Here is a 142,272-nt window from a genome sequence, read left to right on the forward strand (position 1 = left end):
ATTGTTTTTTTTTGTCCAGAGACACACAGCAAAATGACTTTTGTAACCGATTAAAATATTTGTCGATAACGCCGGTGCCAAAATCCAAGACCAAAAACCGCTTTGTGGCACAATATGATCGTCTACACTGGCAATCAAAACATCACGTCGTCGCAAAGAGCAACGCAACACAACACAACTCCCCACTTTATACTGAATAAACGTATATTTTTTTTGTCAAACTAATGGTCAGCTGCAGTTATTGCGCGCCCTTGTATCAATCTGCAAGATTTTGGAAAGTCAATAGTGGCACATCCTCGACATGTTCCCATTTTCTACACACACGACCAATAATATTAAGACAGATCGGCGCTGTTCTGCCCAGAAGATGTGTTCAATTTTGAGCACAGTTCAGGCAGCCAGGTATATTTAATATTTAGATATGTTTTGGAAAACAAAGCGCCTCTCTTGTACCCTCTATACAGCAACTGGTGCTTCTTAGTCTTTGTCTTTGCTGCGGAGCAGATGACCTGACAGATCACGAGGACATGCACAGCCTCTTCTCCTTTAAGTGGGCGTGTCACGAGGGAAGCCAGGGGGTCCGTAGCAATAAGAGCGCGATGCTAGGAAGCCGGAGTTGAGATGCGTTCCCTTCCCACTGTTGGGCGCTTTCCGAGCAGGCAGAAGCTGGGAGGACAACGTGGGGGAAAGGCACGGGCTCGATGTAGCTGAGAAGCCTTGTTACTGATCACTTTTGTGCGTAAGCGATTGGATATTACTAAATACCAGCTAGTATTGAGTGATAGTCAAAATCAATGCAAAGGGTAAGTGAGGGCTTTCTGTGTGTGCGTGTTTAATAACCGTCTTAATTTAGGCATGTGTTAAAATAACATGGCTGTATACAGTAGAGCGATGGTAAATATTCTGCTTTCTACAGCTGTAGCTAAACCCACGTGTTTCAGAGTCTATTAACTGATAGGTTTTGAATAGAAGAAAATGACGGACAGAAGCGAAAAGTAGTTTGCAAGTACATCAAGGTGCTTTTGGATAACATCCTTTTATTTGTCTCACGGTGTATGAATGTAACTATCGATCAGTCTAATGTCGATTTCAGGGGGTTTGGGTCCCTTCTGAATTCGCAGAAAATCTTCGTTTTTGTAGACGAGACCCTTGTTTTAACTGGGGACATGTCAGTGTCGCAGAGATGATGGTTCTTTAGATGTCGGTGCGCAGTGTTACCTGAAGTGTTCTTATGCCTGCGCTACATTAGACCTTATGGACAGAAATACGCCCCTCGTGAGGAGATAAGGTGGGGGGAAAAAAAGGGACCAGGAGCCACAGCCAAGTTGTCTACCTTAGAATGAGAAGGCGCCCAGGGGAATCGCTGCCTTATTTGCACTCATGGTCGTTAGAAAATCTATAGCTTTGTGCATGCACATAACTTGAGTGCATTAATTTCCGGAACACGTCTGCTTACACCCAGCACGCCAGCAGTGTTCTGGAAGTTTCCTCAATTAGTGTTGCCTCTGATACCACATGGTATCAGACCGCTCACCTTTCCGCCGATGCTTGTACAGTAGGTGGTGATGCCCGTCCTTTTCTCTGCATTGGGGAAATCATTCAAGTATCTGTTTACAAAACCCGTTTTATACCAGGGAAACAGTCGAGGTTTTGTTTTCGCCGTAGCGTGTGTTTAGAAAACAGACGTGTGGGCTTTACTGCCCTATTATGGTTAATTGTCGTGGCAACAGCTGCAGAGCTTTCGAAATCAACAAAATGACCTTTAAATAAAGTGGATGAAATCTTGTTGTTTGGGTGAATTCCCTTCATCGTAGTGTTGGGCCCTATCTGTACCATTATAATCAAAGCTGGAAATCAAAAGGTGGCAAGTGCTGGATTTGCAGACAGACTGTTTCACCACATTAACAGCAGGACTGTCAAAAGAAAGGGGTAACGCCAGTGAAAACTGGAAGAAACAGTTATTCCTCCCATCCATAGCTGCTCTGTTTCAAAGTGGCGCATTTTCTTTGCTCGCAGACGACATGTGACGTCATGTAAGGCGAACGCTTGATTTCCTGCAGTAACTGAGACCGTGTTTCACCACGGGCGTCTTGCGTTTGAACGTATTCCAGCACGCTTTTTGCCTACATAAGGGCAAGCTCGGATAGCATTTTGAAGTCTTTGGACATTTTTCTGCTAGCCATGAATCCATAATATTCGAGTTTTGCAGGTTTAGTTTTCGTGGCGTTTTCCTGCGTTGCACAAAGGAAACCAGGTTATAGCAGAGAACAAACGGCCATTCTCACTATGTGTAGGAGATTTTTGGTGAGCTCTGTTCTCCGGTTGGTCACAGGGTGAGGGGATGTTATACTAAGGACCTTCATGTGTTGTTAGGTACTCTACCTCAGTTATTGAGTCTGCGTACCTTACATGTGCAGAGTATGGTTACTGTTGAAAAGGCAACAGGTGCACACAGTGCTTTGTGTCTTGAGAAAAGAATACAATTACAGACCCTTCAGCCCTTCGGCTGCTAGCGGTTTATTCATCCAAGGAATTTCTCTAGTGTTTTCCTGAAGGTTCCAGAGAATTGGCGTTCACTGCCCGACTTGGCAGCTTGTTCTAGACGCCTGCCATCCTTTGTGTTCATCGCCTTCTCGTAATTTCTAGCAGCGTCCATGTATTTTTAGTTTCGCTGCCGAGCATGAAGTATTCCGTGCGGCTGAATGGCAGCCCCTTGAAGGACGTAAGGAGCGTCTGTATCCAGTCCCCACCAGTGAAATGGCGCAGTTAGGATTGTGATGCAGTGCAAGCAATATATCAATAGAGACGCAAACGTGATGTGAGGGTTACCTGTTGGGACCTCCTGGATGTGCACTGTTGGCTTGGGCTGGCTGGGGTAAGAGAATGAATAATTGCATTAGATTGAGCTTTCTCATGAGCTGAGGTTAAAGGAGCAGCAGCAGTTGGGAGCTCTCCTTTTGTAATACCTTAATGGGCTAAGTGCCTTGTTTTGACAACTGTTGATGACCTGCATGTACTTACGGACTTTATTGAAGGTTCCTCATACATGATGACGCTTAAAATAGTGTAAAGTGAGGGAAGAGCAATAATCCTTGTCAATTAGTCATTTCTGACGTGCTGAAAGGGAGATAACTCCTGCTGCACAGGGGTACACCCAGGTACCTGGTGGGAGGGTTTTGCATGTAGAGAGCTCAGTTTTAAACTGGCCAGATAAAGACAAACACACTTGTGACGGCTTGACCCCTATATAAATCACTATAAAGTGGCCTTAAACCGTTCTATAGAGGAAGTGTCCTCCCAATCTGTGACCTGGTTTTTCATGTAGAAATACTCCCTGAGCTAATTATCAGATTTTGCTTCAATGAAGACATTTTTGTAAGACTGTAAGTTACAGAATTTTTCCATCTGAAATCAACAAATAATCCTATGCCTCGTTGCACAGCTAATGTTTGTTGACATAAACATTAATTGTAATATCTCTGCTAATTTCCTCTCAGCTGCTGTAGCAAGAGACTGCTCTCTGGGGTGACGTGCAGTGTTTCCTCCAAAAGGATATTCCTCCAGCATCTTCTGTTTTCTTTTGAGAGCATTCAGTAACTTTGCTGGGAGATCTTATATGACTTATGACTGGATGATATGTTTTTTTCTAGATTGGCTTTAAAAGCAAAGACGATCAAAATTTGATAACGCATCTTTTTATTTATTTATTGGAATACCAGAGCAGAAAGCCTGTCTGAAGAGAAAAAGCAACGTGTAGGTATTATAAGGCGTTACAGCTTCTTGGATGCAGTCAGGAGCCAAAGTATTCCAGCCCTTAAGGTAAGCAGCAGAATTTTTAATTTTAACATCCTCAAGGAGCCTGTTCAAGGAAGCTAAAGCAAGAGACATTCATTAATTAACTTTTGCTAACATCTGAGTGTCTGAGATGTGAACATACTGCAATTTAAGAACGTTTGGATACCTCAGTAAACACTTTATTACAATAATCAAGCCTGGAAAAAAGAAAAGCATGCAGTCTCTGCATGAGACGGAGAGACCTGACTGGATATTGGCAGTGGTGCCAAGAAAAAGACCACAACATTGCATGCTGATTAGCCCATCACTGTTTCATGCCATTAGAATCTCTCGGTGCAGAGATTAGGGACTAACTCTTGGCTCAGTGCTTTAACCCTTTTACCCAATTAGTCCTTAAGTGTTACTATACCGTAGATAATGACAGGTCTTGAATATTGGTCAATCAGAATGCAGCATTGTAGCAATCCCTTTTATGCAGTAATATGATCTGTGTTTTTGGTAATATAGCAGTGCTAATCTTTCTATTTAAAAAAAAATGTAGGTGTGTCTATTACTGAAATTGCACAACACGGCCAATCAGTTTGCAACTGTATAAACTTTGGAATTGCACACGAGGATAGATGGTTCCAGAGGTCTCTGCATCGGAATGAAGTCAAAGATAGAACAACCCATCGTTAGCGGAAAATGGGCAGCCGTGAATACTAACATTTGCTGTGTGTCATTACAAAATGTAAGCAGTTGAACAGTTTTAGTGTGTTCCAGCCAGAATTCCTGAAGTATACTTAAGGAATTAAGATTGCATTAAGTATCATTTTAATTATTTTTTTTTATTCAACCAGCCCTAATGACTTGTGCGCAGTGCTCAGTCTCTTCCAGTTTGTGGCTGAGTGCAGGGTGTGATATATGCACCAAATTCACTTAGGAGGCAACCTTTAACCTTCTGATGATGAGTAGCGATGTCACTATCTGCCTGTGTGTGTGATGTAAAACATTTACAAAATTGCTCTTTATACAGGCTCTTCTAATAATAAACAGCACATAGTCTATACAAGGAACAACACTTTCTGAAAATAGGGGTGAACTATTTTTTTCCCCCCCTTTTAGTTTCTTTTTGTTACGTGTATATTCCTTGGCAAACTACAAATACCTTTTTAAAAAAATCACTAAAATGGCTATAAGACTCTCTGAAATGTCTTGTAATAGATATTTTTAGCATGTAACTTACAAGAGTACTTTGAGCTTTTGCTTTATCACTGCTGCTTTAGAAATGTCACTGGGCTGTGCTGGAGAACCTGAAATAGTCAAATGCCAGTAAATCCTATTATACTAAATATTATTTAAGGCTTGGGAATTTGCCAAAGACTGAGGCTCTAATACTTACTAGATCTTTGCAAACATCCCTGGATCTGCATTACTTCTTTTTTTCAACCCAACTTGAACAAATATAGGCAGGAACATTGATGCACATACTGTGTATATATAGAACTAGAGCACAATCCACAATTTTGCACTAGCAGCCAGCAGCTAGATCACCCTGCAACTCACAACTGACAACCCACTGAAGCTAAGCAGGTGTGAGCCTGGTCAGTACCTGGATGGGAGACCTCCTGGGAAAAACTAAGGTTGCTGCTGGAAGAGGTGTTAGTGGGGCCAGCAGGGGAAGCTCACCCTGCGGTCCGCGTGGGTCCTAATGCCCCAGTATAGTGACGGGGACACAATACTGTAAACAGGCGCCGTCCTTTGGATGAGACGTAAAACTGAGGTCCTGACTCTCTGTGGTCATTAAAAATCCCAGGGTGTTTCTCGAAAAGAGTAGGGATGTTACCAGGGTTTCCTGGCCAAATTTCCCATTGGCCCTTACCAATCATGGCCTCCTAATAATCCCCCTCTATGAATTGGCTTCATTACTCTGCTCTCCTCCCCACTGATAGCTGATGTGTGGTGAGTGTCCTGGCGCACTATGAATTCCGTCGCATCATCCAGGTGGAGGCTGCACATGGTGGTGGAGGGGAGTCCCCATTACCTGTAAAGTGCTCTGAGTGGAGTGTCAAGAAAAGCGCTATATAAGTGTAAGCAATTATTACATAATATGAATAATAATATATAATATGTATTACTGTTAGCTCCTTGATTTAGAAACACTTTAAAAAAACTATTGCCATAGTTTGCTTATATGCAGAAGGATTCACCAACAGGATAGATTTGCGATGCTTGAAATAAGGAATAAAAATAACTTTCCTGCACCACTTGAGCTGTGCGTTGTATGTCGGATCCCATGTACTGTGGACTTCTCTGCAAAATTGATAAACCTGACAGGCGAGTGCCTTTCTGTGAGCTCCACCAGTCTGCATGCAGGGATCAGCTCTTGCACTCTATTACTGTAGGACCCTGCTGGTTATTGTAATGGCAAGAGTTTACATGAATCTAGCCTCAGGAAGCATGTCGCATGAAATCCAGGTCGCATTGGTTTAATTTTTTTAAATAACCTTTGTGGTGCAGGTGCGGCAAGCTTTAGCTGCTGAGGTGCTGAGTGATGGGTGGTTTCTGAAAAGCTTCTGCCCATCTTTGGTCGTCGTTGAGCTGTATTCTAGCTACTGAACAGGCTGGGTACCATTCATTTGTAATCTTCTATTTTATATGATGGAGCTAGAGAATACCGCTATGCAGTGGCCAGTGGTAATCTGCAATCTACTTTAGTAAGTGTAACTTGAAATAGCAAAGCCATGAAGATTCTAAGCAAAGGCGGTGTTTTTTTTTTTGCACATTTAAATCGGAAAGAGAATAGTTGCTTATTTGTTGCACCACACAGAGGCTGGTATCCTTAATGAACTGCCCTGTGTGGCTGCTGACTCTCTGGCAGTGAGTGGGTGTGTTATTACTCTGGAATGCTGCAGCCACCCAGAGGTCTTGAGAGGGATGAAAACATGTGTGCTCACACTTCCACACCTTGCAAGAAAACCAGTAAGCTACGCAGACGTCCAAGAAGAATGCATGTCTGCTAGCTATGGATGTGCCGAGCTCACAATTCTCAATAAAAATGTGTAAAAACAATAGAAATGCAATTAAAACATCCTATTTTCCGTGGCATCTGTTTTCACACGCAAAGTTTTACACCTTGGGTTGCTGATTTTGAGCAATTTTATTTTGGTCTAAAATATACATGGCAGGTTATGGTAGAAATGCACTTTTTGAAAGAATTACCTTCAAATTATACTGTAGAAAGTGACTGTTTTCTGTATAGCTTATAAATTATTAATAAACTGTTAATTTATTTTGTGCTATGCTTTCTGATATTGCAGACAGAAGTGAAATACCCAGTACCCAGCAGGTTATGTCAGTAGCAGTTTTCAAAGTCCTCCCAACCCTCCATCTGTCATAGTCCTTTTTCTGGTATTACTGATTTTTTTTTTTTTTTGTGCCCACCTGATGTTGGATTTCCAATTATGTGTTTATCTTTTGAACCCCACAATCTCACATGGGGAAGAATGAGCAAGTGAGTCCCATTCCCTTGTCCTGTCCACCTTTCTGTCTGAATTGGAGAAGAGGAGGAGAGGTGTGTTTGTCACAGTCCTCATGGCAAACGTGTGCTTCAGGGGTCACTGTATCTCTGAGGGCTGAGCAAGCCTTGGTTTTTCAAGGTGTTTCTGGAGAATTGGGGTGGTGTTTGCTTTTCTCTGCATTCCCATGCTACCTTGACAAGAACATGCGGTCAGTGGTGATGTTTTTATGTATTGCACCTAAGAAATCCCAAGAGAGGTGTGGATATTGAGTATTGGTATTGGCAGCACAGCTCTTGAATCCTGGGTTTCTTTCCAGATGGGACGTTATGTGAGGAGTTTGCATTTTCGCCATTTGTGCTTAGGGGTTGTGTTGCTCCTCCTCCCAAAGACATATGGTTTCCGTTAATTAGCATCTCAAAATTGTCTCTTCATGTGCCCTGCAGCCTCCTGGCATCCCATCCAAGGTACAGTCCTGCCCTGTGCCTTATTCTATCAGGACAGGCTCTGGATTACCCATGGGCCTTACCAGGAACAAGCAGCTTGCTGATAATGTACAGATTGATGAATGGTTAGTGGCATCCTTGTCTAAATACAAAATATACAAAGCTTTTTCTATCCTTGTCCTGCAGAGCCTCAATGTAGCAGGTTCTGTAGGTCACCCTTTGATCAATTAATAAAGATAGGGAACGGTTCCATTGTGATTCACAAATCATCCCTTTTAAATTTAAGAAATATGAGGATTTAGAACTAAATTCAAAGTACTCCTCAGCCTTCAAAGACTCAGTTATCATAATTGAACTGACTGGCTTGATTCATTTCATTCATTTAAAAATACGTGATCTAGAAGACAAATAGATTGGGGCTTTTCAGGATCAGGGTTGATTTAGATGCGTACATTAAACACATTTAACCGAGCCTACTATGAGGGCTGAGGTTGTCGAAATTTGCCTGCATGACCTATGGATATAACTGTCTTTATGAACATGAGTGTCTTAAAAAAAAAAAAATGTTTGGCTTGCAGAAAGATCAAGCAGGCTATGCATGTGGAGTGGCCCAAAGAAAGAAATATGTAAACAGCATCTGTGTGAAGAATGGCAGCTGTGTACTGCTAAAACAAACTAAGCAATTGTCTAAAATGAAGACGACGCCATAGCACGGCCTTACAATGGCAGCAGTGGGTGTCGGCTGGAGAGCGGTGTGGCTTTGAAACATGAGGATTTTGCCTGTTGCCATTAGACTCTTTCATCTGAGCCATGGCAGTCATGAAATCAAGCCTTAAATTAAAATCGGATCTGTTTTCGTTTTTTAATTGTTCCGCACTGAAGTCTCATCGGGGGCTAAGCAATAAATGAATTCTTGAAATGTTCAATTCACTGTGTTTATTTATGCATCCTGTCTCTTTTGAATTGTATTGTACAGCAACATGAGATGATTAACCATGAAAGGCACTGTGTGAAGTAGAGGGTATTGACACTTCAGCCATTTGAGCAACACGTTTCCTAGTTCACAAATACAATGGTTCAGCAGTAGGTGGGGTTTTAAAAAGGTTCATGCAGTACTGCAGTCATCTTGGTTCACATTAGGCAGAATGTGATTTGCAAACTGTCCAGGCAACAGAACACTTTCATGAAGGGAGGACAGTTGTTCCCCCTTGAAGCAATCGTAAAGGAGAAAGCAGTGTAAAAATAAACTTTTATGCACACTTTGTGGTCCCATATTTAAACCAAGTCTAATTCTCTGAATACATTACACCAAATCCCACTTTCACTTTCCATTCAGTTATCCATCCTTTTTAACAGGACTGACACTTTTGCTGTGAACCATCTGAGTGATAAATATTCTGAAGTCGGCAGCTCAGTCTGATTTTAATAGGGAGCCAGCAGACTCCTCAATATTAATGTGTAGCAGTGTTCATATTTTGTGGTATGCGAGTAAGAATTTCTTAAACACACGCCTGCACACAGAAACATGACTTGCTGTAAAGGGCTGGCAGGCATTTGGAATGGGAATTTTCCAAACAGCCATAATCCGATTAAAGAATTTTGGTTTTCATCTTGCTTTTGTGTATCCACTTGTGCTGTAGTTATCACATCTGTGATTCAACAGACATTAACTGTCCTGTTTAACATTATTGAAACATTTATGTGGGGGTTTTGACTAATAATATTATAAGCATAATAGTCCTTACATACAGTATACACATGCTGTGAAGAAATATTGCAGAATTTACTGAGATGAATGAACTGCTTTATAACCTGTCCTTATAACATTGTTGAAAAGGCTTCCTGATGCAAGTACAAATTTAAGAGGGACATTCCCTTCTCTGGCTGACATTCTAGTGACTGATGTACCACAGGTATGAAATGCACCATGGTTAGTAGACAACTGCAGAAATGCTAAAATCAGGTTTGCAAATTTAATGACTCCATTCAGTTTTGGGGCGTTTAAAGTGAATGCCATTCTATCCCTCTTTGAGTAACGGCTAATGTTGTTTTCTCTTAACAAAAATAACTTGGTGCAACTTTGCAATATGGGCCATTGTCCTTATTTTTCAAGGACGTATTCTGCAGCAGCATCTGCTGCCTTTCTCCATGTTGCAATGATACTACAGTTTAGAAATGTGAATTATTCTGTCACGGCTTGATAAAGAGCAACATCTGGTTAATTTCACTGCTGTGCAGGCAATTACAGTATATGCAAGTATAACACTACCTCCAGAAATGTCTTGCATTTCACAGAGCCTGTTCTGTCAGTCATTAGAATTAATAAGACTAACTAGTGCAGGCAGGGCTCAGAAGTGTAATGTAAATGTAGTTCTTCCCCTATGTGTAGCTGTGAATAAATGCTAAGATGGCACTATAAAGTGAGGATCACTTGTTGCCACATTGTCGTGTATTCCTTGTAGACTCCAGGGATGTAATTGATTGCTTATACTTTACCATCAGTGTTGTAAAGCTCACACATTCAAGTTTCAGGGTTAATGTTTTGTAATGGTGTTATATGTAATTGCTTTGTTTTAATTGTATGATTTAAGGAAAAGCAGCAGAAGGCCACCTTGTCATTATGCCTGAGGCTATCATGAATAATATTGCTTCTGTGCTGTCTTTTAAACATATCAGTGCAGACCAATAAAAATAATATTATTAGAATAATATTGCTTCTGTGCTGTCTTTTAAACACATCAGTGTAGACCAATAAAAAACAGAACTTTTCCACTGAAGAACTTCAGTAGCAAAAAAGAGGAAAGAAGTACTTGTTTCCTTTTTAGTATTTCTGAAATTTTGACCTTTTGCAAATAGTTTGAAAGCAACTACAGTACATATTACTATGTAGGTAGTATTTGGTGTTGATGTACCGTTTTTTATATAGGTACAGTAGGAGTTAATAGCATTTTAGATTGTCCTGGTAACTGTTTCAAATATGAGGAATTGAACTCTAAGGTTTATAAATATGGGTGCCTTTTTAAAGTCATTTATAGGCCTCCCACACCTGTATTGGGTTTTAACAGAATTCAAAGCATTGCAGATCTATTAGTCACAGTTGGAGTGGTGGTATTCTTTTAAAAGGCATCATGATAATGAACTTGCAAAACGGGTGTTGCAGTGCTGTGAGGTTAAATGCATTAACAAAATAAACAATCAATTGTGGCTGAATTGCTAGGATTTGTACAGTGCTTTTCATCCCAGTGTGCTTTTTCTCTCCTCCCCCTGGAATTGAATTAAGTGAGAGCTTTATGGAGGCCAGTTTCTTCATGCTTAAAAAGATATTTAGCCAGCACTCAGGGTTAGCACCCTTAACCATTTTGAACAATGCCATTGGACATAATAATGGTCAGTCAAATGTCTTGTTTGAAGTACCACACCTCCTCCAGAACAGAGTCTCTGGTCACCATACTGGAATTTTGGTTTGGAAATTGTAGTCCAAGGGGAAGTGTGCCACCTACTGGTCCATCAACACCACTTAGAAATCATCATAGTCTTGCATTGTGAAAGAATGAACTTTTACATTTGGATGTGTATACTACTAGCATGCTGGGTACAATAAAGCATGTTTAAAATGAACCCAAGGCTTTGTGTTTTTATTAACTGAAGGGTAAATGTAGGTTATTCTGGTGTGTTTTCATGTGTTTTGCTGGACTGACATCCTTTACCTTCTCCCCATTATACCTGAATCTAATATGGTCTTTTGTCTTTGTCTTTGCTGTCTTGCAGGAATGTAACTCTAGGCATTACTAGACCTTTCAGCTGCACCTACCCCAAAAAATTTCTGCTCTGCATCATCAAAGTAAATGGCAGTGGATAATCATTAACCAAAAATTGAATTTGACCTGACTGGGACCCTACAGTTTCCGTCTAGACAGCAAACCAAAGGACAGAGATTGAAGCAGCATTTCTTTACCCCCCAAGTTTCAGTCTACGGATTTCCTCATTCGTCCAGTAACTTAACATTTTGTTGAAATAAGTCTTTTTTATTTTATGTAAGAAAATGACCCCTTCGATGGAAACGGCAGATATTGCCATCGTGGCACTTTACTTTGTGCTGGTGCTGTGCATTGGCTTCTTCGCCATGTGGAAGTCCAACAGAAGCACGGTGAGTGGGTATTTCCTGGCTGGCCGCTCCTTGACCTGGCCTGTCATCGGGGCCTCTTTGTTTGTCAGCAACATTGGCAGCGAGCATTTCATTGGACTTGCAGGTTCCGGAGCAGCAAGTGGATTTGCAGTTGGAGCTTGGGAATTCAATGCCCTTTTGCTCCTGCAGCTCTTAGGGTGGGTCTTCATCCCGGTCTACATCCACTCTGGGGTTTTCACCATGCCTGAATACCTTTCAAAGCGGTATGGGGGGACGCGCATTAAGATCTACTTTGCGGCCCTCTCCCTGCTACTCTACATATTCACTAAGCTCTCTGTTGACCTGTATGCTGGAGCGTTGTTCATCCAGGAGTCTTTGGGATGGAACCTCTACTTGTCGGTGATTTTGCTGATCAGCATGACAGCCTTGATGACTATAACGGGGGGGCTGGTTGCTGTGATTTATACCGATACCTTGCAGGCTTTGCTCATGATTGTGGGTGCCCTCACCCTTATGGTCATTAGTCTCATTAAGGTGGGGGGTTTAGAGGGAGTCCGAGAGAAGTACATGCAAGCTGTTCCCAATGTCACTGCAATTCTAGCTGCTTATAATTTTACTAACACCAACACTTGCCATATCTACCCAAAGCCCCAGTCACTTAAGATTCTGCGGGACCCCACTGATGAAGATATCCCTTGGCCTGGCTTCCTTCTGGGTCAAACCCCTGCTTCAATCTGGTACTGGTGTGCTGACCAAGTCATTGTCCAAAGGGTGCTGGCCGCAAAAAACATTGTGCATGCCAAGGGGTCTACACTAATGGCCGGCTTCCTCAAGATCCTTCCCATGTTTATCATTGTGATTCCAGGGATGATTTCCAGAATCCTCTATGCAGATGAGATTGTCTGCATTAATCCTGAGCACTGCATGCAGGTGTGTGGTAGTCAGGCAGGCTGTTCCAATATTGCCTACCCACGCCTGGTGATGAACATCTTACCTGTTGGCCTCAGAGGTCTGATGATGGCAGTAATGATTGCCGCCCTAATGAGCGATTTGGATTCCATTTTCAACAGTGCCAGCACCATTTTCACACTGGACATCTATAAGACAATAAGGAAGTGTCCTTCATCCAGAGAACTGATGATTATTGGTCGACTCTTTGTGGTGTTCATGGTGGCCATCAGCATAGCGTGGGTCCCTGTGATTGTGGAGATGCAAGGTGGACAGATGTACCTGTACATTCAGGAAGTAGCTGACTACTTGACACCCCCTATCGCAGCTCTTTTCCTGTTGGGGATCTTTTGGAAGCGCTGCAATGAGACTGGTGCATTCTATGGAGGGATGACTGGCTTTATCCTGGGGACAACCCGTCTGATCTTGGCATTCATTTACAAAGAACCACCCTGCGATCAGCCAGACAACAGACCTGCCTTCATCAAAGATGTCCATTACATGTACGTGGCAGCTTCTCTCTTCTGGATCTCCGGGATTGTGGCTGTAGTGGTCAGTCTCTGCACAGAGCCTCCCACGAAGGAGCAGGTCTTCACCACGACTATCTGGGGTGTCCGTATCAAAGAGCTGCAACGGGCCCGGCTCAAAGAAGAATCCTACAAGCTTACGGGCAAGCGCCCCATTGACTGCAATGGGAGCACCGACCACAAAGAGGTGCCCGTTGACCTGCACAAAGATAAGCAGATCGACGGGGCTGATGTCAAGCTACTGGTCAAAGTAGATTCTCCCATCACTGACTGTGTGGCCTCCAGCCCGTCTGATATCCAAACGCCTGTGGAGCATTATGGGAATGGTGAGGCCAGCCTGGTGGCCAAGAGTAACGAAGAGGCTGGGGAGAACACAAGTAGCAGCACATGCTGGAAGGTGATCAACTGGTTCTGTGGGCTCAAAGGCCAGTCTGGTAAGACAACAACCCCCATAGATTCAGAGGAGGATGAGGCGCACATCCTGGAAATTCTTTATGAACCCCCCAAAGTCAGAATCATACTGAACTTGGGTCTTTGTGTTGTGTGCTCTCTGGGAATATTTATGTTCATTTACTTTTCTTTGTAGTCCCTGTGTCTTTGGTCCTAAGTCTTTAAAACTTTAAAGATTTGTCTTGATAAACTCTTCAGGGTCTGTAATATTTACAGTGTATTTTCTTAAGCATAACTCAAAACATTGCAGCTAGAAGGTATTTCCAAGTGTGCACTGCTGTCATCAGAATAAGTTGAAGTGAAAATGGGTTATGTCCTGCTTCTTCGGTAAGAAGAGGGGGGTTTGAATTAAGTGTTCCAGGTGATTTATATGTACAGAATACACAAAAAATGTTCAGACTTGTAAAGGGGGTTGGCAATTTCTTTCGCTCTAAATCTCAGTACCTTGAATTACCTACATTGGTTATCAAACGTGTTACCCCCTTCAATTTTTTTCATGATGATACAGAATTATAATGTATTTAAGTGGGATCTTTTGTTATTGATCAACGCAAAACGCTATAATGTCAAAGTGAAAACAAAATTCAACAGGTCCTCCTAAATTATACATTAAAACAAACTAATTGATTGAATAAGTATTCACCCTCCTTGAGTCGATATTTGGTACAGGCGCCTTCGGCAGAAATTACAGCCATGCATCTTCTTTATACTGGAGTCAAAATTTGATGTGATTTTTATTTGTCAGCAATGTCTTTCATTTTGCTACTCTGCCACGAAGCCCAGATTTGTAAAGCACCCAGGCAATTGTTGTCTTATGCACAGTTTCTCCCATCTCAGCCATGGAAGACTGTAATTCCTTTATGATGTCATCTTCCTCTTGGTGGCTTTCCTGACTAGTGCCCTTTTCACCCGGATACCTAATGTCTTTATAATACACATTACTGTGCTTTGGGGGATATTCAAGGGCTTGGAGTTTTTTTGGGAATAAATCCATTCCAGGGTTTCTTTGAATGTTCCTTGAATTCCATGTCTTCATGCTGTAGTTATTGTTGGGAGCTGTACTAATCAAATGTGGGACCTCCCAGAGATACGCATGTTGTAACTCATGTGAAACACCTTAATTGCACACATGTGGACTCAAATCTGTTTATTTTCTGTTTTATATTTAATTTAAGAGGATCTGAAGAATGTTGTTTCCACTTTGAAATTAAAGAGTGTATTGTGACTATTAGCAGTAAGGAAATCCCAGTTAAATACATTATGATTCCATATTATAACACAATAAAGCATTAAGGTCCCTGAGTGATTGTATACACACATATTGCAGTGGAAGTAAAGACAGAAATTCTTATTAATTTATTGCACTTGATTGGCAACTGTAAGAAGTAGAAAAGATCTGCCTTATTAAATGTACTCATTGTTGGGCTGTTAGTTTACCTTTTCCAGTAGTTCTGTCCTGCTTTTGTCTGTGAATGTCTCTGTATTACAGTGTTTTAGGAACCATTTTCTTCTTTAATGACTGTAAATTATTGTTTTACAATGAAATTCATTTAGGTTTTGTTCAGTTATGCATCTTCAGCAATATAGTATGATGTGGAGTTTTGTCTGATATAGTAGGTAACCTGTAAGATAAAACAAATGTTTCCAAGTATGTGTCTTAGAACATTCATAAAGTTGTCCCAGTTTTAGTGGAATAATTTAGCATCAATCATTACCAGAAGCAACACTTTCTCAACATGCTGTTTGTACTACGATCTGAATACCAAAAGTAGCCTTTAATATTGCAGGGATAGTACTACACTCCAAAGATAATTTGACACTAACCTGCACAGAGCTCTGGGAGAAAATGGGGTAGTCCATTTCCTCCAGGGCTGTTACTGTGGTAAAGTCCTATAGGCTGTCATCTGCACAACAGATCTGCATATGAGCTTTTCCAGAGTAAATTTTGTGCTTTTTTTTCTTTTGCAACATTTTTGAAGCAGCATATATTCATTTTGTTCCCTCAAATGTACTTAAAGGTAGCTAAAAACCTGACACAATAGTTTTGTGTTGCATATATCCCTTCTCTGTTACTGTGTTTGATACAGTACCTACAATTAAGGATGTCTTGGGTTTTAAATTCAAATTAATATTCCAGTACAAATATATTCAAAGTACAATGTTAATCCAGTCAGTTGTTTTTGATGACGAAACGGAGCTATGAGGCAAGTTCTTTTAATGAGAACACCCACTCATGTTTATCTGTTATTGTGCGTAACCCAACAAAAGACTTGATTGTTTTCCATTGGTCTTTTGAGTATCAGTAGAGTTTTTTACTAAAACTGTAAAAAGGTCCTGAAGGAAAGAAAGATTTAAGCTGAATTAATTTTATTTTACAATGTTTTATCTTTATTTTTCCTTTGAGACATTTTTCTAAAGGTACATGCTTTTGCCAGTTACATTAAAAATTTAATTTAAAAATAGTTTTCCTTGGCAAAAGACAGATTTCTTAAAAGCAAACAACAAAATGGAAATTAACCACTTGCTTACATTATGTGCTCACAAGTAATATAGATTATAGTTTTTTCGTCATCATTATTATGATTGTTATTGTTATTGTTACTATTATTGTGGCCATTGTGACAGTACAACAAGGGCAAGTTTTGGGGGAAAAAAATTTGAAAGTGTTTTTTAAAGAAATCGCATAATAAAGCTTGTGCTTTGATTGGGATGTCCCACATTTGTTGCTGTGCAAATGGTTTTAGTTCTTCCAGGAGAAGAATTTCAGAGCTGTGAACCTCTGTTGACGTGGTTGTATTTATTTTGCTGGGATTAAATCAGAAGAGGATGTTAGGATTGAAACACTGTGTAGAGTTGCATCGTTGTGTCTTGTACTAGTCTAGACGTTGTGCTCCATTAGTGATCTTCTGGTATGTCACAGAATTCATGTCAAAGTCCACCTGAAGTGATCTGTTCTGGCAGAACAGTTCTAAAAAAGACTAATGAGGACAGGTTTAGTCTACATTGTGAAGGCAGGGGAAATTCTTTTTTTTGTCTTAGGGGAATTTATAGCTGCTGATATTTTAGTACTAATTATGACTGAGGTTAATTGTTGAAGGGCTCTTTAATTCCCTTCAGAAAAGCACAAAGCAAAAGAAAACTTCCACTGTTTTAGGTTATCATTGGATCATGTTTGCTTACAGAAATTCAGAGCAATTTGTTTAGGAGGGTGTTGTCTAGGATATACAGTAGATGGCCACCAATATCCACTATTTTTTTCTTCTTCCCTGCTTTCAACAGTTTTTTGCATATTGGCGTATTTGTGTAGATCCATTTGGTCAAAAGTATTATGGATCTGACTGGAAGCCTGAACACATGTACAAGCAAGCATCTCTTCTAAAAAATAATGCACAACAAAGACCACAGTGGGAGAAACTAGCAGGTTTATTTGCACTTTTGACTGGCCCTCCTAATGTGAAGAACAGTGCCATGCTTCAGACAGAGTGCAGGCCGGAGCGTAAAAGAGACCTCAGATGTAAAAGACTGGATTCATGCACTTCCAATAAGAGGGTTTACATTACACCCTTTCCCCCAGGATTCCTTCATTTACAAAATTCATTTTTTGCCTGTCTTCCAAACTTTGTGAACAAACTGTTGAAGTTGGAAGAGAACCAACTAGGAGGTTTAAAACGTAATCCTGCAGACATTGTAGATGTGTATAAAGTGACCTCAATTCAGATCATGTTTGTTCATGCATATATATTTAAGTTCCGTTGTGCACTTGTTTTTAAAACGTACCTGGTTACTGGAATGACCAGTCAGGCAATTGTGTACTTTAAGAAATGTTAGTCTGACTGAGGTCATATCTATTCATCTTTAATCTTCATAGATCACAGCTAAATTAAAACTGTTGATAAATCAACAGTTCTGATATGAAATGTAACAGAAATTATTTTAAAAACTTGTTCTGCTTGATTCATTAAGAGAATATCTGTAAAAAGAAGAGTAATTACAAAGCTTTTAATATTTAGTGCCTTGTACTTTAAAACACTGAAAATCATAGAATTCAATACGGTTTTCTTGGTCCATTAATTATTTATCACAGTAGTAGTTGGGAAAAGAACACGCAGCTTGTTTAGGTTTTGATTTTTATGCCGTTCATAATGGTATGAAGTGTAATATTTCTTCCACGTCTTGTTCAAAAGACTTTGATAAAAAACAAACATGTTTGACATTCCTTTTTAAAAATACCTATATATTTATGTGTTTCTGTTTCTCCTGTTTTAGACCTCTTTTTGTTCAGTAACTGATTCAGTTTGAAAATTGGCAGAAACTGATTGAATTGGAATGCTTGTATTCAAGGGTAATTAAAACCAAAAGTGTCTTATGAAACAGGAGAAGACATTAAACAAAATCAAAAGGCAGGATGTGCCAACAGGAAGTCAGGCTGGTTTCCTTCTTCTATCTTCTGGTAGGAGCGAAGGAGGAAAAACAATGTGAAACACATTGAGTAAATCCCATCTATTTACTTTGATTCAGTTCATTTTATGAATTGTGCACCGTTGGGCCAACAGCTTTTAAATCAAATTGAGAAAATTAAATTTCTCTAAGATGTCTCGCAAAAGCCGCCGAGCCAGAATACCTTGTCTGTGCGAGGTCAGAGCAGTAGTGCAGAGCGGCTGGTCAGCGCCGTTTCTCCTCTGTCCTCCCCTGTACACACCTGTGAAGGCCGTGCTGTTCATCACTCTTCACTTTTCAGCACTGACCTCGACTCGTACTCTTACGCTACTGAGCAGAAATCATGCTAATTTCTTTCATCCTGTATTAAAATGACTTCTAACCTTCCACCAATACCTGGTATGGGAAAGTATGCGCCTTGTGTTAGGGTCACAGAGCACAGAGTTGTTTGTCCTGTGTTCTGAGGAATTAGCATGCATGTATTTCTGCATTATCCTCAGGCAAGTGTATTGTGGGTGACAGTGGTGTGGCTCCTTGCAAACTCCGAATGCACAATCACTTTTAGAGAGAATGCTGGGATTTTACCGTTCTATCCCGATAATATGTCATAGACTTTAAATACAGTATTTTTATATTGTGGGTTCCAGATGGCTTTGATTTCAGTGTAGACTTTTCCCATTGATACATTCTCTGGCTGAGCCCCTTCAGATTGCATAGTTTCAGGGCAGTGGAATCCAGTGCTCCTTTCAGATATGCCGACTGTTCCTGTTTCCACGTACATTGGGAGAAGAATGGGTTCACACCTGCTGATCTGCTCATTCGATGAGGCTAAAAATGCTTGTATGCTTATGGTACAGGTGGTTTGGAGACGGCTGACCAATGTTCACTGCAATAAAGCTATTTGGGCTCAAACTGTACTGAGGACTGTTACATCTAGTTGAATTGATTCCTTGACTACTGTTCAATAAAACCCCCATTAATAAATGCTGCTGGTCTTATCAATGCAGTCTTAGCTGTTTCCCAAGATTTCTAAGCAGTATTATTGTAATTCAAAGAGTTCTTTTTGAAAATGAGGGGTGAGTTTAGTTCGGGGGTTTAATATAATGCAAATCAGATGATGAATAGTGTATTTATTTTGGGTTGTTCCTTCAGAGGCGATTAAACATGAGCTGATGGTGAAGAAATTGTAGATTGTACACTTGGAAACTTTATTTTTTTGTCCTGCTATTTACTGATGTTCTGTCTACTGTGTTGATTTTTTTTATGTTAGTGTAAAAACTTTTGCTTACCGGTTGTCCTGAAGTGTAATGAAACAAACAACTTTTACAAAATTCTCACTCTCCAGTTGTTGTTTGCTGTGCAGTGCTTGAAAAACGTAGGGCTTTGCTGTGAATTGCCGATGACCGAAGCCTTAGTCAAAGCATTATCAGTTCTGTACCATCAATGGAACTCTTTAACTATCCTGATAAGTAGAATAAGAATGGATTACACTGCCCACTTTAAGATCTTGAATTACAAGATTTAAAAACTTTGCAGACACAGATATTGGTCAGCAGAAAGCTGCCACCACTATTTAAAGCACGCAATTTTAAAACATCAATTTCAAAATATATCCCCCTGAACCGTATTGTTACGTCCTCAGTGTGATTGCAAAGACAATGTATTACCGGGCGGTCTCTATTAGTGTTATTAAGATGGTTTTGGGTGTACAGCAACTGGTCATGGTTCCTGAACGTGAACATGAAATGAGAGCCCTTTCCATTACACTGCTCTTTTCACTCTTGAAAGAACTATACTAATACTGAAATTCCTAAACGTTATAAACTTCTGAATAAATGATAATAAATATCTGTTTCAACTGTTGTTTTTCCAGTCTTAGTGCTTCAGTCATTTGGCTTCAGTTCTGGTGAGTTGAACGAAATGATAACCAACAAAATGTGGCTTTACTAATGTTTTGAGAGACCTGGACTCTTTCCACCCATTCAGTTCTTGCTAAATTCTGTCTTTGTGGCAGCACAAATTTTTTAATTGCTTTTTGTGAAAGAAAAATAAGTAAAAAGTTGTTTTTGACTTTTAAATGGGCCAAAAGTAAAAGATGACTTGGCCTTTTTTTGTCTTTAAAAATTTACTACATAATGTAGTTTATAGGGAAGCATCAAACAGAGAATTTTGTAAAAGTAAAGACTTCTGAAACTTTATTTTCCTTTTTGACTGCGAATACATTGTAGTTTTACCAGTTTTATTTTTTTCTAAGATTTGTCAAATATAAATAAATGTCCAAAATAAAAACAAAAGATGTCTGTGTGTGTGTTTTTTGTCCACATGTTTTGGGTGTATTTCAGTAAATAGCAGCTTTTATCTCAAAACTCCCTTGGAAAAAATCCATAGAACTCTTGTCCTGAAGTTGAACTGAGAGACCCACCAGATGAGGTGAATTCCAAAACGGAAGTTGGTACTGTGTTTTCCATTCCGTGTTTTAGGAGTTGATTGGAATTGGGACATACAGGCTTTAGAACCACTGCTGTAAGTCAGGCCTACTCCGCTTGCAGCCTGCCCTCAACTACGAGTACAGACTTTTTCTACACCCTTGTTTATTTAATTGATAATGAGAAGTACCAACAGAGCAATTGATGTGTTGCAGGAAGATACTTGACCGCAGTTGGCCTACTTCTAGGCCAGCTGACACATGCAGTAGTTTTCTGTGACATGCAGTTTTGCTCGGATTCAGAAGTGCGTTCAGGATATGGGGATCTATTCACCACTGACAGGGGGTGTTATGTACTATATAGTACAGGAGTGACCTTTCCGGTTCTTTCAAATGCCTGTTGAGTTAATGTAACCATGAACAGTGCCTATCCAGGCTGTGGTGCATGGCTGTTTGAAGAATGTCACGTTACAAATGTTCTGAGTTGTTCTGCCCATTGACTTTATTTTATTTAGGTCAATAAAGTGCACGTAGAGGAAAACTATGTGCTTCAACTACTCTACAAGTAGGCCAAATGTGGTTGAACATCCTTACCTTCTGAGGTCTGCTGAGATCAAGCTGTAATGTAAGGTGGTGAAATTCCATTCATTCCACACAACCGATGTAACCTGCATGCTGAAATACAACCTAATACCCTTCAGATGACGATGATGATGTTCTGTGAAGACGGCAGGATTTAAAATTTCTGAACAAGTTAATACATAATTGTCATTTCGGCATCAGGCCAAAGCACGCCTCAGATGTAAGCAGGTCAGTGTGCCGTTTGGCATGAAACTCCATGCCTTCTGTTACTTCTTGAATGCAGTTCATTTTTGAGAAAAAAACGGTATTGCATTAGCATAACATGACCTCCTGAACAAGCATGTTCCGCAATTTACTCTATTCTGAAGTGTTAGAGCAGTGTGAGGCGAATTGACCTTTAGCAAGAAAGAATTATTACTTATTCGATTTTGTAACTTGTACAGGTACATTTAAAAGCAAACTCCCAGGAATTCCCATCCCATTGCTGCATTTATAGTGGATGCTGATGGTTTTGCAGGTGCTGGGGGCTTGAAGGAGAACACACACCTGAGTGCATTGTAACGCCTCTGGGATCTGCCGAGTCAGCATCTCCTGCCAGTTTGGTATCTAATACCAAAGTTTCAGAGTCAGAGAAAAAAAACAATATTAGGAGGTTACTTAAAGTTAAAATTTCATTTATATTTTTACAAAGGGTTACACAGATTTGACTGTCATAGAAAGGCAGAATGTTTTCTTAGTGGATCATCCGAGAATAGTAATTATTCTTAAGATTTCTCAGTTTAAGAGGATTAGTGAATAACATTATCTCAAATCATAGGTGCCCATACACTTGTTTACAGATAAACACAAATTAATTCCATATTTGTAAATTTATTGATTTGAAATTGGTGATACAGAAGTAGCCTCATGAACTACTATCAGAACAAACTATTTAAATATGAAAGGCTTAATGCAGGATCGTACTGTAAGTACTTTATAATGTGCTTTTCACAGCATGGGATATTCCACTACATTAGGTGTAGTTAACTTCATACTATGAATTTATAACTCTGCAAAAACCCAGATTTGCTTAACCGTTGATACATTTTGTAATTAATCAGGCTATATGGTGCTTATGCAAGCACAGCCTACTCAGATTTTTAGAGACCAAAAGAAATGACAAAGACCTGTTTGCTAACTGAATTAGAAGGTCTCGTGACATTTTATTTAACCGTTGTTGCATTATGGCTTCATAATCTCTTCATAACTGCTACTACATGTACAGCAGTTCACATAATATCTTAACCAACCCAAAGCTGCCAACAGTCACTATTGTGTGGGGATGATAAAAAGTTAAACAGCTGTTTCATCATTCCACAGTCTTTACAGTTCTAAATTATCTGTATATTTAAAATATGGTGGTAATCCTTTGAGGGGAATTGCTGAACTGAAAACCTCTCCTGCTCTAAAGACAAGCTAACCTCTGTAAAGAGAACCTTGGTGGTCTCATGGTCTAAAAGCACAGTGGCAAATGCTCAGTGCTTCCTACATGAGACTGGAACCCTTGTAAGACAGTTTGCTGAGGAACTGGACCCAAGAAATAATGGAACTGGTGGATCAGAGTCTAGGTGGAAGGTGAGTAGAATGACAAATTTCCAAAATATTGTTCTGTTTCAGTACAAACACCCCCTTTTGCCAAAAGTGTAATTAAGGCCTCCAAAGACTCTGAAAGTCTGAAGATGTGCATAGTTGCATGACATTCAACTTGCGTTTCATTGAAGTATTTGTGTGATGAAAAATCAAAAGATGCCCATTCTAATACTGTATCTGTATCAGTATCTAATACTGTATCTCCATTATGCTCCATTAGCAACTGATAGAAGTGCAGCTCCCCATTGCAAGCAATATTTACAGTATTCAAACATACTGTACCTGTATCGTGATCCAAAGTTACAACCCTGTGGCTTACATTCAGAAGGTATTTCTAATTTATATAGATGTACAGAGAAGTCAACAATTATTTGAACAAGACGAGCAAATACAGCTGCTTTGTAAACGCTACATGAATAATTTACACAAGACACAAAACACTTTGTGCTATTTTGTTTCCTATTTTAGGCCCTCTTTCCATTGGCTTGAATACATACTAGTCCACTCAAGCCATACTGTAGATATATACTGTGGCCACTGTGTTATCTTTAATTTGATATTAAACATGATCACTGTAAAAACAGCCCCAGAAATTTCCTGATACTAAAGAAACTATAAAAGATTACAAATGAGAGGAAGCCATTTGGCCAGCCTATCGAGCCTGTTTGGTGGCTGGTAGATAATTGGACTGAGGATCTTGAGTTTTACAATTACTGTTAGATACAGTATAGTGAGTGGAAAAACAAAAACACACTATATTAAATATTACCCTTTCACACACATACTGCAACAGCAATGCATCTCTTCCATTTGCAGATTATATAAATACATATAATCTGATAACAGGATTCATAAGGATCAGTACTTTTCACTTATCAGTGATACAGGCATTGGAATAGACCTAAAGTGTTACCACTGTCTGTCCCTTTTCTGTCCCTTATAATGCCTACCATATGTACTGTAAATATCCTACCTACTAAGTGTCTAGAGGGATGTACAGTAAGTGTCAGTAGGAAAATAAATGCTGGCATATTATTATGGTATATATTATGTCAGGTGAGATGAGTGTGAAGCATAATCCTTTTTTTTTAGAGGTATATATTCACAAAGTACGGAGTAAACTACAGAGGACTGAGTGGCAAAAGCATTACTGGCCATCATGAGATTCTATGGCTTAGAATCATGAAATGTCTGTTTCCATATACGGTAAGCCTTAAAACAAGGAAAGACATTTAACCTAAGAGGCCACAGCATAAACAACCCATTCTGTGGTTTCAATCCTTACTGATTCATGCAGGAAACCTACTGGACCCCATCAAAAACCTCTTAAAGTCTTGCGACAGATCTTTCCAGTGAAAGATAGGAAGCTGGAGAAATCTTACCCCGTAAAACCCGAAGGCTTTTTTAACATATCTGTCAGGTCCAATAGGTCCAACTATTGATTTATTTGCAATAAAAGGCAGACTATACAATACATGCACTGATCATTTTATCATACAGTATGAATAAAAATGTTTAACAATGTTTTATTCTAACATTCCAACCACTTACTTCCCTAAATATAACCTTGATCGTCTGACCCATGAGTGTGTCTACTGATTATCATAAGTACAGTAATCCAATCACACACAATAAGTATGGATAGGTAACTTAAACACAGACTAACTCAGTCATGCAAAGGAACAAGTAATAGGTTTATTCCATGCTGAAAAGAGAAGAAAGAAAACACAACATTTCAGCCGTGGAGCCTTCTTCAGGCATGTCAGAAGAAGGCTCCACGGCCGAAACGTTGTGATTTCTATCTTCTCTTTTCAGCATGGAATAAACCTATTACTTGTTCCTTTGCAGCCTACGCATTTTGACGCAGCTACCCACCTCAACTAACTCAGTCATTATCAGTGTGGATTTGTACATTGAGAAAATATAACATAACTGATCAAGATTTTCTTTTCCCATTTTCTTGTCCCTGGCAAAATCATGATTTTTTTATGAGGAACCATTGACTTGATTTGGAAACACAGTATAAGAGCTTTAAATGTGGGATTCTGCTTTTACTGAAGAAGTCTCAGTCCCTCGGTTTATAGCCCATCATCTCACTGAATCAATGATGATTTTGCATCACTGAAAAACACAGGAATGCTAGCCTTCCAATGAGTTGTTTGCAAACATCTCTCCATAGTATGGCATTTTTTTATTCAGGAAAATGTGTTGTTGCATATCACATAAAATCTGTCCTGACCTTATAAGGGTACATCTGCCAAATGATTTGATATAAATGTGTTGATTATGGTTTGGTTCAGTAAAATTCACAAATGAATATTGTGAGGTCACCTCAAACAGCCTGATTTTCAAAGTTTAGGTAACACGTTCTTCAATTTTGTCAGGAAAATGCCTGGGATTTGTTATTTACTTATAACTACAAGGTGCTCTGTGTGTTTACTGTGTCAAAGTGATAGAGATCATTATCTTCCTGCCTTCAAGCCCACATGTTCACACTTAGTTTGACTAAGTGTTGCAGGTTGTCTCTTTGTTGTTGACTGATGTTACATAAGAACATAAGTGACAAATTAAAGCAGGCCATTCAGCCCATCTAGCCCATTTGGTAGTTAATTAATTACCCTGATTGATTGGGATGATCATCCATGGCTTTTTTCACACTTAAGAAGACCAGGTTCTTAGAACATCTTCCAGTTATTTTGGAGTTTACTTTAATTCAGTGCACACCGTTTGAAGTTCAGGCGAAATGGCCAAACACAGCTGTCAGTGCAGAAACCAGAATTAATTTCTATCATTGATCTAGATTCTGGTATAATCAGTAGACTCGTCAAGTTCACAGATGATATCAAAACAGGAGGATTAGAAGCATGGTGGGAGTTGCAAAGAACATTCAAAAAGATTTAGCTAGAATTCAAGACTGGGCAAAACATCTGGCAGATGATGTTTAATGCAGGCAAGTGCAGAGTGTTACATGGAGGAAACACTGAGCTTGAAGAGGCCACTTGTGAAAAATACTTTATATTTGTATTTTATATTGTTTATATTGACACACCGTTTACATCTTGTGGTGAGGCAATAAAAAAGCAACAAGAATATAAGGATATATAACCGTAAGTGCAGAAGTGAATTAAAGGGATGCTGTGTTAAATTATACAATGCACTAGCAGGACCATGTTTAGAACATCAAATAGGGAGATGTGTCAGCCTGGACTGTAAAAGAACAAGGGAAGGTGCTGAAAAGTAAAAAAAGAAGAAAGAACATATCTGCAGGTATGAGGGAGAAAGAGGAAGCGAGCAGGAATGAGAAGCAGAGGGGTGGGTAAGGAGGACAAAAAGAGCGGGTGAGGAGACAAAGGGCATCCAAATAAAGGGAGATCTGGAAGACAACGTCTAGGGGAAATATGTGAGGCTGAAGTCTGCATTTGAACGATTTCCACATGAGTGTGAGAGACTGAAAAAGAAATCAGTGATTTCTTGAGAGCTCGGGGAAGGTGTGATCCAAGTCCGTGGATAATTTTGTCTTTTGATGTCAGAAGTGTGAATGGAATCAGAAAGGGCAGTGCAATCGTGGCTGGGAAAGATGAAATGGAGTGTACCAGCTTGGAGAGATCTTTGATCCACATTGCTCTGACATGTTCCCTGAAACAGTCATCTTCTTCCTGTTTCACCAAAGTAAATGGCCCCGCTTTGTTAGGATAGGCTTCTTTACACAAAGAGTTGTGGGAGTCAGGAACAATCTACAAAGCCACAGTTGTGAAGATTCTTTTTAAGAAATAGTGGAACGAGATCCTGGCATCAATTAGATACTAACAGCCAAACAAGCCTACAATCTACAGTAAATGTGCCAAAAAGGCTCATCTCATTTGTAACCTTTCCTGTATTCTTATCTTTATTTCAGAGATTATTCTAAAGACCCATAAGAATAACTGCCTGCCTGATTAGGCTCAGGCTCACTGCAGCCCTGTATTGGGTTAAGAGGTTATTGAAGGTGAATGGTTGTGCAAGAACAATTGCTGCTAGCAAGTGGCTGCCTGGAGTGATCTGGAAAAAAATGATACTTCAAACCTGAAGAAAATCAAACTTGAAGCTATGATCATTGTTCTTACATAAAGCACAGAATGAATGTGCCACTAATATCTTTGCTTCTGTTTGCCTAATTGTTCATGCTGCAATGCAGTGCCCTGTGATGAATAATTCATCCGAGCTACCCCAGGCTATGTTTCACTTGATTTTAAAAATTAACAAGAGGGCAATTGTGGCTATTTGCCGGGCATACTGTGAACACAAACAAGGGAACTGAAGAGCAGGTATTCAATTCACATAGAATGCCAGCAGTGTGATCAACATGTTTATGAGTTTAGTGCTTCTACAGGGTTGGCCATATATTTTCTGCAAGATGAGGAATGAATTGAAATTCCTTAAAGTGAACATTTCCACCTACTATTGTCTGTATATCCATCTATCCATACATTTTCCAACCACTTTATTCAATACATGGTTGCAGGGAAGCTGGAGCCTATCCTGTTAATCAGCAGGCGAGAACACATCCTGGATAGGAAGCCAGGCAGACACAAACTCACACTCACCAATTTTTCCCAACGCCAGTTAACCCACCAGTATGTCTTTGGACTGCTGGAGGAAACCAGAACACCCACAGAAAACCCATTCAAACACAGGGACAACATACAAACTCCACGCAGATAGCGCCAGGAATTAAACACGTTGCCCCAGCACTCTGACTAAGTGCAAGGCTAACCACTGTGCCACTGTGGCTCCCCCTTCTCTGTACATAGAGCAACTTATTCAGTAAGTTAGTGCTACGCTTAAACAACCTGAGCAACTCGGTGTCACTGAGTAATTCCTTAGCAAAAATCAGAAAAACTAAAATTAGAGAGACTGAACATTGTACAAATCAGAAAAAGGATGGCAGATATAGAACTCGGAGAAAACTACAGGCATACTAGTATGCATATTAAGGTTTAATACTGATTTAAGATAAGGAGTTAAGTTTTATTGGACCCTGTGCAATTTGCAGAAAACCCCAGTTTTTGTGCTAGAAAGAGGTACTGACAGTAATGCAGGCAGTAACTGTTTCTAGCACCACAACGTATTTTACTAGCAGCAGAGCAGATGTGCATCTTCAATAAAGAAGAGTGATGCAGTTCCAGAGAAAGCAGAAAAGAACAGCTGTACAGCACCAAGGAGCACCAGCACGTCAGTGAAGCAGAGTGAATTCTGACGTTAACAAGAAGATCCTTCCATACTTCTGCAGCAAAACAATGACCCAAAACATATGGTCAGTGTCACCAAGGCGTTCATCAAGAGAAAAATATAGAAAAACGTCACTGGCCAAGTTCATCTTTAGGTTCAAATTCAATTGCCCACCCGTTTTACATGAGGAAAAAAAAAAGAAATCAGAATCACCAAGAACAGACAAGAACTCCAAGTGTCATTGCAAAAGATCACACAAAGAGTTTGTTGAGCTCAATCGGCCACAGACATCATGGGTTATTGCATCTAAGGAATATGCAACAAAATACTGACTTTAACACATTAAAATGTACTGAATGAGAATGTGACCCAGTACTCATGGTCGCGTCAAATTACTGGTGGAACATGAAATATGTTTTTTGTTCTAACATAGTCAAATGTATCTATGGAATTTGCACAACATAATATGCTCATGTATTTATGATCATATACAAATTGTTTGACTGTGAAGCTAAAATAACACTATAGCTTTTAATTAACTTTGTTGTCCCAGTATTTGTTGAGGGCACTGTATTTAGGTTTACGTACTGTATTCTGGCAGACAGTAGTATTTGTTCCAAATTCAGCCAAGACCTTGTGAAAACAGAAAGGGGCCGCACAAGTTTCCTGGAAAACATTCAAATCATTGTCCTAGGTTTTCACACAGCAGTTGAAAACATGTTCCTGTTGATAATAGTTCTGACAATAAATCGCACGGTAACTTCCCTCATGGGACTGGTTATAAACTGCCTAGGGGAAAAACTGAATGGATTGGTGCAAACCTGCCTGAAGAATGAGTTGACATTCAGGAGGTGTTATTCAGGAGATCACTCGGAAAACACCTACAGGTCACTGAGGTTCGTCTTGACTAGGCCTCTAGCAGGCCCTCCAGTGAAATATTGAGTAGATAGTAAATTACATTTTGATACCCTGAGTAGGACCATAAGGAATGTATGGCCCATTATCTACTGCAGTGTTACTTGTCTATACAGACTTCTGAGATTAATGAAAAGGTCATTGGCAACACTTTCTAACAGCCAAAAGTCCTTCAGATAATATAAGATGCATGTTTCCAAATGGCCCTCATGCTAAAGCAAAGTGCCTTTCTCAAGGGTACAGCACAGGAGAGTTTGCAAGTGAATTTATCCATTTTGCCAACTGAGCTCGTTTGATATCCCCTCAGCAACAAGATCTCACTCAGGATCTGAACCTGCATTCGTCCTGTCAGAAGTCCAGAGTTTTAGCCAGTATATTTTACTGGCAACAGCATACCAGTCTTTCAATTTGGCCTTTATATGTAAGAGGGACATTCAAGCTTTTTATCTGTGATCTGCAGACTCATTGCCCTTTAACAAATGCTAAATCCAAGCACCTCCTCTACTGGAAAACTATTGAGTGCTTCACATACTCTAGAGGTGAATAAACTGAGGCCAGATGTCAGTACAGCACCGAATCAGTGTTGCTCTGATGAATACGAGCTTGAAATATTAACTCTTCATCTCTGAACAGGGACAAACATACAGTGCATAATGTTGCTGCAATGCTGAGAGTGGTGTGCTTCTTGTTATCTACAAATGTTATCATGTGCTTGCCTAACACAGGAAACTGTTAGAACTAAGAGCAGAGAATAGAAAAGTTGCTCAGAACATAAGACTGGAAATAATATAGAATCTTAGGCTCCAGCTCCCCCTGTGACCCTAAATTGGATGAGATGGTTAGAAAATGTAGGATAATCTAGAATCTCATAATATAAAAGGGCTCACCTGAGCCTATTATGACAATGTAATGAGTTTAGTGCACGGGGGTCCTGGGATCTATTCCTGGGGTGCTATCTATGTGGAGTTTGTATGTTCTCCCTGTGTATGCATGGGATTTCTCCAGGTGCTCTAGTTTCCTCCCACAGCCCAAAAATGTACTGGTAGGTTAACTGGCTTCTGGGAATATTGACCCTGGTGAGTGTGTGTGTGTGTGTGTGTGTGTGTGTGTGTGTGTGTGTGTGTGTGTGTGTGTGTGTGTGTGTGTGTGTGTGTGTGTGTCCTGTGATGGACTGGTATCCTATCCAGGGTGTATCCTACCTCATGCTTGTTGCTTGTGAGGAAAGGCTGTGGGGGAGCCAGAATTGGAAGAAGTGGTTTGAAATGGATGAACGGAAGTTGGAAAAAATCTATTTCCAGAATCCCTTCTGCATTGGGTAGGATTGCCCTTTTCGGTACTGTTTAGCATGTTGCATGTCTGCACTCAGCCACTGACAGTGCAGGCTTCTGCAGAGGAGAGCAACCTTATAGTCCATCAGTGAGAAATGTGGTGAGAAGTTTTCTGTTAGCATTTACATGTACAGTAAACAAATCGTATGAAACAAAAGCCTAGAACTGTGTACTTTACAAAGGAAACAGGGGATGTTAAAATGGTTAAAACACACAGGAACCTTCATCTTATTCTATGGTCATCACACTGGACATTGGATTGGACATTTGTTCTGAAAGCTGTCTCACTCATTTATTTAAAGAGAAGGAAATATTCAAGCTGGATTAGGTTTAATGTAATTGATTTAATCACATCTGTGTACTTTCTCTTTCATGCACATATGAATGAAATTGTTTTAAAGCCAGACATCATATTTCTGTGTGAATTTGGCATATGGCTCATGAGTGACTAATTCGAATCCTATGTTTGTTCAACATTATTCTTGCTATAGCAGGCACTACAGTGGAATCCAGATAATGGAATCAAGCACATGGCTTCATTCATATCCAGTTTCTGTGATTGAAACTGCATGATACTTCCAACAGCAACAGATACCAAATCCAAATGCCTACATATAAATGCAATTAAGAAACTAAGAATCAAATGTTCTGTGGGGCTCAATTTACCAAGAGTCTTACATTCTTAAAGCTTTCCTTGCCTGGAAGGATTTTTCTCAAAAGAGATTTTTGTTAGGAGAGCTATTTGGCATTGTAGCCCTGGGAAATAAGCAATCTCTAATCTTATTTAAGCATTGTCTAATGCTTAAAATGTTTTTTTTTCTCTCACACTCCATGCAATGAAAATCATGTTTTTAAGACTACAGTTTCTTCTAAAATTCCACTTTCTAAAAGTTGTCTCTTCTTTCAAGCTTTTTCTTTCCTAAACCACCTGGGTGATGCACGGCAGTTATTATGCCTCAGTGGCGCCCCCACACAGCAGATCAGGTGGACGGGTGAGAAATTGAATTAACGGAAATTAGTTCCCATCTGTAAATAAAGGGAGGACCTTAGGGGGGCCAGATTGTGCCAATCCAGCGTGGCATTTGTCCAGGATACCAGGATTATCACTCTATTCTTTCAAAACTGCCCAGGTTTTTTAATGACCAAGCAGTCAGGATCTCAACTTAATGACTCCGTCTGAATGATGGTACCTTCCACAGCACAGTGTCCCCATACACCAGACTAGGGTGTTGGCTTAAAAAGTCTGGACCAAAGGTAAGAATGTTTGTCCTCTAATGTCACCCCTGCTATTCTTAGAGGTTTCCCATTCCAGTATTGACCAGGTCTGGCTGAGATGTGGCTACCAGGTGGCAATGCTGCTACCATATAAAATAAGGTGCCTGGCATTCATAATGTTTGTATTGTTCTCACAGCCTGAATTATGTCTTTCTTTTACATAAGTAATGAATGGCAATGCTGTCGACTGCCTTCTTTTGAAAATAATCTCAATATCTAAGCTTCATAAAGTGGTATTAAAAGAATAAAAACCTTGCTAAAATTAAAAATGAACCTAATTTCAACCCAAAATTGAATTTTGTTTTTCAGTTCAGGTCCTAGAATGAATTACAGTAATGGGCAGAATGGTGTCATTGCTCTTTAACTCATTGTTAATATAGGAAATGTTCACAATGTACACCTAGTGCTCTGTAAGGTGCACCGTCAATGCAAAGTTTTCAACATGAAGAGCTAAGTAAAAGGAGGTTCAAGCAGGGAGCTTTGTCAACATATATAGGCTGCAAAGAAACAGGTAAAGATTCATTCCATGCTGAAAGGTAAAGATAAGAAACACAACATTTCAGCTGTGGAACCTTAAAAGGAGGCCAATATGCTGATATTGTTTTGTATCTTGTTGTGTGCTGGACGGTGTATTAGTTTTATCAATGTGGGTTATAATATTGACATGGACCTCTCTGTACCAACGGACTAATACAGGCAAGTAGCCAGAATTAAACAAAGGACATACAGATGGCTCAGGCCGGCCACCTGCTGAGTGGTTTACAGGCAGCCTGTGATGTGGAGTGAGCAAGTGCTTTGAGTGAATGTATGAGTAAAGGGATTGTCGTCTGCCTCCTACAGAGCAGTACTAATACAGTGATACTAATACAGTGAGTTGTATTAATTTATGAATGGTATAAAACTCATTTTATTAGGTTTTGTAATTTATTTATGGTATAATTGGAGCAGTACTTTCTTTATGGGCACCGCAACTCCTCCAGTACAGTACAGTATTCCCAAGGAACCAAAAGCGTTTAGGAGCTACAATATATCACTTGTGCCTGTTCTATTGTGCTGTTACATTGACATAGAAGTTTTCATAAGAACTAGAAATATTCCAAATGAACAGGTTCTAAAGTAAAAACATACATTATTAAAACATTCCTTGTAAAGTATTAAGTAAAAAAACAAAATTATCCTATCTGACTTTAGATCAGAGATTTGGCCATCTCTAATATTTGTATTCAGTAGTTTGGTAAAATTCTAATAATGATTAAATGAGCCAATGAATATGAAGACATAGAGTACTGAGTACTTCTTCTTTAACTCACCTGGCTGAGGAACTCGCAGCACAGGCCAAAGAAGAAAGCTGTCACACCCCTTAGTTAGGAGGAATGAACTTGGGAGGCAGCTGCAAAGGTGAAGCTGGGCTTTGAGTCAACAAAAGCATGAAGTGAATGTACCTGTAGGGTGAAAGACAGGAATCTTGAAAAAAAATAAGAGATACTATGTAAGCCTCTATTATTAGTGTTTGCAATGTGGGCGAGCTGGTTCATGAAAAAAAGGACATAGTTTCGAGACAATTTATTTGAATGCAGTCTTGGGAACCTAGAGAGAAAAATTCCTTGAGGCTCTTAAAGGATTTTCAATTTTTACCTCAAAAGCATCAACATACTTCTGCACAACTTGAAAATTGTTTGTTGGGAGATAACGTGACTTGTTCAGTATTGACTATTAAACAAATAACAAAAAAGCACAAAAGATCAGGTCCATAAGAATAAATGATAATGAACACTAACAGTGTTTCTAGTTGCTTGTGTAATTTCCTCGTTTTTCATATTGTGAAATACTGTTTCGTAGAATTGCAGTCATAAAAAAGACACATTAAATGCTTCAAGGAAAGAGCTGTAGACGTAAAGAGATTGTAGCAAATGGTGTTGTTTTCACATTCAGCCAACTGAATGCAACCAGTTCCTCTTTTCAACACTGACATTTTGCTTCTATTGAAATGTATTCTGTTCTGCTGACATCTATTCAGCTTCAGTTATTTTGCACTTTCTAAAGAACATGATCCTTGTGTGAATATTGTGAATATCACTGTCTGGCTGATCTCTGTACCCCCGATCAAGACTGAAAGGCTGATCTGCAGGATCGAGAGATGAACAGTGTTTCAGGCTGGGAAGTCATTGCAGGCCCTTGAGATTTCAAAAATCCCAAACTATTTGTTTGTGGCCAGTCTGTGTGGCTTGAGGGTTGGCATTCTTGTGAAACTGACAGACGCAGCTCATCTAAACTTCACGATCCAGTGAGCCACCCCTTTCCACATGGGAGAAGTAAGCCTATGGCAGCTCGTAGGAGTCAAGACCTAATCCAAATGGTCCAATTTTCAGAAGAAACCCTTCACTGCAGCCCACAAATCCCAGCAGCAGACGTTCATTTGAACCTCCTGACCTTCAGCACACAGCACAGCCCACATTAACAAAAACAAGCCCAACAGATTGTCATTATTCCCCAACATGGCCTGCATTGAACTCATCGTGGCCTTGCGGTTAGCTATTTTAAGTAAGCAAGACATCTTCATACTTGTTTACTGATATCCATTTATTTCCAATGAAGTGTGCTGCAGGCATTACTCTTCTTCAGAGACAGGTATGTGATAGACAGATGCAGTAAAGCTGTTAAATAACAGTGGCGGATCAATCAGGCAAGTGTCAGGACTAGGGGACACACGACTGTCTTCCCTTCTGCTGTTTGGAGAGGGTTGTGAGAGAGAGCAGGGCTGGATTTTGGTGTCCGTAAGCCCTAGGAACTTTCACTCCGAAATATACAAAAAGAGGGGTAAACGCCAATTGAATCACGTCAATTGACATGATGCACTTTAAACTATTCTAATGCTAAACCACGTGATTGATGGAGCGAGTTGAGTGACCATCAATTCGATACTAGTTTCTAGAACAGCCGCTAGATAGCGTATGATTATTGATTTGGAGCACCTAGAATCGATCACAAGCATGTTGTTTCAGCTCATTTTTCGTTAGTCACTAGTGTTTTCCTCTTTCTTAGGCCCTAAAAATTTTGTAGGCCCTAGCCACTATGCCTTCAGTGCCTAATGGGAAATCCGGCCCAGGGAGAGAGGTGTATACTGGACAAAAACTCTGCAGTGCTTCAGAAAATAACAGACACATTGCTTAAACAGTTTTAGCAGTGCTGCAGCTTTCAATGCTTCACTCTTTAAATTTAATGCTCTACACTTAGATGTTTAAGGCATTTTCTAGATAGCAGTGTATTTCTCAGTGAGAAAAGTCAGTGTACTGGATCCAGGCTCAGCAATGGAGTTGGTCCTAACACAAGGAAGAGGTGTTAGCAGGGAGCGCTCACGTTGTCTGTGGGTCCTAATGCTCCAGTAAAGTGATGGGGACACTCTGCTGTAAAAAGACACTGTCCTTTGGAAGAGATGAACAGCCAAGGTCCTGACTCTGTGGTCATTTAAAATCCCAGGGCATTTCCTTAAAAGAATAGGGCTGTTACCCTGATGTCCTGGCCAAATTTCCACCCTGGCCTTTACCATTCATGTCCCTTAATAATCCCCATCTATGAATTGGCTTCAATATTCTGTTCTCCTCCTCATTGATAGCTGTGTGTGGTGAGCATACTGGCACACTTTGGCTGTCACTGCAACATCCAGGTGGGGGCTACACGGGGAGTTCCCATTATCTGTGAAGTGCTTTGAGTGGAGTGTCCAGAAACGCACTTTATAAGTATAAAGAATTTTCTTCATTATTTTAGAAAAAATTCATTCATTTTAGAAAAAATGGATCGTCTAAGACAGATGTATGCTTTGGCATTATGCACTTTCAGTAAGTGGACTGAATATGAAGAGGAAAAAGGCTGTTAAAGTATAAGAACCTTCAGCCAGGATTCTTTTGAATTTTTTGAGAATATGTACGCAAATGTAATATGTATAACCCTCATTGATTATTATTCCAAAAGACACAGCAGACTCAATTGTTTCCAAGCCTTTGTCAAAGTGCATGTTACAGCATATATATACAGTATATTATTTTGGTGCTGTGGTTTGGATTGGGATAAGGGGTCGGGTATCATTTGTCTGTTATGTCAATAGGAAGAATGATCATGAAGGGTTATGACTTGTTATAACAAGTTATGTGGCTTCTAAGAAGGTATTATGAAAATATTATACAGGCTACATAACGCTTAATTTAAAGAAAGTATGATCAAACTTTAAGACAAATTGTAAATTGTGCTCTCAAAACACTTCAATTGTTGAACTTGCAGGTCCAAATAAATAAAAAGTATTTCCCTGAAAAAACAATCCTCCTTGATGTACATTTTCTGTGTAGTTTTGAGCATTTCTAAATTCTCTTACTGTTATCTCAATGAGTCAAGTTATTAAACCTTAATACACTGTACATCAATAGTGCATGTGTATTAAATAATACACTGCAAGAAGAACTAAATGTACGGCAGTGTCTATTATCTCCTTTATTATACCCTTCAGTGTGTATTTTCCATGAGAACTGTATCCAGTGTCATGTTTTTCCACATTCTGGCAGCTGGTGGATCCCTTTCCTTCTACAACACAATTATAGTATTACAGTATGAATTAACTGGCTGCCCACTTCTTGTGTCTCGATGCTGGTCAAAGTGAGGTTTTGTGTGAGACAAAGCTGGACGCTGGCTTTAAGAAATGCTTAAAGACTAGGCCGGATCTGTATTTAAGATTTTTTTTCCGTAGAGCCACAACATTTGGAAAAGCAATTTTAACAAATCTGAGCAAAATAAAAAGGCATCCAAATATTTTTGTGGGTTTGTTTTACTGGTTATAGTATTAAATGGTTAATCATTTTAAACATTTTTGTAAGGTTGATTCTTGTTTCCAGAGATTTCTCCATTGTGTGCTCACTATGCATTGCTTAGATATCCAGTGTTCACAGCCCTACTTGTAGAATGTTGGGAACCAAAGTACTGTCCATAGACAGGGTTGCTAAGCAACCAGAAGCACCTGACCTTATAATGTGATCAAAAGGCACAGCATCCAATCTGTAGAGTGAGATTTTATATTCTATGTTTTGTCAATTATTGAAAGTGCATAAATAAGTCACAAAAACCATGCACCTCCAATTAAATCTCTTGTCTGTTTGTGTTTCAGAAGATCACTTCAGTCTGCAACAGGAGACAAGTTGTTATAAGTAAACAGAAAAATAGTGAATTGATGTTGGCTACAATTATAAATTGAATTACTTAAAAAGGGAATGAAAATTGTTCTTTCTTAAAAAGTCACTATCCAACTCTACTAGGTCAGTATTAAATTACTAATTTCGTAAAAAATTAGAACAACTTTCTTATGATCATTTCACCAGGTACAGTAGCTTGTTAATTATTTTTAGTGTTTATCTGGGACCAAATTCTAATTAAACATCTGCACATTCAGCCAGAGCTCTCTTGATTGAACAGCTCACTTGTTAAATTCATCAATAATGATTTACAGGTGTAAACAATCTTTAGAAGCATGATGTGACTTATAAGACTCACTGGACTGGTGAGCTCTAGGACCTAAAGTAGGGCTCTCAAACTCAATTTCTGAGAGGCCTCTGGTTTTTGAATCAACCCGAATAATCAATTAAACCATAAACCGTGTTTTATAAATTATACATACTGTATATAGTCTATAGCACATAAGAGGCTAACTTTATTAAAAGTACAGTTACCTGTAAAATTACCTCAGAGCCAGGATAGAGGTATTTAAATTATTTTGCTAATTAAATAATTAGACCAACTATGTAACTGAGAATGTGAGAATTTTAATAAGATACACACCTTAACATCTCCATGTTATTCCTCAGTTGTAAAATACAAAATTAAATTTGTCTGGATGTTTTGTACTTGGATGGGTCTGGCCAAGGAGATACACTGTACAATGACAAAGCAGTAAAGTGATGTGACTCTCAAATAATTCATACAACAGTTTCAAGGCCATGTAATTTAAGCAGTAGTGCAGTTCTGAATAAGGCCAAAGGGCAATGAAGATCAGGAGGACGTGACATAATCCAAATCCAGAGGCTCAGACAAGGTCACTTCAGAAATATACCAAAAACCAATTTGCCTTCATGTCCACCTGCACTATCCAGAAAAAATTATCTGTCCAGCAGGCATTTGGAAAACTACCAGTTCCCAAATTCAGTGCTTCCAAAAGGAAAAGGCAAAACAGGGATGTGAGGTATGTTTGACAAACATGTCAAACATGTTATACAGCTTTGGCACTCAATGTTGGCGGAAAATAAGTAGCATTTACTTAGCAAATTGAAAATGACTGCAATACTTTGTTGAATGTTTCAAAACATAAAGGCTTCCTTGTTTGCTTTTCAACACAAAGCACTGTCAAAAAACCCCATGGTATTTGTTATCTGGCTTTGAGGCCATCAAAACTGTAGTATGCAAATAATCCAAGAATTGGTTTTTCAGAAAAAGACAGGCTGCATTTCCTTGGGAGTAGAAAGGTGTGTCATAAAACAAGGGCAAATGTTTGCTGTGAGATGGCCCAGAACTGTTGCAGTCTACAGCTGTCACCCACATCCTGTTTGCTGTGTGCTCTTTTTCCCTGTGTGGTCCTTCAAAACCATTCATGGCAACGACAGGACGGAGCTCAGTACAGGTTACACGAAGAGGAAATTATTCATCTGGAGCTAAAATTAACTCTGTTTCTTAGAATGAACAGCAACTGTGACTTTTGTACGCAGAATTGTTTTTTAGCTCCGATTGAGAGGCATTCCTAATTAAAGTAGCACATTGCATACATCGACGTGAGATTTTTATATTAAAATATAACAATGATAACAGCAATGAAAATGTCAGTGATGTAAAAGGTTACAGGTAGTAGATACTGTAGAATGTATTTCACTAATATTTATAGGTATTAATGTGGGAGCTTCCTGATCATAGCACTAATACAGTATATGTTTGATCAATGGTACTTGTTTGATCACATGTGGGATGGATTACATCAGCCAGGATGAGATGGTGAGAAAGAAAAATGGAAAATATGAAGGGGGTGAGAAATCTCTTGCTCAGACAATTAACTTTCCAGCTACAGATTCAGTAGTTGAAAGACTGAAATGAAATCGAGGACCCAAGGAGCTTCATTTTAGGTAATCCTATCCAAAAATCTATGGCCATTTAATTTAGGAAGTCTTTTTTACCATTCATATCCTTACAAACTATGAAGTTTCATACTTAATGTTATAAATCAACAATGCATGCCTATGTATGTCTTCAAGGTGAGAATTAAACAGAGTAAAGCATACAGTGAATGAGAGTATGAGAATATGGCCCTGTATAACAGCTAACTAGCTAACTAGCTTCTTATTAGTTAGGCAGACTTATAGCTTCACATGTTTCCTGGACCAAAGGGTTCCACTCTGGAGACCTATTTGTGCCAGGATTCAAAGCTTTGCATATCTCCAGATCAAGATGATTTTTATGCTCTTTAAAGGTGTCTTTGAAATAAAAGCAGGTCAAGAGCATACACATGCTGTAAGTGGGATGTTTGAAAGTATACCTCTTCTTGAATCTAACAATGTAGAAGTCAAAAATTATTTAAAAGAAATATCTTAATTCAGTATAAACACAGCTTCTGAGTTACAAAGCTTAGAAGGATGTGAACAATGAAATGAACAATTAGAGGATTATGACTTATGCTGTTGTAGAAATATTCTCCTATACAGTATAGCACCACAAGAACATAAACAAAGTTTACAAATGGGATGAGGCCAGTCGGCTTGTTAGGTTGTGAGTAGCTAATTTGTCCAAAGATCTCATCCAGCTGTTTCTTGAAGGAAGCCAGGGTATCGGCTTCGGCAGCATAGCTGGATAGCTTCTTGCGAACTTGTTCCAGGAGAAATTAGATGCATTGTTAAGGGAACGTCCTACACTGACAGACTAAAAGTATACTATATTGTTTTACTCTCAAAAAGCGAACATTAAGAGGGGACCAGATGAGTATTCAGTATCCTTAAGAACACTGATAAAGTCAACTAAGCCAAATTCTTCACTGAACACTGTGAACACTGAAATACAAACCAGAGGGCACAGATGTAATCTACTGTATGTGGAAGTGTATTTAAAACTGAGAACAGGAAGCAATTCTCTTCCCAAAAGTCTGTGAGAGTCTGGAACAAGTTTCTGTCATGAAACAGGTTGTTGAGATCCTGGAATCAATTAACTACTAACTACCAAATGGGCCAAATGGCCTCCTCTTTTTTGTTACTTCTGTTTGTCTATTTTTTAGTATTTGTGCACCTGGTGAGGTCTTATCTGTGAGCATTCATGTTAGCCTGAAGGTGGAGACTAGTGAATCAAGATTTTAAGATGATTCTTTCATGTTTCACACAGAACTTTTATTCCATTTGAAAAACCAAACAAGACATTCATGAAAATAAACTCACACGTGGTTAAAAAAGAAGGGTGATACTTTCTGACCATACTGTGACCATACAGTAGCTGCAGTACCACGCTGTATATCAATCAGGGCTCTTGTGCAGCTGTTACCTCCGCAGAATACACTTTTTTCTTCCTTACTCGCAGTTATGCTTTAGCATTTAAGATTTAATTCCCGTTACATACGTTTAGCCCAAATAGATCAAATCATTCTATAAAAGAGATAAGAGTTCACACAGCTTACTATTTCTAGAACTGGATATACTGTAGTTGATTTTAGAACTCAAACTCACACATAACACTTTTGTCATTGCAACTAGTAAAAGCAAGATACTTAAACACCAGTGCAAACACAAACACCAGCCTTAATGCAAACACCAAGATCAGAGGTGTGAGGGCATTGGACAACTTTCAGGAGCATGTTATGTGTTGCAGTATTTAAGAACACGTGCACTAGCATAACAAAAAGGTGTTGTTCTCTCAGATAAACACGTACATTGGAATTCTTAATTGTGCTGATCTCTCGAGACATACACACAGTGGAACAGACAAAACCACACAATGTAGACAACATGTTGTGGAAAAATAAATAAATATGTAGTTGTGAGACCAAATGAAAAATAAATGGTAGACTATGTGGAAAAAGTGCCTAGTGCAGTTGAGTAGTAAGGCACTGCAGTTAGCTGTTGGATGCATACTTCAGTGGGATAGAAGCTGTTCTTGAGTCTAGTGGTCCTTGCTTTAACAGTGCGGTACCGCTTGCCAGAGGGTGGAGGGGGAGAACAGTTTGTGGCTGGGATGGTTGGGATCCTGAATGATGGATTGGGTTTTATTGCAACAGCATCCCTCCAATTATGTAATCCAATCATTCAAAAATGCGAATAATCAAGAACAGCTTGGGTCTTATAAACGATAGGTGAATGTTAATGCACATGCAGCTGAATTAAAAGCAAGAAAGGAAACATAATATGTGCAACAATAGAAAATAAGAGGTTTCAGGTTGTTAGTGGCAAAAATTGTTGCAGTACGTTTCCTATTTACACAGGAAACTTAAATGGATATTATGCATTCAAATAAACATTTCAGTTCAAAATTCATCTTTCTAGGAAAACCAGAGCACATAATGCAGTGTAAGATAGAGGTGACCATGCTTTTAAAAATTAACTTTAAGCTTTAGGGTAATTACGCCTTTGTGTCCACCTGCCTTTTTCTTTTTGACATGAATCTTTACACATTGTTTGTTATCCTTACAATTTCAAATCGTAAGATTTGGGGCTCCCAAACTTAGGTTCCCAAAAATATGTGATCCTCATTTTGACTAATAAACCAACAGTAAATGTTCCTGAGCTTTTGTACCTATGGCAATGTTCCTTGTCACTTTTACCTTGCCTAACAGCATACTGAAAAGTGTATAGAGATCTAAACCGAGTCAAGTCAGACTTCTCCACCATTACAAAGTGACAGAGTATTAATAGTTAACAAGCAGCTATAAGACCTTGAGGACACTGCTGTTTGGTTACATGCCAATGCCAGTGACTCATTGCTTATACCTCACATGGTCTGCTGGCTTACCTAAACATGCCAGCGGAAAGATCTGACTTCAGTTAAAAAAAAGTAAAGAGATAAAAGCAAAAATATGAGGCCCAGTAACGACTGCAAAAACAAAAATGGCCTCGCTTTCCAAATACTTCTTGTATTCTTGTATTCTATACTTCTAATTTCCATCTTCTCAACTACAAGCACAAGGAGCCCATTTGAACCATTTGGATCCTATCAAGTCATGTGTTAAAGTTTTCAGAGGGAGCCCAGAGTTTGGCTACTTCAACCACTTGGCTTGGAAGCCTGATCCAGACACCTACAACTCTTTATCTAAATAAGTATTTCTTATTTCAATCCAAAATAAACTCCCTTCTGTAAGTGGGATATTTGAAAGTAGAACACTAGAATACCTTCTAGTTTCAAGTTGTGACCCTGTGTACGTGTTTCACTGCTGAGCGTCAAATAGTTCCTGGGATAACCCTATCTATACCTCTTAAGATTTTATATACTGGAATCAGTTCCCTTATGGAGTTTTTAATGAAAGTTCGGGAGGAATGAAGGCAGCCGAGCTCATTCGACACAGCTGCTGCAATTCTCACTAATCCTGACGTAAGCAACCGGTCTCCATATATATCAAACGTCACCCTCTCCTCTTCCTTGTTCGTTTTCTGCATCCCTCCTCCACCCCCTCTCCACCTTCGCAGCTGCCCAATTGGTCGGATGGGAGTCCTATCCTCCCCGTCCAACGTCCGGGAGGTTGGCCCTCAGCCAAGCGGGTTACGCTAAATCTCCACATCCCAATAAACGATTCTAATTTCTCCCAAACTTTCGGCTGCTGTCATTTCTCGTGAACTCAATTTCCTTTGCTCTAAACTGAAACGGACAACCACAAAAGATAGCATAGCACATGCTGTTTTTGCAACCATTGATGCTTAGTGAGTTTTGTGTGTTTGTATTATCTGTTTTAGTGTGAAAGTAAAAGGACAGCGCTTACCTTGAAGTATGGACTTCTCCTGCAGAGTTCGGTCGACAAGTGCTCTTTGTCATGTAGTAGTGTCACTACCTCCTCATCTCAGGAGCTAAGTAAGGCCTGGCCCAGTTAGTACTAGAAAGGAAGACCTCCAAGGAAGGTTGAGTTGCTGCTGCTCTCTTGACCAGATACTTTGGCCAACATACACTATTCCTTAATTCAACCAAAGAGATTTTAGCCTTAATTAAAGTGAGAGGACTTTAGTGGGTCAGAATTTATTCTGACTTTGACTGGGATACCTGGGCCAACACCTGCACCGCTGTGAAAATTGCTGGGATCACGACACCTGTCATTTGTAAGTTTAATTTTGTATCAAACGGATGAGATTTTTTACAACACAGTGTCACATGTCACCATACTGGGGCACCACTCTTTCGCAATTTCATGTCCAAAGAGGAGAGTACCACCTTGTCCACTAATTTCCCGGAACATCCACTGATTCCTGAGAGGATTTTGAAACATTTGCGCAGCCCGAATTGGTTATGGAGTAGCAGTTAAATATTGAACAGAAAAACCATCTGCACTGCAGAATTTGTGTATTTAACTGGAATATTCTTTTGTATTATATTCTTTATATACTGTATTTGTATAAAAATTTGCACATAAGGAATCCTTACTTGCTATAATGTAATTTTTCCTAATTAAATCGTTTTAGCTTCATATCATATAAAGATATTATAATGATGTTGCAAAATTAGTTTTCTCTAAGTACAGCATTATATACTACTCTAAAAAATCTAAACAAGAGGCAAAGACTGTATGGACACAGTACCTTTTCAATGTACAATGTTGTTTGTCAGCTGCCTGAAACTGCTGGAACTCAGCAAGTGTGAACCTGAATTAGGGCGTATTCCCTTCCACAGGAAAGCAGGGATAGATTTAGCCAGATGAGCGTGTGCTGTTAGGTGCTTGCCACCCTGTGAGACCAGCTAAATCTCTTTTTCCAGTGGTCACCATGGCAACAACTCTGCACATACAGTTATAGTTCTCAGTGAATTTCCACTAAGCCCTGATAGGTTTGTTGTTGACATCTTTTGTCTCAGAGCAAGGCTGATGAGAGACAAACAACATCATTGTGTTTTTTTATCGACATAGGCCTTGGCTTTTATCAGCTTTATAAGACTGTTATTACGTTTATCAGGTAGTAACATGTTATTTAATTGACTCTTGAGCATAACATTAATGGCCCTGTGCTGTCTTTACTCACTGATTTGTGTCATTTAAGTCAGATGTTACTTTTTCCGCTGAATAAAGAATTGGTTTGGAGGCTGATTCACTGGAAATAAATATAAATACTATGCTACTTGACTAAATTACAAATCTCTTTATTTACTTAAACAAAATCTGTTAGACAATGGTTGTTGCAGAGGCTATAGCAAGAAAATCAGAAAACAGAAAACTGTGTTACAGGAAATGAAGACTTGGTCTCTGTTAATGGAGAGTTTTAAGCTATTTAGATCTCAGATGGGCGCGAGGCCACTCTTGTACCTGACTCAGTGTACTGTTACATTATATCATACCTAGCCCAGAAGATCTTGAGCAGACTGACAAGTCATTATTGGATGTATTTCCAATGGTCTTTAGCTCAATATATGTAAATGAGTACGTTATAATATCTAGCTATGGTTTAACTACCCTGACAAAGAAACACTGTACAGCTTGCTAACATTCTTTTTATAAAACGGAAGACATACAGAAGTATACTAATCTCTTCAAAACCAAGAACACTCTGGAACCAAACTGGGGTTAGGGGGCAGCTGATTTTCAGTGTGCTTAGCAACATTTGCACTTCCAAGCTTGATTGCTTTACTCACACTTTTTACAACAAAGGACTTTGCTTAGCTGCATTTACTCTACATATCATTACCTGTAACTGTCCAAAAGCTAGAAGGCAAGAAAACAAAGAAGATGACATAGATGATGAAAAGGAAGAATAATAATTTACTCAGGTTAATGAACTTCAATTTAGATCATTAAGACAACCAAATTGCAGAATCAATATTCAATAGTGATGGGCCACTATTAGTTAGGTCATTATTCCTGGCTCCATAGGAATGAAACAGAAAAAGGGGGAGAAGAAAGGGATTCAGTCCTCATGACTCATCATCATCTCCAAAACTGTGCCATGATGCAGCTTCCTTTATCCAAAAGGGAAAAGGATTATGGCCAGGTAATTTGAGCAATATTTGTCAAAGTGATTTGACCAAAATATGTGTCAAAGTCTAAAAGGGTTCTGTTCCTTCAGTCTGGTCAATAAAATAAAGTCTACACCTAGCAAAAGAATCAGAAATGCCACCATGCATTACAAACATGGCTACTCCTCGGTGACATTCTGTTCTGAGGAGATACAGTGATGGCTAGGGGAAACGTACTGTAAGAATTTATAGTTTCTGCAGGTAAATTATTTATTTTAAAAAGTACAGAGCAAACAGTGTTTTCATTCACTTCTGTAACATATTGATTTTAACCCGTTTGAACTTGCATTCAGTTTAAAAAGCCAATTGCATAATTACATGTAATGAAAATTAAAAATTAAAATACCAATCTGCAAATTTCAATGTGGATGTGTGGGGGAGTTGCTCTGATTGCTCTGAGTGGGAAGAGAGCACACACACACATACACACACAGAGTGAGCTTTGGAAAGCTGGAAGAATCTGGAGCACCCAGCTAATACAGGAGGACGAGGAAGATTCCCAAGAACCCCCCAGCTAGAAATGTGCCCAGTATCCAAGAATTGTGAAGTACTGTAGCTGTACTGCAGTAGGAATATTACAACTTCCTTGCAGATGTAAAAGGACACTGAGGATGTTACACCAGTGATGTTATCCCCTTGAACCTGGACTTTGGCAGAACATTGCTGTCCAAGGAGTGGTGCTGTGTCTACTCTGAAATTGAATCGCAGATCTGCCCTGATCTGAATCCGATATGACAAAAATGCATGATTTTTTGTTTTGTGAAGCTGTCAACCAACACCAGAGAAGAAATATTCTGAACACTTGACAGTTTCACCACTGTCAACTGACTACTGTCACAATATTACTTTGACTTGTATGCTGACAGGGCTTTGTTCCGGAGGAGTACTTGTAAAAGGGAAATGCATTGCTTCTGATGATTAAGTCAGATTCACTGCAGTACATTCCTCCTATTCTTGTAGTTCTTTTTAGTCCAGGTCAAAGTGGTCAACTCTGTAAAAGCATGGGCACAAAAATCTGATGTTTTCTCTCCCATGTAATAAGGTGGGAAGCAAACGTCTTATCAATGTGAAATAGCTCCCTGATAGAAAGACGTTTCTCGTCTGTTCGACTTGTGATCTGAGCTACGATTGTCCAAAGTGACTTCCATTGCACTTTTAGTATTTAACTGATACTTTCAAGTTGATAAGGCTTGCCTGCTGTGTCTAAGATTATTATCTTTATATAATAACCATAATAATCAATATTATTAATTTGTGCACTTATTACCTTGATAAGAGGGAAAGCACTTCAAATTACCCTAGTTTTCCACTGCTCAAGGTAATTACTGTACTGCATAGTTAGTAATGACAAGTGTTTTTAAGAAAAGGGCTATATTGATTTTTGTTATGCTTTGCTCTGGTTTATTATGTCATACTCTGGTGATTGTTCTAGCAACTGTGTTCTAGCAACAGTGACTGCGTTAACAAAAAGCGGAAACAGATAACCTTATTTTCACAGGCTCTTTGCTGGTTATCTGTTGTTTACCATTTGGAGAGGAACATAGCGCTCTTGAACACTGTAGCACAATGAATCACATCATGTATTTCAGGAAGCATAGTGAGTCGAACACAATAAAATATAGCACATAACATAAAGCAAACACAGGCTCAATAAATTCCTCACATGCCATATAGGAGCTTGTCCAAACTATTCAAAATGACCGGGATTCCTTCGATCATTGGATTATTCCACTGAATAGATTCTGAATAGCAAAATAAATATTTTTCCTCTTTGTAATAAAAACAGGTATTTCTGATGTTCACTTATTTAGGATAAGCGACATATCAGGAAGTTAAACCTTTCAAACAAAAGGATGCTTTAGGGCAGTCTTACTATGACGAACATAGTCAATAGTGCATAAAAACCTCCCAGCTGTGTAATAGCAGCGCATTCTTCATAAGATCTACAAAAAGTAGGACACATCATGAGCATTATTGGTTCATCTTGATGTGGTTCATAGTCTGTATAGTGATTTTGGTCCTCTCCCTCTCCCCATGCCTGTGTTTTCCGACAGCTTGAACAACTTTTTACAATGTGCCATCTCTCTGTGTAATGTAGATCCAGGCTATCTTCTTCTGAAAAAGATGATCCAGTGCAGGCCAGTCGTGTCATAAAATGGTGATCCAATAGCTCTACGATCACTCCACTCTTGATGATTTTCAATGATTTCATTGATTAAAAGAACAGTCACTTGTCAAAGGACATAAAGGACTAGAAAATGTTCGAAACCCATGTAATGTACTGTTCTTCTTAGCTCAAATCATTACTTTCCAAGAAATTGGACTATATTTCAAACCACAGAAAGAACCTACAAGTAAGCTCTTTCCCAAAGTCTACATAAACCGAAAATTAGAATTCAATTAAACAGACAAAAGACAAAATGGACAACCAAGGGTTTTAAAAGATAAGTAAACAATTTTCCTTTGACATAACTATTATTGCTAATGAAGTATTTTTTTGTAGCTCTTTCTTTTCACCACCAGACAACATTGTCCAATTGCAAACCAGAATGTGTTTGGTTTCAGCCAAAAAACTGCAAATTCTTTTGTGAACAGGAAACAATTTTAGACTGAGTGCTGAGCAAAGCAACACAGATCCAAAATATTTAAGTGTCTGGAGTATTACTCTGTTTTCCTTCCTAAACATGAGGTTCTCGTTTTTATCTATAAAAAAATCCTTTAAAAGGTTTGTTTATCCTCTGTGCTACACTGGGCTTTCCCACAGTTTTTTAGTCTCCACCCTTCTGATTTGACCAAAATATAGGTTTAACCTTTGGAGGAATCGTCGACGTAAATTAGTCTATTTCCCCCTGATGTTTATTTTTGCCAAATATTACTTTTATAATATCAGACATAATCTTCTCAGACTTTCTCTTCAGTTTCGATTGGCATGAGACCAACCAAGACGAGAAAAACACAGCAACATAAATAATTCCGTTTGGACCTGGGCAGTAGCCTTTTAACGTGTGCAGTCTCCCTCTCGGGCAGTTCCCATATAAATGGAAGTTATTAACTGAAGTTTGGGAGGGATAACAATCACAAGTCTATCTCACACAGCTGTACCTAATCACATGACAGAAGTTAGCTACTATATATATATATCAAACACAAACACCTCCCTTCACATTCGGCTCAAGCACCCCTCCTGCACCCTGTCTCCACCTTGCAGCTCCCACTTGGTTTGCTCCTCTCTGAATGGGGTTTAGTGAGTTAAGCAAAACCTACCTCACCAAATAAAGTCAAACATTCACAAAGCATCTAGTTCTTGGATGTGTTTGTCCCTAGTAAACTCATTGTAAAGAAAGAGGAAGGTAAACATTGTACTCTTCAGATGTTTCCTCTATGTTGTCTCTCAATGAATGAGTTGTCTCTGAATCATGGGTATACATTATTAAATTAATTCATTATATAGGTGAAATTAGGTTAACATGAATATTAAACTAAGGTGTACATCTGTCTAGCACCATGTGTGAAAGGGACACAGAATAAGTCTTATTCCGTTGGCTAATGGGAATCGAATATCAAACTTGACAGTTTCAACTATTCCAAACTTGAATGTCTTTGAAAGTTGGGCAAAAAGTTACAAAACTGCTAGTCCCCCATGTCACCAAGAATGGCAATATCACGGATATAAAGAATTTCATACATGTACTGTATGAAACCATCTGACCGTTTGGCTCAACTACAAATTAATGCATTAATTATGCATTTCATTTCATTCAGGCTTTTCATTTTTTTTTTTAAATCAAAAATACAATTGTTTGTTTTTTAAAGACATTAATTTCAACATAGAAAACACACAAAAAATAAACAGACAAAGGAGACTGACCTGATTGTCACTTTTTTACTTGAAACAGGTCAGGAAGAGTGTGGTCCTATGCTGTAAATATGGTGCTACCCATACAGAAGCTTCTGGGGCTCATTTCTTCAGAATAGAATATCCTCCCTCAGGTCCATAGTTGTTATCACTTCAGTTTTATTTCTGAACTTTAATTACATCAGGGAACCCTGCTGACTTTAGTAACATCAAGAGACCATTTATGGAAAAATAACTAATTTCTACCCTGCTGTGTACAGCTGTGTGGATTTCTACAGCCTCTTTAATTTCTTTGCTATGTGTTAAGATATTTACTCCACTACATGTAAGGTTGCAGAATAACAGTTTACTTTTCTGCATTGTGGTTTTCTTTAACACTGACCTGTAAATACTTGCACAGCCCTGCCTGTATTTTCAAGAAATTGGAAACAGTTATACAGTACATTAATCTTATCTGAGTTAACAACAGAGAGAAAATTTGAGATTTTCACGTCAAAATCCAAATAAAAAAAATAAAAATGCTCTTTGTCTAGTTTCGCATATGTCGGGTCTGAATGTTGATGTCATTTTTAGTATTTCGTATTACAGTACTTTGCAAAACCTTTCATATTCTTCCTCCACAGGGACATTTTCTTTTCGCATGGGTCTGGTTGAGATCGTTAAAGATGAAATGGTAGGAAACGACCTTCCCGGGTTTTGCCGTGTGATTGGATGTTCAACTCACTACATTACATCACCTACAAGTCCTCTGCTCCTAGGATTCCTGGGGCTTGAGAAGTATGACCCTATCCTCTCTCGAGCAAAAAGGAACTCAATACTTGGAGCCATTCATGCAAGAGTCGATGTCTCCTATCCATCATTACCTCTACTCCAATACCAAAAGTTTCAGACTTGTTTGTCTACAGTTTGTCTTCTTGAAAGAAGAAGACACTAACGTTGCTGCCTCACAGCAATTACGATTGTCCGATTGATCTCTTGCCTCCTAGGGTCACATTTTCATCTTGTCTTCCAGAGAATCAAGGAAAATCTTCAAAGGGGCTTCATTCAGTGTGGGTTGTTTTCCTTGTTGAAAAGAGGGATGGCTCTCTCTGCCCGTGTATTGATTTATAGAGCTTAATAGAGGTTTATATCACTATTAAGAACAGGAACCTTCTATCACTGATCTATCCCTTATCTCAGTACTGTTTGAACAAGTCTAGAAGGCCACTATATTTCTCAAATTGGATCTCAGAGGAGCCTATAACCTTATTCAGATAGAAGGAGGAGACCAATGGAAGACATTTTTTAATACCTTTGTACACCACTCAGTCTTTGCAATGCTCCAGTTTTTTTTCAAAGCTTTGTGAATGAAATCTTCAGTGATCTTCTGCATGAATTTGTTTTTGGTTATCTGAATTATGTCCTATGAACCGCGACGATCACACAAGCAGCCTTCACCGAACTAAAGCAACTCTTCAATATCTGATATACATTGAGTCTGAATTCTAGACAAGCCAGATGGGCCCTCTTCTTTAGTTGCTTTTCATTTTGGAATTTCATAGGTTCCAAGAACACCAAAGTAGATCTCTCAAAGCTCTCTCTTGACAGTCTGAGATGGAATCTTAAGAACAACCACCAGAAATTGCTATTCTTTCATTCTGCACTGCAGCACCTGTCCTTATTTCCTGGAAGATGCTGTTCACTGAGTTCTGACCTCGGAACCTGAACCGGCCACAACTGTATGTGCTCTTTGTCGTGCAATGGGCCCTTACCTCCAGAATTGCTGGTTATCCTTTCTCAGAAGATACTTTCAGTGGGCTAAGGTTGTTGCCCAATTCCTTCCCACCTGACACTCATGCAATCAATGAGGACCTTAGAACTCTGCCTTTGGGGTTTTTGCAGTCTTTATCTGTGCCTGACAAGCCCCAGATTTCTGCAGATTTTCATCAGAGAATTAACTAAATCTCAGGTTACACTACTATATTAGTGATGGTAGACAGATTCTCTAAGGCTGTATGGGTTATTCCTTCAAAGAAATTCCCTCCTGCACCAGAGATGGTGAATATTTCGCTGGTCATGGATTTTTAGGTGCTCTGCTCTCTGAGCTCTGACATTTCGGTTATGGCAACAGTTTTCCGGGATTAATCTTTCAATGGCGCTTCAGTGATTATCATCCTCATCGGTTTCCCATTATTCATCAAGACTGTTACTTAAACCAGCTTCTCTTGTAACTCACTGCTCAGTTTTAAAGTTTGCTTCACCTTAAGCACTGTCTCAGCTCTTTTTCGACCCTCGCTTGGTCCAACCTTGGTCGTTATTGTGTTTTTTTGTCCTGGATTTTACACTTTATTTTTACTATGCTTCTGCCTAGTCTATTTTGTTAGTTTTTCTTGAACTGTCTCACCTATCTCCACTGCCTGTGGAATGGGATCCTGCCACAGGATCCCATTCAACCATCACACAGCCTATTTATTCATACTTTAAATGGCAGTTCAAAGAATCTTCCTCATATCCATGTTGACTCGATAAGTAGAGCTGATATTAGAGATAGTTTTTTGTCAGGAAAACCAATAAGGAAAACCGATAATGCATGAGTATATCTACAGTATACTGTGCTTATTATGAACAGTATATACTGACTGTGCGTATTTCCAATATAATCTGAAGACATCAATCGGTAAGAACGATGTAAAAGTTTATTTTATTCATCACAATATTTTAATCATTCATATTTTGCCTTATTTGTAAACTCACACTTTTAGATGATGCAAGTTAAGCTGTAGGACACATTTATGCATTCAATTCATTTTATACGGTATACAAAGTGCAGGCCTCTAATTATACTTGTTTTCCCTTTTCTGTTCCTTTTTGTCCTAACAAATTCTGAACTCACTTCAACTTTGCATTGCTTGTTACATGGAAACGTTATGTTGCAGGAGACAGACATAGTCAGGCCTGCCCTTGATGCTTCAGTGAAATTGATTCAGGATAATATTTTGAGGATGCTGGTACAAGTCGCCTTTTGAAATAAAAAAAAATGTTAGTTCTCTCAGAAGTAATGGATACATGAAACATCCATTTAAATTTTGCCTACTAAAGGTTTAATATCAAAAGATTTATTTCTCAGTCTTTTTAGTCTACAGTAGCTGTTTGAAAGTCATTGGTAATTGTGTCATTTCAGAACAGAACTGAAATCTTTTTCATTAATTCTTCTTATTTTGATAAGAAGATCAAGAAGAAAAGAAAATGTGGCCTTTCTGGGTACCTACTTTTAGCAGCATAATTGACACTTCAGTTGTATTTGTCAAGCTAGATTCATCTAGTGACATTGCTATTGCTATTCCAGGACTCCATTATCATTGCAGGTACTGTATCATTCTGGACAGTAGCCCATTTGGGCTCTAGAGCTCTGGCTGATGTGATCTACCAGTGTAACATGCAAAACTATGGTCTTGATGTAGAGATATGAATATGACACCGATGTGGAGATGAAAGCTCACTTCATTGTAGTTTAAAAATAAGTTTATTCTAAAAAACACCATCCTTCTCTAATTCCTCAGCTCTAAAGCACGGTTATTTCCAGGTTATTTTTTTTTTAACTCTAGACATAAATTGAACAGCTTCCTTTGTTTCCTTTCTTTGTCATAGAACTGTGTTTACAGTATACTGTTTCTGCAAATATCACACAGTCTGAATGATCTGAATCTGAATTTAGGGGCTCTGGTCTGCCTAAATAAAAGCAGACCAGATTCACTGCCAGCATCTCCCAAAAGGGTGTACTGCCTGCTTTCTTAGACATAGAAGAATTTGCTGCAGTGGCGTCTCCAGCCCTGCTCTTGGAGAGCCCAATTCCAGCAAGTTTTAAGTGTCTCTTTTTTCAAGTCTCTCTTTTGGTGCTAAAATAACTCTTCTAGCACAGAATCCCCTTGTCTGAAGAATAAGGTGGGTCATGCCTAGTGAGAACTCCACGGAATTGTACCTCCGTGGTGTCACTGATTTTGTGAGTGCAAAACCAAAAAGTGTGAAATAAAACATGCACTCTTCTCTGCCTCCTCACAGAGATCTCACTCAGAGATCCTAACTGTTGATCATGCTCATTCAGAAATGTGCATGCTTCTGTGTTTTCATTTTTTAACTTCTGAGCCAACATTTAAACTCACTTACATCTACAATTTCACATTGTGGCTGAGAGGACAAGATGCTACATAACTTATACAGCCATGTCATAAAACTCACTTACTGTAACATAGGCTGAGCCTTATTCCATCTTCTTTTATAATCAAATACAGCATTCATCTGTACCCCTAAACCTATGTGAGATTGCTATGAATTTTCCGAGCCTTACCTATGTTAAGTATGACAAATAAAAAATGATTTTTTCGTCATGAAAGAAAAATATGTGCAATAACCGTAATGAAATTGATTGACACCAGTGACAGACAAAGTTTGCGATAAGACAGTATTCCAGTTCCTGACTGAGACCATGTCCCCACCCTTCAGACATCACTTCATACGGTATGTTTTAAGGCTTAGAAGGACAGGAAAAGAATAGATTGATCCTCTAAGCTCCCACTTTTGAGAACATTGTGAATATCAAACATAAAATATGTGATTTTTCTTTTTTTGAAAAAAAAAAGCTTACCATGAGGTAAGCTGACAAAATGGCAGCTCTTCAGTTTTGTCTCTAGCATAAGACCTTAAAAATGATATTCTGCGGATCTCATTTCTTTTGAAAAGACACCATAAAAAAGAAATAAATTAAAAGGGAAATACAAAAGGGTAAAATACAAAAACCACACAAACTCAGTAAATATCTGGAAAGACAGTTCTGCAGGTTATTGTGAGGACTGCCTTCTCCCATTCCAGATATTATCCCTGGTGAATATTTCATGTACGAGTGGAAAATTCCACGAGTCTCTCTCTCTCAGCCTTCCTCCCGCCCCATGTCTGCCTGTGTGTGCTGCTCTCTCCTGCCAGACAGCTCTTAAATGATAAAAAGGAAAAAAAAGAACATGCAGATCTGCTAAAATAAATATCTCCTGTCTTATCATTAGGGCAAGGCATGCTTGCTGTAAACTTTATAATACAGTATATAATATGCAGAGATGCAGAACAAATGTGCTACGTCTCGTACATAAATTTATTGCACATACTGTACGCATGTGTACGGATGTTGTCTGCAGTGCTTCTGTGAAAGGTAGATGAAGTAATTTTGTATACTCAGAGCTTTTTGGATTAGTCCCTGACAGGGTTACAACAGTATCCGTGCATGTGTATTGGGAGAGACTTTTGAATTGAACATTCTCGTTCTTTTTTTAAATAAAAAAAGGAACTTAAGCCAATTTGGTAGCAGCTAAATGAGCCGAGGCTCTCAACCAGCCATTTCACTGAAGAAGCCAGGGTATTGGCTTCAATAACATGGCTGGACAGCTTGTTCCAGACTCCCACAACCCTTTGCAAATACAAAAATAAATCTTCAAAGCTTACTGACGTTGAGTAAATGCTTTGGCTTTCTGGGTTGTGCAGTGTTTCAGTAATTCCCACACTAGGCAGGTCCAGTCATGTTCAGTTTGTTTAACTGTGGGCAGTGGTTCAGAATATTGGGATTAATATAGTCGGACCATTAGTAAACCTGCATGACTGTGACAAAATGCCAAAGTTAATCTCTTTGGACAGGAACAGCCACTGCTGCATAGAGAGTTTAACACCTTCTGTCACTGATAAACATGAAGAGCTAGTAACTGCAAGGAGAAGAACAGTAAAGAAAGCTTTGTGCTGCAGCATGGCTGTCTCTAGTGATCTATGTTGGCAAACTGGGGACAGTACTATCTTTAGGTACCACAGTAAATTCTACTACACAATAGAATTCTATATAGACTACTCATAAATATAAATTCAGTGTCTTTTAGAGTGCCACAATATATAGCAATATATAGAACTTTTCACAGGTTTTGCTTCTTGGTCTTTTTCACTGTTTCCCCACAGTGTCTGGAAGATGTGATTGTGCCATCCTGAACACCTCTGTATTTGTTTTATACAGAAAGTAGCATCTTCTATCTCAGTGTTTCCAGTTTTGTTTAGTTTTGTTTTTGGAACGTGTATGCAAAAACCTGTGTTTGTTTACATTAAACGTCCTTTTCCAAGTTTGAATTTTATATACATATTTTTTAATTTGACTGGCTTTTTCTGCAGTGTTTGCTAAACCCCTTCTAATTCGAGATCATCTGCAAACTTTACTAACTTAGTATTGGTTCTAGATTTTGGAATCTAGATCATTGATATAAATTAAGAAGAGCAGTGGTCCTAGTGTAGATCCCTGTGTTACTCCACTTATTACATAACCCTAATGTGAGTATTCAGCCCTTATCCGTTCCCATATACTGTAGGTGATCCTCTAGTTTACTTCTAATAATTGTTCCCATAAAATGACATGTAATAATTATTTGGCTATGTTTTTTTCTAAATGACAATGGGATGGGCAAAACATTAGAAACTCTCCAGTCCCTGGGTGCTACCCCTGTCTTGAGCAACTTTTGGAAGAGCCGTGTCTATGGTTTATGAATTCCTGGTTCGTTGATTACAAGTGCTAAGATATCAGAGGGCCATGGAGACTGGTACCTGAAATACTTCTGCTTCTTCAATGCAAATACTTCTTTAAGAAAGAACTTCCTTTTGCGGCGTACTCTTGACTTCTTCCTTAGTGAACTAAGTATTTTGTGAGAAATACTCATTTAGAACATCAGCCATCTTTCTTTTGTTGCCTAGATTTTTACCATTGTTTTCTCTGATACATCTTGCTTCCTACTTTATGGACTTTGGCCTGTGTGATATCCTTTTCACCTGTGCCTGTAATTCATCATACTCCATGTGACAGTGTGGAGTGGGAGGCAACGTGGAGAGCGACAGTAAAAAGTCAACACCGCGGATGAGAGGCCGGAAGCACCGGGAGGTTAGCAGGGACCAAAAATAACACCAAAAGAGCGAAAAAAAAAAACAAAAGCAAAAAGAAAGTGTACTTTTGTGCCTCGTGACTCCAGGCTGGGCTTACCCCATTTAATGGGGTCCAGCCTGGGAAAAAAGGCAAAAAATAAAAATAAAACTTGTGGAAAAGGAACAGCCTGCCCCGGTGGTACTGAAAAAGAAACAACCTGCTCGTCCCTTCGGGGGGTGTCTAGTGTGCCTTTACAGGACCTGCCCAGCTGTGGCTCATTGTGTAGAAGCCAGGACAGCTGTGACTACAAAGGCGAGGCATCAGCAAAAAAATCAGAAAAAAATCTTGCAAGATGTGGATATGTGCAGTGGATATTGTATTCTTGAAGCCACTCCTTCCAGCTACGTCTTCACAATTTGGTGGTTACTGTATGGTTAAAACGGACTTCAACAGAGCCAGCTCTGTTGTTCTAAGTCACCACAGACAACAACTCATGTGTGAAGAGTACCTGGTCTGTGGCACTGTGACAAGTGCTCTGTGCAATAAAAATATGTCCAAGAAGAGGAAGTCATTTAAAAACAGTAAACTGCAGTCTTGCAGGGACATTAATACTAACAGTTTCAAATAGGTTGTGAAAAAATGTTAATGTCATGTCAGAAGGGTGTGCAACAACCCTTTTTCGCAGGCACCATGGTTATGAAAATATGAATACAGCCAAAGAGGCTTTGTTAAACCATCATCCAAGTTGTTTACCAAATTGTAATTTATTGTGTACTGTCAATTTTAATGGGTTTTCTTTATACTGTGTTTTCTTTCAGCAGGAAAATGTCCACAGTGACAAAGTTGTCCCAGCCCCTAACATACACTGCAGGACTCGTTCTTGATTTCAAACAGGATTTCTAGGGAAGGATTTTGGATGCTTCTGATATTATCCGACATAAACAAAATACTGCCATGGGAATTGGCAACACTGCCACGGGAATCTTCAAGGCTGGACTGAGACAAAATTGACCCAACTGTTCAGGTCTGTCCCAGCCTGACAGAAGACACTCCTTTGGTTGTGATTGTTTCATTTTCTTCTGGAAATATGCTTCTTTACATGTAGCCTATGAATATATGAAATGGCTGAAAGGAGCCTGAAATGCTGAATTATATATCATCGTCTGCGTGTGTGGCAAGTGAAAATCTGTCTATTGTGTTTAAGGGCTGTGGGTGAGTGCTTGCATTGGATTACAGCAGATTACAGATGGTCTTTAAAAATAGTGAGATTGCACAGCTTTTACAGCTCCATTTGCAACACATTACTAAAATACTCATGGGCATCTAAATAAAGCACTGAAGAAATTAAGCAACAATGATACCCCAGTTGTGTCTATAAATATGGCAGAGGCAAAAATTGTTTACTGTTTTTGGATTGCTATTTACCTTAGCTATGGCTGAGTCATTCTAACTATTGAATGCTGTGAGGAATGTCAGACTGCTGTGATGCTACATTGCACCAGTCTGTTATGGAAATAGTTGACTTGCTCGTGAGCTGGCAGAAAAGAAAATTTCAATTAAAAATCACCTTAGATGTAAAGAAATCAAACCCAGCTATGTGATAATGATTATTATTAACATTGATTTCTCATGTTACAAAATATTTCAGACAATTCACTAGGAACATCTACTTATAGATAATTATTTCAACCTCATTTGTTTTTCTGTCGGGTAGATTTGTTTTAACATTTCTAGAATTCATTATTTGAATCCATGATGATTTTCCTCAAATCTGATACCAAGTGCATGTATACACAAACTATAAAGTTTGAGTGGGTTTTGCTTTTCATCTGGGCCCCTCTTATGTCTGGGGTGTCTGTTCTTCATCTATGCCCTGCAGGAGACAAAATCACCAACTGTGCCAAAATGCTCATGACATGTAGATACAGAGTTGCTAAGGACAAGTTATTCTGATCATATTGTGACACATTGTGAAGCGACAAAGCAAGAAATAAGTGGTCATTTCACTCTATAATTTTTTCAGAGTGGCAAAGGCAGTTAGTTGATCTGGTCTTCAACACAAAACAGTAGTAGAATTGTGTTTTCATGGTTAATCGGGGCAAATTCTGAGGCTTTATCTAGTGCTGATTCTTCCAACTGATAATAGGAGAGAAGTAATTCTAACTTTGTGGATTACTGTAAATAACAGCCTATGAACTAATTTGTTTTGTTTGACCACTGGGTCTCGCATATTAAAGACTTAATCAAACCCAGAAAAAGGGGGATTAATATCATCAAGTGAATTAAAAAAGATGCCTTGGAAACATGGTCTAGATTTGTCCTGTCAAAAGCTCCTGGCTTCTGAAGTAGTGAGACATGGAGGTAATTTGAGTCCTTGAGCACCGAGCACCCACTCATTTCCAGGGAACTCTATGAGCAGATTGTTCACATTGAGTGCAGCTCTCTTCTTAATGAGTAGCACAACAAGAAGGGCAAGAGAAGGCCCCACTCCACCGTAACACTTGTTCTAATATTTCTATCACATTAAAAAAACCAGATACAAATTCAGTCAAATAGGTGAATAGGTACATAAACTTAGGGCAATTACAAACTGTGTTTCTGACTGTCACCTCTGAGAGTATTGCATTTATAGAGACAGTCACATGCAGCCCTACCTAACCCTAAACCATACATTTACTTATTCTCAATCTTATCCTAACCAAAACATGTGCGATGTTATCCTATGATGTTGTTCAAATCCTTTGCTAGTCTTTTTAATAGCATTGAGCAACCAACTGTGAAAACTGTTTCTGTGTAGAAAAAGGTACAAAGCATAAACCATTGTATATATATATAAAAGTTACTTTTTTAATTTAGAGGCTTCAAATGACACTTTATAAATGCAGAATAAAACAGGACGTTAACACAGGATTGTATATTTTCAAAGCAGTTGTGGATGAGAACAAACTGCCATTTGTTGTTATCATGTAATAAATACTCATTTTAGCAGATTATCCCCTTTTTTTTCCAGGGACAGTACTAAGAGACAGATCTATTAATGACTTCGAGTGGAATGCAAAACCTGCTGAACCACCCCACCATCAGGACCATTGCTGGGGGCCCCAGTTTTTTAGCTATGCAGAGCTAAGACTGGGGGCACTGAGTGGGGTGCTGACTGGAGTCCGAGTCTCTCTTGCTGATGCCGAACTGTTGAGCAAAGTCATACAACAGGCATGTGATGGTGTGGGCACTCAGCATTTATGTCATTTATTAAAAAATTATAACCTAATGTCAGATGAGACCTGTAAGGGAATGCTTTCCTATCTACAGCCTAAGCATGGTTCTTTAACACATGAGCTGCAACCATTCTAAAACTACCTTATGCAAATTATCCACTACGTAATGTGTAGTTTATTTGCTAATAAGATGGTACAGTACACACTCTTACTCTCTCTTGGGACCAGAATACCAGGACTCAACAAGCCTGCCAAATTCAAACACTGCTTAGGAAGATACGATTCCATAACAAGATCATCATACTATAGTCTGAGCAGCATTATATGAATTCTTAACAGCTTCAAATGAATAGCTGTGTATTGTCCAAACACAAATAAAACAGTACAATTTTGGAAACCAATGAAAGACAGTGATATGTTAATGTTACAAAAAGCTTAGTTAGTAGGATCCAATTTTTTTCAGAGCTCCTATGCACTGTGCTGACCTGATTTGTCACTTTGCCTAAATTCTGCTGTGGATGTCATTTTGTCCATAAAACTGTCAGGGCTGTGGCTCTTCGGCACCAGACCTGAGGGTCCCTGCATAAATGTCTGTAGTGAAGGTTCAGATGTTCTCTGTGGGTAAACTGTGGGTAACTTGTCTATCTAATTCTCTTACCATGCACTGGGCAGTGTGCTCACAGCTTGCCCACAGGGAAAACACAGACTGGAGTATTTATGGTAAACCACAGACATTCTGGAATTGGAATGTTCACATTCCAGATCCATAAATACATAATATATTTTTTCCATCTGTTTTTGATCTTAATAAAGGGCAAGTCAGAGCTGCAGAAGCAATAAAACTCATACCTTGTTTAGAACCAAAAGCCAATCAGTGGCTTCAAAGTTTGTGGCCCATGAAAAACAGACAAGAAAATTAAATTTAGTCTTTAAACTGTTATTTAATTTAGGGCAGCAGAAAAAACATGCTTTGGCCCTGCCTCACAAATGAAGCTAGAATATTGTTACGACTACAGCCAGCACCAATTAACTCTAAATGATTCAATCTTCATTCCACACCTTTTCCTCGTAGCTATTTAAACCCACTCACTGTTACTGGTGCTGGGTATTTCATTGTTCTGACTACCTGGATTTGACCTTGCTTGAAATTACTGACCGCTCTTCGCCTCCTGACTTGGATATCTTTGCTTTTGGGCTGTGTCTCGAGACCTGCACAGGGTTCGTTAACAGCCTGGTGTTAACAAATATTCCTTTACAGTAACAGCTTTACAAATCTAATCAAGCTAAGAACTAATTTCCCTAGGAACTGATGTAATGTGTCAGGACTAAGTCTGAACTGTCCACCTTTATGGAATGATTAGGGCAACATTGTCATTCAGGTCACCTGACAGACTTAGTCAAACACTGTATTTTAGGGTTCATGTATTTAAAAGGTATTTAAAAGTGTCATTTTAATCTCCATTTTCAAAGAGTTTTAACAAGGTTCCATAAGAAAACAAGCCATTACAAATGTGAGCAGGCCATTAGGCCCATCTTATCCTATTATATATCTAGTAGTTAATTCATCTGAGGATCTCATCCAGCTGTTTCTTGAAAGAAGCCAGGGTATTGGCTTCAACAACATGATTTCAACAATGGAACTGTTAAAGATAAAGCTTTTACATGGAAACTGATTAAATGCCAGTCTACACTGCATGTTGTACCACATGCTCAGACTGATGCTATTTAGCGGCCATTTATAGTGTTATGAACTTTCCAATGCAAAAGAAATAGGTTAAAGAAAATAGGTATTTTGTTATTCTCACAGGTTGTTTCCAAAAGATCCTAGCTCAGGTTTGTCAGTGTTAACCTAGTACTATCATATGCGACCATGGACTAAGTCAGTGTTTACTTAAGACGGGCATCTCACTTCATCATCTTACATCAACAAAACCACAAAACCTTTACAGAAAACTTTTTATCAATCGAAAAGGGACAACTGGAGCTTTACAAAACCATTTTCAGAACTGAAAAACACCAAGTTAATTAATCAAAAAATGATTGTGTGCTGTGTTACTGCCAGCGACCCGGGATACGTCAGTATTTACTTTTGAGACCTGCATCATATTTAATCTTTTTTCACCAACAAAACCTTTACAGAAAACCAAAGTGAATCAATAAGGTAATCAATAAGCCAGCAAAACATGAACACAAAAGCAAAAACCAGCAAAAATATATATATACAGTGCCTTGCGAAAGTATTCGGCCCCCTTGAACTTTTCAACCTTTTGCCACATTTCAGGCTTCAAACATAAAGATATAAATTTTTTATTTTATGTGAAGAATCACCAACAAGTGGGACACAATTGTGAAGTGGAACGAAATCTATTGGATTTTTGAATCTTTTTTAACTAATAAAAAAATGAAAAGTGGGGCGTGCAAAATTATTCGGCCCCTTTACTTTCAGTGCAGCAAACTCACTCCAGAAGTTCAGCGAGGATCTCTGAATGATCCAATGTTGTCCTAAATGACTGTTGGTGATAAATAGAATCCACCTGTGTGTAATCAAGTCTCTGTATAAATGCACCTGCTCTGTGATAGTCTCAAGGTTCTGTTGAAAGCGCAGAGAGCATCATGAAGACCAAGGAACACACCAGGCAGGTCCGTAATACTGTTGTGGAGAAGTTTAAAGCCGGATTTGGATACAAAAACATTTCCCAAGCTTCAAACATCCCAAGGAGCACTGTGCAAGCGATCATCTTGAAATGGAAGGAGTATCAGACCACTGCAAATCTACCAAGACCTGGCCGTCCCTCTAAACTTTCAGCTCAGACAAGGAGAAGACTGATCAGAGATGCAGCCAAGAGGCCCATGATCACTCTGGATGAACTGCAGAGAACTACAGCTGAGGTGGGAGAGTCTGGCCATAGGACAACAATCAGTCTTACACTGCACAAATCTGGCCTTTATGGAAGAGTGGCAAGAAGAAAGCCATTTCTCAAAGATATCCATAAAAAGTCTCGTCTAAAGTTTGCCACAAGCCACCAGGGAGACACCCCAAACATGTGGAAGAAGGTGCTCTGGTCAGATGAAACCAAAATCGAACTTTTTGGCCACAATGCAAAACGATATGTTTGGCGTAAAAGCAACACAGCTCATCACCCTCAACACACCATCCCCACTGTCAAACATGGTGGTGGCAGCATCATGGTTTGGGCCTGCTTTTCTTCAGCAGGGACAGGGAAGATGGTTAAAATTGAGGGGAAGATGGATGCAGCCAAATACAGGACCATTCTGGATGAAAACCTGTTGGAGTCTGCAAAAGACCTGAAACTGGGACGGAGATTTATCTTCCAACAAGACAATGATCCCAAACATACAGCAAAATCTACAAAGGAATGGTTCACAAATAAACGTATCCAGGTGTTTGAATGGCCAAGTCAAAGTCCAGACCTGAATCCAATCGAGAATCTGTGGAAAGAGCTGAAAACTGCTGTTCACAAACGCTCTCCATCCAACCTCACTGAGCTCGAGCTGTTTTGCAAGGAAGAATGGGCAAGATTTTCAGTCTCTCGATGTGCAAAACTGATAGAGACATACCCCAAGCGACTTGCAGCTGTAATCGCAGCAAAAGGTGGCTCTACAAAGTATTAACGCAAGGGGGCCGAATAATTTTGCACGCCCCACTTTTCATTTTTTTATTAGTTAAAAAAGTTTCAAAAATCCAATAGATTTCGTTCCACTTCACAATTGTGTCCCACTTGTTGGTGATTCTTCACATAAAATAAAAAATTTATATCTTTATGTTTGAAGCCTGAAATGTGGCAAAAGGTTGAAAAGTTCAAGGGGGCCGAATACTTTCGCAAGGCACTGTATATCCCATGTTTTTACCTTATTTGGAAGTACGATATATCCACAAAAGGCTAGACTAACCCACCTCCAGACCTGGAGGAAACTGAATATTTTTGGCTTTGGAATAGATATTTGAAACGGGACCGCCTGAAATAAGGTGATCTGATTGGTAAAAAACACTGTATTTTCAGCCATTCAGAGCCCTTAGGGGGTGAGACTTCCTCTAGAAGCCTCAGGCTGCATTCCGCCTGCCTTTTAGCTGTCAATCATTGACTCAGAAGGGTTAATCGGTTTCTTATCAGTGGTCCTTTTTTTCACACCAGAAGGCAACTCTGAGGTTTTTCAATGCCTAACAGCAGAAAAAGGCTCTCTAAAGGTTTTATAGCAATTGCAATGGCTTTTATTGTTATTGCTTTCAATATTTTTTAATTTGGGATGTGAGAAATTTCATTCCAGGTCCAGTCTTCACAAACATTATGTAGATTTTTTTCAAATTGACCAATTTGTCCCACATTTTTATCCAAGCTAGTAGACACCTAGGACAAGGCCTGCAAGCATTTTCAGCTACCTGACAGGCCTAGAATTGAAAATTCTGACCTCTGAAGACCCCCCAAAAAAAGTTTCCTGCTGTTTTTTTGTTTTCATGTTTGTATGCTGAGTGGACACATTAGGAAATAAAAGAAATGTGACTGTTCACACTCAAAGCCAAGGGGGTGAACGTCAATTTAAGACCTGAATCAGGCTCCTGCTATGTTCTTCTGCACAGATATAATAGAATTTTTAAGGGGAGGAAATTTCAGGCGGACATTGGCTAACAGGGTCTGAGACAGTAAGTCAAATGTGTTACTTGAGTAAAAGTACTGCTACCTTGAAAAATATGTAACTAAGTAAACATTTTCTTCCATACATTTACCTGAGTAAAAGTATTAAAGTACCGTATCACCTTTTAAGATCACTCAAGGATCAGAAGTAAAAAGTACTGTACAGTATGTCAGCAGAACCACTATTTTACACCCACCTAAAATTACATTAAAATCTTAAATTCAGGAATTTAAAATATAATCCCAATGTTTATCCATAAATTGAGCATTTCATTAAATAAATCTAGGATCAGATGTTAAAAATATGAAATACTGTTTGTAGATTCCCGTTACTCTGCTAAACTACTAAATGCATCCTCCACATCTGAACCAGAGTAAACCACAATTAACAGTGATGAGTCAAATTACTTACAGTATATCTTTATTTAACACTCTCAAAATCATGGTTTATTTTTAGTATGGTTAATTCCAAAACCTCATGTTCAACTTGGTCTCCTTGAGCTCACTAAGACTCCATAAGCACTGGTTCCAAAAACATGTTCCAATTCAAATTGACACAGCTAGGATATGTTACAGTTCATAAAAAGGACCACGAGTAAGATTTCAATTCTAGCAGCAACATCAAGTAAAAGTGTCTTTTGTAATTAAAAAAAAAATAATTGTGGTTGTTATATTTATACTTGTGATTTATAAACATTTCTTAGTTGATGGATACCACGATAAAATATCACACGTTGGAAGATTACTAGTTTTCCAGAAGAGACAGAGTCCCATTGGAAGCTTTCTTGTGAGACATGACTTTCTTTAGCCATGCATCACTCCAGTGTTGACCATACTCCTTTTGATTCATATAGATCCTGAGATGCTCTTCCAACATTCCTGTCCCTCCAGAATGCTGTTTATTTGCTGTTTGCCCCTCCGGAACACTGTGTGTCTACTAATACTGTATTCATCACCATCACCCTATTTTAACCATGTACAATATCCACCAGCATGCATTTGCTTAAAATGATACCACACATTTTTTATGTCTGAGCCAAGCATTTACAATACTTAATGAAAAATTGGTAAAGTATAAAATTTGTTTATTAAAAAGCTAATTTTGGGGGTAATTTTAATTCAAAGTTTTTTCAGGAGTAAAATAATTTTATCCATAACCCAAAGGCATCAAATCATATAGTTATTAATAGACCTTGTTAGCTTAATTTAGAAGTGCTTACTAGCAGTAATGCTTTACTTTCTATTTATATCCAACTGATTTGCTAATCAACTTTATTTTATATAGCACTTTTCAAAGTAGTCATTTCAAAGATCTTTACAATATTGTAATAACAGGGTGCTATAAAAATAATGAGGTTGTTAAATCAACATAACAGTCGGATTCAGAAACCAGTGTTCCATTTAATTATAAATTATAGAGATTAATAATTTTGCCTTCTAAAGTCAGGGAATACTGAGCATTATATGGCATGTGTTCTTTTCTCTATCACATCTTTATAACCGAGTAATAATTATGCCCGGACTTAGACAAGACAAATATTTCTTAACAATAACTAACACAATTCCGCAACGGACTGGTGTCTCATCATCATCTCCTGCCTTGCACCCCGTGTTTCCTGGGATGGGCTCCAGGCCACATTAACCCTGAATGGGATAAGTGGTTATAAAAGGAGATGTGATTGTCACGGGTGACCTGCCTTCAGAGGATTGGGATCCAATGCGAGGCTCTTCAGAAGGGGAGCGTCAGAGTAGAGATGGGATGCTAAGACGTGGTCGAGTGGAAAAGCTGGGTCCAAAATCCGGGAAGGCGTCTAGGGAGCGTCGGTACCGAATCGGGAGGCGAAGGCGTAGTCGGGGAAGGAAGGCTGGGTCCAAAATCCGGGAAGGCGTCTAGGGAGCGTCGGTACCGAATCGGGAGGCGTAGGCGTAGTCGGAAAGGAAAAGCTGAGTCCAATTGCCCAGAATCTAACACTAATAATTGCGGGTTGGGAACGTACAAGTATGGAGCTGAGGGAGGAGACCTCAATCATGAGCAAGGCAATCTTGAAGATTGGTGCGTGAACGTTTGGGGAGAGAAGAGCTCGTGGGAATGCGGGAGTGCTTGCATGCGCGTGTGCGATTCGTGACAGTGATGAGAAATTAACACTACTAATGGTTATCCTGTAGCCCGATACTAGTACCAGTAGGTCTCAATTCTGCCTTCTGTAAACATTGAATTCTGCTCTTAAGAAATGAAAACCACCAACACCTCTACAGACCCAATAAAGACAACCCGTGTCCCAATAAAATTGATCCTAACCGGGACTAAGTCTCCCTTTCTAAAACATGGACAGATTTTCAGCCTGAGGATCTTACAATACAGCATCTCCATATGAATAAAACACAAGATCTCTTGCAGTATATAATACATCCTGGAGTCCGGTATTCTTTTCATCATTCAGATTACCTGGACAGAGTCTGTTTGGAAAGAGGCGCTCTCCCTCAGTACAGCTTTTGATGATAATGAGTGGTAGTGAAGTTTCTTCTCTATTCCTCTTCTCCCCTCCCTGTTTTGTCGTCCTGTATTAATGCTACGGTCCATACCTATAGGGACTGTATTAATGACCTCATAATTTACTGTGAAGAGTTAATTAACCTGAGTAAAAATTTAGAAATGCCCTTGGATCATTTTTCTTCTTCCATGTTTACTTTCCTCACCCAAGGGCAGCTAAATAAATACCACCTAATAATAAAGTTTGTTCCAAGCCTGCTGGGTATGCAATCAATCTGGGAAATGAAAATGGTGCTAAACACTAGGAAATTAAGTTGTCCCCCCCCCCAGGCACAGCATAAAATAGCTACATATTCAAGCAATGGAGTTAAACATGTAAGATATTGATAGTGATGTTTGTTATGTCATGGAAGGTATAAAGATTTTCACTTGAAATCAACTTGAAACCTGACAGGAAGGCAGCGCAGAGATTCCAACACAGGAGTAATTGAGCTGCTAAATTCTGAGCATAAGAATGGTTTTAAAGGTTCCTGCAAGGAGGACATTACAAAAATCATTCCTTGAAAATCTATTATTTTCAATATATCCGATATATCATAATCCTTTCCAATAGTTGGCTCAAGGTTCAGTTGTCAATCCCAGATTGAACACCACTAACAAATTCTTCATTTCTTCACTACAACAAATATAGGAACCTCACATAATTTGTTTAAAAACCTGCCTTTAAATTCCAATAGTGCTGATGCAGGAAAATAATTCAACACAACAATTTGAGTAGTGTATCTTGAGGTAATGAGTTATAAAAGCTGCTGCCCAGTGCTTTGGCTTTGGCCCTGCAGGCTTGGATGTGATCTGGGAAGAAAACTCAAGGAAATTAAGTCCTGCTGTACATGATCAGTGCTGGGCCTCCACCCGTATGGTTTTCTTTAAAATGATACCACAAAACCCCTGCTGTTTTATGTCTGAGCCAAGCATTTAAAGTACCCCATGAAAGAATTAGTAAAATATAAAATTTGTTTAGCTAATTTTTGGGATCTTATTATTTCTGCTAATTCAGGCACATTTTTTAAAGCCACGCAAAACAACAGGAGCTAAGGACCCTTTTCATCTCTTTCTGTAAAAACTGAAGGGCTCAAACCCATCATACTCCAATTCAGCATGAAGTCTTATAAATGTATTGTAATTGCTGTACTAATATTCTTTCTCCCAGAGTATTTGATGTTTTATGGTTCGGGACTTCACTGTTTCTTGCTACCAGATTGACTTCCTTTAAATGTTGTGCAACCAAAACTACAGTTACAGCTGAACAAGCAAGCTTCAACTTACTGAGTGTCTTACTGCACAGAACACAAGCATAACATTATCAATATACTGTAATGGTTGTGTTAAGAGGCATAATAATAATAATAATAATAATAATAATAATAATAATAATAATAATAATAATAATAATAATACTCAGTGCCTACTCACTCTCTTTCAGTTCCCAATATGATGCTCCAAATGCTGGGAGACACTACTCTGTTACTCCATGACTGTCCAATTTTCATCAACTCTTATAAGTTAGTCAGCACTTTCAAGTTATGCCTTAAAACATAGTTTTATAATCTGATTTGTTTCTTTTCTTTTGTGTACACTTTTTTATTTTGTTTGATGGTTTTATTGTACTGAGCCTTCAGATGATACAGTATGAAAGGAGCTATATGAAATACAGATTATTGTCATTGAAGGATTGCAATGTTTTTCAGAAATATAATGTAAAGACGCATATAAAGGACAGAAATACATTTTGGAAGCAGATAGTCCAGTTTATGAAAGTTCTCTTAATAAAGATCAATCTGCATTCAGCTTTAAAACTCACGTATGAGAACCACACCTCAGCCAGCTCAGCAACATTTTATCGGTCCTATTCCAGACCCAGAGGATTATGATGCCTGAGGATACACTCATAGACTCCCAATCAATTTCAAGTTCAAGTTCACGTTTATTGTCATTATACTCATACACAGGTATATGGTGTAACAAGATGCTATTTAGCTAGCTCTCAGACCTTATCAATGTCACCTTAGCAAAGTTGTTAACTTCATGTTAAAACTGAAGAACATAAGAAAGGCTACAAATGAGAGGAATCCATTCAGCCCTGTAGCCCATTTGGTAGTTTTAATACTAGCTAAGGATCTACTAGAGGATCTCATCCAGACATTTCTTCCAAGAAACCTGAATTTAATCTTCAATAACTTGACTAGCTTGTTCCGTACTCTCACAACCCCTTGTGAAAAGATTGCCTCCATTTCTTAGAGTCCAATGCTCTTCCATTAGGTTCCCACTGGTAACTTCTGGTCTGTGTATGAAACTGGTCTGTCCAGTTATCCTAAGACAGCCAAATACACCCTGAGACCTGATTCAGGAGCTCTCTGCTGTGCACATACTATAGCCAGGTACCAACGTTTAATTCCTGCAGAAGCAGCCAAAAGACATTGTGTTTTTAAGTAGTTGATATAATAAATTCTTATTACAAAGTCCTTTCTATTTAATTCCCATAAATGTGGGATAAATGTTCCTTTTGAGGAGGGTGTGGCCAGTGACCCTACAGCAGCTCTTTTATCACAGTTTGCCTGACCGTCTGTTACATGAAAATTATGTACAGATGAGGGTCGAGAGTTCATTGGAAAAATAAATGCTTTGAAGTTATAAAAGCATCGTGTAAATTCTATATTTTTTACAAAATATTCTCAGAATGATTTATTAAGAGCATAAATATGAAATAAATAATAAGGGCACTGAACAAAACACCACAAAATCTTTTCTCAATTAACTGTTTTAAAAACACTCTGGTGATTTATTATTATTTCTTCAAGCTATTATAAACCAATAGGAGAGACTTTTTAAAATTCCTGTTTTGAAAAAGATCAAAATCCTTTTGCTTTGGTTTCCTTCATGGGGGTGGATTGGAAACAATCATTGTATCCCATATGAAAAAGATTTGTGGATTTTTTTAATCCCATGGTTTTCATTCAGGCAAATCGGGGTTACCGCAGGATTGTGAAATCTCAGTGCTGTGTTACATCTCACAGGGCTTTATGGTTTTCTGCCCAGTATTGCAGAGTCGCACAAGACAGACAGCCATAGTCTTAAACACAGCAGCTGCAGGAACAAATGTGAGACATAAGCTCAGGTGAGGATTATGGGCAAAACTGTCCCCCATTCAGCCTAGAGGTTTATGGTTGTACAAGACCTGCAAAGAGTAGGGAGGCAACTCAGAATGGGAAAGCTGCTGTTTCCAATACTGTTGAGTAAAGAACTTCACTCAGATGGCTTCAGTAAAAAGTCACTTTGGAAATAAGCATCAATCAAATAAGTTAGTAATATTGATTCGACGTCATCACAATCAAACCTTTCCTGTACTAAACGTTTTACATTTTGCAAGTTGTGAGTGTGTATGGGAATTAAATAGATGGGACCCTGTTATAACAATTTATTATATCAACTACTTAAAAACACAATGTCTTTTGTCTGCTCAGGATTCTCTGCAGGAATTAAAAGTTGGTACCTGGCTATGTGCACAGCAGAAAGCTCCTGAATCAGGTCCCAGGGTGTGTGACCTCTAGAGAAGGTATTGATGTCACAGCTTCAGTTGTGTCTCCCTTCCACAGTCCCAATAAATGGGGCCAAAAGGAAATGCATCGTCAGCCTTCTGCTTCCCTTGAAAAATCTCTGACTGAAGAATGAAGTATGAACCATGTAGCTTAAAAGATTACAACTTCACGTGCTACACCACAATCAGGATTGTCATCTGGCACAGGTGATTAGACCTCAGATTTAATCTACAGTCATGGATCAAAATCATGTCTGAGCTTCTCAACTGCACAACGGTCAAACTCACCTAGCCAGAAGACCAGTCCCTTGGCAGTGGATTTTTTGGAGCTGGGGTTTCTAATACTGGTCCTGGAGGGGAGGCATGTCTACAGATTTTCCAGGTCTTTTTAAAGCAGCAGTACCTGAAGAGCCAGGAGAAGTTGTTAAATTGGTGCAATTAAGCTAATATTGAGCTGATTTAAGAGCATAACAAGACCTCCAGAATCAGGACTAGGGACCCCTGCTCTTGGGTATCCTCAAGGAGAGTGATGTCACAGGAACTGTGTCGTTGAACCATGATCCCTGTTACATTCACCATTGCAGTTTTAAACCAGCTTGGAGAAAGAAAGAAATACATAAATAACATACAGAAAAGAGCTAGAACCCATTATGAATAATATTCCTGCCTATTTGTGCTTGCACACTGTTCTGATATAACTCCACACAAACTCAAATCAAGGCAGAAGGTACTGTATGGGTGTGTGTTTGTAGAGTCTGTAGTCATGGCTGATGGCATACTCTATTGTTAATGGAACAGCATTATTAAAATGCACCAATTTTTTAAAAGTATACAGAATTAAAGATATATTTTAATCCATGATTTTTTCTTTGAAGACATTTAAATTGTTTTACAGCTATAAAAAGGCTCAGACCATCTAGCGAGTGATGTTTCCAGTCAGATCAGCACTGTTTCTTACGAACATAGCAACTGTGCTTTGGCATCAGCTGTCTTTCTGATGCAAAAAAAGATAAACATCATTTTAGGAAACGAATGAGAATCACAGAAAAATCCTATTAAGGTCTGAGACAGGTCAGAAATGAACAAACAAAAAACAGGTTGCACGAACATTCTCCTGTAAATCCACAGCTGTAGTCGAAAAGGTATTTTTTTGTCTATGTAGGACAATTATGTCTGACTGAGATACATCTCAGATACAGTCAGATCTAGCTGTAATGAGAGTGCCCTGAGAGCTGTGTAGAAGTACTGTATGTCTCCAGCTTTTCAAAGATGTTGACATCTTTTGACTGGAGTGACATCTAGTTTTCTCCCAGGGCACACTACATGCCTGTTATGGAAACATGCATCATCATAGACATCTAACATGACCTCAAAAACAATATAATATTCCAGATACATTTAACAATATTGGGACCTCCTAATGCAGACATGCACATGTTATACTGTAAATTCTAGGATGCAGAAATAGAGCTCAACTAGCATAATTGTGCTCTGGGAAACTACTGAATAAAGAAGAATGGGAATGTGCTACAATAGTTGTGTTACTGAACAACCAGAGTGTGTGAAGCTGTTTTTGCTAAGAGAGGAAGATACTTTTGTTCTGTCTTATGATGTGTCTTCTTTTAAATATTTTAGTACATTTTCATGCAATTCATTGTTTTATCCTATTGCTTCCTGTTTTAGTTGTATCTGTAAGACTGCCCAGTTGTTCCCATCATTTTGAATGACAGTGTGAATGTAAGACAGAAGGTAGACTAAAAGGTCTGAACCTGAAACCTGTAACCCTGAACACTTAATCCTTGACTGACGAATCCAAGCCAGTGGAAGTCTTCTGAATCAACAGCAAAACGCAAGATAGTCCATGGGAGAATGCATTTAAAACTGAAACAAGGAGTATGACTTTCGACAAAAGGAGTGGGAGAGTGTGACAAACGACGCAGCCATGTTGTTGAAGCCACTACTCTAGCTGTTTTCATATAACAGCCGGATGAGATCCGTGGATCAAGTCGTCGCTAGATGAGTTGAGTGGTTCCCTTTCGTCTCTAACCTTTTATATATTCTCTCTGTTCAGTAACAACAGGGAAACATGAATCAGAGAACGCAAGGGGAAAATCCTGGGAAGTGCACAGAAAGTGGAGAACAGGCGGCACTTCTTTACACAATGGGAGATAGCAGGATTTACACAAATTAGAAGTGAATACACGGTTCCTTCATTTAAAATGGACTAGCTGCACTATCATACCAGTGTGTAACGCACAGAAAGCATGGCTGCAGTCTTGCAAGAATAAGCCTGGCTGAAGGAGGTTTAAGCCACACACCTATCCACTCTGCTTGTCTTTGTGCTCTGATTCTGATGGCCCTACTCTCCATTCCCAGGCTCCCTGGCAGAGCTCGCCAGTGTCATCCCACTCCGAGAGGCAGCGCTTTGTGCTGCAGGAGTGCTGGTAACTTTCCAATCCCCCCTCACACACAACACAGCCTCTCCCCCCTCTCGAAAATCACTCTACTTTTCTCTACATCAGCTGATTAAAACCAAGATGCACCCAATCTTTGGCAAAGAAGCCAAGGTGTCTTAAACCCACTGACAGAAATTCCTACTGCTGTACCAGAAACAAATATTAACACATGTCTAAAGAGGTATCGTCATCTTTATTTGCTCACATCTCTTTGCTATTTTCTGTTTTTGCTAAAAATTGCTTTTGTTACTTGCTGTACTAAATTTAAAAGTGAAATATTGCAATATTATTGCACATACAGTGGCAATCAATCATATATCATTGCTTTGTGCTGTTTTTACTGGAAGAGTGTCACTGGACTCGCATGTGCTATACTTTAAATGCCTGTGGACTTCCATGGTAAATACATAGTAATAATGAACTACAAACTGGGTTAACGACTTAGTTACACACAATGATACCATAAATGGACTCATTCTCTGCCAGGACCCTGGTTTGGTTTTTAGTACAGTGGTTTTTGTTTTCTATGTTGTTTTTGGAGGTGAAGCAACATTTTTCTGCAGACAGCAATGTGCATGGTAAGATTTACAGAACCATATTACTAAATCTGGCTACATTTACGACACTCTCTTGAAAAAAAAAAGGCATTTCAAATCCAAAACGAAGCATTGAATTACTTCACTTGTCTAGCTCTAGATAAACACTTTTCTGAAGCTCTATTTGCATCAAAAATATTTTTTCCTGAATGATCTGGGCCTTCACTAGGTCTGTACCTTTACAGTGTTTATATCCTTTCAGAATAACCACATTTTTATCTGTGTTACAAAAAATCTTCATTGACCTGATAAAACACCGATAAATATTGATGTTTCTTTTGAGTTTTTTGAAATGGTCAAATAATTCTTCCTACAGAAAGAGAAGTGAATGTGTGTCTTGCTGGAACAGAACTTTTCCTTGTGCTCCATTTCAGAGCTAACAGTTCAATGCCTCCTCAACACCCCTGTATTCTCTTGAACTTGACATACAGCTCCTGGATTCTGGGACCAGTTTTATCACAGGTCTAATATTATAGAAATTGCTTTCAGATCTGTTGTCTTTTTTTTTGCCTCTTTACATTCTCAAATTCTGCAACTTGATTTCTAACGACTTCAAATACATGTACAAACATAACTCCATTTACTGCACTCTTGCCCAACAGTGCTGATAGACTGTCCAGTTGTTAACATATGGGGGTTCTTCGCTGAAGGCTTGGCTGTGTCACTGACTTATCCTTTGTTTTCTGAGGAAAATACAGAATTTCCTTGAAACTAAGATCCAGTGCTAAACAGTTCTGCAATGGTGGATGGTCATACTGTACATGCAGTCACATGAATCTGCGCCATGTGGTGGTGTAAGTCACGTTGCCTGAAAGGGTGAATTTGACATTATTCCTTATTACTATTCATTATAAACTATTCAAGGCCAGGAGTGCCAGCTGAGGGCATTTACATAACCGACAGCGGTATTGCCTGATCAATGCCAATTAGCTCCCTCAGCTCAGGTTAAGAAAAAAGCAAGCAGCAGTGAGTTGCGTGCTGTGTGGAGTGCAAGGATGGCACAACAGGAGGACAATGTAGAGAGAAAGCATGCAATGTGTAGAACATCCTTCTGTTATTTTGTACCCTGGGTGCCACTTTCATCAAAAGGGAATTCCCAAAATGGCCTGCCATAGAAGCCAATTGCTTGAGAGCAAATACCCAGGATGAGAAAAGAATCTAGTCAGCCCTCATCTCTCCCCTCACACTTTTTGATATCTGCCTCTAGCACCGCTGTTATGGTTACGGACCTGTGACGCTGCTGCCACGTGCATATCTTATCACTGGGTTACAAGTTTAACGCTCTTGCAAGGGCGTTTCTGTGCTTGTAGTGATCTAAAGGCACTTGTTCAGTTTAGTCAAGAACAGCTTTCTCCAGCTCTGAGTTTAAAATGGCTGACAGTAAAACATACTTCTTTACTGGTATTCTTAGTTTTCTTCTCCGGGGTACAATAGTGCTGAAGACGCTGGTCTCTGGATCATGCCCTTTTAATTCTCTCTGAACCGGTTTTCCTCTCATGTCATTGGTTTCTGAAACTCCTTTTTATGCATTATTTACCTATGGGGGTGTTTTCTTTGCTGTTTTATGATTGACTATCTGAAAACACTGCAAAGTTCTATTTTTAATTTACAGCCCATTCAGTCCTTTTAGCCCATTTGATATTAAGTGTCTAATTGATCCAAGGATCACATACAGCCTTTTCAGAAGTCAGGGAATAAGCTTAACCCAGGGTAACTCTTTTCACACACCCACCACTGAAATATGATGACCAGCTCAAAAAAAGCACCCAGTGAAGCATTTTGTCTTTGTGTATGCTGTAACTCCGGGCAATATCTTTTCAGGATTTCCCATCTTGACAGGACTGTGGTGAAATAAAAGGAACTGATTGCTCCTGAGAATAGTACAAAAAGTGTTGAAGAAGGCATACTTTGCTAATGACACCTGAAGAAGGCACCACGGCCGAAATGTTGTGTTTTCGTTCTTCTTTTTTTCAGCATGGAATAAACCTATTACTTGTTCCTTTCCAGCCTATGCATCCTGATGCAGCTACCCATCTGAACTACTACAGCCTACACCTGCTGTGACCTACTATGTCTTCCTCCAAATCTTTTTCTAGATCTCTTCGTCATACCTTTTTTTTCTCCCTGGGCCACTTACCCGCTTCTCTCACTAAACCAGCATTCTGTCTCTTCACAGCTATCTGTTCCACACCTGAAGAAGGCTCCATGGATGAAACGTTGTGTTTTCTTTCTTCTTTTTTTCAGCATGGAATAAACCTATTACTTGATACTTTGCTAATGATCAAACTGGTCCACCAAGAGCACCTGAGTCAAGTACAAAAGTACAAAAAGTACAAAAAGGGCTCAAGGTCGTCGGTGCCAGGGCCTGGATATTAATGGTTCCATTTGTCACTAATGAGAAATTAAATCATGGCACTGTGTTCAGTCTAACACATGGAAGAATTCCTTTAAAAAATCTGATTGCTATGCCATCATGAAAACAGTTTGCTGCAAGTACTTACAGTGATTTTTCAGTTAATGTTCATGCAGATGTTAAGGCATGTCTGGATAAAAAAGTTATTTTGAGAAATCCTCTAGAAACACATGATTGGTCTTGTGCTTTGCATTGACTAGTTACTTACAAAGCAAAATATGAGGAGCAAAGAGCCTTTTAAAATGACTTCAGTTTAAATAACTTAAGTGTGTGTTTATACTGTAGGTGTATTTGTTATATTGTCCAAGCTGTGCCCTTTAACACTGATGCAAATCCATGCTGCAACATTAATTTTCACACATCAGAACATTCTGCATGATTTCGATGGTCTTAGATTTCTGTACAAATCACTGTATCTGCCCATTTTAAGTAAAGTTAATTGAGTAAATGACAAACAATAGCAAATTTTTAAAACGAATTGTTCCCAGGTTGGGATCTTCTCAAACAAAGCAGGGCTATGACTCCCTCCTCATAGTCTACCAATAGATCAATGCTTGTCATTCTTGTCATACTTCAGGTGGGTAGCTGCGTCAGCATGCGTAGGCTGCAAAGGAACAAGTAAGAAAGAAAGAAAACACAACGTTTCGGCCGTGGAGCCTTCTTCAGGTGTTTGTCATACTTCAGGGACATAGGGATGCTGGAACTCTCTACCATCAGAATACATAAGACTAACTACTACAGTGGGGTCTGGGGATCCATCGGCAGACTGCTGGGAGAACAAAGGGAGGGGAAGATGTGATACAATGTTCTTGGTGATTTTCTTGCTGTTCAGATTTTCTTCTTTGAAACTCGAGTGAAAAAGACAAAATCAGGACATAAGGAACTGTTACAAATGCATGAAGGTGAAATGGACCATCCTGATTGGTTGCTAGTACCAGTTGATTCAGAAATATTATTCAGCTATATTCCAGCTCAACAGAACATATTTTACTTGACTGTAGGCTATATTATAGCTGGTGGTTTTAAAGGCTCTTATTACATAACATTTTAATGAAACGTTTTATGACATTTAAGTCTCTGGTAAATTAAGTTGGCAAAAGTTAGTGTAACATATTGGTATTTCCAAGGTTTGTGACCTGTATTATCTAAAATAATTCCTCACATTTGTTGTCAGACTATGCTCCCTGACATCTAGCACTTATTGTTAGAAAGTTAGTTGTTAGAACCCTAACCCTAACTTTCCTATGATGTGAGCCAAATTGGAATTACATGACTGAATGTTTTGTTTGCATGTCATTACATTATACCATAATATATGCAAACAGTTACCTATATGCAAACAGTTGAGTTCCCCTTATTAACAATGGGAAAATAAACTCAGTAAGCCGGTGCTCAGAACTGAGTTGTACCTCTCATAGGGGAACAGGGAATGTTCTGGAGCAGCCTTCTGGTTTCTAGAGTCTGGATCAGAGGCACATGGCTTCAGCTCCTGGACATGGCACTACTGCTTTAACTTTAACCTTTCAGTCTCTTCCCAGGTGCTGCTGTGCAGGGAGAGCTAGCATTGGTGCGACTTTGGTTGCCATAGACACCAATTGTCAGGAGACCTGGATCACCTGGAGCAAATTTACTACCTTGCTTGCTTCAGATGATTCAGGGAGATTTACAGGCTGTATTTTTTTTGTCTTGACTTTTACTTGCTCCCTCTACCACGATTTCTAGATCTCACCTTTGCTTTGCTACATGACCTGGATCGCTTGACCTTGTCTAATCTTCTCCAGCACTACAACCTATCACCTGTTTGAATTTCCACGTTTGGATCCTGTTCTGGTGCCTTCTCTTGTCTCTTGTAGCTCTGCAGTCACTGTGTTGCTGCCTAGCTGCACAGCTGTGATCTCTGCTTTGAACCCTTGTTTGCTACTCCACCATCCTGCCTGTGGTTCCGCACTCTGCTTGCACATACTGTAGCACTGGGTTTCCTCTGGGTACTCCATTTTCCTCCCACAGTCCAGACATACAGTACTGATAGGTTAATTGGCTTCTGGGAAAATTGGCCCTGGTGTGTGTGTCTCTGTGTAACCGACTGACCGACTACTTTGGGCCTGTAGCTTGCTAGGATAGGCTATTGCTGCCCCAGGACCCTAAAGTAGATAGAAAATGGCCAACAATAAACTTTATTAATTTTATTTTGGATGGATGCTTTTATCCAAATAAAAATACGTTTGCACCCATTTTTACTGCTGTGTATTTTACAAGTGTATTTATTTGCAAGTGTATTTCACCTGGGATTTAAACCCACAACTTTCCACTTACAAGTCCAGAAGCCTGACCGCTGTGCCACACTGCTGCCCTGGTCAATGTCCTACTGTATAAACAAGTTATTGCTGTAAAAGAGACTTTGGTTTCAGCAGACCTCAATAAAGGAAATAAAGAGGGCTGTTACACAATGAATATTTTGCAGATTCAGATTAAATATAATGACATGAGACAGGAGTTTTGTGCCTCAGCTGTGAGCCAATACATTTTGTATTTTTGTGGGAACAACAGTTATTCTCTAATTCAGACTGAAATTTGTGAACATCAAAAACAAGAGGATCTCCAATTACCCAGTCATTTGCTGAATTGCTCATTTATTGCATATTTAGATGGGCCTATTTATTTGACACTATACTGTAAAACAAGTGCCATCTTTCGGATGAGACGTAAAACCGAGGTCCTGACTCTCTGTGGTCATTAAAAATCCCAGGGTGTTTCTCGAAAAGAGTAGGGGTGTAACCCCGGCATCCTGGCCAAATTTCCCATGCCTCCTAATAATCCCCCTCTATGAATTGGCTACATTACTTTGTTCTCCTCCCCCCCACTCCGACGGCAGGCGGAGCCACGCGCCGGTTGGAATATTCTCGGTCCCAATTAATGGCAACGTTCAAACCACCAAATGGAGACGGGCGTGCCGACAAGCAGAGCCTGCTGATGCGGGATTAACGCTAGGAAAGAGAGAGTTGGGCCTATTTATTTGCTAGACGCTCAGTGTGTTCTTTGCATAATATTGCTATTTTACCCTTTGGTACTATTTATTTAATTATTATTGAGTTAGAAAATTATTCCCCTGCCACCATGTTGTGAGACTTAAATGTGTAAATATTTAACTAGGTCAGATACTTCTGTGGGGAACTGTATTTCCTTGAAACATTCCTAAAAAGGCACCGTGAAATGTGCTAACTCACTACACCAGCTCCTGCAGCTTCTGAAAAGCCAATGCTTCATCCCAATGGCAATATAGCAGTGCTGTCATTGTGCCCTCAGGGGTCACTAGCATTGGCAATACCTGTTACTACAGAAAAATACACATTACCTCTTAACAGCCACACAGTCAGTTTTAAGTTTGTTTGAGGTTCGTGTACATAGAGATTGGTTGGAGAGACAAGAGTGCAGAACATATTCCAAAAGTTTTTTTGTTGGTTTATTACTGTTGGTTTTCTTATTCGAATAAATCAGGCATGCAAGAATCAGACAAAATGTATGTGCTTGCCCTTTAAACAACAGGCCGTTGAGAGTGCACACATTGTCTTAAACCACACAAATGTCTGGGGCACTATCTGGAATATGAGGCACTGGGGCTTTATTGTTACTCTACAAAATATCTCCACGAGGGTCACAATGTTTTCAACATCTCATAGGTTTTAAAATTGATTTGAAACGATTTGAAAGTCTTTGAAACCTGATTAATGTACACCTCTGGAACCTAGTGTGCTTCGTGCCACCAGCACATTCGCACATTGATTCAGCCTTCCACCAGCTCTAGGTTGGAATGCTTATCAATTAGGCCAATTAACTTTCAATCAGGCAGTGAGTCCGCTGGGCAATCATTCCATTGGACAGGCTTCAAGACAGGCGGGAGTCTCGACTAGGCTGGTGTTCTGACATTAGAGCTACAGCATTTAGATACAGCTGACACACCACTCCTTCACTACAACTTATTCTACTAATTCTCAAAGCGTTAATCCATCTAAAATTAGCCTTCATATAGATACCCTTTACCAGTACCTCGGGACCCCAATTCACTGCTGGATCCACTTTAAACTAGTTATTTATTATTTATTATTCTGTTATTTATTCTAATTTGTATTCTGTTGATCCAGGCCCTCTCCTTCACAGACAGTGCACAGACCGCAGGGGGTTCTCCCCCAGAGCCCTGCACTTGGTTGTCATACTGCCAACTTGCTACAGTGTTGCTGCTAGTGGCTGCATCATAACTTCAGGTCTAAAATTTCAACTTGTTTTGAATATCAAATTTAGACATTTAGGACTGGTATATTATTCATGTGGTTTGTCTGCCACATTGAATTTGTCAAAAAAGAAAATACTGTTTTCTCTTAATGTTCCTTGCAGATTAGTTTTCGAAGAAACAAATTAGAAGTAGAGACAAACTTTACATCACTGCTGCAAGTCCATACAGCGGCCTGATTAAATTCACTTCAGCCATTAGGTATCCATAGAAAGGCACAGAAACTAAGGGCCAAGTGTACACAGCAGACTGTCGCCTGGCCTCTTCAGCGTACTGATTACTTACCCTGGGCTGCCTTGAATGTGAATGAGACACCTGGGGATGTCCAAGGAAATGGCTTTGAAATTGAATACAATGCTGCTGCAGAAATTATTCCAAAAATATTAATATTAATAGACAAAAATACCAGACAATACCAGAAAATTATTATTAATATTATTATTATCCTAATCGTCATCATCTAGATAACTAGATAATTTAAAAATTGAACAGAGAACAATAATAGATCATTAAAAACACAGCGAGCAGAAAGAAGACACTGTCTGATAAACACATTACCAAATGCTGCTGCTATTGATAGATCTGACGTAGTGGTTAAGAATGGAAAAATACAGTACTTGACAAATAACAATTGACAATGCCCTTATTTATTTGCAGCATTGCAATCCAAGTTGCTGAGGCCAGAGTCATTCAATTGATGATGCCAGATAATGCAACACTGCGAAGAGGAACAATAGTAGCTCTTTATCATTTAAATATGAGAATTATAACAGCAAAGATTAGTATCGGCTCAACGGGACACAAGTACTTTAATAGATTTCTGATGTGTTTTTCTTGATTCTTCACTGTGCTCTGTAATGTTTCCTGAGCATTGCTCTTCACTTTCCTGAAAATGTTCATTGCACTATGACTTGGATTGCACAGCCGTATAATTTTTTAAAATAAGGCAAATTGAATCTGTGCAATTGATTTAAAGATATGGTACAGTAGCTGTATCTATCTGTATCAGTAGCTGTATCTCTGTATAAAAGACAGCTACTACTATACATAAAAGATATCACAAGCAAGTAGAATGATATACCATTTAGAAACCTTTAAAGCAGAAATTAAATGAAAGGAAATGAAAGCTAACTTTTAAAAAATGTAAAAATATTGCACAGAATATTACCAACTGTCTTTTTTAGTAACTCCTCTGTAAATACATAGAAGTAGGTATGATACAAGACCAGAAAAATATCCCCTGCCTCTGGACTTAGCATGCCTTGTCTGGAACTGAAGTACACTGAGAGCAGGAGTTCCTCCTTCCCTGAAAATTCTCCCTGTTCTGCAAAGGAATTAATGCTTGTAAAACTGGGCTCTTCAGGGACTGGGCAAAAGTGACAGTGCGTTAATTAAAGGTGGGAGCCTAGTTTAAGCTCCTGTGAAATATAGGGAAAGTAAGGACACCTCTAGCACACTGTGAAAACTATGCACCAATGGTTTGTGAACTGGGACCTAGGTTTGACTCATACTTGGTGTTGCAGTCTGCCTGCAAAGGCAGGTGATTATCACAGGTGGGAGATACAAAGTGGAAGGATCGTGAGTCGTAATGAGGAAGGTGAGCATCCAGGAGAGACCCTGGATGGCCGAGGCCAAAGCAAAGATCCCAGGGAGTGAAGTCAGGCTGTTTGTGTTCAACCTGCAGGCCTTCATGGAACCTGCAGGAACCTAATCAGGAAACTTCAGCTGAAGGCAGATCTTGCTGTGGACAGTGTGTCCCCCCTCCTGGCATCTCCACTGAGAAGGAAGAGATCAGAAGCAACAAGAGTAAGTCATCTGCAAAGATTGTGACTTTATTTAGAATAAAGAATCTCTTGATCCTGAGTTCTACCATCGTAGACAACAAACTGCTGAAGTAATCCAAATACTTCTCAAAAAGGGAGACCCCCCAGTTCAAATTGTCTGCAATATCTTAGGATCACCTTTTGCCATATAGTTATTTATTGCACGTTTTGTTCTTTGGTTGCTAAATTCTTGATGTGGCGGTTTCCTGATCCTTTGGCAAGAGGTTTTCACATAAAAGTGAAATACCTGAAATAAAAAATACCTGTTTTGGAATAACAATCTACCCTATTTCCCACAACAACTTCCATGTCAGTAAATAGCGTTCTTGCACTTTGCTGCTAGGCCTCCACAGTCCTAATTCTTTATAAAACAGATTGCTGTGACTGAGTGCCTATGCTCCTGTTCATTTTCTCCTAAAATCAAGCGATAGCAAGAACTTAATAGTGTTAGAGAAAGACACATCTAACAAATCTGAACTGAAAAGCATGCTGCTTTAAAGACACCTTTAACAGTGGTGTCCTGTTAAGTGTTTGTACTTCAAGGTTTCTGGTCTGGGTATTTCAAATGTGAGCCAGAGTCAACCTGGAACTCCCCCTCCCACCCACCTCCTGAGACTGCAATCATCTGGTATATATAGGGCATATGATTATAGTTTTGTACTATCAATTTACTGTACTTTCATTGGTAATTATTCTGACTCTTTTTGCGACAACCACAAAAAAAGTAGGATAATACATGTATCTAGGTTTGCTTATGAATCAGTATACAGTAGTAAAGCACCAAAGCAAGCATATTGAAAATGCCTACTCCGGTAGTGGTTCTTATGCACTTGAGTAAACTGCTCATACAATAATTAGTTTCAGAATTTCTCTATAGACATGACGTGCAGTTTGTGGCACTTCAGAGTATGGGCTGTTTCTCTGGGGAACATGTGTGACCAGCCCTTTGAGGCCAATATTGAGGCCAGTAGCTCTTCAGTGTTGTCTGGTTTAATCTGAAGAGTGAACGTGTAGTCTGTTTCTTGTGAGTGAGAGCAATGCACTATGGCTTCACAGCTTTTTTCCCACCCGTGTAAGGCATATCCACAAGCCAACACAGCAGACATCATTTATCTTTCTTCGCTGCCTGAATGCAATTTGCCCATCCCTGCATTTGTGAGTCTGTCAATCACTTGCTCACAGAGGTGGTGACTCACACTGGGTGAGATCGGCAGGTATGCAGACACAGATGAGGATCAGATGAGGATGTGTGTCCTTCTCTGAAACCAAAGAAGTCTTGTATGCTGCTTTTCCAGAACAGTAAATGGAGCAGAAAAGCCCTTCTGTACTGCCCAAGCTGTGAGGATCCTTAAACGTCTTGCCGGCTGTTGATTGTGTTTGGTTCATATCCTCTGATAGTTCAGCAGCCATATCACCCTGCAACTCACAACTGGCAACCCACTGAAGCTAAGCAGGTGTGAGCCTGGTCAGTACCTGGATGGGAGACCTCCTGGGAAAAACTAAGGTTGCTGCTGGAAGAGGTGTTAGTGGGGCCAGCAGGGGGCGCTCACCCTGCGGTCCATGTGGGTCCTAATGCCCCAGTATAGTGACGGGGACACTATACTGTAAACAGGCGCCGTCCTTCGGATGAGACGTAAAACCGAGGTCCTGACTCTCTGTGGTCATTAAAAATCCCAGGGCACTTCTCGAAAAGAATAGGGGTGTAACCCCGGTGTCCTGGCCAGATTTCCCCCCTGGCCTTTACCCCATCATGGCCTCCTAATAATCCCCCTCTATGAATTGGCTACATTACTCTGCTCTCCTCCCCACTGATAGCTGATGTGTGGTGAGCGTTCTGGCGCACTATGGCTGCCGTCGCATCATCCAGGTGGATGCTGCACATTGGTGGTGGTGGAGGGGAGTCCCCATTACCTGTAAAGCGCTTTGAGTGGAGTGTCCAGAAAAGCGCTATATAAGTGTAAGCAATTATTATTATAATTATTATTATATCCAAGTACAGCATTGTTTTAGCCTCACAGGTGTGTGCCCTGTGCTTGTCAAGGCTCAATCCACACCCCTCATTATCATCCATTGTCCTGCCCAGAACATCTGAGCTTACAGAAAGAACGCCTCCAGATTCCAGCATCAGGCACAGCTCAGATCTGCTTGTCTTCTCTTTGGTCCATATCACATAGCTCCTTTTTTTCCTGTCAGTTAAAATAAGAAATTTTGTTGCTACCATGATTTAAATCTTAGGAGCAACTTTCTAACTACTTTTCGGTGTTGTTTTACTGTAATTTGAGCAAACCACACAGATACTTTGCTGTTGTGCTGAGCATTGAGAAACTAGTAATAAACATATTTTCTACCCACATGACTTGAGACATACCCTTGGGTGTCATTGGAGCTTTATTTAAGGAAACGTATCTATTAAAAGCAGGAAGTGTTCAGAGAAAAAGCTGAGTTTCAGCTTAATGTAGCGGTGAGACAATCATTCCAGCATGGGATTTGACACGATATGGACATTTACATTTGTCTTCATGTCAGAATATTGTTACTGAACAATATTGTTTTGAGAGGCTAAGTTTTAAATGAAATATAAATATATTTGTATAGATCTGTGTTATGAACTACAATTACCATATTTAATTCTGAGTTGTAATGGTGAGCATCTGTTCTGTACTGGTTTGCGTTGTTTCAGTACTGCTTTTCATATCCTTGTCAAGCCCGTTAGTTGTTGCTGATTATTGTATTTCAAGACAGTGCCTATTTATTAATTACTAACAATTTCCCACAAGATATCATGTTTTGCATTGACATCCTAATACCAATTTTATTCACTGTAACTGTAAGGCCTATAAGAACTATCTTATTTTTTGTAGACAACATTTTAAAAAGTAATATAGAAATAGTTTCAAAAGGTTATTAAGACCTGAAAAAAATAATTTATTTTAAATAAGCCTTACTTCCTTCATCTGTAGAGATAAGGTTTCTGATTTCTTTGCAAAAGTAGATGTTTTGAATGCTGTGGCAGTGATAACTGTCTGGTCCACAGGGTTCATGAGTAGGTGGAATTTATGTTTGTGATTAACATTTGTGTTCTGAGCTATGACTGTGCCACATAATTGAAACAGATGTGTTAAGTGGGATTCTCATTCTATTTAAGAAAAGAAATATAAGTTAATTCATTAAAAGGAAGATTTAGCATACCCAGTGGAAGACAAGGGAAAGAATTCTAAAGTAGTTCAGGGGGTAGCTGCGTCAGCATGCGTAGGCTGCAAAGGAACAAGTAATAGGTTTATTCCATGCTGAAAAAAAGAAGAGTGAAACACAATGTTTCAGTCGTGGAGCCTTCTTCAGGTGTGGAATTAATTAACACACCTGAAGAAGGCTCCACGGCTGAAACATTGTGTTTTCTCTCTTCTTTTTTTCAGCATGGAATAAACCTATTACTTGTTCCAAAGAATTCTAAAGTCACCTTCAGTGATCATGCATAATTCTAATGTATTTGCATCCTCATTCCTGGTGCCCTCTTGTCCTGTCTATTTTTCAGGGTGGCTCCTGGTCATGCATGTCAGTATTTCATGGGCTGAAGGGCAATCTCCAAAGATGGTAAGGCATGTACTGTAACTAACCTAACGTGTAATAAACGTCTATTTGCTTTATTTTTCATAAGGCATCTGTGTGATTAGAAGGCCTGTCCTACCAGTACCTAAAACTTTCCAAACCACACTGCTCCCTCTGTCTCAGCCCAGTTAGGTACTGAGTTATTTTATTCACCAGCACATTTTAACATTAAGATTTAAATAACATTTTAAAGTTATTGTTGGTTTTTGAAAGATGTGTCTTATCATCTTTCAAGCTTCTTAAAAATATGTTAAAGCGAAATTCTTTGTAAATCGCCTAGGGATGAATATAAATATAAAACGCCGCATGACAGAACACTGAAGCAAAAACACTCCTAATAAGCACTCGTGTCCTCCACAATTTGTTTCTTGCATGCAACAGTTTGGATAGCTCTATTGTGTATGAAATAAGAACATGAGAAAACCAAGTTTAAAAGAGAGAGGAGGCTGTCTTTCTTGACTGGTTATCAATGGCCTATCCAACAATTTCCTAAGGAACCCCACTATCACTAGATACCACAACACTTATACTGTATTGAGTACCAGTCAGCACACAGAGCTGGATGTACAGTATGTACCAGTCAGCACACAGAGCTGGAATTCCTGTTGCACTGCAGCAATAAACCAGGAATAGGACATGGTTTAACAATTCTAGTTGGTACTTATAAGAAATGCTAAAGGGAAAGAAATATATATTTAACATTGGCAGCCTTATATACTGTATGAACAGTGCAGAACAAAGACTTAAGCCTTCACACATGGCCAGTAGAACTATTTAGAATGACAAAAACTCTTTCCACATGTTTCTGCCTGTTAGCTGCTGGTATTATACAGTCTGTAAAGGGTACTTAATGAAGTGCTGTCATTGGTCGAAACAGTATATTTTCGATTAATTCTCTTCATCCAGGCACTTGAACCCTCTTTATCAGTGCATGTATTATTATCATGTTTGAAGATATATAAAAGTGTGTTCTTTGGATAAAAAATGTAGAAAATATAAAAAATAACTTTGACTAAGTCTTATTAAACACGGAATTGAAGGGTGGATTTCTTGACATGAGAAACACATTTTTTTACTGCCAGTAACTCAACCTGACATTGAGTTACTTTGACTCTCAGTAACCTCAGCAGTAGGATACCATAATGCTCCAGGTAAGATAAAAATGAAGCACTGTGTTTTTGCTTCAGAAACACAGTGCTTTGAGATCTCATTTTTTTAGCCCAGTCCAGCCCAGTCATCTCATTGACCATGTGAACTTTCCCTGCCCTCTTCTGCTGTACTACTAATTTTAAAAGACATTCTAGTTATTAAATGACAAGTAAAGACGATTTCTCTATTTCTCAGTTATAATTCCTCTGGTGCTTTATACCAGGATATATCAATTCCCAAATGCTATCCTCTGCATGCCCGATTCCTCTGCTGTGCACTCCAGGATACCCAGATTTCATCTGCTTAATTGAACTAATAATCAGAATAATGAGAGTTTTGCTTTTTTAGATCTTTATGTAAGGCTACAGTAACCATGGTGTGTAGTAAATATGCCCATGGCCTGAAGTCTGCAATGTTTAAGGATCTGAAAACCTAATTAAGCTCACGATTAGTGCAGTCCAGGTCTGACTAACAGTGAGATAAAAAAAAGCTTTGAAAAATGTCTTTGTTGTTTATCAGCTTGATCTTACACTGAAAATATTAGAGGAATCTAACCTTTGAGTGAGGTAAAATTACTCAAAGAAAAAAAAACATTTTTTTCGTTACCAAGGGTGACAATCGTTCTGGAGGGCACTGTAAGTCCCTGGGATCTCACTGACAATAAAATGCAGAAGACATTGAGGTTGCCAGAATCAGGGACAGGACACAGAAGATGTAGTAGCGCAGAGGAGGCAATGGAAAGTACACATGGTCAATGAGATGACTAGCTAGGAGGGGCTTCTCCTAAAGTATTACCGATCATTGGATAGATTGAAAAGAATTTCCTGAAACACTTGTTCATAGAGAAGCGGTAAATAATACAGGGAGTTTTCCCAAACCTTTCATTGTATGTAACATATTAATTGGGACTGTGTTCAAATTAAGTGGTAACCTTCAACTGATATGGTTATAATGTGCAGTTATGGACAGGCCGCAGAATGAGGAAGGTAGGACGTTTATGCAGAGTTAATCAACATGCAGTTAGACAGGTGAAGAATGGACAGGAAGGACGCAGACAGTTGCAAATAAGAGAGGGGGGGCATGCTATGGTATTTGTAGATTTTTGGAATAGGATGTCATGGAAGATTACATGTTAGATCAGGAGAGGTGAAGGAGAACTAACTGTTATGGTTTTCATTAACATAACCTTAATGAAAAACAATTGAAATGCTACATTTCATGGGTGTGCAGTTTCAGTTCTCTCCTTCTAAACGAAAAAAGGTAAGGACTGTCAGATTTTAAAAATGATTAAAACCATTTTAACCATATTAAAAACCACTTCTCTATGAACAAGTGTTTCAGTACTAATAAACATGAACTAATGCCTTGAACAGCTGTCAGATTATTTTTTTTAAAACAGCAGAAATTCTGAGTCAAAACATTGAAAACAAAAAAGCTCTTTCTTCAAAAAAGGAAAATATGGTAGTTTTACATGAAAAAACAGCTATAACATTAAAATATGTGTCTTTAGGGAAACATAAACTGCACATACTGTTTAGAGAAAAGAGGTTTTTAAAAAGTGATGTTTTCATCAGATCCAAATGATCTCTGTGATGACAGACTGAGAGTGTACAGGAAAACCACTGCAGAGCACAGTTTGGTCCCTCTGTGGATTGAATTCACAACCCAGATTCTATTCTTTCACCTGATCCAAGAGGGTAACCAGCTTATGCCAGTACACTGTTGAATAAACTTAACAAAATTATGAAAAGTGTTTTTTGTCTTTAAGAAGGAGTTCTCAGCTCTGGTCCTCATTCTCCCGAGCTCTTGGTTAACTGACTGAGCTATCTGTCTCCTTGAAGGGACCAGCTGAAACCCCACACACAGAGACCTTGAAAGCCTCAGCTTGTACTTGGCCTTCAAGGCCTGGTACTGAGGAATCATGCTACAGTTCTCCTCTGACCTCCCCATTGAACTGGATTGAACTATATTATTTGTGTTGTGCCTGAAAGATAAGGGTTCTTATGACTGTTCTCATAATCTTGGTTCTGATGCAATTACACTTGGGAATATCTTGTTCCAGACTTCAGTCTCAGCCCCTTTTGAACAAGATGGGATTCCAAAACATTTTCTGTTGTGAACAGACACTTCAGAATTACTTTTTACTTTTTAATGAGTTTGCCCAGCATGGCATCAGCTGAGACAATGGCATCAAAATAACAAATGTGGATCAAATGTTCTCCTTTCTGCCCCTGGTCTTTCTTGACATCTCTGAAATATTAGAATTTTATTTTGCACATTGATATAATAAAACAAGGCTATATATCTTCTTACAGTTGAGCCTGACCAAAACGTTGAGACACAAAGGAGAAATCCTCATTTTGAACTAGAACAGCAACTGCTTTTTCATTCATTCATTTCTTCTAATTGTGAACTCGCATTAAAACCATATGTATTCTTTCTAACACACATGAAAAAGATTTCAAAACCCAGAGCAATATTTGGTTGTGTTTGTTCCTGGTAACTCAAACATTTTTGTTCTTTAATTGCTACAGATTGTGTGCAGAGAGATTTGCAAACTGCTGGTTTTCCAGGTCTTCAGTCTTGACCGTTTGGGGAGTGGCAGCATTTCCAGAACTGTAGATCTAGGACTAGGTAGGTAAACAGTGTGGTTACCATCTAACATGATGTCATCTGGAAACAATGTCACTGTATTTGCCTTGGGGAAGGGTGTAAAATTGCATCCATGCCCACTGTCATTCAAACACATCACAAAGAAATCCTGAAAATGTTTTTAGGTTGTTGCCCATGAGCTGATTCAATGATCTAAGCCGTAATTTGGGTGAACAGGTGCCCTGAGAGGCACAACCGAGGACACACAAGTGATGTTTTTTTTTTAACTTCGAAGTGCCATTTGTTAACTTGGCTGGCTGCTCTGGCACCTGAACAACTGTGAGGAGGAGGAAGACTGCCAACCATTAAAGTCTCATTAAAATTGAAAATGCATTTCACCTAGATGGTGGTGCTATTACTTGATTTGGAAAGCCTAATCTGTGATCCTTCATTTTCCAGAAAGCAATGAGGAAATACTTACCATCCTTCATCACCTGACCAACTGGAGGAATAATAAAACCAGTTTTAGCCATGCCTGACCTTCTTGGCAGCGGGAACCAGGTGTTTTGCCACCACTGAGGGTCTATTTATGGTGGTGATTGATGTCATTGGTCTATGTTTATTTGAAGGGGCAGAGCTCTAGGTTTAAAAGAGTGCACATGTGTGAATGTTTACTAGTATAAGGAATAAGTAAACCTAGATGATGTCAGTGAAGCTACAGTGTGACTGTTTGATTTGCAAAGTTTTGTTTGAGGCTGATTTGGTGTAAATTATGTATGCATTCATTTTTTTCACTATTTAAACCTCCCTGCATTGTATCTCCCTTTATCACACTAATGTGTCTCATTTCCTTGTTGTTAATATTTTGCTTGTTTATTTTGTGATTTACCCTTTGTCATGCCCTCTACTGCAATCTTTTGCTCAGATGGTGATATGGTAGCCTTCAGACCAGTGGGTGCAGTAAGAGATATATCAAATTTAATATCCAAACTGTACAATTTGGATAAAAAACAGTGAAAGATGTTTATACTGTATGCAGGTATTCATCAGTAACATCAAAAATATTTAAAGCATTCATTACTGTAGAGTCTCAAGGCAAAATGTCAAAGTAATAAATTTCACCTTCATCAGAAACAATTGTTTAACATTATCAAGAAAAGGTGGGTAGCGGCGTCAGCATGCGTAGGCTGCAAAGGAACAAGTAATAGGTTTATTCCATGCTGAAAAAAAGAAGAGAGAAAACACAACGTCTCGGCCATGGAGCCTTCCGCACACCTGAAGAAGGCTCCATGGCCGAAACGTTGTGTTTTCTCTCTTCTTTTTTTCAGCATGGAATAAACCTATTACTTGTTCCTTATTATCTAGAAAAGAAAAAGGGTCAATGACCAAGTACAGTTCAAACCAAGAATCTCCTCCAATTTTACTTGAAGCTGCATTTGAATTTTGGTAACAGTGTGGTATCAAAATGTCAGCAGTGAGCATTTGAAGATTCATCACAAAATACTTTTAGCTTTTTAAAAAAAAGTAAATGCTTTGGCTGAAGGGTTAAACACATGACATAAACCTACCATATCACAAAAAATGTTTCTTAAAGCTATAGAAGCCACAGAATGGGCATTTTCATTCATCCATATCTGTGCCAAGAAATACCTTAAATTAGCTGAGGTCCAAGGATCTGACCAGGAGATTAAAAAAATCTGGTTTAAATGTTGAAAGGACAGGCTGAAATGTAAGCATTTTTTTAACTTGAAGTCTCCCTAGTTTATCACACTGACTGAAGTATAGAAATCTGTTTTGTCCACTGAAGAAAGGGAAGGCTGTCACTGAGTAATATAAAACACATTTAGAAACATCTAGTTGTTTCAAGTGAGACTCCTGTATCATGACAATATATTTTTGTAAGAAATCCAGACAGCTAACACATACTGTATGTTCTAAGAAAAAAACAGTTTTACACCTGAGACCACCTACTGTACAAAGTTAAAGACAAATGTATTTAATTAATACTGTTTATAGAACAGCTGCTATTTGAGAAAAGAGAGATAAAATAACAGTGATAGAAATTATATCCTTAACCTTGCTCCTTAACAGTCTACCACCCCTTCCTGAACAACACTAACCCCCTATGAAATTACCCCAAGGGAAAAGAAGGGACCCCAACTAATAATAACTTCTCCCTTCCTCTCTTTTGTTGAATCTATGATACTTACTTTATACTTTCATGACATCTTCATAACAAGTCAAAACACCAATTTCCACCCCACTTGCTGTTTCAGGAATACAAATAACAAGAATTTTATGTGAAACAAAAATATATATATAACAAAATAACAAAAAAATATACTGATACACTGCTTGTGGCAGGCCAGCAACTGTGAGCATATTAGTTTCAGCTGACCTGCCACTAGAGGTTGTTCAGGCCTCTATCACCTGCATATAGGTACATGTGTGGTGAATTACTTAGTTAATTGGATAATTGATGAAGCTGAGAGTCACATTAGCATATGAGTTTCATGTAGGCTGTGTCTGGTATAGAACTTGGTTTAAATAAATTCTCATTTGCATTCACATGATGGTTTTCCTTCCATCATGGCTAGTCCATGTGCTCAGTGAGCTGAGGTAGGCCTGTCACACAGCTCCTCAGTTTTGTAATCAACCGACAGAGAGAAAGAAAATAAAAACAGGTGCCAAAAACATGTTAAACTACATGTCTGGCAAAAGAGAAAAACACATCTAGGCAAATTCAAGGGTTTCACCCTGAATGACAAGGTATAGGTAAAAATATTACAGCCAATTACATCTCAGTTCCCAATTAACCTTATTAACAAGATTTCTGAGCTGACATCCCTATCTCTGGTTCTACTGTATGTAATGTCAAAACATCGGTGTCCTTGAAAATAGGAATATTATTATGTAATTTGTCAAAGTGAGCCCTTCAGATTTTCTTTCTGCATTACAGTAAACATGCTGTCTGCCCACATGGACTATCAGAAAAGACTGGATGCTACAGTACTTACAGCGATTTTCCCACTGCCACAAATGTGCATGTCTGCTGGATCTTTGCTATAAAAACAGCACGGATCTCCCTGTTGAGCAAAGGGGTGAGATTGCTTGTTTTCTTTCAAAAGCAAATGTCTATCTGTATACTGGAGAAGTTTGAAAATCAATACTCAGGGCCTGTTGCCACCTCTTGAAGAGTGACCTTCACATATTCTGTCTGCCCCTTCCATACACCAGGCCTGCTATGCAAAGCTTGGAAACCCCATAGGGTTTGTTTGCTTCACAGTATCTGGCTGGATCGTCACATTGCCTAACCTTTGGCAAACCTATTATGTGGATGTTGTTGTTTCCAGAGCAGTTCTCCAGCTCCCCCACCTTGTGTTCAGAGGTTTCCAAATGCAGAGTATGAGCATTCAGAAATTTCTTCTGTACCCTCTGTTCACTCAAGATCAGGTACAGATCAAAATAGTTGGCACGTGATGTTAAAGTCCTGGCCTATTGAGCCTTTGGGTTCACCACAAGAACCTCAGTCCTAAGCATCTCCTGCTTCCCAAGCTCTTCCTGGAAAGGGAACAAGCTGGCAGAAAGAGTTTTGAGTGCAACTCAAATGCGAGAAAAGACTGGGGGGAAAAACACATGGTATGGTGGGTCATGCGAGATCCAGCACCAAGCTAACATCCTGGCATCCCCACCTCCCAAGCAGATCCCGACATAAAAAGCATATGAAAGGTTATAACTGAGAGAAGGCCATTCAGCCTATCTGTCTCGTTTGAAAAGTGTGACAATACTTTTGCCAATTGAACTGGGCCTCCCTAATGGTAAACAAGAAGACTATCACTTGACCATCAAAACCATTTTATGCATGGCAGACTCCTGACGTTTATCCCTGCTTATACAACAACTCAACAAAACATGACAGCAACACTACACAGGCTTGCTGTTCTTAACGTTCTTTGCCATTATACAGTAGTTAGGGACTAGTACATTTCAGAGGAGTGCATAGTGTTTTGGACTCTTACCTGGAAGGTTGTCTAATTAAATGCTCATCGGGTTTAAAGCTGTTGTACCCTCGACTGAGGTACTTAATTCCACTGCTCCGCTAACAAGTCCTGCTGCATAAACAGTAAGTCACGTCAGATAAAATGTGAAACAAACAAACCAGTAATAATAAACAGCATGTAAGTCCAGCACTAGTCAATACATTGGATATGGTTTGATTCTAAAAACACACCTTGTACTAAGAGGCAGTTATGCCCATCAATGTCTGCATTCAAAGCAGAGCAGATATAATTCTAATGCAATAGGTACTGTAGACATCTAATATAATGCAGTTGCAGGTGAATATACTCTAATTCTGAGTGAAATGGAAATTTCACCAAACCTGAAATTATTAACATATCTCCAGAATGTTGAGAAACAAATTTTAAAAAATCATTTATCCCGGGAATTTGTCAGCTGAAAGCCTCAACACTGAGCTATGATTCAATTTGATAAACAAAAGTCAAAATAATGAAAAAAACATGGCAAACATTTCAAAAAGTATATAAATGCCAAAAGAACCTTTTAATCATCATCTTATTTAATACAATGCCTTTCATGATAGTGGCTTAATTTAGAGTAGAACAAAAGCAACAGCAAACTATTACAAATATGTGCTTTTCCATGTAGGCAAATGTTTTCACAGCACTTCATCAATCAATCAAAGAATTCCTTTGAACTACTTTGACTGTAGTTGTCATGAAAAGAAGTGCTCTTCTTCCCGGACTCCCTCATAGACTGCTGGAGTCCAGTCAAAAAAGGAGGATGTTTGGCATGGCGTGGGCAGACAGATGTGAAAGAATCTCTTGCCAGATTTGTGGAATTGAGTCCAGTCAAATGCGAAAACCTGAGTGGACTTGTGCACCAGACCCCAGATGAGGGGATAACTGCCAAAACCAAGAAACAAGACAATTTCTTCACATATTTGTGCCCAGTGTGATCCAAATATCGCGGAAATACAAAATGTTTCTTGCCTGATGTTTTGAAAAGATTATGGTTAATTTATATATAAATACAGTAACTTATTCCTAAGAATTCTATACTTCATATGTTATAAAGATAATATCAAATAATTTAACATTTAGGATTCCTTGGAAGATAGTATATGTTAAGTTCACCCGCTCTTCCACAATATGTCTCTTTTAAATCATCCACAGCTTAAGCTGTAAGAGTTGGGATGTAGTGGTCCAATTAGACCTTACTTGGATGAAATTTACAATTCTCCAAGAGCAATCTTTCCACCTTAAGGAGAGGGTAATAGGTCATGGTCATCTGAGAGGTTGCAGCTGTCTCTATGTACTGCTGTGGCCACAGACAGCTGTGGAGCTCCCTAGATAAACACACTCCCTGCAGCAGGAGTGTGAAGTAGTCGCTAAGGTAGCAGCCTGAGGAGCTGACTGTGGGGGAGAGAGCGGAGAAGAGTTTGTTTTTTTCTGCATGGAAAATTAAAGTGCATTGAAGCACTACAGTAGTTTTCTTTTGCGTGCAAACCTTGTGATTTGGTTTCTTTTAACCTGCCTACAACAGGGAGAAAATGTGCTGGATTCTGGACCCTGAGGAGCAGAGTTAGCAACACCTGATCTAAAGCAATCCATTGATTAATTTGCTAATGTGTTGGATGTAGTAATCAACAGATAGGAACCCTAAGTAATTATATTTTTTCTAGTAATTATAGTAGTTTACTTCCAGTTATACTATAATAATCTCCTGCAATAATATCAGTGATTTGTGTCTGATGTTACTGTTAATACAGTAACTATGTATGTTCTGTTTGTAGTGGAAACAAAGGTGGGGCTTAATTATCTGTTTAGCATAAATAAGAAACTAATCTATAATACAACAGGGAAACAGAGTCTCTTGGAATTCTCTACCGAATGGCAATTATCTCTAGTCATAAGAAAAGTACACATTTTTTTCATCACATCACTTCCGTTAGCTGTGGATTATTGAAATATCCATTGCAGTTTATCACAGGTCATACACAGGCACAAACACGCACACACTCACGCTAGCGTCAATGTTACAGAAGCCAATTAACCTACGAGAATGTCTGTAGACAATGGCACGAGACTGGAGCACCCGCAGGAATCCCAAACCCAGGGCCCCAGAACTAACCACTGCACTACCCAACGTTTTTTAACATTTTAATAGTAATTATATACAGAACAAAATAAAAACTACATCAAGTACATATCAGAAGCATAATGAATTACTGTTCAATTTAACAATAGAATTCCAAATAGATTCCTATGCAAAGTAGTCGAATTCTGAGAGAATCTTTATCATGTCAAAATGCGTAGAAAAGTCTTGATTAGATCTGTTTTGCCATCTAGTGGAAGCTGTTGGTCATTAATGGAGTCTTTTAACAACGTCAGTGGTCTTCTACTGCAGTGATGGCCACTGAGAATCACAGCCCAGCAGGTCTTCTAATTGTGTCTCGCTCCTCCATTGCTTAAAGGTTTGTAAACGAAAAAATATCATCATAAGCCCTGAGTCTAGAGGTAGTATCCAGTACAACCACTGGCTGTACTGTGAGCAAACAGGATTTGCTGGTCCTCAACAGCTCAGGTGTTTCTGATTTTTGTCTGACTTGTGTTGTCCTTTTCTTAATGCAATCATTTATGGGATGTTTTTGTTAGTTAAGGAATTAAAAATAATCAGGTCATTAGACTTTATGAAGCCATCAATGTAAAATGAGTCCAGGTGAAAATGGCTGTGGTTAAATTAAAGCTCTCTTTTTATGGCTTGTAATGAAGATTACAATGTAACACAGAGGATCAGCCAAGGAGAGCAGACTGAATTTCATCCAATTTTTTAAACTACTGCACTTTTTCATATTCATAGTTTAATCCCTTAAAGACAGATTTCTGGTGTAAATTGCCTGCAGTGTAATCTGAATAGAATTCATTATAGAACTGAATTAATGGAAATGGCATGTGTTCCTTCTATAGACAGACCCTAACTTAATGACACAATACAGATAATAATTGGAGAAAGTATAATAGCTTTAAACATCAAGTGATACTACTCAAGAAAAGGATTAGGTGTGGTAATCAATTATAGTCAATTTTATGTCCCACAGCTAACAGATAATACAGATAAACATTCTGACAAAGAATGTGTGTCCAAAGTTGGTATACATGTGGCCCAGTAGTGACCTGACTTTAGTTCATCTGGGTCTCCATGACCAAGAGGTTATGGAAAATGGGTGGAAGGCTGTAGTAAGTAGCTTTTGTTTTGCAAGGAATCTTTCCAGTGTGTCTCCAACCCACACATTCATATGTTGCCGTAAATAATTTTATGACATTTAAGCTGGAAATAGAAAGACAGCTTGGGGCTATCTTTATTGCTGAGTCAGTACATAGATTTAGTTTGGAATTTCTTAAATTATTTTAGTAGCTTAAGAAAATCAATTCCGCTTAGATCATTCAATATCTGTTGCAGCACCACACTTTTTTTCTGTTCAAAGCAATGCATTTCATGCTCAGCGAGTCAGCTGAACAGAGATCCTACAGACAACCTTGAAAAATGCATTGGTGCCAATTTTGCTTTATACAAAGTTACTAACTCCTTCCCTAGCCCAGACGAGGAGGTGGGGGTGATGGAGGGAAAGAATTCAGAGTCAGATAACACCACTTTTTATCATTCTGCGTGGTATTTGAACAAACACAAGATTAAATTAAATACCAAAAAAACAGAACAAATAATCTGAGGGGAGTATTTGTTCTAACGTTTTTCGGTAACTGGTCAATCAATAACGACTCATTTTACACCAAGTCTTCAAGGCAGACTGGCTGTGATTCCTGGTTCTGTCACTGACAGAGTAAGTTGAATAACACATATTTTCAATAAATACTTCTGAGTGCTATATTCAGTGTTCGGCTGGGAAAGAACAGCTCACAGTCAGTGACCCTTACAGGCGACCTATATCGAAATTCGGTGTCTGAAGTTTGGGATAATATCTCTTGATGTCTTTGAACTTAAAAAATACAACTTAGTGAAGTCTGCACTGTCTACGCTTGTTCTAATACTGTATTTGCAGCGTGGTTTCACCTTTCAAACGAATTGTTTTTGTCAGTGAAATATAAAATCAGAGATTGCACAGTCCTATTTAAATGCAATAAATGGAAAAAAGTGAGTGTTGCACTAAAACAGCAGTCAGAACTTTAATACTAAAAAGTACGACTAATATTTCCTGAATCATTGTAGTGCATGTGCTTAAAAACAGTTAATTTGTATGTCTTTATCCTCTTTCAGTTTCTTCTGAAACAAAAGACGAGAAGCAAACAATAACGGTTTACAGTCATTTCTCAGTGACTGTAACTACCTCAAGGTCAGGCTTTTGTGTGGTAAAGTGCTTTCAGTGCTTCAGTGGTATGGCAGTATTTACAGACTGGATACAGATCCAGTTAATTATAAACCTGGAAACCTACTGTGTACAAATGTATTTCCATCCCAGAAAACATGACCATAAAATTAAATAAAAAGAGTATATGTGGAAATAATAGCTACAAATTCCTTATTCAGGGATTATTCAGGAATTTGCTAGACGTATGTCCTGATTTCTGAAGGCATGCAAGTAACTGGTAATATTGTCAAGATTTATAATGAATAGTGACTGAATTGCCCATTATTTTAAACAGACACCTGGAGAGTTGGTTATTTACCTGTAAAGGTTGAGAACACGAGACGTTGATGGGTTTTCTGTTCAGTTAAGAGAATGCCGTTTCCTTAGGGATGAAGAGTTGTAAGATTGTTCCCAAATAATCTCTGAGCTAATTAATATAACAAGTCACTTGCTAAATTAGTCACAGTGAAATTCTTTGAAGTCTTTACTAAAACCATTACTCTACCGTGTCGCCGAGTGCCCCTAGACTGGTACTGAAGGGGTGTGTTAACAACAGGGCTGCCACTAGGGGCCGCCAAAGTGGCTTTTTAACATATTCTGTCTTGAGTTCATTGATTGTTTTCCTGTTGAATGATTGTACTTTTGAAATAACTAGGGGGCTTGTATTAAAATGGTGTGTTTTAGAGTTCCTGGTCCCTATTGGAAGCCTGTCTATATCATTGACTTGTATTTGTTTTGACGTTTAACCATGTCCTCTCTGTTTGAAGACAGGGCTCAAGAGTGCTTTAAGAAAAGCATGTTTTAATTTGTTTTCGGTATCATCTTTATCATCTTTTTGTGGGTGTTTCTTACTAAAAAGCTTCTGTAACTGGTATTATAAATAAAAAGTTACTACTGCTGAGAGGTTGAAGTGGACCTCCTAATCATTTTTTGAATCAGGAGTGAAAAACATTGTGATATGATTCAAGATAGACTTAAATAGACACCTGTAAAGAGAATAATAATACAATGCAACCTATGAACTTCATGCATGTCTGTTAAGGTGTCATTCTGATGTTGATTAAGCAATAATGTAAATAGCAAAGGCATTGGCTCACCTTCGTTTTTCTTGTATTCTAGTTTGAATGTACCTTTAAACCCCTTTGGTTTCTCTGCATTCCCAGGGATGTATGAATTATTATAATTGCTCACAAAGCTGTTTTTGAAAGCTTTATGCAACATAATGATTTTGTCTTCATCTGTGAAAATAGCTTTTCTAAGATTTTTAACAGGAATGGTTCTCTAGCACAGGAAAGAGGAGTCTACAGATATCACAAACAGTTTGTGCATGACATAAAATACAGGATATAGACTAAGTCTGGAAAAGCTATGATTTAAAAGATAGTTAAACAGTATGTGTACATTAGCATGACTGTATCCTGAATGAGCTTAGTCATGAATTATGAATTCACAAGTTCAAAGTTAACACAGTGAGCACAAATCCTAAGACAATGAATATTTAGCAGTGATGGTGGAGCAGCAACACACACTGTCCAGTATCTGTACAGGAGTGTGAGAGGTGCCTTGTACTGTTTCTAGTGCTGCCACTTGAAGGTCCCCTAATGTCATTTTTGCACCCCCTGGGAAGATAAAAAAATAGGAATGCCCTTCTGATGGTGAGTGGGAGTCTTGACCGGGTGACTTAGATGGACATCACTTGGTACTCAGGTTTGTCTGTAGCTCTACACTTCCCCTCGAGCGGACCAAAACTAACAAGCTCCTCACTAGTCACATAACAGAAGCTCTTCCAGCTTTTTAGCCAGGAAAGTCCAGTGGCCCCTTGGAAGCCACAGCTTCCTGGTTTTAAATGTCACCCAACCAATTGTCTTCCACCAGATGGTCAGGTGGCCAAGGACTGCAGATCAGTCCACATTGACTTCTGCTGAATGTAGTTCCTAAGTGTCTCCGCCACCAACTGCCCTCTCATACTGTATAAACATGTTCACTGCTTCACGATATAATGTATACTTTATTTGCTGATGTGTGGTGAGCGTTCTGGTGCATTATGGCTGCCGTTGCATCATCCAGGTGGATGCTGCACATTGGTGGTGGTGGAGGGGAGTCCCCATTACCTGTAAAGCGCTTTGAGTGGAGTGTCCAGAAAAGTGCTATGTAAGTGTAAGCAATTATTAATTATTAAATTGGCATCCTGTCCAGGGAGTATTCCACCTTGAGTCCAGTGCTTCCTGTGACAGGCGCTGGGCCACCATGACCCTAAATTGGAAAAGTGGCAATTGAAAGCGATGTTAAGTGATGTGATGATGATATATACTTTAAATTAAATGAATAGATGTTTCCATTGCTCTGCATTCTGAAGAAGGCTCCACGGCCGAAACGTTGTGTTTTCTTTCTTCTTTTTTTTCAGCACGGAATAAACCTATTACTTGTACCTGTAAAAGAAGAGTCTAGCTGGCTGTTGCAGAATTTTCCTTATCTGTGTATAAGCAGGACCACAGGTGGAATAGTCCTGTTTTGAGGGCTGATTGGCCAGATTACACTATTAGTACGAAGGTGAGTTTAAATATCTATTTTTAACAACATCTCTCAGTTAATAATTTCAGTGTTTAGCTCAGCTCCTCAGTAGCTGCACTCTCCAGGTCTCTATTCTGCCTGAACCCTTAATTACCAAATTGCAGAATGTACTTTGCTCGTCTTCACTTTGACCCCAGATGGATGAAACCTGTTAGGTCAGCCCTGTGGGAGCAGGGCCAGGCACCCCCATATTCAGCACAGATTCTATTGCTTTTGCATTCACGTTCTCGATCACATGTTCCCAGTTCGGCCTCTGGTGATGGCAGCCATTGCCAACCTCACCAAGACCCTGGAGGACTCCCTGACGAAGGTTCTGAACAGCTGGAGCAGGAATCAGACCCATGCTGCCAAGGCCCTGGACAAGATCTTGGCAGAGGAGAACTTCGACAACGTCATCTGGTACCTGATGGTGATGATCGGAATGTTCGCCTTCATTATCGTGGCCATCCTGGTGAGCACTGTGAAGTCCAAGAGAAGAGAGCACTCCGACGACCCTTACCACAAATATATCGAGGAGGACTGGACAGCCAAGGTGAAGAGCCAGATTCTAATCATCGATAACTACGTGCACAAGAACCCCAACGCAAAGTCCTATGAAGAATCCTATTCACACTGAACCTCTTGCATAAATAAAATAAGAGCAAAGAAAGAGAATCGATCGATACATGGAATGATTTACAGATCAGGAGTGCTGGTCGTGGAGATCCAGAGTGTCCGCAGGTTCTCCAGGGCTTCTTAAATCAGCAGCACCTAAAAAAACTGGGAGTAGATATTCAATCAATTCAATTAAGAGAGTAACTAGCTGATCCAGGTCACTTAGAGCATAATTAGCATTAAAAAATACATTACTGTTATGGTAGACAATTTGTTCCTGTAGCTAAACTAAATGTAAAAAGCTGATTTCTGTTGCTGTTTGCATTAAAAATGTCTTACTAAGTTCTGGCATCCCAGTCATGCTTTTTGAAAAAAACGTTTTTGTTTTTGCCAAATGAAGACACATATGCAAATTATTTCCACCACGTATTTACTACGAATTGCTGTACCTGTTTTGCTGCTCATTAGAATGATCCATTGAAGGTTGTTCTATTCACCATCTTGGAATCATGTGAACATTAACGTCAGAATGAGATCTATTTCATTGTTGATGTGGCTACCTTCAACATTAATTTCTGCCCACGGTCGTACTCTAGGATAGCTCAAAGACAAATGAAGCAGTGAAATAATGTGAAATACTGAAGTTGATAGCAAAGCATATAAGTTCACATAGTGCAGTATACAAAAAGAAGGAAACCGTGTACATTAAATCTAATGGAAAGTGACTATTAACACGTACTATACTTGCACTCAACACTATACTATATTGAAGCTCACAAGGCATATACAGTACAGTAGGCAGTACTACTTTTACACCTCAAAACACCTGAGAAAACTATTACATTTGTTCAAATGGAGCACATCTTGAAAGAAAACTGATGTCCATGCTGCATGTTTGACAGTTAAATGTTGAGAAGATACAAACGTACAATTTCATACATTTTGGACTTTTCATTCCCTGTTGTGTCACCAGGTGGCAGCCTTATCTTATTTGACATTGTGGCTGTACAGACCCCCCCCCCCCCCCCAGCCCTTGCGACACAGCTGCTGTGTCACTTCTTGTTTACAGCAGGGGTCGTGCTCCTGCACAGTTCAGCACCTGAGCAGCCCCAGGCATACAGAAGTCGCAAGATCTATGTGCCGTCTATACCCATGGTTACATCTCAACGGCTACCATAATGAGATGTCTTGTCTCAGATCTGTTTTTGCTCTTCCAGGGGATTTGAATATGCTGCTGTACCAAACCCCTCTTCAGACTACAGCATGTTGTGGTTTATTTGAGTTTGATCACATCACTGTTATTGTTCAGCGAGATGAAACACTGTTGAGTTTCTTTCAAACCCTTAAAAAACAGGGACGTTCGGTATGAATCGGTTTGCAGGCTCAGTCTTTTGCACCACTTAAACTCTCTTGGAGCAATTAAAAAAAGAGACATTTAAAATTTGGTGCCCCTTCTGCACTGAATTACAGTTTTTACAAGTGCTGAGAATCTGAAATAGTTCACCAGTTTTGCTTGAGTTCCAGTTCGTAGACAACTGTAAACATTTTTTAATGAACAATGAAACAGGTCGAACTTCATTTTAACAAAATAACTGGTGCTGTCACTTTTGAAATTTATGTTTTCTCAAAAGTATCACTGGTTACACTTTTACAATACTACTCCTATTCCTTTCTAAAAGCTCAGTGGCTCTCTTTCGCATTCGTGCTCTCTGATTGTCACCTCCAGTCATGGCCCTCTGAAGACTGGCAGTGCTCCAGAGTTTTAATCCAGCGTGCTGTTCCATGCGCAATTAAGTCAAAGGTTCAGAATATCAAACCCAAAACACACTTGCAAGGCATGTCCAGCAGTCTCTAGCGTTGGCATTGCATTCATTTTAAATTAGCAAAAGTGAAACTAAAAAAAACATCCCTGAAATAAATGAATGGATGTTTCATGATGAACGAATAAAATGTAATTTAAAGCCCTTGGTTTTCAAAGCATTCAGTAATTGACAAAGCACAGTGCTTTTGTGAATGTGATGACAACTCTGCACCCCAGCTATGGACTTGTTCATTATTGCTTCTGTGACTCAAGTGTAACTGTCTTTTTCAAACAGGAAAATGCGATGAGGATCCCTCTACCCTCATGTGAGGTTGTTGAAAACCAGCCCTTTTACTAGGGCCTGATTGATTGGCTAAGCATCAGACTTCTTAATAACCATCTGAGACAATGCTAGAGCTGTAATGGAAAAGAGATTGCTATCCAAAACTAATCAATTTTTCTCATAAAATCCCAACATTAAGATCAAAACTCTGCTCATTGGTACGTACATTAAGATGGATAACAAAGCCAGAAGGAAGCAAGAGAGGAGAATATTCACAATAACCTCTGTGTGGTTGATCCTCTTTGGTGCTTCAATCATATTGTGTTTTATTGTACAAGGTGACTCAAAACATACAAAACATGAATCTTTTCCTAATAATTTCTTATATTGTGTCTGTTTTATGTTATACAGAGGTAAGAGAATGGTCTTTCAAGATCTAAATGAGCACAGGACGTGCATGCTTTTAATATAAATGCCATATTATATTTTTCAGAAATGTAGAAACATCAGCTTTAATGTTGAGTGTAACAGGTAGTGATGCTGCAGCCCAAAAGATTGGGCTTCATATTCAATACGACTGGACAGGGGCACCTTCTGTGTGTGGTTTGCCCACATGGGCTATCTCCAGGATCTGGTACCAAACATATGCTTATTGGAGAAATTGGTGTCTCTAAGGGTGCATGTGTGTCTGCACACTATATGGGAATGATGTTCAATCCAGAGTGTTAAGAGCTAATTACAAATAAGAGGAGACCATTCAGACTACCTGTTCTGTTTGACTGTTGCTAATTGATCCAAAGGTCTCATCCAGCTTTTTCTCTAACGAAGCCACAGCATCAGGTCTAAAGACATGGTTAGTTCGCTTGTTCCAGACTCCCACAACCCTTTGCATGAAGAAATGCCTCCTGTTCTTGGTTTTAAAAAGAACTTCCAAGTAGTATCCACTCATGTCATGTGGTTTGTGTTTGTGTCCAATGTTAATTTAAAAAAAGTTCATTGGGATCTTTAAACAGATCTAGTAAACTGAAATAAATGATGCATGTTCATATTTATCACATTTGGAGTCCCTCAAGGCTCTGTCCCCAGACCTAAACTGTTTGCTTTCACTGGAGGCATTATTAGGAAACACTGGTCAGTGCAGGACATTCCCTTAAACCCTTAGGGATGTATCCAGTCGCTCTTCTCTGGACTGATTATGGAGCAACATTGTTTTTTCTTTATCACGGTGACCACAATTGTGTGCAGTATTCATAATGACGTCATATAGTGCATTGTACAATTTTAATCTAAATTCCCATGATTTAAATTGTGCACTTTTAACGATACATCCTACCAATGCATATACAGTACCCCTTTTTATTGCTTCCCCGTATTGTCTGGAAGATGTAAGTGATGTACATGTTGTCCTGCATCCTGTGCTCTAAGGAGAGATCCCTGGTTGTCTCTACTATTACCTGGAATAAGCAGCTTTCCCACACTGGATATTGCAGCATATTTGCATTACATAGAAAGTTTGGAAACTTTAATTATTTTTATCACTGGACAAAAAATGTATTTCTAACATTCAGCTGTTTACTGTCTGCAGTCCTACACCTTCAGTATATACATGGACAGTAAAAACAAAGAACATAATTCTGAAAATCTGATGAGAAATTTATAGGAATAACATTTCTGTGCATCACAAAGATGGCCTGCAACTGTATTCTTCTTTAGATCCTTACAATAAAAATCTTTAACACTGCACCTATTCTTACAGGACTTTGATTTTAAGAGTTAATTTTACCTTATTTATGAATAACCAAGCAGAAACAATAGTGACAGGATGAAATGTTTCAGTCTGACCGGTTTTCAGGTGGAACTCAGCATGGGTGTGCCTGACTGGATGCTGAGATTTCATTCCTCACATCGATGGTAACAACCGAACAAGGCAGCCAATGATCGAAGATCACAGCTCCCTTTCTGGCCTGATAAAAACAAGGGTGAGCAGATCTCACATTTCAGCTCTTTTAAGTGCCAGTTGCTTTCACAATTCAAACCACAATATATTTTAGAAAATGTTTTTCCATATTGGCAATTGGAAAGAGATTATACAGTGTCTATCGAAGAAGACATTACTGCATACAGGGAAAACACATTGACATATCTCCACAGGAGAAGACTCCTGGAAATACCTATTTTTATTTTATTGGATTCAAGTGCAGCACTTTACTATATACATATCATATATGACATGTCACTACTGTATAATGAAAATGTGCACACTATAAAAAGACATACTCTAACAGAAAACAAGAAAATGCTTGGTTGCACCTCTGCCTACAGTAATTACAATATTTAATTATAGGCATCATAAGCAAATTGCACTAAAACACAAAGACTAAGACTGTTGCCAGGTTGCTTCCTCCCCGAGATCTACACCTGAGTGATGGACAGCTCCTCAAGTGTCCTGGTGCTCGTGACGGTGGAGCTGTTCTCTTCCACAGTGGTTTTGCTTGTACTGGAAATGGCTCTGTTTTCAATGACCAGGGAAGGTATCTGCCTCGTCTTTGTGAAGAAACCCTTCTTCTGGAGGTTTTTGGAGTATTCGTAGTACCCCAGCACCTCCGTGTTGATGTTCTCAGAGAAGTTTTCGGTCATCAGAGAAAAGAAGACAAAGCCAAAGAAAATCCCAACGATGACGACCACGTATATGGTGTTCCAGACACTGAAGCGCCCATCATTGTCATGCTTCGTGTAGTTTCTGCGTTGCTCCAGGAAGTGCCAGAGAAGCAAGTCCAGTTCTGTTCTGTTCACCATGGCTCTTGCTGCAAAGAGCAGAAAAGGGGATTATTTTTTTCAATTACTTAATTACTGTACATAACAAAGCTTACAAATGAGAGCACACTTGTCCCATTTAGTTCTTTTGGTAATTGGTAGCTAATGTGAGCTAAAATCTGAGGAGCTTATCCAGATGTTTTCTTGAAAGAAGTCATGGTAACATCTTCCACACTCCCACAAATCTTTGTGTAGGATAATTCCTTCCTAGGATAATTATAAAGTTCTGGCATTCCCAGACACAGCTGAATGTCCCAGGCATTATGTTTTGCAAACAGAAACTGCAGAAACCTTTAGAAAACGTGTTCCTAAAAAACAAAATGCATTTTTCTACTCATTCTTTCTAGAGGGAATTCAACACTGGTATAAATATGCATAAATGGCCTGTTTTAGGTACTTCTTTAATTTGTTTATAATATGCTTTTGCTTTGGAAAAGTAATAGAAGATTTATTTCCTTTATTAAAAAATATGTGGATTAGTTTTGCTCTGTCAGAGAGGTTAGTAAGCCTTATGCTACTGTATATATGTTTTTCTTGTTAAAATATAGTATTTGTTATAATACTAACAAATTAATAAAAGGCCTTTATTTGAAAAGCTGTTACTCATAAGTAATAAATTTGATTTAATATACTTTGTAAATTAAACTATGTTTATTATAGCCATACTGTCATTAATTGTATTCATAGATACTGAGAGACATACAGTATTGTAAGTGCTGAATTCCCAAACTTCAAAAAGATCAATGATATAGGGAACTCTTTTGCCAAATAATTTTGTCTGTAACTTGTTTTTAATTTTACTTCACAAATACAGATTCTTTTGATAGTTCTTTTTGATAGTATTTCTGTAATTAAATATGGTCATGAAAAAATTTAAATCCTTTTAAAAAAAACGCATAAATTCTGGCCATACTGACAACAATGCCTCTGATTACAGTATATCGGGAGTGGAGTGGAGTTCCTGTATAAAGCCTCATTTTAAAGCACCAGAAAGGACTTACAAAATAGTGATAAAAATACTTAAAACTCTAAAGGTCTTCTTAAGAAAATAAAATACTGATTTTAACAGAAACTTCAATTCTAAAACATCACTCCGAATACTTTTAAAGAAGGACGAGACTGAAGCAACAAAGATGAAAAACAGATACCGTAAATCTTCAGGAGCAGAAACTTTCTTTCAGCAAATGAACCCACATGCTGTTACTGAAGAGTGCACAGTCTACATCTGTAATTACATTGCATAAGCACCATGTACCCTGTTTGATAAAAGGAGACAAGATTTAATACTTACATGCAGTGCTTCCAGGTGCTGCGTAGAGCTAATTTGTTAACAACCCAGCCAGTGAGCTCAACTGTGACTTCAGGTGTCAAACCTGTGAGACACCATCCATGGGCAGGACTTCTTTCTTCTTATGGAATGCACGATTTGTGCATTGAAAGAATTAAACAGAACAGTATTATGCAAGCAGCTATTTAGTTCAGTAATCCAATACCTTTTAATGAATGTACAGTGTGGAATGTATGCGTGCAAATTAAAATGTTCATTGTTTTCCGGGTTTTGCAAATTCCTGTACTTCTTAAGGGTACAATTAAAATGAAGATTTGTACGTTCTCAGGTGTTACAAAGATAAGTGATGAATAGCTATAAGAAGTGTTAAAAATCAATCTTTAATGGATGGTAGCTAACACTGTACCTGCATTTTTTTTTTCCAGGCTTCACTCTAATCCAGTGCATGTTATTGTATACAAATATATTGGCAAACGTTTTTAACAGGTTCAAGCATATACAGAACTCGCACAAACACATTACCTATTTTACGTTTCTTATACTGTATTTCAGAATACAATTTTCATAAAACAGCCAAGCACCTTAAGCACCTTCTACATCTGACTACATCTGTGAAATGGTAACTGGTAGTGGTAACTGCAGTACCCACACAGCTAAGTACAAATCCTCAGACTCAATTCACTTCTGCAATATGCACTTTTTGCATGGTCTACCATGTTTTTCTTCCACGACTACTTATTTATATTTCTGCAAACATATTTATTGTTCTAAATGTTATTAATAATAATGAATTATTATTATTAATTATGTTTGTAATGTACTGTCTACATTGTGTGGTGTTGTCTGTTGTACTGTGCGTGTCCCGAGAGATCATCGCAAATAAGAATTTTATGTACATATTGCTGTCCAATGTACATATGGCAATAAACTCCTCTATTCTCTCTACTCTACTCCCTATAATAGATAGACATTGCTTGCTCTCTTCAGACTCTGGACTTCTTCCAGTTCCCACAAAGAGGATGTGAACACTGGGAGACCAGGCTTTCTGCTCTGGTGCTCCAACACTCTGGATCCATCTCCAAGCTCATATGGGATCATGCAAGTCTGTCAGCACTTTCACATCCTACCTTAAAACTCTTTTTATACACTATCTTTTAATTTTGATTAACTGTTTGTATTTAAATGTGTACATCTCGTTGTTTGTCATACTGTAGGTGCCTTGAGATTACAGAATACCATAAACATGCTAAATATGATAAAGGGTAGCATTTTTATAATGTTGCTCAAGCCTGTTTTCTGATGTTACAGTATAACTCCATCGAACCTGTAACCAACCATGGTGATCGCACGAGACACCTGCTGTGTAAGAACTTAGGAAAGGTCATGAACAAATGAAGGCCATTTGGCCCATTCATCTCAACTTGACTAGGAATGGCCACAGGCCAGTCTTTTTGCTCTTCCTGTGGAAACTGCTCAGGTATAGCTGAATAGGTGATATGATATTATCAGGCTTGTGTATCTTGTCACACTGTTGCAAGAGGAGTGCATTTGCACTTTGCTCTCAGTTTTTTGAAACTCCAGTTCTGGTGGAACAGTTCTCTTACTCTCGGATGTCTCATAGGGGTTAGTTTCAAAAACACAATTAGCATATAGTTCTAGACTTGCTAACCTAAATTAATACTAAGAAGTCCACCATGACTGAAAGTTAGCTTTGTGATTATAAAATATGTATTCCTGTATATGTTATTTTTGTCTTTTGATCAACATATGCATCCCATATAAAATACATATTTTGCATATCTTGAACAGGAGGATGTGTTTGTATTTTCTACCAAGACAAAATATGCAGGGTGGCACAGTGGTATGCGTTGCCCAACGGTGTTGGTGCCCTGGGTGTTATTTCATGGAGTCTATATGGAGTCTGTATGTTCTCCAAGTGTTTGCATGGGTTTTCCCTGAGTCATCTGGTTTCTTCCCACAGTCCAAAGACATACTAGTAGGTTAATTGGCTCATTGGAAAATTGGACCTTGTGTGTGCCCTGCAATGGACTGGCGTCCCATCCAAGGTTTACCCCGCCTTTGTCCGTTGTTTGCTGAAGCTCCAGCTCCCCTGCAGCCCTGAACTGGATGAAGTGTTTAGAAAATGGATGGACAAAATACGCAATTAATAAGTCATTATGTGTATTATGGGTATATAGCTTCTTAGCACCACTTCAAATTCCAAAGACCTTCTCAACACCAGTTCAGCTGAACCAACCATTACACTCCAGGTCACCTGCAAAAACTGCAAAACATCCCAGGAATATGGTGGATTTCATTTTAAGGATTATTTTTCTTACATGTTCTTCCACGTTCCGTCTTAAAAAAAATGTATTTCTCTATCCAATATTACTTACCATTAATGATTCATTAAGATCTGGAATTGCTCCATATGTGGTTAATTTTGCAGTTCTTGCTTGTTAATAAAGGCGTAAATAGACACAGGCCTGCTCAACAATTGGTAGTCATATCTAACCTACTTTACCATTTATTTTGCAAAGTTTCTAGAATGGGCTATTGCTGTTCACCTACAAGATAATTTATCTGCAAATAAAATGTAAGAAATATAATGATTTATCTGAAATATAATGTTCAGATAAATGCATAGCATTGAAACAAGTCTTCTTAGGGTTGCTAATGATCTGCAGATTCTGGTTGCTGTTGATCATACCATCTTGCTGAACAGATTAGAGAGGGTTGATGGTATTACTGGAATGACTTATTCCTGGTTTAACTCTTATCCGATAGAAAACAATTTGTTCAATTTGGCCATATCTGGCGTCCCACAGGGCTCTGTTCTTGGTCCCATTCTATTTGGTCTGTACATGTTACAGGTATGGTATGTGTCAGGTAATTGTCACAGGTATGGTATCAGTTTTCATTCCTGTGTTGATTACATTCAAATTTGTTAGCATGCAATCTGACCTAATGGGACTCTCTGCCTTTTCACACTGATTAGATGATGTTATGAAACAGATGTAATAAAATGTTTTTTGATCAACAAAATGGAGGTTATGCTGATTGACTCACGTCAACAACTCTGAAACTCTAACAACTTAAATTTACAGGTGATTCTATTGGAATCAGTCCAAGTACTCAGGTCAGGAAGCCTGGTATCATCTTTAATTTGAGTCTTGCATTTGAGGCTCATGTGCAAGACATGCACATACAAGGATGAAATTGACACCTTTAAAATATTGCAACATATCCTTGTATCATCAAATACACATACTTTTGTCTTTCACAGGCTTGATTATTGTAATACTGTATCTGCTGTACTGACAAACATGTAAATAAATTGTGATATATTCAGAACTTATGTGCTTGGTTCTTAACTAAAACTAAACTAAAAACTAAGCTAAAACTGTTTATAATGTTTTAGCTTCCTTGCAGTGAATCTACATTCTGAATCTACGCTCTAAAAAAAATTCAAAATACCCCTATTACTGTTCACCTCTAAAAGAATATGGCTCCTGAAAACATTAGCCATTTGTTAATCCTATGTTAGCGGTTTCCAACCCCAGTCCTGGAGGAACATCAAGTCTCAGAAAACTGAATATAAACATGTTTTGGATCACTGGACATCATATCTTTGTATTCCATTTGCAGTACATGTAAATAGTGTACTACAAAAAAGAAAACTCAAGCAGACATGAATTTTCTCTCTATCCCATGAACACAGTGATTATTCTTTCTAAAAGACAGCATTCTGTAACTTCATGCAGCAGAGTTACTGTAATGCACTGTAATATTCAGAATGTCAATTCTTGATCTATTTATTTTGTGTTAGATCCTACCAACTAAATAAAATAAGTAATTCTAGCCAGCTTACTTGTCTCTATTTCCTTCAGCGCTCAGTGACATTTCATGTATTAACTTTACTCCCACTTTCTTGGGCTGTTCCTTTAAGTCTTTAGTCACCTGTGCTGACTGACCAGCAACAGAATGGAAGAAAAGCAGACTCATTATTTCCTAGCAGTTTTGGAACCAAATTCAATTCTATTGTTTACCTTTTCTATGACAACAATGGCCTCATTAAACTTCTCACTGGTCAGACTAGCTAAACCAGGAAAATCCCCCACTTAAACACTGGAACATTTATTTGCTTTCCTTTGCGGATCACGTACGCGTTTACTGGCATTTTATAAAAATGCTTTACTGCATCTCTCTTTCCAAATGTTCTTCTAGAATCTGAGAGGCGCACAGGGGAAATGTTGACTTGAAGTATAGTAAATGATCAGTCAGATTGCTTCTTCATTTTTTATCATTTGCAGATCAGTTAAGTTTTTTAGTCCAATATATTCCCATTGACACAAGTTGAAATGCCTTCACATGGAATTTGTTCAAAGTCTATGAACTGATCAAATTTGGTGCCCTTCTGGTTTCAATTAGAGGTGTTCTTCAAGATTATAAGCTCTGTAACAGAGATTTTGAGGCTTCAGTCAAATGGACAGGGCACAAGTAGATTAAGCAATTTAAACACATCGTCTAATTGCAAATAGTAAACCCAGCACTTAGCACTTCTTTCTTCTACCTAAAGGAGATCCACCCCATCTAGAAATTAATCCGCAGTTTGCCATAAGCAAGCGGTTTGCAGCTTCTGGTCTATCAAGGCCTTAATCAAAGCGATTTACAAGTCTGAAGCTCCCTGGGGGTACTGGGAAGTCCTTTTTTTCTTAATCGCTGCATCTTCTAGCTTCCTCTTTGTGATGGCATTTGCAGAGCTGGTGTGTGGCAAAGTGCTCCCACAAACCACTGAATTGTTAATTGTTCCTTTGCTAAATCGGCATTAAATGCAGAAACCTGTACCTGCAATTCAACATACAGTATTCCACTGAAATGTACAGCCATAACAGCCAATCCAAACTAATGAGATTCATCCTAGAACAAATTAGACACAACCTAGAACTATTCCTACACTGAGATACAACCCATAAGATCCAGACACCCTACCTTATTTACAAAAAAAAATTGTCATTTCATATTCAGCTGAAAATGATGGAAGAGTCAGTCCTCTCAGGGCATGTGTCAGATAAAAAAAAAGTGCTGCCCCATGTATTAGGAATCCAGCTATTACACTGCCTGTCCTGCAATGTCTTCTATTGACTGTATTCAAATTAAAGGTCTATGGAAGATAGACTTATGACTAATTGCTGTCTTTCAAGGATTTGTTTTCGCACAAATTTGATTGATGCAATATACACATAACTATTTTAGTTCCCCTGCATACAAAAAAAAACAAATTAAAAACAATTCATTAATGTTAAAACACTTTTCAATTCTTTACTCTTCATAGGTTTTCAATCGTTTTGTCTTTTTTCTGCCTTGAGGATAAATAATGGCACTTATCCACATTATCTAATGATAATTCTTTTACAAATTTCTTGTAATTGTTCACACTTGTTACAGTATTTGTACATCATTGAAGCGAGGGTACTTTACAAGGGACAATTTAGCATTTACAAAGCCTAAAATAGCTAGAAAATCACAATGGTACAGAGTGACTTTGTTAAAATGTACAGTATATCTGGTCTGTGTAATAGTACACCAGGTATAACGTCCATTATTTTCTCCTTGTTGATGTCCTTTTCTCAAGATCATTCTACACAAAGAATATAAAATGTAAAGCTCCTTTGTCAATCAAACACACCGAGCTTTGACCATTTCTCTCTTCCAGTGAGACAATGGCAGTGACACTGTTATTGATTATGGATAATGTTGGTCACTCTCCACTGTCCATGGATCAAGTAAACAGGATTTCTTGTGTTGGCACATTTCCTGTACAGCCTTCCCTCTACTGACAGAACTCCAGCAAGGTTCTTGCAAAGTCCTGAGGAAAATGAAGGTGAAACGCTTGCTCCTCCACAGTATGTCCTTTCAGTCGTATACCTGGAGAACTCTCCTAGGATAGGTTGGTTACAAAAAAAGAGGTGAGGAAAACATGAGACAAGAAGTCTTCTTAAAGAGCCAAACAGGTAACCCCACCAAATAAAGGGGGACACTGGACTGTTACCCAGTGAAAATATAAATCACTTGCTGGCAGAGGCTTCTTCATTTCTGGGAAGGTTTAGAAGCTCTTCAATTCTGTCCAGGTCTGTCTCTATGGAACCGTCCTCCACTTTACTCATTTCGTCAATAAGTCCCTCCGTCACATTTAGCCGGGCATTCCTGGAAGAAGAGAGAGAAATACAGGGAAATAGAACTGACAAGACTTCTCAGAGCTGCATGTGAATCCTGTTATCTTCATTAGTTCAGGTGTCTGAAAGATTCAGCTTTGAAGCATTTATGTGTGACAGCTCTTCAAAATCATGCAGGAAGAAACAAGAGTGTTTCAGGTTTGACACTTTCAAGAAAAACATTTTAAAGTGAAGTCTTCTTATTTTCGCAATTCCTTTACTGTGTTGAGGATTTTTTTCTTTGAGCAAGAATTATACAGGTCCTTTATATATATACCATTATATGACAACTTCTCTTTTCTCGGACAGCCTGACAGACATGCTCATTAGAATCAGCAGTGATCAACAATGTATGTCAGCAAGATTAAGATTAAGTTTTTATCTATCTCACCTGAGATGGTTCCTGTAAAAAACAAACTTACAATAAACTACAGCGGTCAGCTTGCCCATACACCAGTCGAAAATTATTAGTTATTACTATATATGCTTAACAGATGCTTTAATCATGGGCAACTTAGAAAATAATATAGTGGTTAATGTCTGTGGAAGCTGGAAAAATCTTTCTTAAGGGGTAAAATTAATTTGATCAAAAATCCTCAAAGAAGAGAGCGAGAGGGGCCGTTCTCTGAGGCACTTTAAAATTCACATGCTGTTCTGCATCGCTGTGCAACACCTGGAAAACTGCGTTGCTGAAAAATTTAAAATGTCTCTGGAGCCGAACGAAAAACTTCCTTATAAGAAACCTTTTTCATGTCTCGAGATAAGATTGGGCACAAACCTGCTTACCATGTTATTTAAAATTTCACTTATGAATAACTAAAACACATTTTGCAAATATAATTGAGATCCATGACACCTATCGCATTATTATTTTTATTTATGATGCATAAGAAAACTGCCTTTTTGCACTCGCTGTACCATAATATGTACCACATTCAAGTGATTTATTTTGTGATCTTGCGGTGCAACGCTAAGCTAAGATGAGAGCATCGCAAAACCAGATATGTCATCAGCATGTATTTGAACCTCCACTTGCAATGTTTTAATGGTTTCATTTCCCTACCACTCAGCCAGCTTGAGCTCGTACAGCTCCCTGCGTTCCCTCCTCTTGCGCTCCCGGTGAGTCTCGCCAGTCAGCCTCTGCACGGCCATCATGAGCGCCCCTGCCGGGACCCTGGAGAAGAAAACGCTTCTTACAACAGGGAGCAGGAAGTGCTCGGGGGCTAAAAGGGTTTTTTTCAAATTCATTTGCTGGAAACTTTTCCTGTTCTTTTTTTAAAGTCCTATTGTATTTAAAGAGGAACTGCAATGCTATTTTTATATTTCGGGGTTAGAAAAGAAGGAACGCTGTTGAATATATTTCAAAACCACAATGAAAGTCAAAAGTACACAGTGATGTGTAAAACCTCTAATTGACATCGCAAAACAAATTACATTTCCAGGTATGCTCAGTGCCATATTCAGAATGAGGCACCAAAACTGGTGATGTGAGTCAGCCCTATTACATTGTAAACAAGCAGGCTTGTGAATACATCTCTTTTAATCTAATAGAAATATTGCTTTTGACTTACTGCCATAAGTACTACTTACTTGTTAACTCTGCATTTACTCACATTGGAACATTTCTGTGGTGAAATGTGTGTTGAATAACTAGTAGCTAGGGACAACATGGCAACTTATAGTACTTTCACTAAGTTCACGATTTTGTGCTTAATTCTTAATTTGTAAAATTTTGTGATATCATTAATGTTTTTTAACCAAGATTTAATTCTGGTAAGAGAATTTGGGATTGCAGATCGACTTTAATAGTGCAGCCTTTACAACTGTTGCTTCTGCTTACACATTTAAGGTTCCAGCCATTCAGCACTTTGATACAATTACTTGAAGGACACATCTTTACAGGGTTCAGGTTCTCTTCAAGGTCTTTTGGCCTTTTAAGTGGTATTCAGGAAGACAAACTGATGGCAACAGAGAATGTTATTTTCATTTCTGACCGAATTCTGTTCTTTTTCAGGGCCACTGAATCAGTAAGAAAATGAGATGTCGGACTGAGACTGATATCTTCCTTTAACTGCCACAGCCTAGAAAGCATATTCTGCCTAGAGCCTAAGCCTTTAACTGTATATTCCCACTTATTGAACACCTGTGACTTAATTTAAGAATTTTGTTCACAAAAGTGTATTTAGGTCGGTTTCCATTAATTGGATTGAATTAAAAATCAATCGCATTATTGAGTGTATGTCAGAAACAAAAGAGAGATTTGAATGTACTTTTGTTGTTGTTTAGTTCTAAGCTGCATCAGTGAAGGAAAGGGAAGAGTTTTCTGTCTCCTGTTCTTACAGATTGACTCAGAGCTGAGTTGAAAACACAGCACAGGACTGCATCAAGAGCAAACTCTATATCTCCCTCACTGTGGCTGGAGAAGACAAAACACAGTCTGGGGGGGAGGGGGAAAAAAACTCTCCCGACTCCTGTGCAGCTCTGTCAGGGCAGCAGCTGCTCCCCCAGCAGAATGTAGCCTTCTGCCCCACAGATGGGCTCGTTTCTGGGGACTGCCCGGAAGACGAGGGTGTGTGGTGTGGCTTAATTTGGTGTCTGGGGGGCACAGAACGCTGAGTAAGCACTGCGGGGCCAGAGGTGCAGCTGTGAGCCAGGAGGTGTGGGGCGAGCAGCTGGCTGCCACAGTGCACACAGCTCCTCCAGGCTGGGGGAGAAGAGGCTGTGGGCAGCTGCATGCCATCAGGGACAGAGCTGCAGTGGGCCGGGCCGGCCCAGAGCCCTCAGCCACGAATCCCAGGAGACGGCGCGCTGTTTCCAGGACCCCTGCTGAGCCTTTCTGCCTCCCTTAGCACACGTGAACAACAACCACCAGGGTTCCAGCAGATGAAAATGATATAATGGGAGGATTTTGTTACTTCTGTTAATAGGCTGTTTTGTTTATGTAGTGTTGTTAGGACAATTACCTTCCAAAAAAACTTAAAAATCCACTTTGTTTAGCCAAAATACATGCAAACTCTGTATGGATCGTCCACAATAATAAACTACATTTAAAACCAGAGATAACACTGCAGCTAAAAATCAAATGTGGAACATATTCATACAACTTCTTACAGTACAATGGACTCGATCTCTACATTAACAGACACAGTATCGGTATTCTCATCACAATGATTACAGTTCCAAAATGATCACTTAAGACTAAGTGGTTACTTAACCCAAGGCATAAATGTAGGGACTTCACAGAATAAGTGATTTACACATGCAAGAGACAAAACAGTATTAATAATTTAGTGAGCAAGAGATAGAAGGAAACAATGTGTTGAATGGCATTCATCAGAACTTCACACCAAATATACTGTACAAACTGTTTAATGGCCATAAGAAAAGTGCCTCTCCTGTTAACATTTGTACTGGTTTGAACATGGCAGTGTCACTTACTGTACACTGGATCGAAATTAGTTAAACATGTCGATGACTGATATTTTGAAAATCTCTATTAGCATCTCTAGCAAAAGTACACTATCTCAAAAGTGAGTGGAGAAAAGTCTGTGCGAATTAAAGAGATCCCTGCCTTAATTGAGTCCATCCGTTAAAAAAAATCCGGAAACATAAATCTGTGTCTAGCTGAGTCTAAAAATCATTTGCTGTTCAGTGGGAACCAGTGGAACAGCAGACAAACACTGTCTGTCCTACTCATTAGCCAGTGTGACTACTCACCCAAGGACTGCCCCAATGGCACTGCATGCCAGCATGCCACTCAAACCCATGTTCAGCCTAAACAAGCCCCCTGTAATTGCTAAAGAGAGAAAAATGATCTTTAAAAAAAATCAATTTGAGGACGACAGAATAAAATTATCTACTGTCATACTGAACTTTATTTCTACCCACCTCCTGCAGCAGAATAATGACTCAGGCTGTTTTTATCTCTGTAAACAGACAAACCAGTGCTCACCGTGCTGAAATAACAAGAAAGAGAAGAGGTTTAACTCTGCAGGTTTATACATGTATCAGGAACAAAAATACAATCCAAATCTTCTATTTTAATTAAACTATAAACATTATTTCAAAGAAATAAAATAATTATAATCATTAAAATGGCATCATGCAGTCTGACTTTTGGTCAGGCTAGGATGTACAGTAAGAACACACATCAAGTATCACCCTTTGCTCCACATTACAAATGACCAGGGAATGTGGTAAATACAATGAAAACAGAGGGGCTGATTTAATGATGTTGTAACATTAAATGCCATCATTCATTTGGATGACAAGATGTCTGACATTTCTGTAACAAAGATTCCCTAAAAAGGAGGAACTGACAGTGTAGACGTCTGTATCTCTTTAAATAGCTAAAGGAAAAAAAAATCATAAAGCTTTTCGTGCTACAAAGCCGTGCTTGTGAGACCTGCTGAGTCTTACACTGCTGTCATTTCCCACTCTCTTCAAACGGCCCGACAGGACAGCACGTTACAGGCACTTGGCTCTCAACCAGCAGCTTGTTTTTTTCTAAAGGGATTTCATTTTTAACATTTTTGCATTTTAACCTTATATGGTGTGACGTTACTGGGTAAAAGTTCTCTCTCTATGAACAGGTCTTTTGCCTCCTTCTGCAGGCAGGTGCTCTGCAGGTGCTTTGTGCCCATGTGTGTGTTTCTAAGGCATGCAAATCATCAGACATATTAAAGCAAACTCATGAGACCATGGTGCAATTCAAACATCATGTTCTGACCTGGGGAGGTAAAAATGTAGCATTGTGATTCCTGGAATAAAAGGTGATGGTAAAGGAAAATTAGAGAAAATGATAAAGGTCCTAAGATCCTAGGAGTTTCTTCTGCACAATGACTTTCAAAACAAAATAACGTAACAAAGGGGAAAAGATTAAAGCTTACTGCTGCACAGCCCACGCATCTTTCGCCTCCGCGGAATGGAGTTATCCTCTCCCTTATGACTCACGGCGTACGCACCTGAACAATGTGACAAAGGCCGCAACCCTCCAGCTCCAGCGCCAGCCAAACCTGATAAATCCGCGGATCGCCGCGTTATGGGCCGACCTCTTCCAAGGAAACAGGAACAAGAACACATCAGCCACAGATTGCTCTTTATTTCATTACAAGTGAATGACACCCTCAGCTCAGGCCCAGAACTTCCAGTCTGTATCTAACCTAAACAGATAACACGTGTGGAGATCATAAAACAACAAAGCGAGAATATACTGGTTGCCATAAATACACAATTTTAGACGGGATGTGTGCTGTAAGTAACTCGCACCCTAAACATGACATAGTCAGAAATTACCTGTAAGAACTTCCACAAAGAAGAAATCTTAAAGGATTTGGAGTCAGCTAGAAACAAAATCTTAATTCCAACCATTATTAGAAAGTTAGTGCTTATTCATGTTAAGGCTTGTGGAATGCACACAGAAATTCAGGGACAATTGAGAGACACAAATTAAAGTTACCAGCATGTTTTTGGAAAGTAGTAGGAAACTGGAGCACCTGGTAAAAACTAAATGCCTCCCACCTATTTGTGAATCACTTCACTTATTTTTGCCACAGGGTGGCAGAGTGAGCCAGAGTCTAACTTAGCTGAAATATACCACACAGAACACCAACTTCACCTGCCTCTCAAAGCTTCTGGGTTTCAGTTAAAAACCCTTGCAGGCAAATGTCCTTAAAAAAGAAAACAATCAGCAATGACGGGGGTGTACCGCAGAGAGTTGTGATGGAAAAATTTATTTCTTTCCTTCTCTTTTTATTCTGTCCCTCATGAAATGTCAAGTGCTACTGCAATTACATAGCAAAGGAAGTGCATCACTTCCTTTAACACTAAATACACTTACGGTATTGTGTCCTTACTACTGAAGGGTAGTAGTGCTCAAACCAGAGCATATAACACAGTAAACACTGGTAAGGGAAGCGAGCCTGTTTATGAAATTGTGCAGAAGTCATATTAATGGCCTGGGGAGTCTGATGTGTAAGTTACTGTACTTCACGTTTTGCTTCAAGTGAGTCCAGATCCTTTAGCCTGAGTTCCAGTCAGAAACCTTACCACGGCCTCCACTTGGTGGCGATAGACCTCCGCCTGGCTCTGCTGGATGAAGTGCTCTCTAGCCTGTCTGGCGGCTGGGATCCCTCCATAAACCATCCCCACCACTGCTGCCGTTAACCCACTCTTCACGATATTGAGAATCTCCTCAGGGTAGGCCTGCATCTCGCTGCAAAACAGGTGCACTGCATTGGACAGGGGCTCTCCGAGATACTGCTGTGCTCAACACCGGTGCTGAGCTCTAAGGAACCAGAGCAGTTCTATTTCTAATGCTGGAACCAGAGGTCTAGTGAAAACCTTTGCTGTCACAGCAGGCACTACGTGTTATAAACACCAAAACCAATGCATAGAAGAAATCACAAAATACACAAATAAGCAGGGAGATCTGTACTCCTGGAAACGAGTTAAATATCAAAACCTTAGTACAGAATATACTTCTCCTTTCCTTTATAAACATGTCTGCTTACGAATTAATATCAAATCACCAGACGTTTTGTTGCCTCATTCCGAATCTCAGAATATGGTGTTGCACATACCTGGAAATGTTGTCTATTTTGTGATGTAAATTTAACTTTTATTGTGGTTTGAAATGCACTCATCAATGCTGATTCTTTCTAACCCCGAAATATAAAAATAGTGTTGCAGTTCCCTTTAAAGGACCTTCTGGAGTTAACAATGGTGATCAGAGAATGAACGTGTTCATTCAGAAAAGACCATTTTCAGCTGCTCATACCAGCTATGCAGATATTCAGTTTTCGGCATGTTTTAATAAAGTACAGTACTGTACATTACACAGGTACTGCACAGGAATTAACGTATTCCACAAGTGGTCCTTGAAGTGGCGTTTTAAAGACTTGTAACGGCTTTGGTAACTGAATCTATAATGGGCCAGGCAGTAACTACTGCATAATGAAACAAATTATGATTAATTAAAGTTACAAACAATATGACTTAAGATTAAATCTAATTTAATTTTATATTCAAGTTATATTTTAATGAAACTATTACTTTACAAAACAGATGTTTTATTTACTACGAATTCTCTTCAGTGGTAGAGTCAAAAGCAACTGTGCAGCACAAGAGAGACTTATGCAAGCGTTTACATCCAAGGAAACTTTTACTCATTTCCTGAGAAGTTTATGGTTCTGATCCTCAGCAACAAACACCACGACCGAGTACGGAATACTGTCAGAATCATACTATATTCTGCTGTTTTTATTATTTTTATTACTTCACTGGTACCCAGCTTATAGGTTTCACCATAAAACTGTTACCCATTCAATCTAGTCACTCCACGTCTTTGTGGTCACTGAACTCAGTGTCTTAGACAGTGCTGTGGACTGTTAAAAAAATCACTGCACAATTTCGAGACAGCAAGCGAGAACCCTGGAGCCTATCGCCCTACTCCCCACCTCGCAACCTTCACTCTTCTAACTCTGCTCTCCTTACTGTCCCCCATGCCCGTCTACATTGTATGGGTGACAGGGCCTTCTCCTGTTATGCCCCCAAGCTCTGGAACTCTTTTCCCAAGGATATCACCCTCTCTAAACTCCTTCAAATCCAGACTCAAAACCCTCTTCTACAGAAAAGCCTTTACTTAACTGGTTCCATTCTTCACTCCTCTGCTCTTCTTAGTACCACCATCCACGGTCTCCTCTATATATTGTAATTGTGTTTTATCTTGTGTATTCTTCTTATTTATTGTTGTATTCTCGTATTTATTGTTATTGTCATCCTGTAAAGCGCTTTGAGAAGCCACCTTTAAAGGCGCTATATAAAATAAAGTTTATTATTATTATTATTATTACACTATACTCACCTCCTGTCAAAGAGTTCTTTTATTCGGTCCCAGCCAGTGTCCGGTAGCTCTGGTTTGCTGATGTACCGCGGTAGCTGCACGGCATTTTCTGCAGGAGCGCCTGAACCTACGCCATCAGCTGCCAAGACTCTTGGGAAGGGGACGAGCCCCCCGAGGAGTGTGGAGTAGGAGGAGCCCCGCGGAGGCTTGTCAAGTCGAGGACATGCGGACGTGCTCGCAGGGGGCCCTTGGCGATCCATCGCACCGCAGCAGGCCCAGTCTGCCTGTAACACAGTTAGGAGCCACAATGAAAGAGCTTCTTTTTTTATGCCTTTTGGAAACATACAGCTGCAGATAACTCCCACAACACTTCCACTGCCATCTCTCAACCAGCATAGCAAGCTGCACGTTAACTCTAAAATGAATACTTGACGTCTCATGCAGATTATAAATACTGCTGCTCAAAAATGTTCCACTGGGCCGCCCAGGCTTTCACCAAGTTCTGTGTTCAAGGCAAGCAGAGCCCCTGGGCCTATGTCAAACTGTTGTCAGCCTACATTTCTGATGTTTTTTTTGAGGCTGAAAATTTCAGGGATGTCATGCAGCTTGAAAATTTAATGAATGTTCAAGCTCGAACCTCCACAGTGGGGAAAGCTCTCAGGTACCTAAATATCTCAATTCCACTTACTCCCATTACATGTATCCTTGGTGATTTATCAAAGGTTAAAGCAGCAATTCAGTGTAAAAATACTTTCTTGACTCTGTATTACTGCTAAAAAATAATACTGTGAATGGGTGGACAGTACAGGACCGTCATACAAAGAATGGATTAAATTGGCTGTATCACAAGTTAAATTTGAAAAGATTTCATATAATTTACAGTACAGGGGAAACTTATTGAGTATAGGAATGTTTGGGGCCCATTAGAGACAAACTTGAATGGCATGGATGTTAAGAATATCAGTAGGAAGTTTTTGAATTAATCTTTTTTTTCTCTCGTGTTTTAATTCGTTTTTGTGAATGTAAGAATTTGTTTTTGTCTAATCAGAAAAAAAAAGAAAGAAAAAAAAGAGAGTGAGGGAAAAAAAGTCCAAAGTTGGGGGGGATGGTGGTGGGTTTAGGGAAAAAAAGCACAAACTGAGCACAACCAGACGGCTGGTGGAATAAGACTCGAAGTAAATAGCCTTTTATATCACTCCCATTTGAGCTGGAGAACCAAGAAAAAACTTTTTTTTGTTCCATCTTACCAACATGGAATCATTCCTGTTTCACAACAAGGCTAAATGTAGCTTTTGCTTGTACATCTTATATATTTCATTAAAGCTGCTGTCTCTCTTAAGTTTGAGTTTTTGTCAGTGTAAGCAAAAGATTTATTTAACCTACGCACGTCTGTGCTCCTCACACACTCTAACCATAGGATACAGTCCATCCTAATGTGTCACAGATGTTAACAAGCCTTTCTTTCAATGATCTCCTTGTTGGGTGGCCTAGCTATGCTGATGGCTGGAATAAAAATGCACCCCATGTTGATTTGGCCAAACCTAATTAGAAGTTCCTGTTAACATTTTTGATGAGGTTTAAATTATCTAATTATGTAAATAATTATATGGGACCCATTAAGTAGAACGCTGGATTGTTTGAGGGGAAGGGAAGCACTTAGGAGGATTATCTTCCAGTCAGTTTTATTGAAGTACCACATGCCTCTTTAAAATCCTGAATATAAACTCCTGAAGGAGGGCATCATCACTCACTGCAGCATTTGTGGATTAAGGATGCCTAGTTGATGTTCTCATAAGATATAGGCTTTGACAGACTAGGCCTCTGCATATGTCACCTCACAACAGTTAATCTTATAAGGCAATCTTGCTGAAGTCTTGTTACTGTAAATTAATCTTGCTCAATAGTCTTCCTTCCTTTTTTACAATAAACTACACAACTAAGGTATGTGTATACAAATTTACATATGCAATGTCTAAGGATTTATTACGAAGCTCGTGTAATAGGACAAATAAAAGATCTCTTAAGAACCGCTTTATATGGGACCCATTAAGGTATGAATAATACCTGTAAATGTGACTAACCTACCCCCTTGCAGGACAGGGGCATCCACAGTCATAGTGCACAAATGTGTTCCACTGCAGAAAAATATTTACAAAAGTGAGAAAAACAGGAGAAACGTAAGTAATAGCCAAACTATTAGTATTACACAGAATGCACCCCTAACAGGCTTTATGAAAAACTGAACTGGGGAACAGCACAAAGACAAGGTGTGCTTGCTAAAGGCTCACACTTTTTACTAGAACTAAACTATCACTGACTGTGACACTGTGCGTGCCCGGTTAAGTACCTCCCCCTGATGGATAGCTGAAAATCTATTTAAAACCAGAGGTGGGTTGGGGGGTCTGTAACCCAACATGGAACAGTGCAATGGACAGGACAACAACAAACACAACAATAAGGAATGATTGTGGATCCACAACAACCGTTAATACATAAACTAAGGAAGCATGTATATGAAAAGACAACAAGAAACAATTCAAAATAACAATAATGTCAATATAAGAATCATGAATAAGGTAATAATGCTTAGGAACAAGTAAAGGTTACATCCACTGTGAAAAGTAGAAAAAAGAAGGCTGGACAGACAACTGGTTTCTACTTTCAACTTCACAGTATTAAATTGACCTTTACTGCTTCCTTTGCAGCCCAAGCCAGCTGACTCAGCTCCCCGCTCCTGCGTCATGCTAACAATACTGTCCCCGTCTCCCAGTGAGTTTCAGGATGGCATGGACAAGATGCACAGGTGAGTAACCTACACATGAATAAATGTGTGCACACTATGCACAGGTGTGAAAGACCTCCTCTCTTGGGAGGTCAGGTGAAGGTATGAGACAGCCCTTCACGACAAATACGTTTCTTAATAAGCTCCTGCAGTAATGTCACCCAGCACAGACGGATAGGAGGATACCCTTATGCGACTTTATTTTTCCCGCTGAGAATGGTGTGGGTCTGGTATTTCAATCACCTGCGCATTGAGTGCAGTGATTTGCATTTGATTCTTATTAAAAATATCAGGACTAGTTGGACGGGCTGGCTGGTTCACAATCTCTTTACACCGAGAGGCAGGTGTTCACAAACAAAACCATGAGTCACAAACGCCACAAAGCCACCTCACAACTTGAACGGGAACTGACATCGTGCTTTTCATCCCAAAGAGTTTTACTGTACATACAGTATTGACCCACTTCAGGACAGCTCCTGCCTGGGAGACACTCACCTCTCTAAGAGTTAGGCCTTATCCCACTCACCTGGAAGTTGTTCTGTGACATGGTTCGAGGACATTCCAACACTGTCACTGGCTTATTGTTATTGCTCATTTAATATTTATACTGTTCTAAAACAACATTCTTCTGAACTAAAACATAAGATCATCGCTGTCTCAGCCTTATTTCTCAGAACCCTTTTCTCTCTCCCAAACTTAAAATCTGTGTTTTCACTACAGATGAAACTCTGTAGCGCCATAAGACAAATGTGTGTAACTCTAATTTGTTATGAAAGGCTACAAACGAATATTGAAATACACCAAATATTATAGTAATTGGACTTCTGGTGTTGTAAAGCAAAATACTTCTGGAATGTTTTTAAACTTTAATTCTTACCCTTCCGGGATTTAAAAATAAGTAAAACAAATGTACTTCTTCCAGAAAGTTTATCATTTGTAATGTATTATCAGCAGCTGAGACAGAAACCGGTTAATAAGGTACTTGTATATTACTGAAATGCAGCTGTGCATCATTAATTTCTGTTACTATCATTTTTCCCCACCAGCAAATGTAACGTATTCAAGTTCACTTTGTTACCTTATCAATATGCAGTAAAGCAATTAAAAAACAAAACTGTAAAATATTAACATCCAAGACTGCAATACCTTATCTGAGAAATATCGTGCTTCAAAGTTGAGAAAATGTCCCATCATCTAAAAGTTTGTTTTGCGTTAGTCTGTTTTTATTTCTAACACAACTGTATGAGACACCTTCAATTTGCATCACCTGTACACCACAGATAGCCCAAAATTCAAGCAATGGCTGTAATCAAATTTCAATTCAATGTACTGCAGAATGTAAGACGTATTTCTGTATTCAATCAAATTAATAATATAGACGCAAACACACTTGGAAGTCAAGGTCAGGCCACTTAAAATTCAAGGTTATATTAGTAATACATTTTACAATTATGACAAAAATGCTACTATAGCTCAATGTACAGGTTGCATAAATTTTAATTTTCACCATAGAAATAGTATTTATGAACGTATAAAATTAATAATACTGATATTAGCTGTTCCACTAGCATACATTTCAGAAAGGAATTTAAGAACAGGCGATGCTACCGGTGCAAGAGCTTAATTATCTTTAAAATAATCGGAAGCAAATACAATGGACTTTAGAAAGCTAAAGCATGTGTGTGAAAATAGCGACCTACTTATCTGTGTACCTGAAATAACATTTATACAGCGACAAAAATATTTTACACCACTTAAGTCGCATCACATATACGGCTCATATTCGCTGATATTAAGGAAATTGATTTTAAACTTTAATCAGATACACTTTAACGAATGTATTCAGACATAACGTTCTCAAGCACATTTATACCTTATCCAGAACAGCTTCTCGGGAAACCCACAATGTCAAAGCTTGTTGTCAGAATTAAAGAGAAAGTTTCCCGCGATATGAAGCAGAAAATAATTAGATCGCCATCTATTGTTGGAGGACGACACTACAGGGATATAAAATGAGCTTAAGACGCGAGAGCGAGTGACCTGGTTTGAGGTAAATCGATGAAAATCGTGGGAATTCAAAATAACGCCTTGAAAAGAGAATGAGGATAAAACAGACATGAAACAAAAGTTTGTCTTTCATTCTGTGCTGCTGAATGGATAAAAGTATGTTAATACATGCAGGACTATAAACACAAAATTCAAGTTTCTGACAGGTGGCACCGAACTGGAAGAAGAAATCCTGAGGAAGATCGTTTAGGTTAACTTTTTTTTTCTTCAGCTAGGCACTTTGGAGAAACGATACAATGGCCAACAAAACTTTGATATAGGAAGAATGTATTATTTGAATCGATGGGGTGTCAGGTTAAATTATACAATGCATTAGACTTCACTTGGAGTACAGTGTATACATCAGTCACCACTCATCAAGACATTGCTGTTCTAGAGCAGTAAAAAGGAGAGCGACCAAACTAACTTTTAACTGAAGGCAGTCTCATGCGCAGACAAATTAAGCGAGTCAGATTTTTTGCCTGGAACAGAAAAGATCATGCGGTATTCCAAATCCCAAAAGGCAGTAGCTAGGTCAACTCAGAGTTGCTATATGCCCCAGGGGTCCTTTCTTTAAACAAAAGGATCATGGGAGCCTGGAACTAACTAAGCCAATATATTATCTTTATGGGATCCTTTAAGCTACCACCAACCAAACTAGCAAGACTGACCAAATGACCTCCTCTCGTTTGTAACATTTCATATGTTTTTGTGAATGAAGACATAAGTATGGCATTTGAGGTCAAATGTCAGTTGTGCTTTGTAACAGGTACCAAACTAAATTGGGAAAGGTAGACCTTCATGAGGGACCTAAGTGACATTTCCTGAGTTTCATTGTCTCCTCTTTGTTAAACTTTAACATTAACAGTTAATGTTAAACAGGTAACCCATTGGTATAAAAAAAACAGTTACTACATTCTGCTACTGTATTTATTGCTGAGCTGATCTATGTATGCCAGTGTCAGGAACTGATGTTGTACCATGTGCAGCAATACACAAATTTATACCCAGAGGCATTAAAATGCAATAAATGAGCATTAGCACCAATAGCATTCGTTGCTCTTTTAATGCGTCATAGTATACTGCACATCATGCACAATCCATGCACAATTCTCAACTGCACAAGGGTGTTGTCTATTCATAGGATAATGCCAAGACTGACACCTGCAGAATGAGAAGGAGGAGATGCAGGGAGTTTAGTACAGTATGCAAGGTTGGAAGATCGCTTCGCCCACCTCATGTCTACAGGATTACAAGGCTGTAAAAATTGCTAACAGGTAGGCAGTCCTGTGATCAGGATGACGTGTGATGCTGGACTATGGCAGCAATGGTGATTAAACACCTTTCAGATGAGCCTGTCAAATTAAACCTCATCTCCCAGATCTAGGATATTCATCCTCACAGTGCAACATACATCTCTTCAGACACTCGCTCAGCAGGCGAGCTGGTGCCGGATGATTTTGAATGCTAATATTAACCAGAGCCTGGTTAGAAATCTGGGCCCTGATTTCTCAAAACCAGCACCTTGCAGCATCTTGCTGCTTTTGCAAAGCTGTGCTATAATTCATTTTCAAAGCACTGTATGACACATTAACACATTTCTGCTGCATGACACACAGGTTAGGCTCAGGCCACACCACATAACGAATTGAAGAATTTATGTGCAAAAGAAATGAGAGAACCATGAGGGAACTGTGATCATTGTGCTTTGAGGTATTAGTGTGAATACACAACATGGGGTGACGTAATGGAGTACCACAGGAATCTGTACTAGGACCACTACGCTTCTTAATTTATATCAATGATCAATTATTTGTAGATGATACCACTTTAGGAGGTTTGGCAAACACTGTAAAACCTGCAAATTAAATTCCAAAAGGTTTAAATACAATTTAAAGATTGGGAACACAACTGGAAAATAATGCTTAATGAAGACAAGTGTGGGATTTTACATCCAGTAAAGAAAAATACATTTTTAATACAAAATTGGAAACACTGCGAAAGAAGAGGTAACTTATGAAAAAGTTACATACAGGTGTCTTCTGAGACATTATTTACATCTTCTACACAATGTGAGAAAGGAATTTAAATGGCAAACAGTCTGCTAGAATACATAACATTAAATGACAGAATATACTGACAAAGATAACCTTGCATATTTATTCAGAATGGACAGTGAAAGGGACCTGCCAACTGCATGGAGTTTGCCTGGATTGCCTGGATTTCCATGTTTGCCTGGATTTCCCCTGGGTACTCTGGTTTCCTCCTACAGTCCTACAACAAACTGGTAGGTTAATTGTCTTGTAGGAAAATTGGCCCTAGGTATGAGTGTGTGTTTGTGTCTGTGTGTCTGCTCTATGATAGACAAACGTCCCATCCAAGGGGTACCCTGCCTCGGGCCAGTTGGTTGCCGGGATAGATGGCTAGATGGAAAACACATAAAAACTAAAATATTTAAAAAATTACTCCCTAGAAAACTGGAAACCCCACAGAAACAGATGGGAAATATATGCACTTAAAGTACTTAAAACATAAATATGAAAATACTCATAAAACATGAATACTGAGATGTATCATTTTATTAATCAACCCAAGTATCTTACTGTATGTAACAATATATTGTCTCTTAGCTATGTCACCAGACTAAAACACTACTTCAGTTAAATAAAAATAATAATTAAAAAAAATATTTAAAAATAATCAATGTAATCTTCTTTCAACTAGTGGTTAATTTCTTTTACAACATTTAATGCAAAGAGAAAAGAGTAAATCATTAATAATAATAATACCAGCACAAGAGGGGTTAAGTCAGGGCTGTTGTACTGTATTTATCTCTGGTAGTCTGTTTGATTACAACATGGTTTTACACAATCTTGGTAAAGTTTATCATAACAAATCTCCAGGAATCACAATTTCCACACTAGTGGTTCTGTTATACCCTTCTCAGATTTGGAATGAACTAACATTTGCCAGTGTTCTCAGGGCCTTAAATTGTTCTCGTAGTATGTGGTTCTGGCTGAGCTGCTATGCGTTTGATCAAAAACTCTTCACAGGAGCTTATGGGAGACGCCCTATCCTCATATGGAGCAATCGGCTCAGACCAAAAACAAAATGTAAAAATGGAATAAAAGAAACTTTGAGATTAAAGTGACATTCACGGCTAAATTTGCAATCCCACCTAGCGGGGACAGGAGCAGAACATATTTTTGTGTAGCTGGCTAACCAGCATATAAGATCAGTGACTTTGAATTCAATTATGAATTCAGATTCAAGCTCATCTTACATGAGCAGGAGAAAGAGTTTGGTGGTCTCAGTTGGGCTTCACGTACTCACGTAAAGAATTAACACATTCTTGATTGAATGACGGCAGGCATTAAAAACACATTTAAAAAACAAATACTGCTATGAAATCATCATAAGCTCATAGTACGCTGCACATGCTTTTTGGAAAAGGACACAAAGGCTTTCCAAAGGCTTTTTTTTTCCCGGGCTCCTTTTGTGCTGATATTTATCTTCTACATATCATCTTCAGTTCCACAGAACACCTCTCAGATAGGCCTCCTACAGCCATTATCTCCTTAACGCTGTTTTCAGAACAGGATACATCTTTTTCCCAAATGTTTAAATTTGTGGAAGTTTCACCATTTTCTTTCAAAAGCTTTTTAAAAAGGTTTTATTGCTGCTAAATGAAAGCAGTAAAGGCTAAGCACTACCAACACAGGCAGTGTCCAATTCCTTCTCTGTACTTGCACATCAAGAGCCTGCAAGATGCATAAGGCCAAGTCACCACATAAGTGCTTTGTTGAAGTTTTAACATTGTGGAGGCTGCTAATCTTAATTCGGCAGGGCTCTTTGAAAGGAGGAGATTCAATCTCGATGATTTGACTGGAGGTTCTTTTTTTGAAAGAATTTGTTTTTTGTTTTGAAAAACGTTCGCCGAAGTGACCCCCTTACTGTCGGCTGCAGTGGTGGAAACGATAATGTCAGAACAGAGCTCTTGTGGTTCAAAGCTCAGTTTTGTCGGGCTTGTGGGCGACAAGTTTGTAGCTGCTGTTCCTTTCTGGCTGATACTTAAGGAGATCAGCATATTCTGTGAGAAGCTTCTCCCAGTAACAAGTCACATCCTCCATGCGCAGGTTATCCAAGACAAACAGCTGCCCTCTGTGAATGAGAACAGAAAGTTAGAAAGATCTTTTTTCAGCTTTTACTTCTCTCATTTTTATTCTTCTCTACTGCAATTCATTTACCTCGATTTCCCACTTCATATTTCTGTCTGCTACTCTACAAAATCTAAAAATACTCTTAATAAAATAAAAAAACTTTGTAAAATAAAACAAAGCTATAAACACCCTGCACCAGGGTGTAAACCCTCTCTATTGCATATAGATTGCAAGCCTTAAAGAGCCCTGCTGCTACGACCAGCACCCCGGTTACACCTGAAATAACACAGCAGACGTTACTAACTTGAGTCATGATGCTGTCAGTCTTGGAACTGGTCAAACACAACTAACCATGCAGCAGTACTTCCTCATGGGTCCTGATACTCAATATGTCACCATAAAGCAATATAAATTGGTTTGTGACTGAGGAGCCTGTCACGAGGTACAGGTAGCACAGGAAATACTACTAATAATTTCATATACATTCACATACTTAAACATTGATACTCACTGTTTGTTTGGTGTCTGCACTTCACTGTTTGTTTGGGTCAGCCTATGGTGGCCTCAGAAGGCCAAACCTAACCCCAGTTCTCAAGGGTTATTTAAGGAGATGGGAAAAACTACATGCATTGAATTGGAGAAATGGTTTGTTCCAGAGGGGGAGGGGCTTACAAGCTATTTAATCTGGCTCCTCAGCCAAAGAGGGAGTTGGTTGTTGGTGGTTGGTATGTCAGGTAGTGTGACTGAAAACAGAGAGAAAGCAATAAGGAGGATTTATCTTTATTTGAGAATTAGTTTTGTTTTTTTGGGGGGTTTTGTTTTCTGGTGTGGGGGACTGGGGGCACTGTAAATAAACTGCACTTATTTTACTTGAGTGCTTTTGCGGCATGAGCCATTCTGTTATAAAACGGACCTACTTTGGCCTTCTTCAGGCCATTGTGTCACGTGATTATAAAACAATACAAATGTCAAATGTTCAATGCAGTCCTGCACCTCGAAAAGCTCACCTCTTTGCTATTTCTTGGGCAATGTCATCATTTTCCTTTACAAACTGAAGTAATTCTCTGAAAAGGCAAAACAAGATTATTTTCATTCTATACTGTGGAGAAAACAAGGGTTCTGTTGCACAAACCTCAAGATTTAACAAGAAAGGAAGTGCTGCTTAAAATGAACACCTATTCACTCTGATGTTATCATTCAGAAAATAAAGCAGAGAATTGTGCCCCTGTCTTTGATTTAATTTTGACATAATGATGTTTAACAGAAATTCATAAGGGGGGTGAAATTCTAATCTTATTTCAGCTAATACATACAGTGCCTTGCGAAAGTATTCGGCCCCCTTGAACTTTTCAACCTTTTGCCACATTTCAGGCTTCAAACATAAAGATATAAATTTTTTATTTTATGTGAAGAATCACCAACAAGTGGGACACAATTGTGAAGTGGAACGAAATCTATTGGATTTTTGAAACTTTTTTAACTAATAAAAAAATGAAAAGTGGGGCGTGCAAAATTATTCGGCCCCTTTACTTTCAGTGCAGCAAACTCACTCCAGAAGTTCAGCGAGGATCTCTGAATGATCCAATGTTGTCCTAAATGACTGATGGTGATAAATAGAATCCACCTGTGTGTAATCAAGTCTCTGTATAAATGCACCTGCTCTGTGATAGTCTCAAGGTTCTGTTGAAAGCGCAGAGAGCATCATGAAGACCAAGGAACACACCAGGCAGGTCCGTAATACTGTTGTGGAGAAGTTTAAAGCCGGATTTGGATACAAAAAGATTTCCCAAGCTTCAAACATCCCAAGGAGCACTGTGCAAGCGATCATCTTGAAATGGAAGGAGTATCAGACCACTGCAAATCTACCAAGACCTGGCCGTCCCTCTAAACTTTCAGCTCAGACAAGGAGAAGACTGATCAGAGATGCAGCCAAGAATCCCATGATCACTCTGGATGAACTGCAGAGAACTACAGCTGAGGTGGGAGAGTCTGTCCATAGGACAACAATCAGTCTTACACTGCACAAATCTGGCCTTTATGGAAGAGTGGCAAGAAGAAAGCCATTTCTCAAAGATATCCATAAAAAGTCTCGTCTAAAGTTTGCCACAAGCCACCTGGGAGACACCCCAAACATGTGGAAGAAGGTGCTCTGGTCAGATGAAACCAAAATCGAACTTTTTGCCCACAATGCAAAACGATATGTTTGGCGTAAAAGCAACACAGCTCATCACCCTCAACACACCATCCCCACTGTCAAACATGGTGGTGGCAGCATCATGGTTTGGGCCTGCTTTTCTTCAGCAGGGACAGGGAAGATGGTTAAAATTGAGGGGAAGATGGATGCAGCCAAATACAGGACCATTCTGGATGAAAACCTGTTGGAGTCTGCAAAAGACCTGAAACTGGGACGGAGATTTATCTTCCAACAAGACAATGATCCCAAACATACAGCAAAATCTACAAAGGAATGGTTCACAAATAAACGTATCCAGGTGTTTGAATGGCCAAGTCAAAGTCCAGACCTGAATCCAATCGAGAATCTGTGGAAAGAGCTGAAAACTGCTGTTCACAAACGCTCTCCATCCAACCTCACTGAGCTCGAGCTGTTTTGCAAGGAAGAATGGGCAAGAATTTCAGTCTCTCGATGTGCAAAACTGATAGAGACATACCCCAAGCGACTTGCAGCTGTAATCGCAGCAAAAGGTGGCTCTACAAAGTATTAACGCAAGGGGGCCGAATAATTTTGCACGCCCCACTTTTCATTTTTTTATTAGTTAAAAAAGTTTCAAAAATCCAATAGATTTCGTTCCACTTCACAATTGTGTCCCACTTGTTGGTGATTCTTCACATAAAATAAAATATTTATATCTTTATGTTTGAAGCCTGAAATGTGGCAAAAGGTTGAAAAGTTCAAGGGGGCCGAATACTTTCGCAAGGCACTGTATATAAAGGTCCCTAGCTGAGCACAGCAGTTTCAAGCCCCTCTCCCTCCATCCCAACCTAACTGTTGGAGCTGCCTCCCTGGTTAATTCCTCATAAGTGACAAGGTTGAGACACTAATCTTCGGACAGGACTGTCATTTCCTTAGTCAGGCAAGTTAACACCGAAATATTAAGTACTGTATGAAACCCCTATATGTGCGTTGGCTCATTTAGTAGTTATTAGAATTTGACCAACCTACTGAACTGTTCTTCAGATGAGGCACACCTACATCATATTCTATACGAAAAGACTTGTATCTACCTGACATCAGACAGGTCCTGTTTCACAGGGATGTAGTGGACCCATGGTTTCAGCTGGGGGTAGAAGAACTCCAGCCATTCCTCACCCACATGGAAAACCAGCGAACCACACAGAAAGAGGTGCTTGAACCGGAAACTGGCCGCCACGCCTCGGAAATTGAAAAGGTACCTGACGTATAGAAACACAAGAAGGACAATTACACACTTAAATGCTTCCTGAATGGAAAGATTGCAGTAACTAGCAAGAACTGAAAAATTCAGAAGACAAAACATTTAACACAAGGAACACATATTGTGAGGATGATCATTCTTTTTTCATTAGAACTGCCAATTTCTTCTTTTTATATACTCATCCACTTTCAAACTTCCATTAGTTTCTGTACATCTAGGTGCATAGAACTAACTTAAGCTTTACACAAGAAGAATGAGGGAGAACAAACAGGCCCAACTGACCCCACTAACTCATTGAGCCATTCATCTGTTCACACACGGCCCCACAGCATGATCAGTGCTACATGGAAAACACCCGGGAAGCAGCAGGGGTCGCCTTTTGGCTGAGAATGGAGACCGATTGTTGAGAATCGCTGATCAATCCTTGACCAACCCCAGGTGCTAATCTGCAAACTATGCACCAAAACAAACTGCTACGTGATTACACTACACCAGTGATTCACAACCCCAGCCCTGTTAACTATAGTTTTTGCTCTTATTCAAATTCGTATTTAAGAATATATCAGCTATCTAGGTATAAGCTCTGCACTACTTATTGAGTTTCAGTACTGCACACATGGGACCAATTGGACTAAAGCTAAACAAAACACACTCATTGAGAGTGCCTGATGCATTTTCCTTACACACCTATCCCTACTCATCATCAGCTGAATCTATTGAGAGCTATTCAGGCAGGAATAAGGGAAAAAGTCTTAATTACCAAGTTGAAGGAAGATTGCTTAGTTATTTCTTTAGGCGTGCATTGGAAATACTGATGCACTGAAAACATGCTACGATCAGACATTTCTTCTCATATCAAGCTACTTGAAATGGATACTCTCATTACTGTTGGTACTTGTTATTGACACAACACGTTTTGAATGATTCTTATTTTATATTTAAAAAATAAAAAAAAATGTTTCAAAATAAGAATTTGTTTTATTAACAAGTGATCCCTAAGGATCACCAAGACTTGAAAAGAGTCGAAGACTGTAATTTCCTTTTGTCCCACTGAGGTTTATATACTTACTTGTATTTGCAATGGTCCACCAAAGGAATCTCTTTGGCTGGGGGCCTCCCAAGTGTGTCCTAAAGAAACAAATGGAAGAACAGTAACAGCACTGCTTCTCTCACGTGTGGGTAATGTTCAACAGTCATGTTCAGAGTGTTCAACGGTCTTAAATAATAGTCAACTATAGTGCAGAATCTTTCCTCCACTGGATTTCTGGAGGAGGAACAGCTTGTGTGTCTACGATGGGAGAACATAAGGAAGGTTACAACTGAGAGGGGACCACTCTGCCCATCTTGCTCATGAAGTTTCTAGAAGCATAAACTGCTAAGAATCTATACATTTTAGTCTTGAACGATTCCTAAATAGCAAAGCAGAATTTGCTAGAATTCTGGACCCGAGATGCTATCTGTATGGAGTTTATATTGTTACAGCTACAGGTGACTAGGAAGTGCCTCTAAGATAAAGTGTATAACACATCGACAGTCTAACCATCTCCATCTTCAAAGCAGAGGGAATGTTTGCTGAGATGTAGGACTTCCAGAGTCTGTGATCAAAGCACTCATAATATTTACCTTGATTTACCTTAGTTAATTAGGTTGGAGGTAAATGATTCAGTGTCAATCAACTGTCCAGAAACACATTATAAAGATCAGTTCAGGAGGTAATAAAGAGGAAAGGAGGAGAAAAAGAGCAGAAAGAAGGTCAGACCACAAGAGAAAGAGGATAGAGTGAATTTGAAGCTTGTGCCAGGCGAGAGCCCCTTCTTAATGCTCATCTGAACAAAACCCAATTGGAGTTAAGTATTTGAACCTTGCTTTTCTGTGTTTTTAGGAAACTTTGATTTCCCGACTCCTGCTTAGGGGTGTTTTGTTAGAATAAGGAGATAGGCTCTCATTTATTTTGCAGTATCCAGGTTTGCAGAGAGAGAGATTTAACTGCATTCTGTTTAATTTAGAAGGCATTCTGTTTAATTTAGGTGGTTTCTGTGAAAATTGAACTTAGTATGAGTGTGTCTCATATTGCGATGTGTGCCCAGCTCCCCCTATGACACAGAAGCCATTAGAAAATGGATGGATTTCTGTCATAAACCAAGCTGCAAAGAAACTTCAATTTTTACCCAGAAAATGTCTTTAGAATAGCCAGAAACGTTCTAGAGAGTGTCAAAGCCATGGCTCAGTTAGGAGAAGGCCATCACTCTTTGACAGGCTGATTTACCTTTTCAGACTTCCAGGCTTGGTTCTTAGTGTATTCTGCATTCACTAAGTCTGGAGCCTCACGTGACAACAAAATAAGAGGGTCCCTCTCTGGGCTGGTTCTATGAAGAGGAACATCAAACATTAAACATTGCCAACAATTAATCTACTGTAGGTGTTAGGAGTGTACCCATTCTGCTTCACTGATAATCCAGAGGTCTGTAATCACTTGCTTTGCTTTAACACCATTAATAATGATGCAAAAATCAGGCATGTAGCATTTAAGTAGATAGCTGCGTCAGCATGTGTAGGCTGCAAAAGAACAAGTCAAGGTTTATGCCATTCTGAAAAGAAGAGATATAACTTTTCAGCTGTGGAGACGTCTTCAGGGGAGGTGTTTCACCCCTGAAGAAGGCTCCACAGCTGAGACGTTGTCTTTAACGCATTTAAGTTACTAAACTGGTACATATCCTTAAATTAAAGCAGTTAAACCTCAAGTTACCAATGTACATCCTTGACTGAACTGCTATTTGTTTCTGTACGGGGCTAGTAAGCAGATGAGCCCTTACATTAATGGAAAAGCCTTCGCTCCTAGATGCACAGCGGGCACCTTTTGTCTTACAAAAACAACAGCACGTGTCCAAAGCAGACACCTCAAAAACTGACCTTGAACCTCTGAAGAATCCCTGGGGCACCTTCTTCTTCCAGGGCCACTGGGCGGCCGACCTTTAACACAAGACCAAAGGTATCTTTAACAAAGACCAGCACTTCAGTACTGGATCACGCCTGTCATTCCCTGTTAACTACACATAGCCTTTTCTTGACCTTCCTTCTAAATCCCTTCTAAATACCCCCTGGTATGTAAAACAGGTGTGGCACTCTTTCATGTTGAGCCAAAATATGATTTAAGACAGATGTAACTTGATTTTGTGTGATTCGACTAATGTAACCAAATACACTTTAGCTAATTGATCAAACTGCACTGATATTTTATTTGCACTTTAAAAAAAAAGATGGCTTATTCTCTCAGTCATCTGATATGCTCAACAACAGTCCAATGCACAAGACAAATAAGTATAAATGACATTTCAATTTGCACAAAGGTTGATCTGAAACTGAATCTGACTAAGAGGTTTCAGAAATGTGAAGCGCATTACATACAGTACAGTCCCAACAGTATAAGAATACGTGTCGTATAAAAAGCCTTGCATAGTTCTTAATACAATTCAAGACAGTCTTCAGTATTTTGTACATTACGTGGCTTGTAAAAAAATTATCTGTCAAATGTCAGGCAACACGATGTTTTCTGTGAATCTGGAATGAATGGCATGAATATTCACCTGAAGTTTTGAAACTGTACTCCCTGTAACTCACATTGAATAAAGTCGCTTGCATATCAGCATCACTACTGCTTATAATAATTAATTGTTTTCCTTCACATTGGTACATAACTGTACCTTTTCAGCTCATCCCTCATTAGGTCCCAGCGTCCTAAACCAGTGGGATAGATGGGCCACACGGCAGGACCTCCTTCCCAGAATGTCCATGCTGGATACATGATATCTTGGTATTCAGCTGTCTGCCAACACAAAATGCAGAGTAAAACAATGGGTCTGGTTTAAAGCCAAAGCGGACAAAGATAAAATGAATCTACCAATAGTCAAATCAGAAGATTTACCACGCTCATGAGCACAAACACAAAAGAAAAGCAAAATGTGTATTATTGCATTATTCAGGCTACTGTAAATAAGTACACTGAAATTAGGAGTTTACTGTTTCCTCTAGTTTTTATGCTGAGGACTGGGCATCCTGTATAGACCAGCCACTGGGCTTTATTTTAAAAACTGAACATACAACGGCAAAATAATGAATCAATCCATAATCCTGTCAATATAGTTTCCTATTACAGAAACCTTCAAGTTCCTTGATTCTTCAGAGGAAAGGAGCCAGGTGACAGCACTCCTCAACGGAAAGTCCTAACAAAGTGACAGCTCTCGCCGTTGTGTAATCACCACGTGATTCGGAACAGAGAGGGAAAGCCGTCTTTAATTTGCAGTCTTCACCTTGCTGAAAGAGAAGACCGGCGGGGCTGGCTCAGACCACCGGGGCACTTGTGGGTAGTCCCTCACGTTGATCACCATCTCCATGTCTGGAAGCCTGTCTATCACCTCCAGGATGAAGTGCTCCACTCCACTGCACCTAGACAAGCAGGGCACAGGCAGTGCATCTTGGAGCTCAGTCAGAGCCTGACATTTCAGCAGCCATATCACCCTGCAACTCACAACTGGCAACCCACTGAAGCTAAGCAAGTGTGAGCCTGGTCAGCACTTGGATGGGAGACCTCCTAGGACAAACTAAGGTTGCTGCTGAAAGAGGTGTTAGTGGGGCCAGCAGAGAGCGCTCACCCTGTGGTATATGTGGGTCCTAATGCCCCAGTATAGTGACAGGGACACTATACTGTAAACAGGCACCGTCTTTCAGATGAGACATAAAACTGAGATTCTCACTCTCTGTGGTCATTAAAAAGCCCAGGGTGTTTCTCGAAAAGAGTAGGGGTGACAGTAAGAGTAACCCCGGCATCCTGGCCAAATTTCCCATTGGCCCTTACCAATCATGGCCTCCTAATAATCCCCACCTATGAATTGGTTTCATCACTCTGTTCTCCTCCCCACTGTTAGCTGATGTGTGGTGAGCGTTCTGGCGCACTATGGCTGCCGTCGCATCATCCAGGTGGGGCTGCACATTGGTGGTGGTGGAGGGGAGTCCCCATTACCTGTAAAGCGCTTTGAGTGGAGTGTCCAGAAAAGCACTATACAAGTGTAAGCAATTATTAATTATTATTATTATTATTATTTCAGAAGAGCGCAGCAGGTTCCCGAGAAGCTGAGCCCCTTTAGTCCATACAATGCATGGGCCGTGGTGCTGTCAACAGCAACCTGGATTCTCTGTTCTTAATCATTAGCACATTGTTAACCCCATTAGCTCATTGTTAACCTCAGCACATGACCTGGGTTATTAATTAAATAAGCAACACAAGGATTAACTTGTATATGCTGGAATTCACTAATCTTCTGCGATGCACTATAATGCACAGTCATCAACTTCCAGACTAATGAAGGAAAAGTCAAAGATCTGATCAGATTGAGAAAAATACTTTTTTATCAGTGAATTTGAGGTTCAGTTATGATACATGTGTCTTACATTTAGGATGAAGGCTCACCACTTCTGTATGAGTGACTCTCTAGGTAATATCAAGCTAATATCCATTTTTCAAGTTCTGATCAATCAGAATTTCCTTAAAACACCTTAAATTTGCTTCACTAGATCCGTATTGGAAACGATTGGAAACTTCTGGAAAAGGTATGAGGCCCAGACTGAGTCAAACCACCTGCGTTCACTTGGTCTCCCTCCCTGTACGTGTGTGACGCACCACAGGCTGAACGCCATGAGCTCACCTTGCAGGGAACATGCAGCTCTGCTCTCGGTACAGTCTGCCGCCAATGACCTGATAGTGAGTCCCCACACCTCGCTGCACCGTTCCCACGAGCAAGTCCTTAGAGATTCCCCCACGGAAAGGGCGGAGGTCATTCTCCAAGACGCTTTGGGAAAGAACAACATGAATGCTGAAGACAGCTGAATGACATGGACAGTGTGGTCCACATTTCTGCTTTTTCGTGTCATTAATTTCCTGTTATTTTATTTCTTATATCTGTGCAATCCCTTGCAGTTTGAACTGAGTCTCTTATACAGTATTTGTGCATCCCCTTGCAGTTTGAACTGAGTCTCTGTTCTGATTTCTGCACCACATTCACACACTACAAATTTATTTCATTACAAATACCCAAAACCTGTTGTTTTCCAACTAACTTTGAGAGATGCAACTATATTAGAATGGCTAACCACTTAAGACAATTTAAAGAAGATGAAAATCAACCTCATGTTATGGTTCCAGATGATTTTAAATGACCTTTTGCCAACTAGAAAAAGACCATTTGTTTTAGGACTGCCAATTTCTAAATATAGAGGGTCTTACAGGAGTGAGTGGACAACACAGCTGCTTACTAAAGTTGTGGAACAGAACACATCCCAAGATTATATAAGGAGGAAAAACTGTCCTAATAATAACAGCCATATAGTTTGAGTCCAAGCATGCAAAGGTAACTAATATACTATAGAATGAGGTCTGTAATTGTGTCAGCCCCAGGTCTCAGTGAACTGTGTCTCACCTTGGTAAACAAACTGTTGTTAAAACTGACATTGAAAACCTACAAAACAAAATGAGAACAGAAAACTACATATAATAACTGCAACAACCTGACATCGCTCACACTGTACCTGAGGTGGCAGCTACAGTTTTTCACACTGCATGGCTCGTAATGGCTTGTGGCTTTGGTGATTTTATCAAAGTACTTCTTCCACTTTTCACCTACAAAACAAGACAAGAACAAGACGGATAGCTGGGATTAAGACATGAAATGTAATTCGCAACTGGGGCAGAGCTACTCAGCCTGGGCTCCTCAAAAACGGTACACAGAAACAAGGTGAACATTTCCACTTTTTCTTCTAGTACAGCAACTAATAGCAGCATTATTTAGGACAGTAATCATTAGGTTACAGATAAGAACAGTAGAAAAGTTACAAAGGTATGGAAGTTATTATCCCCAAATGGCCCATCTGGTAGTTAATTATAGAGGAATAAAGATATAAGAAGAGGCTGTTCTACCTGGCAAAACTAAAACTTCAGTTTGGTTCTTTAAAAAGGGGTGCTTCCTAACGATGATGTTATGCCATTCACCAGGAGGCAGTCAGCCCCTTCACTTGGAAACTGTCTGTTATCAGAAACAATGTCCTGAATCAGTTCACAAAGGAGGCCACTCATCACAGCTCATCACAGTTTGGATGTGTACACCCACGCCTTGATTTACAAATTTTTGCCATAGTTATAATGAAACATACCCAGTTGTCACAGTTACAAAGACATTTTCAATACAACGCAGACACACCTTTGTAAATCGAGTGATAGGAGTACGTCCTCCATATATATATATGAATATGTCCTCCAACTGTTTTCAGAGGTCAGGTAAGCTTCCTGCTGTACTTTGCTTAGCACCATAGGGTACAGCGACTGCTGTTCCTTGCTGGAGAAAACACACGTGCTCACCACGTACATGAAGACAGGACAGAAGAACACCTGCCTCGTGTGTTTCCCCCTCTTTGTTTTTAGCTCAGTCTGTCAATTCGCACGGGCAATTGAAAGAGCTTTGTATCAAAACGACTCCCATCCGCCAGACTTCAGCTGAGCTGGGGCAGGAAAGAAACGTGGAAGGAAACAGCCAGTATCAGCAGGTATTAGCAGTCATTAGACGTTGATTTCTGACGAGGTTCTGGTAATCATTCTTAGCGAGCTATGTACTTAGAATGGATTTACTCTTGAGAACTTCAACAAGCAAGCAGACTGTGTCAGAGGCACATGACATGCTCCATCTGAGAGAGGGATGTCACTGCCCCTCAGACAAGTCGGACGGGCCTGCCGTGCCAGACAGTGACAAAACCGTCTTCTGCAAACCACACTGGGGAGCAGGAGTTCTGGATTTAGCTAATGTTTTGGGACAAGATGTTTCCTGTACGTAGGGTCCCAGCCCACCTGGACACGAGCAGAGTTCTTCCACAGACTAAGTGTCCATTGCCCCCTACACACACCCTTCCCCTGACTGCCTTTCTATTCTGCTCTTATCTTCATATATATATATAGAGTACCGGGTCATGTCATGTGGACCACAGCACTTACCCCACTCTCAGCAGAAGAGAGGGGCTGAGAGGTCTAAAGGTCAATGTCAATTTACCCGGCCATTTTAATGCAAAACAGACCAGGGACAATTCTGGTAGTGAATACAGTGATACAAGTTCACACACACATCGTCACTGGTCTGGCTAATGGTTAGCTCAGTGCTGTTAGGCTTTTTTAAAGCCCAGTCGTATTACCAGAGAACAGAAGGTACAGAACAAAGGTACAGAAGCAACAACTGCTAGCACTGCAGCTGATCGAGAGTATGGCCCATAATTCTTTACTTTAAACTCTGGCAGAGCTACTGTACTTGAACTCTCTTATAAACAGCTTAATTAGGAATACTAGTAAATCATGCTACATATGTTGTTCACAGCATTTCAAAACATTTTCAGATACTTTAGTACATCCATCCATAAAGAAATGTGGACAAGTGGGTAGAACTCTAGACTCATAACTGGAAGGTTGTGTATTCACTTCCCTAGTGATACACTTCTGCAAATAAATGACTAATTAACCAGATCATGTACCATTATAAATTAAGTCTCTCCTTATGGCTAGAACACAAATAATCCTACAAATGAACCCAAGATCTGTCTTTTTAACTGCTGCAACAGGTTACTGCATACAGTGCGTTTAAGATGTACATTTTGTGAAGGGCTTGTATATGCAAATAAGCCTCAATGTTATCATTTCAGAAGTCATCTTTACGCTACACGTTTTCACAAGAATGGCTAATTATTAACATCAACCCACTAACTCAATCGAAATAAATGTTTTTAATGCAATCAGCCCCTGAGTTGACCGTGTTAATGTTATTTTGCGTAAAACAAGAAGTTTCAAATGCACTTCGTCTGCTCTGAGGACGACCACACACAATGAATGGAAAGCGGCTACTAAACTATGTGCGCAGCTCTACACATCCTGGATGCGACGACGGATTAGACGGTTCTATTTTTACTGCATTGTAACACAGAAGACCCAGAGATCCGGTTACCTGTCTCCGCTTCGCCGACACCAAATAAGTAAAACTGTAACGGACAAATAACCAACAACAGCCCTACTATCTCCATGTTCGTTCGATATGCAAGTGTGTCTGCACCAAAACTCGGTAATCTCCTAGTACGGTCTGGGAAACCTTTTCTCCTCAAAATGTGTTACCGTATGTTCTCACAAATAAGAGCATCTCTCGTTTTGGTGATGGTTAAGTGTCCTATATGCCGGGTAATGATGTGGAATTCTTTTGTTTAACTACTCCAGCGACTCACAGACAAATATCTGCTTGAGTATACAGAAACAAACTGAAGAGTGCTTATCACATGACATTGCAGCAAACATGAGGTGATTTTAAAACACGTTTCTGTGTACATTTAATGTTATTATTTGGTCATATACATACTAAAAATATAGCTAAAAATAGGTGCATGTGCACCTTCTGTCTGTGTTGTGGATCAAGGTTTGTTACAGTAATACGCAAATATAGGCAGTCAGTTTGTATGGCATAATTACCAATGCCGTGTTTCGAATCACGTACTGTACTCGGATTGTAATAGAAGGGTTAGTTAAAAGTCACCGGGAGGGTGTCATTGGAAACCCAGAGCTGTCGCAGTGTTAAAACACGAC

At 39.2% G+C, this 142,272-nt stretch overlaps 5 protein-coding genes and 1 long non-coding RNA gene across 20 annotated transcripts; 3 read left to right on the plus strand and 3 right to left on the minus strand.

Annotated features, from left to right (window-relative positions):
* Positions 1–241: 241 nt before the first annotated feature.
* Positions 242–49,515, plus strand: slc5a3b (solute carrier family 5 member 3b). Of its 13 annotated transcripts, none has more exons than XM_088601174.1 (4): positions 410–803; positions 3,720–3,819; positions 7,739–7,863; positions 11,507–20,520. In XM_088601174.1, exon 4 carries the CDS (start codon positions 11,781–11,783, stop codon positions 13,923–13,925), a length of 2,145 nt encoding a protein of 714 aa, XP_088457300.1. In that variant the 5' UTR covers positions 410–803; positions 3,720–3,819; positions 7,739–7,863; positions 11,507–11,780; the 3' UTR covers positions 13,926–20,520. The 13 variants fall into 13 exon arrangements, 10 of the variants coding, with proteins under 10 accessions (XP_088457300.1, XP_088457345.1, XP_088457308.1 ...); XM_088601219.1 differs by having other exon boundaries at positions 410–735; XM_088601210.1 differs by lacking the exon at positions 410–803 and adding an exon at positions 810–2,875.
* A 31,428-nt stretch (positions 49,516–80,943) lies between these two features.
* LOC148676051 (uncharacterized) lies at positions 80,944–89,561 on the plus strand. Its single transcript, XR_015940856.1, has 4 exons — positions 80,944–81,060; positions 84,610–84,668; positions 88,367–88,466; positions 88,884–89,561. It is a non-coding gene; the product is annotated as an uncharacterized LOC148676051 (long non-coding RNA).
* A 6,574-nt stretch (positions 89,562–96,135) lies between these two features.
* Positions 96,136–100,317, plus strand: LOC148676052 (potassium voltage-gated channel subfamily E member 2-like). Of its 3 annotated transcripts, none has more exons than XM_088601291.1 (4): positions 96,136–96,285; positions 96,720–96,811; positions 99,215–99,360; positions 99,627–100,317. In XM_088601291.1, exon 4 carries the CDS (start codon positions 99,641–99,643, stop codon positions 99,995–99,997), a length of 357 nt encoding a protein of 118 aa, XP_088457417.1. In that variant the 5' UTR covers positions 96,136–96,285; positions 96,720–96,811; positions 99,215–99,360; positions 99,627–99,640; the 3' UTR covers positions 99,998–100,317. The 3 variants fall into 3 exon arrangements, with proteins under 3 accessions (XP_088457417.1, XP_088457423.1, XP_088457432.1); XM_088601297.1 differs by having other exon boundaries at positions 96,720–96,795; XM_088601306.1 differs by lacking the exon at positions 96,720–96,811 and having other exon boundaries at positions 96,166–96,285.
* Positions 100,318–103,571: 3,254 nt separating this feature from the next.
* Positions 103,572–111,316, minus strand: LOC148676053 (uncharacterized). The gene is made up of 3 exons (XM_088601279.1): positions 106,165–111,316; positions 104,478–104,863; positions 103,572–104,023 (listed from the first exon to the last, which is right to left on the minus strand). The coding sequence occupies exons 2-3, from the start codon at positions 104,853–104,855 to the stop codon at positions 103,919–103,921; spliced, it is 483 nt and encodes a 160-aa protein (XP_088457405.1). The 5' UTR covers positions 104,856–104,863; positions 106,165–111,316; the 3' UTR covers positions 103,572–103,918.
* A 141-nt stretch (positions 111,317–111,457) lies between these two features.
* timmdc1 (translocase of inner mitochondrial membrane domain containing 1) lies at positions 111,458–124,992 on the minus strand. The gene is made up of 8 exons (XM_088601266.1): positions 124,875–124,992; positions 120,241–120,503; positions 118,425–118,590; positions 117,341–117,429; positions 116,265–116,332; positions 116,094–116,172; positions 113,440–113,550; positions 111,458–112,368 (listed from the first exon to the last, which is right to left on the minus strand). The coding sequence occupies exons 2-8, from the start codon at positions 120,477–120,479 to the stop codon at positions 112,230–112,232; spliced, it is 891 nt and encodes a 296-aa protein (XP_088457392.1). The 5' UTR covers positions 120,480–120,503; positions 124,875–124,992; the 3' UTR covers positions 111,458–112,229.
* Positions 124,993–127,000: 2,008 nt separating this feature from the next.
* On the minus strand, positions 127,001–141,798 carry poglut1 (protein O-glucosyltransferase 1). Its single transcript, XM_088601331.1, has 11 exons — positions 141,647–141,798; positions 139,200–139,290; positions 138,320–138,463; positions 136,928–137,063; positions 136,322–136,443; positions 135,531–135,590; positions 134,887–134,986; positions 133,690–133,748; positions 132,451–132,618; positions 130,215–130,271; positions 127,001–129,208 (listed from the first exon to the last, which is right to left on the minus strand). Exons 1-11 carry the CDS (start codon positions 141,720–141,722, stop codon positions 129,052–129,054), a joined length of 1,170 nt encoding a protein of 389 aa, XP_088457457.1. The 5' UTR covers positions 141,723–141,798; the 3' UTR covers positions 127,001–129,051.
* Between the last annotated feature and the right edge of the window lie 474 nt (positions 141,799–142,272).

Source organism: Lepisosteus platostomus, chromosome 2, assembly GCF_059453375.1.
Source record: "Lepisosteus platostomus isolate fLepPlt1 chromosome 2, fLepPlt1.hap1, whole genome shotgun sequence".
Taxonomy (NCBI): Eukaryota; Metazoa; Chordata; class Actinopteri; order Semionotiformes; family Lepisosteidae; genus Lepisosteus; species Lepisosteus platostomus.

Bases quoted from the DNA above. Each gene is read 5' to 3' on its own strand.
- slc5a3b (XM_088601174.1), top strand. From the start codon at position 11,781: ATGACCCCTTCGATGGAAACGGCAGATATTGCCATCGTGGCACTTTAC.
- LOC148676052 (XM_088601291.1), top strand. From the start codon at position 99,641: ATGGCAGCCATTGCCAACCTCACCAAGACCCTGGAGGACTCCCTGACG.
- LOC148676053 (XM_088601279.1), bottom strand. From the start codon at position 104,855: ATGGTGAACAGAACAGAACTGGACTTGCTTCTCTGGCACTTCCTGGAG. The intron at 104,024-104,477 runs GTGTAGATCTCG...TGTTTTTATCAG, and splicing joins AGGAGCTGTCCATCACTCAG to GCCAGAAAGGGAGCTGTGAT.
- poglut1 (XM_088601331.1), bottom strand. From the start codon at position 141,722: ATGGAGATAGTAGGGCTGTTGTTGGTTATTTGTCCGTTACAGTTTTAC. The intron at 134,987-135,530 runs GTCAGTTTTTGA...TCCTCTTCATAG, and splicing joins GGATTCTTCAGAGGTTCAAG to AACCAGCCCAGAGAGGGACC. The intron at 132,619-133,689 runs GTAAGTATATAA...TCTATACGTCAG, and splicing joins GTGGACCATTGCAAATACAA to GTACCTTTTCAATTTCCGAG.
- timmdc1 (XM_088601266.1), bottom strand. From the start codon at position 120,479: ATGGATCGCCAAGGGCCCCCTGCGAGCACGTCCGCATGTCCTCGACTT. The intron at 116,173-116,264 runs GTGGGTAGAAAT...TTCTCTCTTTAG, and splicing joins TCATTATTCTGCTGCAGGAG to CAATTACAGGGGGCTTGTTT. The intron at 112,369-113,439 runs GTAGGGAAATGA...CTCTTCTTCCAG, and splicing joins GAGCTCAAGCTGGCTGAGTG to GAATGCCCGGCTAAATGTGA.